We start from the raw sequence: 144179 nt of genomic DNA on the forward strand, positions 1-144179 counted from the left end.
CATAGAAGTACAAGATTTAGGTTGAAAAGTTAGAAGAATCACGAGAAATCGAGAGAAATGAGTGCTTGAGCGGGCTGGTCGAGCAGAGGAGCTGTCACATCACAAATGATGTGACAGGGGGTATTTATAGGGTTTCCAAAAGAGGAAAGTGCATAAGGGTCGAGTGGGTCACCGATCGGATGACACTCCGATAGGATGACACTCCGATCGGATGGCAACCCGATCGGATGGCAATCCGATCGATTGGCCATCCAATCGAGTGGTCACTCGATCGAGTGGCTCCGACGATTGAGTTTTGGCGTTTCGTTTCGTGCGCTGGGTTTTGCGATGCGTTTAAGCGAGTTTCGAGTTTGCGATGAGATAGATTAATAATAATAAACACACAAATGCTATATCTAACATACAATCATCATGATTAACTGGCGTTTAGCGTCTGCGATTCGATTGCGATAGAGTTGCGATTGCGTTTCGATTGATCACCACGACATAAACATAACTAGACATGCACAAGTAACACATATTTAACACACACGCGTAAAACAATATCCAGAACGCATAATTCGGGTTGCGATTGCGATGCGATAACGCGATAAACCTCGATTATTAACAAGTACTCCACATAATACAACTAAAGCAAATAAAATAAAGATTCGATTACAAGTCAAAGAAGTCAAAACAGTAGTTGAGCAAGGAGTGACAGATCGCAATCAACAATCTTTTCTTCCTTTGACTTCAATCTTGACTTTGACTTTGACTTTGACTTTCGAAACACAGGGTGTTACAGCCTCCCCTAGTTAAGGGAATTTCGTCCCGAAATTAGGCTTTAGCCCTAATAAACAACTGCGGGTACTTCGCCTTCACGTCGCTTTCGAGTTCCCAAGTGAACTCTGTGCCTCGTTTGCCTTCCCAGCGAACTTTCTCAATGGGAATGCGTGAGCGCCTGAGCTGCTTGGTTTGTCGGTCCATGATCTCGACAGGCTTCTCCACGAAGTGTAATGTTTCGTCCACTTGAAGATCCTCCAGTGGAACTTGTAAATCATGCTCAGCCAAACACTTTCTGAGGTTCGAGACGTGGAAAGTCGGGTAGACGTTGCTAAGTTCCTCCGGTAGTTCGAGTCTGTAGGCCACTTTGCTGATCCTTTCCAGAATCTTAAAGGGTCCAACATATCGAGGCGCGAGCTTCCCTTTCTTGCCGAATCTGACCACACCCTTCCAAGGTGATACCTTAGGAGTACGTGATTACCAACTTCAAATTCAAGGGGCTTGCGTCGTCTATCGGCATAACTTTTCTGATGACTCCGAGCTTTCAGCAGATTGTCTCGAATTTGGAGGATTTTGTCAGTCGTTTCTTGCAATAGCTCAGGACCGGTTATTTGCGAGTCTCCGATCTCGTTCCATACAATAGGCGATCGACATTTTCTTCCGTATAAAGCCTCAAACGGTGTCATTTGAATGCTGGAATGATAACTGTTATTGTACGAGAATTCGACTAAAGGTAAGTATACGTCCCAATTACCACTGAAATCTATGACACACGAACGGAGCATGTCTTCCAAGGTACGAATCGTTCTCTCAGTCTGACCATCGGTTTGGGGATGGAAAGTGGTACTTAGATTAAGCGTAGTACCGAGGGCAGATTGAAACGTTTCCTAAAGACGCGAGGTAAACCAACCATCACGGTCAGAGATGATGTCGCGAGGCGTCCCATGTTGACATATGATCTCATTGGTGTAGATTCGGGATAATTTTTCTACCTTGTAGTCTTCTCGTATTGGCAGAAAATGAGCAGATTTAGTCAAACGGTCAATGACAACCCAGATGCTGTCATGACTTGATGGCGTGCGCGGAAGTTTCGTTATGAAGTCCATAGCTACACTCTCCCATTTCCACATGGGAATCTCGGGTTGAACGAGTAAGCCAGAGGGTCTTTGATGCTCGGCCTTGACTTTCGAGCAAGTCAGGCACTTCGAAACATAGAGAGCGATATCTCTCTTCATGCCCGGCCACCAGTACTCGTAGCAAAGGTCCTGGTACATTTTATCGGCACCGGGATGAATTGAATATCGGGATTTGTGGGCTCCATCCATCAGGATCTGTCGTAAGTCGGTGCGCTTGGGAATCCAAATCCATCCTTTCCTTCTTCAAAGTGCGTTCGGTGAAACAAGCATGTTGGGCTTCGCGTATAAGGGTTTCGAGATGATGCTGGGCTTGAACATTACGAGCGCTATGCAAATAGCTTCATCTGCTGAGGGCGTCGGCAACGACATTTGCTTTGCCAGGATGATAACGTATCTTGCAGTCATAATCGTTGAGAAGTTCCACCCATCGGCGTTGGCGCATATTCAGTTCCTTTTGGCTGAGGATGTGTTGTAGGCTCTTATGATCTATAAAGATCGTACACTTGGTACCATAATGGTAGTGTCGCCAAATCTTCAGCGCAAAAACAACTGCACCTAGCTCGAGATCGTGGGTTGTGTAGTTCTTCTCGTGGATCTTGAGCTGACGAGATACGTAAGCGATAACCTTGTCACGTTGCATGAGAATACAACCAAGGCCAAGGTTCGAGGCATCGCAATAGACTACGAAGTCATCGTTTACGTCGGGTAAAGCGAGGACGGGAGCATTGCAAAGCATGTGCTTGAGAGTTTGAAAGGCAGTCTCTTGTTGGGTTCCCCAAACAAAAGGCTTGTCTTTATGCGTGAGAGAAGTAAGCGGCTCGGCGATTTTAGAGAATCCTTCGATAAATCGGCAATAATAGCCCGCTAGTCCGAGAAAAGAACGGACTTCAGACGGGTTCTTAGGTGTAACCCAACTCTTAACAGCTTTGATCTTCACGGGATCGACGTGAATACCTTGACTATTGACAATGTGACCGAGGAATTAAACCTCCTCCAAACGTAGATGTTGCGCGTGTTCAGTTTTCGACTTGGAATAGATCAGGATATCATCGATGAACACGATGACGAAGCGGTGGAGAAATGGTTTACACACGCGATTCATCAGATCCATGAAAACCGGGGGTGCGTTGGTTAAACCAAAAGGCATAACAACGAACTCATAGTGGTCGTATCGAGTGCGAAAAGCGGTTTTGGGTATATCCTCCTCTTGAATGTGTAGTTAGTGATAGCCTGAGCGTAGATCGATTTTGGAGAAACACGTAGCACCTTGTAACTGATCAAACAAATCATCGATTCGAGGTAGGGGATAGCGATTCTTGATTGTCAGCTTATTCAATTCCCTATAATCGATGCACATCCGAAACGACCCCTTCTTCTTTTTGATGAAAAGGACTGGTACGCCCCAAGGAGAGGTGCTAGGGCGAATGAAGCCTTTGTCAAGCAATTCCTAGAGTTGACTCGAGAGTTCGCGCATTTCGAACGGAGCGAGTCAATAAGGAGCTCTAGCAACAGGATTGGCTCCAAGAACGAGGTCGATACGAAAGTCGATATCACGACTCGGCGGTAACCCTGGAAGATCATCAGGAAACACATTAGGGAATTCACAAACAACGGGAACGTCTTTCACTCCTGTATTTCCTTTCTTTTCCTTCTCCGCTACTACAATGTTAGCCAAGAAAGCTCTGTATTCCTTGCGGAGATACTTGCTAGCTTGGACACACGACATAAGCGTGAGACCTTTTGAAGGAGTTTCACCATACACACAAAGTTGATCACCATTCACGAGCGAGAATCGAATCATCTTATCAAAGAAAACAACTTCAGCATGGTTTTCGCGAAGAAAGTCCATGCCTATTATGACATCAAAACTATCAAGCTGCAAAGGAATAAGATCGATAGGGAAGATGTGATTGTTGAGTTCGATAGTACAATCACGAAGAACAGAATTGACAGCGACGGTTCTTCCGGTGGCAACTTCACCATCGAACGTCGAGGGGAGATGAGCGCGCTTACGATTAAGGAGCTTTTCGAATTCAAACAATACAAAACAGTTATCGGCTCCAATATCAAACAAACATGAAGCATAAATACCATTCACAAGAAACGTACCATTAACCACATTGTTATCGGCTTGAGCTTGGCGCACATTGATGTTGAAAGTTCGAGCGCGAGCTGCTTGTTGCTGTTGCTGCTGAGGCTACTGCTGGGGCTGTTGTTGGGGCTGCTGCTGTTGTGGCTCTTGCTTCATAACTCAATTTGGGCACATGTTTGCGAATTGGTATGGATCACCACACGCAAATCAAGCTCTAGCATGGATCGCGGGTGCAGGAGCCGCTTGTTGGCCTTAAGGAGCTGGAAGTAGAGCTTGTTGAGCAGGAGCTGGAGTTGGAGCTGTAGCTTGACGTGGACCAGTATGGCAATTGGCGGTGAAGTGGCCGTACATATTGCAGTGCACGTAGTATCTGCAGGCGATTCCCACTGGATGATGATAGGTACAAGCAGGGCAAGCTGGGTGAGGACCAGTATACGCACGCTTTGCCAGCGGTGCGTTGGTGACCGGTGCCGCTACTTGGCGGTGTTGAGGCTGCGGTTGAGCAGGAACTAATTGGAGCGGGGCAGCAGTGGTGACAGCGCAATTTTTGCTACTGTTGTTGTTCTTCCTCTTGCGACGAGAGGACTTTGAAAACTGAGGAGCGGCGGCGGTTTCAGCGGTTGCGGTAGTGGTAGCTTGATGCAGATTCTTGGAGGCTTTTTCCCAGTAACCAGACTTGACTCGCTTGTCATTGATCTCAGCGGCGAGCAGATAAGTTTCCTCAATCGTTGTCTCCTTTGCGGCTTGAACAAAATCAGCCACGCAATCCGGAAGAGCACGGATATACTTCTTTATGGTGATTTCGGGCGTCTTAACTTGGTTCAGATTGCTTAGCTGCTTGAAGCGAGCAGTTAAAGCAGCATTGTCACCATCCTTCTGCTTGATATGCCAGAACTCGTCCTCCAACTTTTGGCGCTCGTGGGGAGGGCAGAACTCTTGCATCATGACGTCCTTCAACTCATCCCACGTCAAACGGTAAGCTGCATCATTTCCGCGTTTGTTTCTCTCGGCCGTCCACCAATCTAGAGCTCGGAATTGGAAGATGCCGGTGGCGTTAAGAGTGCGAAGATCATCAGGACAGCCACTCTATCGCAGGGTGACCTCGATTGAATCAAACCATTGGAACATCGCCGTAGGCCCATCTTCGCCGGTAAACTCTTTCGGACCGCAGGCTTTGAACTGCTTGAAGCTAAAAACAGTTTTTGGCGAATCAGTTCGGGATTCTTCAGAAGACTTGCTAGCATTCTCTTTTAGGTCGCTAACGATCTGAGGGATAACTTTCGCTATCTGCTTAGCGACGAGAGCAGCAATGCGTTTGTCTTTCTGGTTTTGGCGAGCAGTTCGAGAGTGAAGGGATCCAGATGACGACAGTGTCTGCAACAGAAATCGCCACAGGACTCAAACACAATATAATCGAATCTCACCTCACACTTACTTAATACGACTAAAGCTCAGGAACACAATCAACCATACTACCATATAATCACATAAGCACATAAGCATATAATCACAGAACACGTAAGCACGTAGGGGCACGCAAGCACGTAAAGCACAGAAGCACAAGAGGCAGTCAGAATACAGAAACCTATCATTCAGGTCCGCGCGCGTTCGAGAATAACGATTGTGATTAGCGAGTACACAGCGAGTAGCATATTATGCATTTATCCACCAGTAGTAACGATTTATTAGCGATTTGAGGTAGATGTGTAGTGCGATTTGTGTGTGTCGACCAAAGCGAGCGCGAAAAGCGAATAAATTATCAAAAATCGGAACATATAAACTGGTAAAACCACATAAAACACATAAAATTCATATAAAAGCGACAAATATCAGAGTCAGCGGCGGCAAAAATCCAGAATTGAAAAACACTTAAAATCGAGTATAGATTGTCTGGGTGCGAGACATTGACTACCCAAAGTGATTCGACTATTCACAAGGACCCTTGGTACACACTTTGACCTTCGGGACTGTGCTCTCGCCTCGATTTTGGGCGAACGGCGCGCATCCTTCCAGTCCAGTGTGACTTCAAGTCATTGGAGTCCGTCGAGACTTTGGTAAGAGTTTTGTAAAACCAAAATAAGAATGGAACAGGTTGTCGAGGTTCGGGTTCACCCCTAACTTAACAGCTTATTCCTGTTTTGATAAAATAGAGAAGGAAATCTGCGTTAAAGTTTGGATTTCACTCCTGTTTCAATGCAAGTTCTCCTGTTTATAGATAAATAATGCGAGTCGAACAAGTGATTCAGTCGAGAGTTTGCGGTTTTCACACCTAATCTCGACCTAATCACTCGTTCATTTTCGAAAATTAGAGTGCAGTGATAGTGTAGTGTTCAGTGAGTGCGAGCGAGAAATAGCAAGTAAGCTCGTACAAAACCCCTACAGGGCATGCACAAGTTTGTATGTTGGTACTTAGACTATAGACTGGGTCGTTTCTAAGACATCGACCCGAACTAGGTCGAGTCTTGCCTAATTCCCTATAGTTATGGCTCTGATACCAATCTGTCACACCCCAACCGATAGCGGAAATATCGGGGCGCGACACTGAGCGAAACATATTGTCCAGGAGAATCCATAACAACTATTAGTTATAATATATTAAAGATTCATGTCCCATGCCACAAACATATAAAATAAAAACAGTTATTACAGACATTGTTCTCAAAGACAAATTATCCCTTCCGACAACTCATATTTCATTAATTTGTTTGTTTCTAAGACTCCATCCTAACTTGATTCCCACATAGCAGCAAAACATCCTAAGCACCTGTCACATACGTTAAAATAAAGGTCAATACACATAGTGTAAAAGTGACCATACAAGTTTAATAGATATAATAGAGTTTGAAATCATTTACGCATAACCAGCATGTAACATGTATAAAGTGAAGGCAAGTAGGTTATCGACAGAGAAATATGCACAGACGTGACTGCGAGTTGTAGAATGCGCAACACATATCCCCACTAGGACACGTGAAGTAAAGCCCTTAACAACCCATGTCCATGACAGGTGCTGAGTCCAAACTATAGTACTATCGTTGCTAAGGTGTCAGGCAACAATCACTATGTTAACATAACATACAACCATTCATCGAATAACACGTAGCATGCAGTAGCGGTTAGCGTATAAATAGTGTTTGCGTTGTGTGTTGATAGTGATTTAGAATAAGTAACGTATTTAACACCCAAAAGTGCGTAAAGCAAAAAGGGATCGAGTATACTCACAGATTGTGTTTAACAAGTAAACACTCTCTTGGATTGAAGGGAGCGCTGGAAGAGATTAGCCTGAACAGTTAACGATAGCATAAACGATGAGCGGCGCGTAAAACGGTGCAAAAGTACCAAGTGTCGGATGGTAATCCGATCGGATGGAAATCCGATCGGATGGAAATCCGATCGGATGGCCATTCGATTGGATTGACATCTTGCTTGGTAAGGATGTGTTTGTGTATGATGGCTTTGAAGCTTTTGTTGTAGCATTTTGAAAACAGAGAAGTATTTCTACCCTTCAGGTCGATCGATCGAACGGCGGTTCGATCGGGTGACGATCCGTTCGGCGAGGTATTTCTCAGAGAACAAGTTCACAGCAGTATTGTCTCGATCGGATGGCCTACCGATCGGGTGGCAATCCGTTAGAACTGACTACGCATTGAACATGTTGAAAATTGTTTAAGTGTTGAAGTCCCAAACATCACATGGTCGGATGGTCGTTCGATTGGATGGCGATCCGATCGGACGGCAATCCGTTCGACGTTCAGCACCTTGAAAGGTTTCAGAATGTTTAAGTGTGGAACCAAGTGTAAGCAGATCGGGTGGCTGTCCGATCGGATGGCAATCCGATCGGACGGCAATCCGATCGGACGGCAATCTGTCCCAACGACCTGATCGTCCTTGACACTTGATTGTTTTGAAAGTTTTGCAGTTTTAATCGAGACGGTATGATAACGTATTAAACAACAGAAACCTCGTCAGGTCTCAAGTGACTCGATCGAACAGGAATCACCCAAGTCCGATCAGTTTACAGGTTCGTGATGGTGGTTCATGTTTTACCCGAAATCGATTGTCTCTTTGATAGAAACCAGATCTTGAACCAACACATCACTAAGAAGGAGTAGAAGATCAGAACAAGCTCCGATTCTATCGGTTTTGAGTGCATTGAGTGTAAAAGAGTTGAAAGAAAGTTGCTAAACCATCTTTCAATCATTTTAACCATGAATATGTGTAGATCTATGCGAAAACATTGTTTAATCTTGTGGAAATCCTTCAGATCTGAGTTGTTCTGGGTGGAATGAAGCCAATACTTGAAGTTCATAAGAACTCCATGATGACATCATCCTAGAACACCTCAAATCCATTGATTTCACGGTTAAAAGTTGAGATTCAAAAGAGAAAATGATGAAGAAGTGTGTGTAGATCATAGAAGTACAAGATTTAGGTTGAAAACTTACAAGAATCGCGAGAAATCAAGAGAAAGGAGTGCTTGAGTGGGCTGGTCGAGCAGAGGAGCTGTCACATCACAAATGATGTGACAAGGGGTATTTATAGGGTTTCCAAAAGAGGAAAGGGCATAAGGGTCGAGTGGGTCACCGATCGGATGACACTCCATCGGATGGCAACCCGATCGGTTGGCCATCCGATCGAGTGGTCACTCGATCGAGTGGCTCCGACGATTGAGTTTTGGCGTTTCGTTTCGTGTGCTGGGTTTTGCGATGCGTTTAAGCGAGTTTCGAGTTTGCGATGAGATAGATTAATAATAATAAACACACAAATGCTATATCTAACATACAATCATCATGATTAACTGGCGTTTAGCGTCTGTGATTCGATTGCGATAGAGTTGCGATTGCGTTTCGATTGATCACCACAACATAAACATAACTAAACATGCACAAGTAACACACATTTAACACACACACGTAAAACAATATCCAGAACGCATAATTCGGGTTGCGATTGCGATGCGATAAGCGATAACTTGATAAACAAGCGATAAACATCGATTAAACCTCGATTATTAACAAGTACTCCACATAATACAACTAAAGCAAATAAAATAAAGATTCGATTACAAGTCAAAGAAGTCAAAACAGTAGTTGAGCAAGGAGTGACAGATCGCAATCAACACTCTTTTCTTCCTTTGACTTCAATCTTGACTTTGACTTTGACTTTCGAAACACGGGGTGTTACACGTACCGATACTATAAATCGTCAAATATGGGAATCGGTATGGGTACCGAAAATGCTCGGTACGGTACCGATATTTGAAGGTAAATTTCGGTAAAATACCGGTACCTTACTGAACCGAAAGTGCCGGTATCAAAAATAATTCAGTACCGGATATTTGGTATCGGTACCCGGTACCAAATGCTCATCCCTACACTCGGGTTTATGTTTTCGGCGGTTCCATCCTAATTCCGTGTAACACCCCACCCACCCGGCTGACATGTCACTATACCGATAAACATAAATCAATATAACAATACATAAATGATAAAAACATTACAACGTTTACAATAATCAAAACATCATTTATTACATTTTAAGAAAAATCTTTGAATCTCGAATCTCTTGTGTCCATTCTCGAGTCTACCTGAATAATAATATAACCTAACATACATCAAAAGAGATATGTACGCCTGAATAAAAGTGGGATAACAACTATAAAAGAGTAAATTGCCAAAAATAGTCCCTGGGATTTGGACATTTTTGTCAGTTTCATCCAAAAGAACTTTTTTGTACCATATTGCCCTTCATTTTTGAGAAATTTTGTCATTTTCATCCAAACGTCTAACTTTTTTGCCAAAATCGTCCCCGAGATTTGGGAACTTTTGCCATTTTCATCCAAATGTATGACAGAAAAAATAAAGCAATTTGAAAGTTTGGATGAAAATGGCAAAAAGTCTCAAAAGTGAAGGGCAATATAGTACAAAAAAGTTGTTTTTGATGAAACTGGCAAACGGGCCCAAACCTTAGGGACGATTTTGGCAATTTACTCACTATAAAATATGTATAGTTCATTAACAATATCTATATATCAAATAATATACATAACATATTCTGTTAGCCACATTCGGTAAGTCACATTTTGTAGTTCGATGCATAGTTAGTTCACATTCGGTAATTCGGTACCTCATATTCATATTTGCTGAAAACAATACAATTCATATTTGCTAAAAACAATATAACTATATATATATATATATGTATATACATATATATATGTATATATATACACATTTAGGGTTAGGTTCGAGTACAAATAAGTCGTAGCGGTCCTTATATATCGTATTAACAATCGAAATATGGTCGAAAGAAAAAATCTCTATTTGATAGGGCTTCTTCCTGTACCTATGAATTCCATTGGACCCAGAAATGATACATTGGAAGAATCCGATGGGTCTTCCAATATCATTAGATTGATTTGTTTCGCTCCTGTATCTTCCAAAAGGACAAAAGATCTATGAGAGTTCTTTTCTGAATCCAAAAAAGAGTACTTGGGTTCTCCCAATAACTAAAAAGTGTAGCATGCCTGAATCTACATATAAATTGGGTTTGACATGAGAAGTGGAGGAATTTTTTAATTTATTATTATTTTTTTATTTTTTTGTACTTTTTCTCATCTTGTCAAACACGTATTTTAGTACTAGAATCTAAAAAAAATCGTGTTTTTACACTAAAAGAATAATTGTGTAATTACTACACTAGAGTAAATAAACGTTCTTTTTTTTTTTACATTTTGTAATTAAACATCATACTTAAATAGATTTAAAAAAAACTTATTTCACTTCTCATGTAACAAACATGTTAAGACCACTGTATATGTTAAGACTCATTTGCATTTGATACTTACGCTACACATGTAATACCACATAATCTTGGAGATCACAAAAGGCATACAAGAACGAATTTAGATTTCCGGCTACAAGGTAGTGGAAACATAAATCCGTACACATTAGTTGTTTAGAGTCCGTACCTTAATAACAAACAGAGAAACTCTAATAAATCCTCGGGTTGAGTCAAATGTGGAGAGAGCCTTGATGCGACGGAATGCTAAAACTATTCGTCGATGATTGTGATATTAAAATAAAATTGAGAGAAACATCATCTATATTTTTTTTTGACAGGTATAAGACAAATGTGGTTTCAAGTTTGAAGAGACCGAGTCTCCAAGCCATCCCCTTCCGGTTGTTGAAAATACCACATCATCAATAAACGTGAATTGAAATAACAGGCTGCCCATTTAGAAAAATAATTTGATGCCGAATTATGCAAATGTAGCTTGACCATTTAGAAAAATAATCTGATGCAGAATTAATTAAACACAAGAGGCATTTGGCCCGGTAAATACCCCTCAATCAGCGGTGACGGTTCAAACCCCATTGTTAGTATTTAGATAGATTTTAGATGGTGAGAAACTAAGAAATGTGTGTCACCATTCTAAAAAAGACTAATTTTAGATATCACTTATGCGCTATGTCCAAATTATATTTGTGAGGTTTTTTGAAAATTACAAGATCAGTTAAACTCTTTGAACACCATTAAATTCAAGTTCCCACCTCCGTGAAGCCAAATAGCTTTTTTTTTCAAAAAGTCCAAATATAAAGCAACTGTTAATCTATGTTCACATGTCGGAAGGAACCACAGAATTAATTTAAAAATCTAATATAGAGAGCTAAGATATGAAGCACCAGTGGTCTAGTGGTAGAATAGTACCCTGCCACGGTACAGACCCGGGTTCGATTCCCGGCTGGTGCATTTGAGCAGTGATGACAAGCCTTTCATGATGGTTGGGTCCATCATAACAGCTTCTCTTTAATGGAAGAAAAAACAGGCCCTTCTGAGCTCACTAATTTTTTGTTTAGTTGTTTGCTCTTTAAGTAGAATAGTAACTGTACATCTCCCAGTAATACACCCCAAAACACCTGGTGGTCTGAGAGGAAGAGGTTTTGGGTTCAAGTCCCACAGACAACATAGATTAAAAGAAATTTTTATATATTATGATTATTCGTAACTAAATTCTTACTTAATATTGTATGAAACGAAAATAGATATCCTTTAGTTGATAAGGATGGCGATAATAGTGGATTTCATCTTTTATGCGATCATGAACTTGATTATTCAACACTCAAATGGCTTAAACATGTCGTACACTTTCATTTAAAAGAGCTTGTTGGAAAATTTAATATTTCGATTATCTTTTGGATTATCTTTTATTATGGATTTACTTTTGGATCATCTTTTAATATGTAATCATGCATTTTTGGATTAACTTTGAGTTGATTGTAATTTATAAAATTATGGAGTAAGCTAGTTAACCCGGTTGAACCGCTCGGTACAACCTGGTTCAACCGGTTGAACCATTTTTTTAGCCTAATCCGGTTTGATTTAAAAACCGGTTTTTAAAACGTTGTATATAACTCACACGTCCCGTTTAATTAAATAGGTTAAACATGTCAACTCGAACACTACCATATTAAACGAGAGAGAGAGAGAGAGAGTCTTGACAACTCCTACGATTAAAAGGAGAAATTGTAATCTGGTTTGACCTAACAACAAGTGTGATCCGTGTATTAGTTTAGTAAATATGAAGAGCGTCTATAAAAATCAAACGTCAATTTTTTTATTATTTTTTATTTGAACAAAAGCAAAGGAAACAATATATAAAAGAAAAAATCTAGCGAGGAGATAGACAATAATTTTAAAATGTTAGTTGGAAAACGACACCAATCCAACCAAGGTTAATAATTCAGTAAAGAATAGTTTAAATTCACCTCACATGATGTGATTAGTTACAACTTATAAGTTGTAAGACTTTTAATAGTTTCGCAAATGGACTTTTAAATTTATTTTATTGTACAGACATGTACTCATCGTCCAATAATTTAGAATTTTTCATTAAGGATAAAAAAATCAAATCGAAAAGAAAATCAAACTTAATTTTGCATTAAGGACCAATAATTTAGAATTCTCAACAACTTGCTAATAGTCAAATCAAAAAGAAAAATCAAATTCAATAAGGTAAAAGCTTTAGAATCATATATTAATATTTGTGAAGGATAATTCAAATTCAAATTCAAATTCAAATTCATATCACATGGTGTGGTTAGTTGCAAGTTATGAATTTTTAAAACTTTCAAGAGTTTCACGAATTAACTTATACTAGTTAAATTTCCGCCCGCGCGTTGCGCCTGCGGCGAGGATCCAATGACTGCAAAACGCGTGTCAATAACGGCAAGCAAATACCGAATATCAAAACATAAATAAAAATGTCGTGAAAAGGATAGTCAATCCGTCCTAAAAAAAGCGATTTTAAATAACCTAATATATAATAATAGGACCCACACGTCCTACACGTTGGAAATTCGGTTGTTTCCAGTTCAGTTATTACGGTGCTAACACGTTAAAATATGGATGAGCTCGGTACCGGTAACGGCACCGAAAGTACCGATCCGGAAAATCATTGAAATTAGGTAACGGCAACGAAAATGTTCGGTACAATACGATATGGTATTTGAAGGTAAAAATCAATAAATATAGGTATGGTGCTAGACCGGTGTCGAACCGAAAGTAACGATTCTGAAAACGCCAAAAGGTGGGTACCAAATTGGTACCGAAAATGATTTGGTATAGTAAATTTGGTACCGATACGATACTGGTTTGATTACAGGATTTGATACGATTTGCTCATCAATAATCTAAATATCCAAGTTAATTTGCATGCTACAATTCATTTATTACGTAAAAAGGCAAAAAATAAAGCAAAATAAATTGTTGTGTATATAAAACCTCATTCAAACGAAATACAGTTTACTTACTGTGTGCATGAAAAGTAATCTAAACTGTGAAATTACTTGCATTGCTACGTTGCTACAGGATTTTATGAGCTCGGTACCAACCGGTACCGAAAATACCGTTACCGAAATCCCCAAAAGTGGGTACCGGTACCGAATAAACCTGGTACAATATGGCTTGATACAGTCGGTACGGGTACGGCACCGGTATTTGAGGGTAAAACCCGATGAATACAAGTGCCGAACGAATACCAAAAATACACTCAGTTTGATAAATTTAATATCGGTACCGGTACTCGATACTATTCATTCATTTCTATTTTTATTATTATTCATTCATTTCTCTTTATAATATTTATTTGTTACTGTTCATTTACTTCCCTTATTAATATATAAGTCGCCGAACGGATACCAAAAATACACTCAGTTTGATAAATATAATACTACTGGTACCCGATACTATACATTCATTTCTATTTTTATTATAATTCATTCATATCTCTTTATAATATTTATTTATTTGTTACACTACATTTACTTCCCTTATTAATATATAGGTCAATTATATATCCATGTAATGTAATTAAAGTTGAATCAAAGGAATAGTAAATTGTATTAACCAATCTACGTCAGCTTAAGGATTCGATCTACCACTGTGGGCAAAACTAATAACATATATTCATAGCAATAATAAATCCTTACAATTTATTCCGGTCAAGAGTAAGTGTAGAGGTATTTGGAAGGATGAGTCAAGTTATTCTATAAAGGCTCTTAATTGTAATAAGTGTAAGAATGATTTATAGAGTGACAAGTGTTCAATAACTTAAAAAAAAAAAAAAAAAAACTATAACTCACAAAAAAACCCCAAAAAACCTAACCCCCCCCCCTCTGTAACACCCGTCATTCTATGACGCGTTTATAGTATTTAACATGCATTCATTACAAAAATTCGAGCTTACATAAATTTTGTTGGGCTTACAATCATACATGATCAAAATATTGGAGATATCATTCTGACTAGTTTAAACATTCAAATGCTTAATTTAAACAAAATAGGTCAATGCGGAAGCTTGTTCGGTGTATTCGGTTCTTGAAAGACGCTTGATCTTCATCCGGAATTCTCGGGAGCATTCACCTAATGCCAAAACCACATAAACTGTTAGTTTTGACAACATTTAAGCACGTTTAATCAAGTTCTAAAGCCCAACAATAGAAATAAAACAAAATTTCTGAAATATAAGTCGGTCGCGCCCGCGACCGTCTTCGACTCATCTTTCACGGCCCGCGACAAGTGTCGCGTCGCGCGACCATATTGTTGATTTGCCGTCTCGTAGCGCGACGGCCTATTTTTCATAGCAGGTTCGTTTTCTTGTTGCTGCATTTGCCCAGCTATGTTTTTCAATGAAATTTCCAACTTAAAGTTGCATAACTTTTAATCTAGACCTCCGTTTTGTAGGATTTTTTTTCCTACGAGTCCGTAATCAAAATACGGACTCGTTTACCATCATAGTTCGTATTAAAAACTGGTTTATAGGCAACTAGTCTATGAATCCCTTTTTTCTATTATTTGACTCATTTAAGTTACATTACAAGAATATTATTAAGAGTCGTTTCTAGCATTTCCTACCCATCCCGGGCTTATCAAGCAAAAACGTTTTCACTCCCATTACGGGGTTCGCATACGCATTTACATTCGCCGATTTATATGTATCTTTCGAGTCACTTAATCCACATTTAACTACTTAATCTATTTTGACCCGTTTAGTGAACTTTTAAGCATTAAAGCATCAAACTCGCTCTTCTCTTTCTACACTTCGTATTCTCATTTTTATATAGCCTCTTGTATTCCACTACAACTATCTTGTGGTGGATTTAACATATCAGACCATTATCCTAAATTTTACCCTTAGGATAGTCATTTTACGTAATTGGCCCGCTCTTAGGCATTTGACCCACAAGGTTTATGCTTACAACTCTTACATGTGTCTAAGAGTTACCTAATCGTAATGCTAGTATCTAAACGACCTCTAAAGGTCGTTCGCCCGATTTACCTATCAAAGGCGTTTTGGTCAACTTATTTCCCCCCTTTTTCGACAAAGGTCCTTTGCTAAGGTACTTGACCAACCTTGCATTTTTAACCATAAATCTATATATCCGTACCTGGCTAGAGTCAACCTATAGACCCGTTTTATACCTCGCGCTAATTAACCAATATTACATGGCGTAGCATCTATCCAAATTGTTATTCGCCCCTGTTAAATGCGACTTGACAACTACGTTAGTCGATATTGTCAAATGGTGTTATTATCACCATTTGACCCGTTTGGACTATAAAACCAACATTTACATAAATTAGAATGAAAAGATGGTTTTAATTTCCCATTTCACCCATCCGGCCCATTTCAGATTTTTACCACTAGATCCTTTTTCTCTTAGTTTCTTTTCTCATTATTAAATTACACTAAGGTATCTTAACGAGAATTCATAAATTCTTAGTCATTCTATGACTAAATCACCGTTTTGCCCCATATACCATAAACCATGGTTTTCATCATTCATATTTGTTCCGACTTGTATCAATCTTGTCGGAACCTTTATTTCAGATATTTCATTAGTCACATTATAGTTTATAAAATAAACACATATCCTACAAAAAGGGTGTAAGTTTTACTTACCTCGCATTCAAATTTCGCTTTTCTTTTCCTTCTTAACTCGTTTGACCTGCTTCCTTCCCCAAGCTTCCACCTAGCTCGTTAAGCGTCAAACTATCATCATTCACAAGGTGGTTAGATTAGTCATTTAAATTCACGACTATTCCACCTTACGTATTTTCTATGTCGGAGCTACTATTCGACTCCGTTAATGGCTAGTTTAACTTTAACAAGATAACTACCTTTAATCATATGATACGTGCAATTACGCCACATTTACTTCATAATTAGAATTCGTATTACCCCTTATCACACGTACTTAATAAAGTTAGGAACTCGCGCTTTCCATTCATAATTCCAACATATGAACATTCGTTTACGCATTTTAACAAACACCTTATGGGCATAATTTTATACTATTAACAATCAAGCTCATGACTAACTACTTAGCCAAGATTAACATCAATTAGACAAGTTCATATCACTGAAAATAGGCTGTTTTTGGTGACATGTTTAACCTATTTACAAGTCTTCAAAAATTATAATTTTTTTATGTGACGTACCTCTCGGAGGGTTAGGCCTTGTGTTAGAATTTCAAGATCTAACTTTTTACCAAAAAAATCGTAAAAATTCATTTACTAAGCTACAATCAGATTCATCACTTCTGACTGCAGCTTACGAAAAAATTCATTTAAAATTCTTCGTTTATCCGATTGACGAAATTCCAATTGAAGATTTTTGGAATCACTTGAAGATACCTACAGTAAAAATTTGAGGTCATAACTAAATTCCTAAATTGAGTTATGACAATCGTAATGGGCGCCAAATTCTGCAGAAAACGCAGGTTGAACCTTCGATACGGAAAAATTCATAAAACGTTCAATTTTCGTCGAAAAAATGCAATTCCATTGGGGCTTTAAAGATATTTCCTGGAATTACGTTTTAGACTCAAGAAACACATGTTCTTGTCACGTTTTATCCACGTTACAGCCAATACAAGTCGGCTGTAAATTCTGATCAGAAGCTGTTTGAATTCAGCTTTCAATTAAAACATGTTTATGACATTATAACACTATTTTTAGCAATCAAAACCCTAAAAACATCACATACACGAACTTAGCATCAACAAATCTGAATTTACTTCAAGTCTTTCATAATATCATCATAAGTAATGAAATTAAACACACATAGACATTCAATTTCGACTTTGGATCATAACCCAACCATCTATTTGCAAGTAACCTACTTGTCTAAATTTTCAACTTTAACCAATCTAGGTTTTGTGACATACCTTATGATCCCTGCGATTAGGTGATCGTTTCTGCGTATTCATGCATCAATTTTGGCCTTGAGTCAAGCTTCAATTTGTTGATTTTGTTAAACTAGGTTTTGGAACCCCTGTTGCTCCGATCGAACACACACATGTGTGTGTGTTTTGATTTTTATTATTGTTTTTTAATTAAAACATTTCCTAAGTTGCCCACTTTTAGTCCCTCATATTTAGAAGTTTTATAAAGAGGGTTAAAAATCTTGATCTTTATTCATTCACTTGATTACACATAAATAACTAGGTTAATTATTCCTAGTTAATTTAGTAGGTTCCGGGGGTTATAACCCGTTTCATTCTAAGTACTGTTAATTCGGGCCTCTCATAAGCTTTGTTTTTCTCAAAACTTTTATTCTCTTTTTATTTAATATTAGGTTTAATTATTTAAATCCTGATATTTACCGGGTTAATTTTACCATTAACGCTATTTTACCCATTCATAATAGTAACGTGGTTTGATTACCAAACCTGTTTTCGGGGTGTTACACCCCCCCCCCCTAAAAACCTAAAAAAAAAAACTAACACCCCCACCCCCAAAAAAAAAACCTAAAAAAATCTTAAAAAAGAACTAAACACCCACCCAAAAACCTAAACCCCCTGTCAAACCCCTTTCTGCGGCGGAAGCACGAGGTGTGATCATGAAAGGTTCTCATTGCATACGAAAGGTAAACATACTATATGCTCAAAAATAACTTCAAACATTACATTACCGAAAACAAAAGTCAAGTGTTTACAACACGTGATAGCATATTGTCTTTAAAAGTTACAACTTTATTTAGCGAAAATAAAACATAGCGACATCCACGAGGATAAGTAAGACCGCGCGCACATCCACCTTTAATTACCTGAAATACATGTGAGTTTTGGAAAAAACGTCAACATAATGTTGGTGTGCATTCATGCAGTTTTTGTATTGAACGTTTATATACTTTGTATGAAAAACATGGTATGTATTCTGTTTAAGTCACGTATTCATGTATAAATCGAGTATTTCTATATGTATCAAGTGTTAATGGGTTGCAAGGCCATTAACATGTGACACGACATAGGAAGTCACCAAACCACGGGCATTTTTCTATAGTCGATTCACGACTGAGACACAAAAACATTACTTGGTTCTAGTTGTCACCAAGAGTGGGGCTGCCCTGAAACCCATTAGATCTAACCTTTTGTTCTGCGGTCTTAGTATGTACACGATAATGGTGCTTACGGTACCCTATTCGTGACACGATTTCTCGTATCATTTCTCGTAACGCATCATACTTGGTACTCGTTTTCACCTAGTGCGTTTCTCGTAATTTTTATATCATCACACTTGGTACTCGTTCTCACCAAGTGTGCTTTTTGTTATCATACCATTTGTAAACATAGTAATATTTGTAACATGTATTTCACCCCCGAAGTTATAAAACTGAAAACAGTTAAGAGAAAAGGGGGGGCATGAACTCACAACTTTGCGTTCATGTGCGTCGTAAACTTCACCGGGTTTGCTTAATTACGTCGTGACCTATACGCGTTTTCTTAATGTTAGTTACTAGACTTGCGTCGCACAAGTACATTCACTCTCTTTTGTATTCGTATTGTTGTGTTAAAAATATTTTATATTTTTAACTAAGTATCTTACTTATATTATTTTCTCACAAATTAATATAAGTATCTCGTGTTTTGCACTTTGCACCCGAATTATGTATCTTGTATATTGTAAGTGTATTTTTAAGTCTTAATACACTAGCACATACTATATACACTTAGCACAAAAGTTGGTGATCATATAATATATATATTTTTTATCTCAAAAATATACATACTTATCATAAATTTACACAAGCGTTTTACTAATATATATTCTAAATATATATTTAAAAAGCTTTGTTTACGAAAACCCACCCCCGACACTTGGAAAGTTTGTAACAAAATCATGGCGAAATTTATTTAACAAGCTTTGTTTACGAAAACCGGCCAATCTCTTATTAACCACTTTAGAATAGATCAAGAAGGCGTTTAGAGTCACTTACTACTAGCTCGAGGCTAGGGAAGAAACTAGTCGAAAAACGGGTGGTTAAAAGCGTCGTAGAGAGGTCCTTGGCAAACCGCAAGCACCGGGTTTCCTCGTATGAGATCCTTCACACTTGAGTACACTTGGAATAGCTTGATCAAAATCGAAAAATGGGTGTGGTGTGCTTGTGATTCTCGGCCGAAAGGAGCAAGGAAAGAGAGGAGTTTGATTTTTGTTTAAGTGTGGTGAAGGTTATGATGGACATATGCTTATACTTATAGGCCAATTCTTTCTAATTAACCAAAGGGTATTATGTTGTCAAGATATCAAGCAAAGGGGATTAAAATAATCAATGTTGTAAGTGTTTGTCCCCTCTTACTAACCGAGTTCGGTTATGGGGGGGGGGTATTCGGTTTGTTTCTAACTAGATGATTAAGATATAGTTATGTTAAATTAGGAGCTTATTTAGTGTATGATGTGTGTTGCATGTTATAACGGGTGTTAGGATATTCGGGGACCCTAACTGGCTCAGAAAAAAAAAAACAGTGTCCATGACAATATTTTTATGTTTCGGGTGATATCCGGTTGTTCGGTTAGGTACTGATTCGTTAATGTGCTAAATTACACTTTTTAGTGTCTTTTATGTACCCTTTCTGTATCCTTTCAATTCCCAACACCTAGGGAAATATTCTCGATAATAAAACGACATTTTTGCATAATATTTCAGTGCCATAATGCTGATTATAGCTGAATTATGTAAATTTCTGCACTTAAAGTGCGTTTCGGGTGCTTTTTAGTGCTTATCTTTGCTTCTGAAATGTATATATATTAACCCTTGTATGTACTCTCGGGTTTTAATGTATTCTTGTCGTTGGACCTACACCTCGGCCCTTATTCCAACGTCTGACTGCTTTCTGCAGTTCTGCTGACACAGTGTGTCTTACCGGTGAGTTTACTAGTGTTTTTGACGCAACGCTCTCGTTTATGCATAAAGCAATATTTTATAGCATACAATGTGCATGAATTCACTTGTTTAGCATCTAATCAGTCAATGTTGACATTTAAGCACATAATTGTAATCATTAAATAGTAATTAAAGTGTACGGAAGTTACCAGTTTTGTGCCAGTTGTCACAGTCTCCCCCAGTTAAAAGAATTTCGTCCCGAAATTCAGACTGAACTAACTCTTGCAAGAGTCTTCTTGAATAGGTGGGGATACTTTTCCTTGAACTGGTCTTTGCGTTCCCATGTGTATTCGGGCCCATGCTTAGAGTTCCAACGTACTTTGACAAGTTTCACACTGCTCCTCCTGGTCTTGTTGACTTTCCAGTCGGTAACCTCGACGGGTTGTTCTGTAAACCGGAGGGCATCGTCTATATGCACTTCATCCGCAGGGATGATCACGTTTTCTTGTGTTGGACTCTTCTTGAGGTTGGACACATGAAACGTATCATGTACTCCATTAAGTTCTCCCGATAACTCCAACTTATATGCTACGGTACCAATTCTCTCTAAGATCTTGAATGGACCGATGTATCGTGGATTTAGCTTTCCACGTTTTCCGAATCTGACTACGCCCTTCCAAGGTGAGACTTTCAACAACACTTTGTCTCCTACCTCGAATTCTAATGGTTTACGTCTTCGATCAGCGTAGCTCTTCTGTCGATCTCGAGCCGCCTTAATGCGCTCTCGGATCTGCGCAATCTTGTCGGTTGTCTCTTGCACAAGTTCAGGACCAACCATACATTTGTCACCAGCGTCTGCCCAACATAAGGGCGATTGGCACTTGCGGCCATACAGAGCTTCGAACGACGCGGCCTTTATGCTTGTATGATAACTGTTATTGTAGGAAAACTCAACTAAAGGTAGGTGAGTATCCCAGTTGCTGCCTAAGTCCATGACGCATGCGCGAAGCATATCTTCTAACGTCTGTATGGTTCGTTCGCTCTGGCCGTCTGTTTGTGGATGGAAGGTCGTGCTCAGGTCTAGCTGAGATCCAAAGGCTTCCTGAAAGGATTGCCAGATTCTTGAGACAAAGCATCCATCTCTGTCTGAAATAATTGAGATAGGCACTCCATGACGTGTCACAATTTCCTTCAAGTATATCTCAGCAAGCTTTCCAGTGCTGTCTTTTTCTCGGATAGGTAGGTAATGTGCAGATTTCGTCAATCGATCAACTATTACCCATATCATATCGTGCCCTCTCGGGGTCTTGGGTAATTTTGTTATGAAGTCCATCGAGATTTGCTCCCACTTCCACATGGGGATCTCTGGTTGTTGTAGTAAGCCAGACGGTTTCTGATATTCAGCCTTCACCTTAGCACAGGTTAGGCATTTTCCCACATGAACAGCAACATCGCTTTTGAGTCCTGGCCACCAATAGTATTCCTTTAAGTCTTAACACATCTTGTCCGATCCTGGATGGATCGAGTATCTCGAGTTATGCGCTTCATCAAGGATGACTTCTCGTAGGCCACCATAGAGCGGAACCCATATACGTTTCTTAAAGTATAAGGCTCCCTCTTCATTTGGCACCATATATTTCAATGCACCCCGGAGGTATTCAGCTTTACAGTTTTCCATTCTAAGGGCTTCTTGTTGTGCATCACGAATGCGTGCAGTGAGGTTCGTTCGAATAGTCATTTCCAGTGCTCGAACCCTTAGGGTCTTTACCCTTTCTTTTCGACTCAATGCGTCCGCTACAACGTTTGCCTTTCCAGGGTGGTACTTAATCTCGCAGTCATAATCATTTAGCAGCTCGACTCATCGCCGCAGTCGCATGTTCAGTTACTTCTGATCTAGTATGTGTTGCAGGCTTTTGTGATCTGTGAAGATTGTACATCGAGTACCATATAGATAGTGTCGCCAGATCTTTAAGGCGAATACTACTGCACCCAGCTCCAAATCGTGCGTGGTGTAGTTCCTTTCATGTACTTTCAATTGTCTTGAAGTGTAAGCGATGACCTTTTGGCGTTGCATGAGCACGCAACCCAAACCTTGTCGTGAAGCGTCACAGTATACCACGAAGTCTTCTGTGCCTTCGGGTAGTGACAGTATTGGTGCATCGCATAGCTTGTTTTTGAGTAGCTGAAAAGCTTCTTCTTGTTTAACACCCCAGTCGTACTTCTTGTCTTTTTGCGTAAGGGTCGTTAGCGGTTGAGCTATCTTGGAGAAATTCTCGATGAATCGCCGGTAATAGCCCGCTAAGCCCAAAAATTGCCGAACTTCAGTCGGGGTTTTGGGAGCTTCCCAATTCTTTATGGCTTCAATCTTGGACGGGTCTACATGGATACCCTTCTCATTCACCACGTGACCAAGAAATTGTACTTCGCGAATCCAGAATTCGCACTTTGAGAACTTTGCATACAGTTTCTCTTTCTTCAGTAGTTCCAGTATGATTCTGAGGTGTTGTTCGTGCTCTTCTTTCGTCCGTGAGTAGATTAGGATATCATCGATAAATACAATCACGAATTTATCGAGATATGGTTTGCATACGCGGTTCATTAGATCCATAAAGACCGCTGGAGCGTTCGTCAATCCGAATGGCATCACAAGAAACTCGTAATGCCCATAGCGTGTTCTGAATGCAGTCTTTGGTACGCTTTCTTCTTGTATCCTTAACTGATGATATCCAGATTGAAGGTCGATCTTGGAATAGTAGCTTGATCCTTGCAACTGATCAAATAAGTCATCAATCCTCGGTAGTGGGTACCGATTCTTGATAGTGAGTTTGTTCAGTTCTCTGTAATCGATACACATTCACAGAGTTCCATCATTTTTCTTTACGAACAATACTGGAGCTCCCCAGGGCGAGAATCTTGGTCTTATGAATCCTTGATCCAACAACTCCTGGAGTTGTGTAGATAACTCTTGCATTTCGGATGGTGCAAGCCGATAGGGTGCCTTGGCTACAGGAGCGGCTCCTGGGACCAAGTCTATACGGAATTCGACTTGTCGTTGCGGAGGCAGTCCTGGCAGATCTTCGGGAAAGACCTCAGGGAATTCCTTCACCACAGGAATGTCTTCGAGTTTCGGCTCCACAGCCTTCTTGTCTATTACGTGAGCTAGGAAAGCAACGCATCCTTTCCTTAAGCAATTCGGTGCCTTCATGCAGCTGATGATTTGCAGGGGCGCGTCTCGTCTTTCTCCGCGTACGATGAGAGTTTCATCATTCGTCAAAGGGATGCGAATGATCTTCTCATGACAGATAACTTCAGCTTTGTTCTTGGACAACCAGTCCATTCCGACTACTACATCGAAGCTACCCAATTGAATAGGTAAGAGGTCGATGCTAAATCTTCGTTCACCAAGTTCTAGCGTGCATCCTCTAACAACTTCGCCCGATTCAACAAGTTTACCATTGGCTAATTCTATGGAGTATGGAATATCCAATCTACTAGACTCTATCCCAAGCATACGTTTAAATTCCACAGACATGAAACTATAATCGGCACCAGTGTCAAATAATACGGATGCAAAGTGATTGTTAACGAGAAACATACCGGTGACCACGTTAGGGTCCTCGCGTGCGTCCCTTGCTCCAATCACAAATGCTCGAGCCTGAGCATTGTTTCTCTTTGGGCAGTCCTTCATGAAATGATCATTGCTTCCACAACTGAAGCATCCTTGGTTTCACTCGGCTTTGTTTCCAACCCGATTACCATTGCCATTACCATTCCCACCGTTGTTTCCAGCACCAGCGCGGTTTCCATTTCCGTTTCTGTTTCCCTTACCCCAACAGTCTTCAGTGCGGTGACCCAATTTTCCACACTTGTCGCACTTTGGAATGCGACAGGCTCCTTCGTGATGACGCTTGCACCGATTGCATTTGGGCAGGGTGCCCAGGTATCCCTTAGCTGGAGCGTCGTTCATGGCTGCAAGCGATTTCGCCTCCTGAGGCGGGTTGGGGCCACGCTTCTTGTTGGAACCCTTGTTGTTACGAGTTGCTTGATTCAAGTTTGCATGTTTCCTTTTCTTGTCACCGGATGACTCAGCATGCATCTCGGTGTTTTCTGTCGGATTCAGTGATAGCTTCTCCATGCGAACACAGTCTTCAGAAGGCTGACAGCCAAAGTTACAGCCTCAGTGATTGTTTGGGGTTTGTCTGAAGTCACCATGCCGCGAAATTCCGGGGCCAGTCCCCAAATGTAGTGTTCAACGCGCTTGAATTCTGGAGTTACCATGTAAGGAATCACCCTAGACAAATCATGGAACCTTCAAGTATACCCCGTGATGTCAGCACATACCATAATCAAGTGCCAGAACTCTGTCTCCAACCTTTGGAGTTCGGCACGAGAGCAGTACTTTTCTCTCATTTTCTCTTTCAATTCATCCCAAGTCATGCCATATGCGGCATCATCACCCAGCGTTTGAACTTGTAAATTCCACCATGTCAGTGCTTCGTCGACGAACAGTCCAGTAGCAAAAGTGACTTGTTGATCCGCGGTACACTTGCTCATGCGGATTGTGGCTTTAGTCTTTTCCGTCCAATGCACAAACGCTATTACACCTCCAGTGCCATCGTAGTTCATTGGTTTGCAGTCGAGGAACTACTTGAAGGTGCAGCCTGAGTTCACATATGAGCAATCGAAGAAATAATGAAACAAGGACCGTTCATAAATTTCTTCATGCTTAGCAAATTGTCTTAAGGTTACCTTGGGCTGCGTTTCCTCCAGAAGAATCTCCATGTCCATTACGTCTAGCATTGCTTGGTCCTCCATTTTCTTGAGTACGGTTCGCCTCGTACTGGGCGATAGCAGCAGAGATCCTTTCTTCCAGTAGAGCATTCAGCTCTTCAGCATTTCTTGGGAGTGGGGGAGGAGGAGGTTGATCATCATTCCGAGCATTCACAGCTTTCCTGGGTGCCATGTTCTGACAGAACATAACACAACAAGGTTAAACATTTGTTTGATGTCGTCGTACTAAACAGTAGTAGCATATATATTCACAGGTATACACCATATAAGTGACATCAAACAATTATTACTCTAGCAGAGTACTTAGTAGGCTTGCACTGAGGGAATCTTCACGTGACAAGACTTGCTGTGGTTTCTGTGCACTGAATTCCATAATTATGTATGCATCCATAATTACGTAACTCCTTGCACAGTCCGCACAGTTCGTTTCATCCTCGTATTTATTCCTTCAGATAGGCCATTGTTTCCAGGTAAAGTCATGTATACTTGTGACATTCTACACCTAGCATGTGTAAATATCAATTATCACACATAATTGCAAGTAATCCTTAATCATAGACAAGTGCTACCCCAGTGCACCCTAAGTCACGTAGTGTCTTTTCTAGACTCATGTAAACAGTTTCAGGCAGTGGATGTCGCGGGACGTTTTATGCAATGAAAACTTTTTGAAAATTGTTTTCGTGATAGGATCCTAGAGATTGTAGACTAGACTCGAGAAGGAATCCTGGTTCACTACAATCGCAGCTCTGATACCAATCTGTCACACCCCTTTCTGCGGCGGAAGCACGAGGTGTGATCATGAAAGGTTCTCATTGCATACGAAAGGTAAACATACTGTATGCTCAAAAATAACTTCAAACATTACATTACCGAAAACATAAGTCAAGTGTTTACAACACGTGATAGCAAATTGTCTTTAAAAGTTACAACTTTATTTAGCGAAAATAAAACATAGCGACATCCACGAGCATAAGTAAGACCGTGCGCACATCCACCTTTAGTTACCTGAAATACATGTGAGTTTTGGAAAAAACATCAACATAATGTTGGTGTGGATTCATGCAGTTTTTGTATTGAACGTTTGTATACTTTGTATGAAAAACATGGTATGTATTCTGTTTAAGTCACGTATTCATGTATAAATCGAGTATTTCTATATGTATCAAGTGTTAATGGGTTGCAAGGCCATTAACATGTGACACGACATAGGAAGTCACCAAACCACAGGCATTTTTCTATAGTCGATTCACGACTGAGACACAAAAACACTACTTGGTTCTAGTTGTCACCAAGAGTGGGGCTGCCCTGAAACCCATTAGATCTAACCTTTTGTTCTACGGTCTTAGTATGTACATGATTAATGGTGCTTACGGTACCCTATTCGTGACACGATTTCTCTTATCATTTCTCGTAACCCAGCATACTTGGTACTCGTTTTCACCTAGTGCGTTTCTCGTAATTTTTATATCTCATCACACTTGGTACTCGTTCTCACCAAGTGTGCTTTTTGTTATCATACCATTTGTAAACATAGTAATATTTGTAACATGTATTTCACCCCCGAAGTTATAAAACTGAAAACAGTTAAGAGAAAAGGGGGAGGATGAACTCACAACTTTGCGTTCATGTGCATCGTAAACTTCACCGAGTTTGCTTAATTACGTCGTGACCTATACGCGTTTTCTTAACGTTAGTTACTAGACTTGCGTCGCACAAGTACAGTTATTCTCTTTTGTATTCGTATTGTTGTGTTAAAAATATTTTATATTTTTAACTAAGTATCTTACTTATATTATTTTCTCACAAATTAATATAAGTATCTCGTGTTTTGCACTTTGCACCCGAATTATGTATCTTGTATATTGTAAGTGTATTTTTAAGTCTTAATATACTAGCACATACTATATACACTTAGCACAAAAGTTGGTGATCATATAATATATATATTTTTTTATCTCAAAAATATACATACTTATCATAAATTTACACAAGCATTTTACTAATATATATTCTAAATATATATTTAACAAGCTTTGTTTACGAAAACCCACCTCCTACACTTGGAAAGTTTGTAACAAAATCATGGCGAAATTTATTTGGAAAAGCAAGTTAAAAATATATTCATAACACTTGTCGTAGAAATATTTCCAAGTGTTATATTTCTGGAAAAATTTCGCCAGAGTTTCCTCTGTAATTAAAGGTGGCCACGCTTTCTAGCGTATCGTTTTCTTTTCAAAACTTAATCAACAATTTTCCCAACATCAACAAACAATATTTCAACATCAACTAGTCAAGAATATACATAAATCACAAGCATATGAACTTGTGGGTTATGTAATAGTGTGTAGCAACTTTCCATTATTTTTAGTAGATCTTTCCATCTTTATAAATAAAGTCGGTTCCTTGTGATCTTTATTCTTGAAGAAAATACATTTTTACAACTTCTAGGTCAAATATTACAGAAATAATTCCTTGCTAAAACCTTCTTTACACAAGTGTCTATACACTTGTTTGTTTACAAAAACACCTTTTGTTTATGGAAGATCCGGCCTTAAAACATGATTTCATCATACACTTGGTTCTTCGAAAATACCACTTGTAGATCTTTAGATCTACTAGTTTAGAACTTCATTTTACAAGAAAAAATACTTTTTCACAAGTTCATGTTATTATGTAGTAGTGTTCATCATCTAGTCCTTTTCATATTTTAACATACACTAGTTCATGTTATATGAACATGACCTAGCCGGGTTAGATGGCGATCCGAACTACTACTAGTATTAAACAACACAAAATAATCATAACAAAACAAGTTTAACAAGTTTTACACCATTACTTTCCTTTTATCCATCAAGTTCATCATTTTACAAGACTTTTAGTTCGAGATCTTTAGTGTTCATGATTTTCAACCGGCCAATCTCTTATTAACCACTTTAGAATAGATCAAGAAGGCGTTTAGAGTCACTTACTACTAGCTCGAGGCTAGGGAAGAAACTAGTCGAAAAACGGGTGGTTAAAAGTGTCGTAGAGAGGTCCTTGGCAAACCGCAAGCACCGGGTTTCCTCGTATGAGATCCTTCACACTTGAGTACACTTGGAATAGCTTGATCAAAATCGAAAAATGGGTGTGGTGTGCTTGTGATTCTCGGCCAAAAGGAGCAAGGAGAGAGAGGAGTTTGATTTTTGTTTAAGTGTGGTGAAGGTTATGATGGACATATGCTTATACTTATAGGCCAATTCTTTCTAATTAACCAAAGGGTATTATGTTGTCAAGATATCAAGCAAAGGGGATTAAAATAATCAATGTTGTAAGTGTTTGTCCCCTTTTACTAACCGAGTTCGGTTATGGGGGGGGGGGTATTCGGTTTGTTTCTAACTAGATGATTACGATATAGTTATGTTAAATTAGGAGCTTATTTAGTGTATGATGTGTGTTGCATGTTATAACGGGTGTTAGGATATTCGGGGACCCTAACTGGCTCAGAAAAAGAAAAACAGTGTCCATGACAATATTTTTATGTTTCGGGTGATATCCGGTTGTTCGGTTAGGTACTGATTCGTTAAAGTGCTAAATCACACTTTTTAGTGTCTTTTATGTACCCTTTTTGTATCCTTTCAATTCCCAACACCTAGGGAAATATACTGGATAATAAAACGACATTTTTGCATAATATTTTAGTGCCATAATGCTGATTATAGCTGAATTATGTAAATTTCTTCACTTAAAGTGCGTTTCGGGTGCTTTTTAGTGCTTATCTTTGCTTCTGAAATGTATATATATTAACCCTTGTATGTACTCTCGGGTTTTAATGTATTCTTGTCGTTGGACCTACACCTAGGCCCTTATTCCAACGTCTGACTGCTTTCTGCAGTTCTGCTGACACAGTGTGTCTTACCGGTGAGTTTACTAGTGTTTCTGACACAACGCTCTCGTTTATGCATAAAAGAATATTTTATAGTATACAATGTGCATGAATTCACTTGTTTAGCATCTAATCAGTCAATGTTGACATTTAAGCACATAATTGTAATCATTAAATAGTAATTAAAGTGTACGGAAGTTACCGGTTTTGTGCCAGTTGTCACACCCCCACCCCCTCGGCAAAAAAAAAAAAAAAAAAAAAAAAAAAAAAATTGGGGTGGGTGATGGGAGAGGGGGTGGGGATTTAGGTTTTTGGGTGGTGGTGGATGTTTAAGGTTTTTTTTTTGTAGTGAGTTTTTTTAGGAGCCTTTGTACCCTTCTTACAATTAGGATCCTTTGTATTTGATCCTAATCCTTGGAAGGATATAGCAAATGTGGAAAAACAGTTCTCAAACTTGGAATTATCTATTGTTGGTGCAGTCATCTGTCGTCTTCGTCTTATGTCGAGTTTCGGGTGCGTTGCAGATCCAGTCGGGCATGACATCACGAGTGACATCACCTTGGTGACATCACAAGTGATGTCATGATACAAAATATTCAATATTGGCCGTTTACATCATGCTTCACAACAAGTCTTATATGTTCACAAAAGACAAAAAACTATATGGCCCAATGAGAAGCAAGCTTGTTAAGGTCCAATGAGGGCTAGCCATTTTATAGCCCTATGAGAGATCACCATTTGATAAACCAATGATATGAGAGTAACCATTTGGATAGCCAATGGCAAGCTGCTGTTTGAAGTCAAGGTGGATCGCTTTTATGGCAACAAGGAGGTTCGCTGATAAGGCATCATGATGGATCGCTTATTCGGATATTCACATGGATCGCTTTTACGGATTTGTTTAGGATCGCTTATACGGTTTATGTAGCTACGAGCGGTCCTGGAATAGTATATATAGGCTTGTTGTCACATTCATTTGTAACATTGTTCAGATCTGATACCGAGGTATTGCCGGTTTTCCTTGTAAACGTAAACGTTGTAAAATCAGTCTACAAGAGGTTTAAAGTGTGATTCTAGCTGTGTACACGTCCGTTTCTTTGTTTCCGCCTCTGAAACGGATTTGAGCTCTTCCGAACGACTCGTTTAGGTCGCGAAATCGATCCTACAATTGGTATCAGAGCCAAGGAGGAGGAGATCTCGCATATACAGCTCGTTTTCATCACTTTTTCTGCTTCTACATCTTTCTTTTTCAAAAAAACGGAACTTTTTACGGTTAGAATCGCTTCAAATTTACACAGTGTGTGCGTAATAATGAATTAACAAAACCTGGAAGATTTCAGAACTTAAATCGGCCTAAAATTGGTTCAAATTGAGTTTTCGCTTGCATTCGGTTCATGTTTTGCTGACGTCACCGAGGTTCGCTCCAAAATATTGTTTTGGTTCGCTTTTTAGGACATTATTCTGCCAGGTCCGCTCATAGAATTTTGGTCCGCTTTTTGAGGCTGTCGAGGTCCGCTCTTAGTACATTTTGTGGACCGCTTATAAGACTAGTGGGTTCGTTTTTTGAGGACAATTGAAAAATAACCACACCGTTTGAAATATGCATAGAACAGTGTGAACCGTTTGAGACATCTTAATAGAACAGTGTGAACCGTTTGATAAAGTGGCAGTTCATTTTAATATTGTCCATGTGACTTTATATTGTTGGTCCAATCCAAGTTCTTTAAATCCACCGCCCCACTAAAGATTTGGCCCTATCACATTTCACCATATAAGCAGCCCATTAAAAGCCTTTGATGTTGTCAGGTGTTGTGTAGTAGTGCATGTGATACGTAAAATAATAAAAAAACAAAACAAAAACTTATCCGGTTCACTTGTCAATCGCTTATCAATATAGTGATTTTGTGTTGTCTAAAAATTTAGGCCCTATCAAAGTTTTTTTAATCAAACTTGTCATCGCCCCATTATAAAAAGAAACATTTTAATATTGTCTAAGTAATCGGCACTAATTCTAATCACATGTCATGTTAAATTGATTGTTGATTGTCTGTTGCATGTGATAGAGATTTGTATTGTGTGTCAAAATCAGTACATAAAATTGTCAAAGGTCCTGATCTCACGGCTTGAAATTCAAAGTATTCAAGGGTCCGTCAGGTCGATTGGAAGTCGGGCAAGGTCATTTGAAAGTCAGTCAGTCTACACGAAAAAGCCCATTCGTATTTGATCCGAGTCATATCAGTTCGCACAGTTTGTCAATTTTCAGTCCGCTCAGTGTGTCAACCTTCAGTTCGCACAGAAAATTCATCAGTTCGAGTATTATTTCGGTTCTATTAATTGATAAATCTTTAAACTGATTGTGTTTTTGTTTGTGTGTTATCAGGACTTTCCCGAAGCATCATCTGAGTTTTGAAACATGGCTGAAGAATTTTACAATGCTTTTGCTACACCGGTTGATACAGTTTCAGCTGCGTTATTGAAGAAATCATTTGATACGTTTGTGGCTTTTGAAGATGAAACAACAAAGCAGACAATTGATAGATATTGTCATCTGGTATTGGAAATGGGTAGATTGGACATTAAGAAAGAGGATGATGAGTGGATCGATAAGCTAGCTGAGGCTTTACCCCAACAGAAGTGGGGAACTTATCTGTTGATTGTAAAACAAATGAGGAAGTCTCAAGTTATGAATCTGGCACAGTTTATTCAGAAAATTGAAGAGCATGAGTTGGATATCCAGAAAAAAGCAAAAGTTGAAGAAAATTTAACAAAGGAAGCTGAAGGACAGAAAGCTGGAAAAAAATCTGATGAACCAGTGACTGAGAAAGAAGTTGAAAAATTAGTGGATGTCGAGAAACTTGTAGAAGTTGAAAAAACTGTCGAAGTCGAAAAGATAGTTGAAAAGGTGGTTGAAGTTACTAAGCCTTGTGAGAAATGTTCAGAATCTTGCAAAGACTGTAATGAGAAAGACAAAAAGATTGCTGAGTTAGAGAAAATGAAGGAAGATTTACTGTCAGATGTGAAGTATGTGAAAGAGTCATACGACGTATTGAACAGGACAGTTGACAGTTTGAAAAGAGCAAATGCAGAATTTGAAAAAGCAAATGACAAAATGAGTGCAACTTTAATGACAAAGCAAAGCGTCATCAATGACTATATTGAAGACTGTGCTAACTTGAAGAAGGAGTTGGAACTTGAGAAGATCGAGAGTGAAAGGATCAACCGATTACTTTTGAGTTATACTACTTGTGATTATCTGATTGATCGTGTTTATCCTACTGTCGCAGGTCTTGAAGCTTTCAAGAAGAAAGAAAAAGAAGTTGGACACATAGCATGGAATTGCCCCAAGCCCAACTACCAAAAACAGGGAGTTTCTTCTAACTCTGTTTTGAGAAAAACTTGTATTGATAAGAAAGAACAATCTGAAAAAATTGTTAAAAAGTTTGAAAATTCTACTTCTGAGGAAGGAGAAAGTTCAAAAAGGTTTTACAAAAGAAGAGGTGATTTAAGTAAACAACAATGGGTTGTTAAATCTGATGGTAATTCTGACAATGAATCTGATTCCATAAAATCAGAGGAGTCATTGATTGATAAAAAGATTGTGAATTCCGTTCCTGTGATGAACGATGGGAATTTTCCGAAACTGTCAAAGGAAAATTTGATGAAGAAAGTTGGAAAGACTGAGATTTCAAATCAATTCTTCGCTGATAAAGGAGAATTTGATGTTGAGAAGGCTTTCAATGGGAAAGTCAAACATATTTTTGGGAAGATGGTTGATAAGAAGGTAAAAGGTGCTAAAGAGTTTTATAAATCAAAATGTTGGTGGGACAGATGTGTTCCAAAGTCACCCAAGGCTGGTGAGGCTTGGGTGGACATTATGTTTGAGTAAAACATCGGACTTGCCGGAGATCCCAAGTTTATATCGTGGATCAGGAATCGGCATCTTTCATGTTTAATTAGGATGATTTGAAAATGTTTAAAATTGTAAAAATTTTACAGGTTTAAGGACTATGCCGGAGCTTCCAGGTTGGTAAGCGAGGAGCAGGTATCGGCATTATTTCTTGAGGAATTTACTATGGTAATGTCAATCATGCAAAACGATAAAAAAGGTTTGTTTATGTTTGTTTATAAGTGGTTAGAGGATTTGTTTGTGCATAACTTGTGCATATGGTAAATCAAGGACATTAATTTGTACTTGCATTTTCCTACAAGCGATTGAGAGACAAGATGATGAACCACATCCCCGTACTTAGTATTGATATACTTACAAGTGGTAAAATCAACCAAACTTATTTTCCGGAAAAATCATTTTGATTAAAACAAACTTAAGTGTTTTGAAATCTAAATGAGAAAATAGTTTGTTGATAGGGGGAGTTCTGATTGTTTATGCCAAGTGAATGGCGAATTTATGCGATTTGATATCGGTTGTCATGTTTCTGTACAGTTTGTTTTCAATTTTCGTTAATGTGTTTGCATTTTAGGGGGAGTAGAAATTTCAGAAAATCCAAAAACATTAGAAAATTTGAAAAAGACAAAAACATGATAAAATTCAAAAATGAGTTTGTTGTGAAAAAAGAGGAAATGATAGTACATCAGCGGACTATCACAACATGCTAAAGATTTGGAAAGTTTAAAAGTGTTAAACAATCTTACTGTGGATGTGTCAGTAGATTTTTGCACATTTAATAAACTGTGACGAGATATAAATCTAAATTTCAGCGGACTTGCTTGTTCTGTGGGTTAACACAAACTTGGATATATAGGTAACCCCTGAAATCTTGTTTGAAAGGTCCCTTATTCTGAGATACTAGGTCTTTATACTCAGTGATATCTGGGGTATTATCCCGGGACTTCTGCTGTATGGAAGTACTGACCTAGTCCCCGGATAATACTTTCTGCAAATGCTTGAAAAAGCGCCGCCCTCAGCAAATCGATGAAACAATAAAATTGATAGTCATTGCTGTTGTACAAAAGATCCTCTAAAGGGGACCCACCAAAAGTCGAGCCGTCATCTCTCTGTTGAACGGAAGTTCTGACCTGAGCTCTCACGGTTTCGCACCTAACCCCTTACAGATATCAGCTGTGGTATACTCACCTGTAAGACTGAATATTGGGATCTGGATACGGGAGTATATTCAAGTAGTGGGACACACGGATAAGTTTAAGTGCTTAAAACATTAATATCGTATCTCGGATCAGTTGAACTTTGTGTGAAAATTTAAGTGGACCAGTATACTGACAATCTAGGTAAATTGTTTAGAACTTAGAATGAAATCAAGCTTAACGGTGTTGGTGATTTGTCTCATAAGCTGATATGATCCTCTTACACAAACTCACAAAAATAATGTTTGTAAATATTTCTTTACTGCATTTTATTTCTCTTATGTCAAAAATCCAAAAAGATTTTCAGTGTGTTTTAGCATAAAGTTTTGAAAAAGTCAAAAAGATTTTCGACAACTGATATTGAAAAGTTGATTTTCAAAATTCCGTGTGCTAAACATAACGAACAGATGGTTTGGGAGAGTGTGTTGATTTTTTGAAAACAAAAATGATATATATCTCAAAGTGGTTCTTCAAATTGTAAAATCATTCTGTGATTGTATACTGTCTGCGAATGACTCATTAGATTTTTACATGTTATCATCGGAAGATTTATTTTTGGGTAGAGGATGTGCAGGTTTAAAAGAGATAGAGAACCAGGTTCTGATACCTGAAGACTTGGTGATTTCAACATGCCAGACTGCGATCCCAGCATATCGAAAGGCGGAGTCTGAAGACATCCAAGTAAAGTTTGTTCGTGGAGAGTTTATTGGTGATGATGAAAAGAGAAGAGAAAGATTTGAGGATGCTTTCACTGTTAAAGACTGAAGTCGTTGAAGACTCGACACTTTAGACTCGTCAACATCTGAGGGGGAGTCTGTTGGTGCAGTCATCTGTCGTCTTCGTCTTATGTCGAGTTTCGGGTGCGTTGCAGATCCAATCGGGCATGACATCACGAGTGACATCACCTTGGTGACATCACAAGTGATGTCATGATACAAAATATTCAATATTGGCCGTTTACATCATGCTTCACAACAAGTCTTATATGTTCACAAAAGACAAAAAACTATATGGCCCAATGAGAAGCAAGCTTGTTAAGGTCCAATGAGGGCTAGCCATTTTATCGCCCTATGAGAGATCACCATTTGATAAACCAATGTAGGGGTGAGCAAATTAACCACCATAACCGATAACCGAACCATAACCGACATAACCGAACCACTAATAACCGATAACCAATATAACCAATGGTTATGGTTATGAAATTTTGTATAACCGTTCAATCGGTTATGGTTATGGTTATGAAGCTTTGGTTAACCGAATATAACCGAAACCGAACCGAAATTGTGATGTTAACTTTATATAATAGATTTGTGTTTTACAAAATCATATAGAGGGTTTTTACTAAGATAAAAGTATGTTAGTAACAAAATAATCTTGATGTAGATGTCATTTATTTTGATAAAGAACTAAGGTGTTATGGCCATAATTGTTTTTGTTTGAGAATTACCTTATTAAAAAGAACTGTAAATCGGTGGTTTAACCAAAAAGTTTAGTCTTCGTTATCTTATAAAATAGGCTCAAGCTAAGTTCAAATCGTGCACAACCCTATTTATTTCAAACCTTGCTTGGTTACTTAACCGAAATTAACCAAAACCGAACCATAACCGACTTCATAACCGATTAACCATAACCAAAGTTTGGTTATGGTTATGGTTACCAAAACTCCATAACCGAACTAGCGGTTATGGTTATGGTTAATAGTAAAAACCGACCCAAACCGACCCATGCACACCCCTAAACCAATGATATGAGAGTAACCATTTGGATAGCCAATGGCAAGCTGCTGTTTGAAGTCAAGGTGGATCGCTTTTATGGCAACAAGGAGGTTCGCTGATAAGGCATCATGATGGATCGCTTATTCGGATATTCACATGGATCGCTTTTACGGATTTGTTTAGGATCGCTTATACGGTTTATGTAGCTACGAGCGGTCCTGGAATAGTATATATAGGCTTGTTGTCACATTCATTTGTAACATTGTTCAGATCTGATACCGAGGTATTGCCGGTTTTCCTTGTAAACGTAAACGTTGTAAAATCAATCTACAAGAGGTTTAAAGTGTGATTCTAGCTGTGTACACGTCCGTTTCTTTGTTTCCGCCTCTGAAACGGATTTGAGCTCTTCCGAACGACTCGTTTAGGTCGCGAAATCGATCCTACATCTATAAAAAAAGTAGATTACAAGTTTTGTCCTTTATGTTTATCCCAAATTTCAGGCGTTGTCCTTTACCTTTAAAATTGATGACTTTTGTACTTAATGTTTGAAAATGTTGCACGTTATGTCCTTTAGGACAAACCCAGTAATAATTTTCAGTTAAGTTATGTCATGTGCATTACACATGAGGGTAGAACGGTCATTTCACCTCCCCACTTGTGTTTCCCGCCTTTTAATACTAACACCCCCAATTCATCACTTTTCTAAATTATGTAAATTAGGGCTTCACATCACCCACCAAATTAGAGTTCTTTGGCCATGGTGCTTTTATCATCCACATTCAAACCCAATTCGTATATCTAATTTGTGACAGTTGTAACCCGTTTGCTCAATTTGTGACATGTTTGAATCATCCACATTCAACCAGTTTCTTTCACTTAACATGTTCTTGTAACTTCCCCCTTTTAAACCCAATTCGTATATCTAATTTAGGGTTCTTTGTGCAGTTTAAGGAATAACACACATATGCAGCAGTATTATGGTGGCATAATAAGGAGACAACAACACTTAATTAGGTGTTTGGGAGGTGATCACCAAAGCAACAACACCCTTCTTTCAGTCACAAGAATGCAATCTGTGATGAATCCCACTTTAGAAGCTGAAACTCTTTAGTATTTTGAGGTCAATTTCTCCTACCCTTGATTCATCTAAGCATAAAGGTCAACCTGGTGAGTCCCCTTTGCAAAATTGAAACCCAAGATTTTGTATCTTGTGTTGAATTTACTGAAGAATTGATGTTTTGTCCCTGTTTCTGTTTTACTTGTTGACATACGTTGGTGTTGTTTAACCAGGAAAGATACCAGTTGCCGTGAATACACCGGTGCACTCTACTTCTCTGCGATTTCGGCTCTTAAAATTGTTAGTCTGCACTGTTTTAACTCGTCGTTTCTTTTGGGCTGCTATCCATACACAACTGATGTGCCATACGCATGTTAATCAAGATTGCAAACCACTCCCTCCTTGTGTTAAGGGGCATTAAATAGGTTGTATGTTAACATGTTAACCGAATGTTAAGAGACAGATTTAATTATTCTTTTATTTTTTAAACCAAAAACCTCTAAAAAAATAGGGTTAGATGAATTTAAAAGGGATTAAACCATTTCCTTGGAATGGGGTAAAATAAAATGAGGAAAAAAGGTTGATGTGGCATTTAGGTGGAGTTAAGATGGGTTAAAGTATACCAAAAGGCCTTACGAACTTTAACACAAGATCGTATCAAACAACTTCAAATTCGGGGGGGGGGGGGGGGGGGGGATGATGATATAAGGGCATGGCTAAAGATTCCAGTTCTGGTATCACTTAATTCTAGTATCGCTCAATTCTTACAGCAAGGGTTTGGCAAGCATAGGCGCCCTTGTGAGTTCAAAAGAATGGAAGAAAGTCATATGGGTGATGTTCCCAATAACAATGTGGCAAATTTGGAAAGCAAGGAATAAAAAAGCGTTTAACGGAATAAGCATACTGAAATACAAAATGGTGGAAGATAGTAAAGCAAACTCCTTATGGATCAAAGGTAGGACCAAATTTCATAATTTGGTGTGAGAGAGATGGTGCGAGTTCAATATTAGAGATGTAGTTACATAATCGTTAATCGTTTTCCTTTCATTTTTATATCTTTTGTTGGGTTTTTAAAGCATATGTTGCCCATTCAATAATCATAGAATCATGACGTTCAAAAAACAACCCCTCTTTACTATCGCCTAAGCATCAACACCGCCGCCTTAACATCACCACCGCTCGCAGCTATGGATATTGGGATCTATTTATTAATCGCCCGATAATATGTATATGTATTTATGTATTACATATTTTTAGTAGCTATGGATATTGGGATCTATTTATTAATCGCCCGATAATATGTATATGTATTTATGTATTACATATTTTTAGTATACAATCCGTGTAATACACGGACTATTATGTTATGTCAGTGTTCCTAATTAACATAGGTCATTTTTTTTGTAATACGTTAAAATTAGTTGTTTGAATTGTTATACGATAATAAAAGTTATAAAGTTTTTTACACATTATAAGGTAATGACTTTTAAAGTATCTTGCTTCGATTAACTGTAAACAACAATTCTCAGCAACTTGCTCATGGTCAATTTAAAAAGAAAATTTAATTTTAACATAGTAAAAGCTAAAATTAACTTGGTAAAAGCTAAAAAACAATATACACAAACACGTATTATCAAAAGAGCTCAACACAATAATAAAAAGATTAAAAATAGGGAAACCCACGAAAATGGTCAAGACAACGCTGTCTTTTCCAAATTGGCCAATTGATACCCCTCACCAAGCCGTTTCCACATGCTGAAATGGCACAAGGAATCCTTTCAACGCCCAACCAACCATTCAACGCCACGTGTCCGACAAAACCTGTAACGACTTGAAAGCGTTTCAGAACACGCCACGTGTCCGACCATTGTTCAAAGAGCTTAGCCAAGCCGTTTCAATGGGCTCCTGTTGAAAGAACTTAGCCGAGTACCTTCAGTGAGCCAAGCCGTGTGCTTGGGTTGGAGCCGAGCCGTTACCGTACACACGTGGACCCCACTGCTGCAAGCCAAGCCGTTTCCCCCATTGTTTGTGCCGTCTCGGCCGCTTTTTAAGCCGTTTCAGCTGGCTTAATCCGGTACAGCTGTGTTAAGCCGGTACAGCTGTCTTAAGCCGTTTCAACCTATAGTTCAAGCCGTTTCAATGTGTTGTTCGAGCCGTTTCACCGTCTGTTCCCCTATATATTTACCCCCTTGTTTTTTTTTTTTTTTTTTTTTTTTTGTGTGTGCTTGTTGAACGGATCCCTCTACCACACTTAAATCTTATAGAAAATGTTATCCTCCCTCCATTATTTGATTCTTATAGATGTTTTCGTGTATCAAAGGCAAGAAATATTTATGAAACCACACGTATCTGTTAGTGTAAAAGACGTGTTTCTGGGTTTTAATTGTCAAATTAGCTTTTGATATCGTTTCTCATATTGGAGTATCGTCTCTTCAGAAATGCCACCTCTACTTACCCAGTGAGTGTGGATGGAACTTGCGAGTTCAAGACGCATCTTTATCATTGGTAAGGTGTTTTGACGCGAATTCCAGAAGAAGAGAATAGATTCACTCCTAATTTTCAATTTGCTCTCGGTTTTCAACCGAGTCCTAAGCAGCGGTTTGGCGAAGTTATGTTGTTATCTGAAGATGCTTGGCGTATTATAGTTGAAATGTTTATGTTTGTATTTTTACATGTTATGTCTTCTATGTAATATGTATTAAATAATAATAAAGTTTACTTGTTTTTCATTCGATATATATTATAATAGCGATCCATTACTGCAGTAAATTACCAAGCAAAAAAAATTAGTGGAAAAAAATAAAAAAAATAAGAAACTCAACAGCCTTGTTTAAAATCAATGGTGCACACGGCGTTTCAACGCCCTCAATTTACCCCACTATATAAACCCTCACCCCGTTCATTTATCACCACGTCGTTTCAAATATCAAACATTCTCAGCCGTTTAAAATATCAACTTCTCAGACGTCGTTAACCACCCACCTGAAAATGGTGGATTTGTGCGAAGCTTGGGAGGAGGCGGTGATCGATCCTCCGCGACGAGGACAGGGGGGCTCTGGCTTCGTGTTCAACAAATTTTTGCCCAACTACGAGGTCCGGATCACAACCGGGCCGTCGACGCGTTATCCTCCAGGTTCCGTGTCATCCGGTTGGAATGTGAGAGGTTCGACCGATATTACAAGAAAGTGGAAACAGAAATGCCGGACCTTGGTGAGGACGATACGAGGGACGTGGCTCTCATCAACTACCGTCATGAAGAGGGACATGATTTCACACATGTCTCGGAGTGGGAGGCTATTAGGATATGGTTTTAGATTTTTTTATTATGTTTTGTTTAATATTTTGGTGTTTATTTTTATTATCTTTTGTTTAATATTTATGTTTAATATTTTGTTTAATATTAATATAAAAATAGTTTTTGAGTCAGTTAACATGTTTATAATAACTTAAAAATAACTAAAAAAATTAGAAAAATCTTACAAAATAAAGTCGACAAACGGTTTGGGCCCAAATTTATGTTGTATAATGTTTCAGTCCATTAACAAGTATTGGGTTCGGTAGATGCCCAAATTTATGTTTTATAATGTTTCAGTCCGGTAACAAACGGTTTGCGTTACCGGCATTTTACGCGAGTGTCTAGATAAAGCGTTAATAGACTCCGCGCTGTTAGATGTCATATAATGATATCGATTGCCGGGACAATGCGCCCTTGCCCGTCTACCGAACCCAATACTTGTTAGAGTGTGACGTACTCTAGGAATGGCAAGACAAAGAGCATTGAATGACTCATTAAAATCAGACAATCGGTACGATTTGCATGTCTTCCACCACAGCTTCTCATTTTCTTTTCTTTTTTTATCAGACGGTAAACGTAGGTTCATCATTAAATGATGACAGCATAACCCGTGATAAGCATGTGGAAAGACGTTTCTAACAGCTAAGTGTATAAAATTCGCTCTATCCGATATTATCGCCATGTCGGGTATTTCACCGATACATTCTCTAAGCTTTGACAGAAACCATGTCCAAGATTCACCATCCTCTGATTTTCCTATTCCATAGGAAATTGGTAAAATTTGGTTGTTTCCATCCATCCCGACTCCTAAAAATAAGGTTCCTTTAAATTCACCCTTTAAGTGTGCAACATCAATGATCACCACCGGTCTTAGATTACAGATAAAGGTACCAATCTGAAATGAAATTATTTAAAAAAAAGTCAAGAAGATGTAGTTTGACGAAAAAAATACAGACTGTTGTAACTTACTGCAGCACCAATCGCAACAAAGACCATTTCAAACCGACGCTCGTCATCGGTCTTGATATGAGTGACAGAATCCAGATTTGCCCGCTCTAAATTGTAACAGTAAAATGGTAGTTCTGCAAACGAATCTCTGCTTGTTCCTTCTAAAAGCTCTAGTGCTATACTTTTTCCACGCCAAGCTTGACTAGTGGTTATCTCAACTTGGAATCTTTGTCTAAAATCTTTCACTATATCATTACAACGATATATTCTACCACTGTCTTTTAAAGGTTCTTTTAAATAGTGAGCCACAACCTTTGGGTTTGCCTGACGAAGATATGGGTACGTTAGCGTCTTCGAGCACGTGTGTTTATCGTTAAAACCCTTAATAAAAAACAACCCATTATCCCCAAAACTGTATGCACGAAAACGCCAAACGCAACCGTCGACCAAACATGACACTTCGTACCGCGTTTTAGATGATCTATCTACTTTAAACTCGAAGCGTTCTAACAAACATTTTTTCCCAACTCAAGTTTCATTTCTTCTTTGTTATTAAATACGTGCCCTAGTTCAAAAGTAATTGATAAAGATGGCAAACACTTTTCAAATGAATTATCGGGATTTGGTTGGTAGTCGTTTAAAACATCATAATTTTCTTCATCAATACAGAGATTCAAATCAGGAACTTTAAATTTATTTGGAGGTGAAAAACTAGATGACCCAGCACAAAACCCTTCAACGACATATAATTTATAAATTTCAAAAATATTTTCCATAGCAAAATTATAAAACATTGCAAGATCTTCATCATTAATTATATCGATTGGATCACTAAACGAAGACAACCGATACGATAACTTCGTAATGTTTGTAGAACTACACATGTTTGACACTTTACTTAAAAGAGCAGTGTATGAAAGGTTGGGTTCAATTTCTAAACCACGTCTACTTGAATCAGCATCAGCAACATACTCCAACTTTCCGTTAACGATTTCCCACTTTCCGCCGCTGTATGCAACCAAACGAATCTTCATAATTTTAAGTTCCTTCTACAAAACCTAACTGTTTTGATAAGTTTAGATAAATCTGTTGCACAAACACACACAAAAAAACAGGCAAATATAAATATATAAACTACCGCATTGAAACGGCTCAAACAATAGCTTGAAACGGCTTTAGAAGCCTGTACCGGCTTAAGCCAGCTGAAACGGCTCGGAGCAACTGAGACGGCACAAACAATGGGGGGAAACGGCTTGGCTTGAAGCGGTGGGGTCCATGTGTGTACGGTAACGGCTCGGCTCCAACCCAAGCACACGACTTGGCTCACGAAGGTACTCGGCTAAGTTCTTTCAACAGGCGCCGATTGAAACGACTTGGCTAAGTTCTTTCAACAATGGTCGGACACGTGGCGTGTTCTGAAACGCCTTCAAGCTGTTACAGGTTTTGTCGGACACGTGGCGTTGAATGGTTGGTTGGGCGTTGAAAGGATTCCTTGTGTCGTTTCAGCATGTGGAAACGGCTTGGTGAGGGGTGTCAATTGGCCAATTTGGAAAAGACGGCGTTGTCTTGGCCATTTTCGTGGTTTTCCCTTAAAAATATTACATGGTTTTCTTTTGACGGGTAAAAATGTAAAATAGACCCGGGTTAAGGCTAGATAGTGTGGTGAGTAAGGGCAGGGGGGTTAAAGCATGCCGAGTAGGCGCTTCGGGGCTTTTCATCATAATTAACAATAATCTTTACAAAAACTCAAGAAAAGGCAAAATCCGTGGCATTTAAAAACTTAAACCAAGAACTTAACTCAAAACTTTGGTGTAATTTAGGAGTATGAAAACGTTGTCATTTAAAAAAAATTGAACTCATTTTGACATGTTTTCGAACCCAGCAAAAAATTATAACTCACTTACAAAAAATATTTTAGAACTTTAATATAAATAAGATAAACAAGGCAAGATAAAATTCACACCAACACATTTTTCTTTTATTATATACAAACAAAACCAAGAAAAAAGCACAAAGTTTCACATGTTAAGGTTCAAAACAAAGTTTCTCAAAAAAGCATCCAGGGGATACAACCTTGATGCAATCTTGTTAATTCTACTCTCTTCATGACTTCCTCTACTGAAACATTCATAGATTAATGCAATCTTGTTAATTCTTCTACTCTCTTCATGACTTCCTCAACTGAAACATTCATAGATTTTGAAATCTCTTCCATTCTGCTCCTTCCAAGATCAAGAAACGACTCAATTAAATCACCATCCAAGAAATTTCTGGAGTCAGCGGATTTCTTTTCGTTATAAAACGATCTCCATTGTTCATGGCTCAAACCGCCAACGCCTTTTATAACCTTCCTCAGATTCGACTGAAGTTTCTCCATGAAAATGTACTGGTCTTGAGGGAGTGAAGCAATGACACCGATGACTCCATTGACCGTCCCAAAAATAATGGTTGGGATTTGACCAACATCAGAATCGGGCAACCGCATCACGAGTGAACCGTGTCGGAACCGGTTCACGAACTCACCAAGGTGGTATTCACCAACCACCTCTAGACGCCCCCGTTCCTCGTCAGTGGCGCCTTCGCTGTTTTTGCGGACAGTAAAAAGGTTGAAGTTGTTTTCAGCACCGAGGTAAATGTCGTCGTCAAGAATCTCGACTGCTGACATCCAATTGGCGTTGTAATCACGCGCTCGTTCCTCTATAGCACCTTCCTCATGCTGATGCGGCAACCACACACAAAGTAATTAAACAGAACAAAGATGGTAACGAAATATAAAACGAGTTCGATATTACCTTATAAATCAAGAGTGAAATTGATTTCATTAAATCACCAACGACGATGAAATCCCCACGAGTTTGCACATAGAGAGCAAGTATGTGGCCATGATGCCCACATTCAGATTGCAATTCACGTGTACCGTCGTCACGAAGCATCCACTTGTACAGTTGAATTTTTTGATTTATAGCAGCCAGTAGTTTACCGTTAAAAGCATTCAAGGAGTACACCGCGCCCTTCGTTTCTTTCTCAGCTACTAGTTGAAGCTTTCCATCTTCAACCATGAAAACCAAAATACGCCCCTGCACTCGTTCATCAATATAAAAACTAGAGTAAAATGCCAAGATAGTCCCTGTGGTTTGCTAAAATTTCACCCTTAGTCCCCAGCTTTCTAAAATTACACTCATGCTCCCTGTGGTTTGACAAGTTGTTACTCGGATAGTCCCTGAAGTGAATGGAGGTTAGTTTTCTCAGTTAAGTGAGTGAAAAATGACTACACTACCCCTTAATTTAAAATCATAATAAAAATAGTTGAATATATAAAAAGGTGGGACCCATTATTTTTGTATTAATAGTAAGGGTAATTTAGTCATTTTACACTTACTTAACTGAGAAAACTAACCTCCATCCACTTCAGGGACTATCCGAGTAACAAGCAGTGTTGCAGAAATCGGCCTAGGCGGCCGATTAATCGGCGCCTAGGCGCTAGGCGGCCACTTACTGCCTAATTTTGAGCTAGTCGGTCAATTAATCGGCCATGGTCAAAGTCGGTCAAAGGCGGTACCTAGGCGGTCAAAAATCGGATTAATCGGACTATATTAATCAGTCAAAATCGGTCAAAATCGGTCCTAGGCGGTCAAAATTGGTCAAAATCGGTCAAAATCGAACCATACTATCTGAAACTTGAAGTATTTATGTGAATTTTGAAGTATTACTTTTATATTATTGGGTATATATATATAATTTTGAAAAGTTACATATAAAAATCCCATTCCGATTAATCCCTAGGCGGTACCTTACCGCCCGACTAGCGCCTAGCGCCTTCTACAACATTGGTAACAAGTAGTCAAACCACAGGGAGCATGAGTGTAATTTTAGAAAGTTGGGGACTAAGGGTGAAATTTTAGCAAACCACAGGGACTATCCGGGCATTTTACTCTAAAAACTATAAAACATCAACGTAATGAAAGAAAGAAACCAAAAGATTCACTCAATATAAAAACTATGAAACATACCTTTGATGGTTCATTCTCCTCTGGCATAACATAAGCCGTGCCAACACAATAATATGCGTTATTATCGTCTGAGAAAGAGCAACTGAGTATGGAACAGCCATTCTCAAATTGATCAAGTGCGTAAGTTGATAGGAAATCAAAGGTTTGATCATCTAACAACCGAATGAAGTGCATTTCAGAATCCTCTGTGCTTGACTGGTTGTACTTTAAACTACATATGGCAAATGTACGAGACTTTTCTTGATGGCAAATACGCCTTGCGTATTCACCAAGAGGGATTGAGCGGATGTGAAGCTTCTGAATATCATCAATTGTCCCGATTGTTAACTCACCTTCTTTCGCAATTGCAAGACTATTGCCCACAAGATAAAAAAGTTACTAACTAGAAAAAAAATGAGAGTAAAAAAGGTGAAAGATAACTAAACTAACCTGTCGGGAAAAGCAGCAGAATTGAAAGGGCACATATGACTAACTTCTTTTAGGTTCACGTTACTGTAGAGTAACTTTTTGTTACTGCTGTAAATAACAGTTGGCCTATCAGAGGCTGCAAAAACATGAGTGGTATTTTTCGATGAAAATGTTCTAAGTGTTATCGGTTGGGTCCCGAGTGATACTTTTTTTCGATCCGTCAATTCGCCAGTGACTGTGTTCAGTAAAAAGTTCAAAAGATGACCATCTCCAAGTGCACACAACAAGTATGGTATCTGGAAAATAAACATTAAACAAACAGTTCGATAAAGATGTAAAAAATCGCTACCATCGCAACTTAAATATCGTTGAAAAAGAATTAACAATTATACGGTTATACCCCTTCAAAGGCACAGAGAAGAACGGAACGAGGAATAATTTCACCACCTAAATGCTCTTCGGTCTTGAGCTCTAGGTCAGGGAGTGAAAATATTCTGACACTAATATCCGTCCACATACCGACTGCCGCAAGATTACTATAGTGAAGATTTTCACCTATCGGGTTTATGTCAAGGCATGAAATATCGTATTTCAGTTCGGCGTGTTTTTTTTCTACTAAAACTCCGTCACCGATTTCAATGTAAACAAGATGGCCACCTCTAGTAGCCAATAGAACCTGTCAAATATTCAAATTAAAAAAAAAAAAAACAGTTACCCTTTTCATTCTTTAGATCAAAAAGGATGACTAAAACACATATTTAAATGAAATTTAATTTAATTACTTGAGTAGCGTTAGCAGTGGCAACATTAATAGAGTTCTCAATAGGTGCATGCCATTCGTGTCTTAATTCTCTCGATACTGAACTCACGAGTCTCACGGAGCTTGAAGTAACCTGAAACATGATTTGTATGATCTCAAGTTAACAAAATATTTAAAAAAATATATATATGATGCAGAGATAAATAATTACGAATGCTCATGCAAACCTGAACAAGTTGATTATGCACGGCATCATGACAAAATAAAGTTTGTACTTGAGAACTAAAGCCCTCAATCTCAGTTTCCTCCAGCTCATCTTCTACGTTCATTGCTAATATTCGAGTCTCACTGATGAAACTCACAACCAAAAATGTGTCGTACAGATCGTCTGTAGCTGATCTTAGTGACCACATTCCTTTGATACCTTGTAGTTCCACGGACGCCTTATAAAAGGATATTTAGCGTAAAATAAATAATCATAACTTATAAAATACTACCAATAGAACAATTAAAAGACAGCACATACGGCATACCTGTTCGTTTATCCCAATCCCGTTTCTAACAATGCAAAGGGAACCATCTTTATATGCTCCTGAACAAGTTACAACCTGCCCTTGACCTTGCCTCTCTAAGTCAACCACACAAAAGTCAACAATTGGGCCCAAGTTGACATATCTTTCTAGCACTTCCACGTAAGACCCTTTTGCATCAGGCTGAAGATTTAATTTGATAAGCTGCAACGGAGAAGTAAAAAAAAAAAAAAACTTTAACAACATCGTATACCTCAATTCAACGGAAAGGAAAAAAAACATCGAATCAAATATATACAAATACGTTTTACAACTAGAAAAAGGAAGGGAATTAAGGACCAGTTAAATTATTAAGCTATCGGTTTTTAAAATTTTTTTATCTAAATGTTTGGCCCATATATTCCGTCTTAAATATAACGAGCTTACAAGAAGCCATTATATGATGAATGTATACAAATTTACGTGCCTGGGAATCTCCAAAGCTTGAGCCGACATATACAAATGCATTATCAAGATATGATATAGTTGATGCGATAGATGTTTCCCCTAGAAGCTCAATTTTGAGTCCGGTAACCCTAGAAACAATAACGAAAATGTCCTTAAGAACAATCATGAACAACAACTTCACGCAAACTTAAAGAAGCAAAAAAATTGTATAGTAGCAAGACGTAAAATCAAAACTCACTTTTCTTTCTCGTGGACTATGACAAGCAAGTGAAGAAGCCCACTAAGGTCACCAAGTAAATACCTCGAACCATCCGCATCCACCCTTCCATACGCTCTAGTAATAGACTACAACGTCAAACAATACAATCGCCATCAATCAAGAATACGTTTGTATAGAACATATTGTGAGGAAACAATGAAGAAATGAGCACTTGACTTACGGGTCTAATGGGTATAGCTTTAAAAGCGGAAGCACTACAATACACAATTGTCTCCTCCCCGATGATTAATACACCACAAAAAGGTGGCGGGACTGGAATTAGCAAATCGGCCCCATTATCAAGATTGTTTTGAGACCATGGACCTTCAACAAAGTCTTTATCCTTCAACGATACCTCGTATGTTTTTACATGGCGTGCGTCTTTATTATCCTGAAAGCAGGCAACAATAAGTTTATCATTCTTGAAAATTATTTTTAATTCCCTTGTAAAGAGCCCCAACCTGATAAAGAACAACGATTGTAGGCTTTGGACAACCGTATAGAAATTTGATATCCAAAACTTGAAGTTCTTCTAGCCTGAAATACGTACAGAAAGTCAACAACGGGTCGATTACTACAACAGAAACATATGGCTTTATAAGTAATATGAACGCATACAAAGTGACCGAAGTAATACATACCTGATGTTAAATGCTTCTTTGAGTTGTCCTTTGTTATCGAATGGAATGACCTGAACAAAAAATAAGCATACGAAAGAAGTATATTTGAACTTAAAAGCTAAATAACATCCAAAAGCATAAAAAGTAACATAGATAATGGAAGATTACATCGTGAATAAACTACCTTAAACAACCCATCATACAAATGAAGCCCGATGAGTCTGCAGTCGGGGTCAATTATGCCTATCTACAAAGATCAAATATGTGGGAAAAATATTATTAAAAATCAGATTTTGACTCATGCAGCTTGATATATACCTGGCCATTATCTGTAGGTCTGCCTATGCGATCCGAGACATCACCCATAGCTCTACACAAATCATAAACAAATTTGTAAAAAAAAGATATATACAAATGTTGTTGTAAAGCATAGTTTAGGTTTGTTATAGAACCGAACCTTGTAATAACCTCATTTGCATCAGCATCCCATTGAAGAACACAAAATTTGTATCTTTCGGTTGCAATAAACAGAAGGTCTTGTGTTTCACCCTTCAATAATACAAAATCACAAATGAACAACAAAACTTAAATTGATGCAAGAGTTGTATAATTAGTTATTTCTATGAAAACCGCTAAACAATTACTCACATGAGAACGGAAAAGTTCTAGAGTTGCAATTCTTCCGTATATTGGCACATCCAACATAGGCTGCATAAACACAAATTTGCAATTAGATATAGAACTAGCCAACTCGGTTTTGATTTATTACTAATTAATAATATTGAACTACGTCATGCGCTAAGACATGTGTTGAGGATTATGTAAAAATTCATATCTTATATCATTTCCATTCCAAGTTCCAACACATATGCTTACCACTGCACCACCCCGTTGATGGTTCTTAATCAAAACTTATCTTACAGTTAAATCAAAGTGTGATATTGTGCAACTAGACATACACCCATGTAATACAGGACCAAAACGCATACACAATGCATGTCTAAAGCACAAACATAAACTATTTAATGTACAAAAACCATAGGAATGCAAACCCACCTGCAAGCCTTGAGGAGTAAGTAAATGAATCTCGATACGCGTGCATTTCCTGAAAAACAGATGCACGATGAACAAAAATGAGTCGTATGAAAAAAAAAAAATCGAAAAAATCCTTTTTTTCCTTTGAAAAACAAAAACAAATTGCTAAAGTAAAAACCCATAAAAAAGGGTACCAGAAAGCAAGGGCGGAGCTTAGTGGGAACCGGGGGTGCACCCGCCCCCTCTAATGTTTCGGTTAGAAGTGTAAAATTTTCGATTTTCGTCCGAAAATTTTAAAATTATATATGATCGCCCCCACAATTATTTTGCCTAAATATTTATACAATATATCAATTGGGTCCCATGACTATCCGCCCCCCGAAACTTTTGATTAAACTCCGTCGCTGCCAGAAAGTAACCGCCTAACGGAAAAAATAATTTGCAACCAATTTACAACGATTGCCTGCGCCACAAGCAGCCTATGTAGTTAATATCCCGATATATTAGTGATATAATCAGTCCCCCTGCCGAGATAGCGGTACAAAATATTGGTCAGAATATCAGTACCGATAATATTAGTGATATTGTCCGATATTTGACCGATATAAGACCGATACTTGATCGATAAATCACCGACTTTCCCGATATCAATACCATTATTCTTATTTCTACCGTTCATTTTTCTTCTTATTGCTGCTATTAGTGTTTTAAGTCTTAATTGTTAGTTACTACTGTTAAATGTTAGTGTTTTAAGTCTTAGTCAGTTCTTACTTGTTACAACTATTAGTGTTAAATTGCTATATGTATAAATTTAGCATGACATTAAATTACTGATATCCTGTCTCAAATATCGGTACTTGACGGATATCCGATATTTTGCCGCATTAACTACTTAGCAAGCAGCCAGCGGGGAACACACATTTCACACGTCTGCCAAAGTTAACAGCCTACTCTCTTATTCGACCGACAAAAGCTTAAACTTTGAATTCTCAGGTTCACCTGAGTACTGATTAAATGCAAATATCCATATATCTTCTATACCTAATCTTTGTTCCAAAATTAATTAATAAAAGATGAATCATTCTTCCCACAATGTAACATTCTCTATGCACCACTTGTAAACAAACACAAAAGCTTTTTCATATCAACTAAAAATGTTGACCAACAGAAGTCCAAAATCCCCAATAACAACCCTACTTATAAATGTAGAATTTTATTTTAATTTTTTTTAAATCAACAGTGCTTAACTACTTATACATTAATAAAATTATCCCAGATTTCCATCAAATTTCGGAGGTAAAAGCTTAAGTTCAGTATGTAATATATAACATAGAATAATATTAAAAAGCTGATAAAGAATTAGGGGGAAATCAAATGAGATAAAAATAGAAAGAGGAATGAGGAATTGAATGTGTTACGCGATAATAAGATTGAGTTGTTGTGGAGCAGTGAAATTGCCGACGCATGAATGAGTGACATTGGTGGGTTTATGGGCTGTAACCACGTAATTATACGTGCTCATCTCCTTCACCGGAACCCTAAAACCCTCTTTTTTTGTTCTTTCTCTTCTTTGATTCAGCCTGTTTGTTTGTTTTGATGATCCTACGACGACGTTTTGGTCTTTTCCCACTAAACAAATAAATACCCTCCTTATTTGTTACGACTTAAGAGATTAAAAAATCGCCAATGAGGTAGCGGTGGAGTGATTGGGTAAAGATTTGGTGTTTATTGTAACCCAGGTTTGATTCTCATTCTCTCCATTGTTTTCTGTGACATTCAGATGAAGGGCAAATACGAGTGGCGTCAGTTTGTCTTGGATGGGAGGTGAGGTTTTACCAATTATTCCACTATCGTCTTCGGGCGGGTGGAGGTCGGGTTTTCGCCCATCTGAGGGAGCCAAGAGGCTGGCGACGATCGGGTAGTCGACTTTGGCCAGAGCGCCCGATGTCACGGTGATTGACACGTCATTCCTTGTCGTTAAAAAAAAGAAATTAAAAAATGAGATGATAGGTTTGGATCTCACATGTCACTTCTTGTAGTTATTAATGTCAACCTAGTTTTCTCTTATTTATTATTAATAACTAGGGTGTTGCGCTTCGCGGTGGGGCGACCCGATTTTTGATCCGATACAAAAGTATGTCGATGCATGTCTTACATCAAGTGGGAAACTCGATTAGAAAAGTATTTACAAAGTAAAAAGGTTGTCAGTGTGAATGCTAATCAACTTAAGTTTATAGCGACATGTAAATAAAAATAAAGACGTCAAAGTTGATTAAAAAATATTTAGAAAGTTAGGAGGTTGTAAGAGTCAATGCTGAAAATTAAAGGTTATAAGTAAAAAAACAAAACCACAAAAAAGAAAGAAAAAAATTGTGCAAGGGGTAAAAGCGTAAAGTTTAAACGTTGACGAAAACTGTAAATTACAAAAGAACTTGGTATTTAAGAAACAGCAAACAAAGCATAAGGGCCAAAAACGTATATTACAAGAGATGGGAAAAAAATATGTAAGTGCAAGGGGTAAAAACGTAAAGTTAAAAAGTTGACGAAAAATGTAAATTGCAAAAGAAGTTGGTATTTAAGAAACAACACACAAAATATAAGGGTCGAAAACGTAAATTAAGAAAAAAAAGAAAAAAAAAAGAAAAGTCAAAGGTTGCTAGAAAAAAGACAAAAAAAAAAGAAAAAAAAATTAAAAAAAAAAGTTTCCCACCGACATAGCCTTTTTATAGTTATACAATGTCAAAGTAGTTTTCTGTTATTTATTACTAGCTTAGAACCTCGTGTTATACACGGGTTGCTTAAATTTAATTTAGAGTTAATTGCCAAAATCGTCCCTGAGGTTTGAGCAGGTTTGCCATTTTCGTCCAAAATGACACTTTTGTACCAAATTGCCCCCAACGTTTGTAACTTTTTGTCATTTTCATCCAAACCACTAACTTAATTTATTTTTTCTGTTACGTTGAGGATATTTGGATGAAACTGGCAAATATAAAACCATAGGGACGATTTTGGCAATTTACTCAAACTCTTTTAAATTTCTTTTATTTAATTAATGTTGTTACATATATAATAAAAAAGAATATACATGCAATTATTTTATGAAAAAAATAATAGCTTTGTCACATAATTTTTATAAATTTTCATCCAACCACTAACTAAGTTAATTTTTCTATTAAGGCGAATGATGTTTATAAACTAAGACAGAAATTAATTTCTATTTTTTTATATAGATCAGTTTTATAAAAATAAAATGTACTTAAACCTCTAAATTTTATAAAACTAAAATACTGGTGACCTTATTGAAAAAGGTCAAATAAAAAAATCTTGTCATATGTACCAAGTTTGTAATTCATTTTCTACTCTTTTAAATTCGCTCCTAAGGAAAGGAAAAACAGAAGCCATTGCCCCCCCCCCCCAATCAAACAACGTATTGTTACCAAACCTTAAAATTACATACCAAATTGTAATTATAATGCTATGAACCAAAAGTTTTTTTACTCAAACCACTCAGAATAAGTATTAGTTAGTTACCCTTATAATCTTAATTAAATAAATATTTTATTTCTGCCAACATATTTTCTAGGTGCTCAACACATTTAAAAAATATGTAACGTTTTAAAAAATAAATTGAGTTAGTGATTTGGATGAAAATTTTTAAATTTATATAAATTATGTGACAAAACTATTAATTTTTTTCTAAAAACTCCATGTATATTCTTTTATTATTATATATGTAACAAAAATAATTAAATAAAAGAAATTAAAAAGGGTTTGAGAAAATTGCCAAAATCGTCCCTGTAGTTTTATATTTGTCAGTTTCATCCAAATATCCTCAACTTAACAGAAAAAATAAACCAAGTTAGTGACTTGGATGAAAATGGCAAAAAGTTATAAACGTTGGGGGCAATTTGATACAAAAGTGTCATTTTGGACGAAAATGGCAAACGTGCCCAAACCTTAGGAATGATTTTGGCAATTAACTTCTTAATTTAATATAATAAGCAATATAATTATATTTTTAAAATACCCCATATATTACACGAGTTAAATAAATATAATGAAATCGATTAACACGTATGGTCATCAAGATTTGTATTTAAATGATAAATTCGATGTACTATTTAGTTATTAAATTTTTAATTTATTTTTAATTTATTACTAGATTAAAAACATGTGTATTACATGTGATAGAACCAATGAAATATTAGATTATTATTAATAAACGGAAAAAAATAAAATAAATAGTAAAAAAATAAGACAGATCCATTAAGTTTGTGATATAATATAATTTTCTTATTTATGTATCCTATTAAATATTAAATAGTAATAGTATAAAAAAATAATTTAACTACATCTGATTTAAACAAGAATAAAAACTTGATAAAAAAGTTATATTTAGTTAAATATTGTTTAATAGGAAAAAAAAGAAACATAAGATAAGGAGATTATTAATTCAAAGTTTGATAAAAAAATATTATCTTTATCTAAATTATATTTAGTTAAACTATCGTTTAAGAGAAAAAAGAAATTGAAAAATAAGATAAGGATGTACCAGCGATTGACACGTGTCAAAAAAAAATTCATTTATTAGTATAGAAAGATTAGGCCATGGTTTACTCTAATATTTGGGGTGTTAACATGAATATGGTATGTTAACCGGTATTCCAAATCACTCACTCCTTGTGTTAAGGGGTATTAAATGAGTTATTTGTTAACATGTTAACGAGATGTTAGTATATTAAATTAATTATTCTTTTCTATTTTAAACCACTAGAAAATAAGGTCAGATAAAGTTAATAGAATTAAACAATTTCCTTGGAGCACAGTTCCTTTCATCCTCGTATCACTTCCTTCAGATAGGTCACAACTTTCAAGTAAAGTCACAAGTACCTGAGATACTCTATTTCTAGTATATGTATATATCAATTATCACACATAATTGCAAGTAATTCTTAATCAAAGACAAGTGCTACTCCAGTGCACTCTAAGTTTCTTAGTGTCTTTTCTTGACTCTTTTGTAACCAGTTTCAGGTAGTGGATGTCGCGGAAAGTTTTATGCAATGAAAACTTTTTGAAAAATTGTTTTCGTGAAAGGATCCTAGAGATTGTAGTCTAGACTCGAGAAGGAATCCTGGTTCACTACAATTGCAGCTCTTATACCAATCTGTCACACCCCTTTCTAAGGCGGAAGCACGAGGTGTGATCATGAAAGGTTTTCATTGCATACGATTGGTAAACATACTACATGCTCGTAAAAATAACTTCAAATGCCAAACATTACATAACTGAAATCATAGTTTAAGTGTTTACATCAAAAGACAGCATATTGTCTGGAAGTTTACAACTTTATTCAAAGATAAAACATAAGCAACATCCACGAGCAAGAGTAAGACCGTGCGCACATCCACTTTAGTTACCTGAAATACATGTGAGTTTTTGGAAAAAACGTCAACATAATGTTGGTGTGAATTCATGCAGTTCTTATATTGAACGTTTGTATACTTTGTATGAAAAACACGGTATGTATCTTGTATAAATCAAGTATTTCTGTAAGTATCAAGTTTGTTAATGGGTTGCAAGGCCATTAACATGTGACACGACATAAGAAGCATCCAAACCGTAGGCATTTTTCTAGTTTTCGATTCACGACTGAGACACAAAAGCACTACTCGGTACTAGTTTTCACCAAGAGTGTGGCTGCCCGAAAACCCATTAAATCTAACCTTTTGTTCTGCGGTCTTAGTATGTACATGATTAATGGTGCTTATGGTACCCTATTCGTGACACGATTTCTCGTATCATTCCTCAATTCTTGTATGCATCATACCATTTGTAAACATTGTAACATTTGTAACATGTATTTCACCCCCGAAGTTATAAAACTGAAAAACAGTTAAAAGAAAAGGGGGAGCATGAACTTACAACTTTGCGTTCCTGCGTCGTAAACTTCACCGGATTTGCTTATTTAGCGTCGTGACCTAAACGTGTTTTATTAACGTTAGTCACTAGACTTGTATCGCACAAGTACAAGTCACTATCTTTTGTATATGTGTTCTTGTGTTAAAAATAATTTATATTTTTAACTATGCATCTTACTTATATTATTTTCTCAAAAATAAATATAAATATCTTGTATTTTTCACCCGAGTTATGTATTTTTGTTCAAAACTTCATTTCATGTTCATAACTTGTCCAAGTTATTTATTCTATCAAGTAATATATTTTCATAAATATATTTTCTTGTATTTGTCTAAGCATGTTGTATGTGTATTTTTGTATTTTTACTTCTTAGGAGTACTTAGTGTATTTTCAAGTCCTAATACACTATCACGTATAATACATACTACATACACATAGCACAAAATTTGGTGATCAATAAATATATATATTTTTCTCAAAAATATACATACTTAATATCAATTTTAATCTTGAAGAAATCATCATTTCTTAACACAACAAAAATTAGGGAAACCTTGGTAAATATTTTTAGATACATTTTTAGGGAATAAGTTTCTCAAAAACTTATATTTTTCTAAGTGTCAAAATTTATAAAAATTTTGACATAGTTTCCCCTAAAAGTGGAGGTTTCCCATGTTTTCAAAACATGTGTTTATTTTCTTTTAAATCATCATCAGCATCAACAACAAAATCAAGTCTTACCAAGTGTCAAGATCAAGTAAATTACACTACATCATGAACTTGAAGTTTTTGTAAAAACTTGTAGTAACTTACCATGTTATTTAGTAGGTTTAGTTACCCTTAAAAACATGGTTGTTTGTTTGTAAATCTCATTCTTGAAGAATTTAGTCATTTACAACTTGTAAGATGATTTTTCTAAAAATATTTCTTTTGTATTTTTTTCTTGTTTTATAAGTGTTTATACACTTGTTTTTCTAATAAAAATAGTGTAGGTTTAAGTAAAAACCAAGATCTTCTAAAAATCATATTTTAAACTTGGTTTTCTTGGAAAATCATTCATAAATCTTGGATTTATAAGTTTACTAGCTCATTTTGTTTATTACTTTTCAAGAAATTATTTTGTTTTCAAGTTCGTGTCTATGTATAAGGATGATTTTCTTGTGTTAACACATAATCATCCTCTAACTTGCTAGATCATATGTTTAATCACAATCTAGCAAGCTCCATGTAGTGATCAACATCAATATTACTAGTAAACAACAAGCAACATCATTCATACATTAAACAACACTATTTCATCAAGTTTTCATCATATGTAAGCTTTATGTTTAAGATTCAAGTTCAAGTCTTTTAGTGTTCTTATGATTTCAACATAATACATCTTTTAACCACCAAAAATATGAAGTAAACAAGGGTGTTCAAGAATCTTACAACTAGCTTAAAGCTAGGGAAGAACAAGTGTGAAGATGGAGTGGATAAAAGCACACGGAAGAGGTCCTTGATGATCCGCAAGCTCCAAGCTCCGTTAGTGACCTTCTTACACCTTATAGTGCACTTGGAATGCTTGTATGATAACCAAAAATTGGTGATGGGGGTGGTGGTGCCTTCGGCCGAGAGTGGGAGGGAGGAAGGAAAGTGAAGTGGTGTTGAGAAAATAAAATGAGCTTAGTCCATCTTATAATCCTTATTAGCTTTTAACCAAAGGGTTTTGTGTCCCTTATAGTACATGCCATATCTTACACAATCCAAAGAGATCTACTCAATATCTTAACAAGATTATGGAAGATCATAAGTGGGGCCACCTTGGGACCGAAAATGTGAAGGGGGAGGGGTGTTATGTGTAAGTTTCATGGGTAGTTAAGTTAAATGGTTAGATTTCAAGTGTAGTGTTTAGGTGTTGCTCATATATGGTGTTATTTAGTGTGTTAGGGTGCTCGGGAATCATAACTAGCTCAGAAATAAATAAACAATGCTTCTAGTAATATTTTGATGTTCCGGGTAATGTCCGGTTGTTCGGTTAGATACCGATTCGTTAAAGTGCTAAATTGCACCGTTTAGTGTCCTTTATGTATCCTTTTGTGACACTTTTAATTCCCGACACTTAGGGAAGTATTCTAGATGATAAAACATGAATTTTGCATAATATTTTGAGGTTATAAAGCTGATTATAGCTGAATTCTGTAAAATTCAGCACTCGCGTTTCGGGTGCTTTTTAGTGCGTATTTTAGCTTCCGGAAAGTCTATATGTTAACCCCTGTATGTATTCTTGGGTTTTAATGTATTCTTGTCGTTGGACCTACACCTATGCCCCAATTCTATTGTCTAATTGCTTTCTGCAGAATTGTTGACACAATGTGTCTTACCGGTGAGTTTACTAGTATTTCTGACGCAACTCATTAATGCATAAAGCAATTCTTGTAGGTATAAAACGTGCATGAATTCACTTGTATAGTATGTAATCAGACAATGTTGACATTTAAGCACATAATTGCAGTTATCAAGTATTAATTAAATTGTACGGAAATTACCAGTTTCGTGCCAGTTGTCACAGTGGGAGGGCGCCACCCCGCCACCTCACCACCGATAGCGCCCCCAGGGCGCCACCACCCATACCCACCGAGTTAAACCAGGGCGCCATGGTTGTTTCATCAGCATGGTAACGAAGATGAATTGGCAGGATCGAGGGGTGTTTGTTCAAATATTACCGTTGAACGGTAACTTCAAATTTAAAAAAATAATAATAATTTCATATTTTATAAATTTCACCTATAAATACCCCACTTTTTTCCATTATTTGCATCCCTTCTACCTCAATTTTTATACAAAATCTCTACACTTTTTTTATATAATCACACAATGTTTCCCAACAACCAAAACCCGTGGGATCCGACCCATCCGTTTTGGCAAAGTGCGCCAAACAACGAGCAAGAAGACCGTTATCGAAGAGACAAGCGTACGGGTGAGCTTGGATATTATCCGATGCCACCTAGCACCCCAACTTCTCCTCATCCGACCACTCCACCGATTCCCGGTTTTTACAGGTATTATTCTTAACCCTCATTTTTTCCCCAAAACATACCCCAAACCTAAAACATACCCCAAACCCAAAACACAACCCAAACCGAATCCGTACCTGAAACCCAAGCCGAACCCACTTCCTCAAAACCGAGAAGGCATCAAAAGAAGGATGCGACCGAAAAACGTGCTCCTAAGAAGGTCGAATTGTGGACGCCTAAGGAAGAATTTGCGTTGGCACAAGCATGGCTCGACATATTGGAAGATGAGATTGTTGGTAAATTTTATCTCCATAAACTTTTTTAGATACTTTTATAAACATAGATTTTTATAATTAAACTTTTTTATAGGAAACGACCAAGATATAAAGGTATTTTGGGGTCGTATACGTGAGAAATTTTTCGCCGCAATTGGTCGTGGCGAATATCGAACGACCGACTCTTTTTCGGGAAGGTGGACCGTTATGAGGACGAAGGTTAGCACTTTCAAAAATATATGTAACAACCCGCACGTTCGTGTGTTGTTACTACTCGTTATACTCGTTACTCCTAGCACCAGAGATTCGGATCATAATGTAGTTATATCACATACATTGTTATTTCGCAGTATTTTCGCATATTATGCATACTTTATCGCTATAACACATCACATCGCACGCACTAACACTCATGATGACGTTGAGTGAGGACTGATTCTACCCTCCTCAATAGCCGTGATGTGTCGCAACGCAACGCATGTTCGAAACGCGCAACTCGATTATTTCAACACAGACTTTGAAATGTGGATATTTATACGACCCTTTGTGACTAATTATAATAAATATATGAATGTAGGATGATAATGCGTAACCAAGCTATCGCAAAATTTAACGAACAAAACGGAACATCGAAACGCAATTCGCCGGAGACCACCGATCGAGTGACTGATCGATCGAGTAGCCACCCGATCGGATTGCCACCCGATCGGACAGCCACCCGATCGGATTGCCACCCGATCCATGGCACTCCATCTCCTTCACTCCACTTCACCTATAAATAGCACTTGTCACATCACTTGAATGGTGATGTGACAGCCCTCATTCGACCGGCGCACTTTTGGACCTTTTCCTCTCGATTTCTCGCGATTCTTGTAAGTTTCTACCTCAAATCTTGTACTTCTTTAATCTACACACACTTCTTCATCATTTTCACCTTTGAATCTTAACTTCTAACTGTGAAATCACTAGATTTGAGGTGTTCTAGGATGATGTCATCATGGAGTTCTTATGAACTTCATGTTTTGGCTTCAGTTCACCAGGAACAACTTAGATCTGAACGATTTCCACATAAATAAACAAAGATCTTGCATAGATCTGAACATATTCATGGTGAAAAAGGATTGAAAGATGGTTTCTAACTTTCTTTCAACTCTTTTACACTCAATACACTCAAAACCGATGGAATCGGAGCTTGTTCTGACCTCCTACTCATTCTTAGTGTTGTGTTGGTTCAAGATCTGGATTCTATCCAAGAGATTACTGATTTTGGGTTTGAACATGAACAACCGACTCGCACCATGAACTGTTCGGACTAGGGTGATACATGTTCGGTCGGGTCACTTGGGATGAGATAAGGGTCCTGTTGTTCAAGCAAGATATCAAAACATCTCATTCAAAGCTACAACACTTCAAACGGAAACAAGGGTTAGGACGATCAGACCGTCAGAACGGATTGCCGCCCGATCGGGTTACCACCCGATTGGATTGCCACCCGATCGATCGGCCGTTCGATCGGGCTGCACTTGGTTCCATACTTGAATTATTTCTCAAACTATTCAAAGGATCTGAACGTTGAAACGGATTACCACCCGATCGGATTGCCACCCGATCGAGTGACCGTCCGATCGTGTGACGCTTGGGACTTAAACAATTTTCAACATAATGAGTTCCAAACGGATTGCCACCCGATCGGAGTGCAATCCGATCGAGTAACAACCTGCTGTGAACTTGTTCTCACTAAAGTGTTCTACCAATCGGATTGCCGTCCGATCGAACAGCCGTTCGATCGACCGACCTGAAAGGTAGAGATACTTCTCTGTTTTCAAAATGCTACAACGAAAATTTCAAAGTACAAGCCATCATACACAAACACATCTTCACCAAACGAGGTGACATTCCAATCGAATGGCCATCCGATCGGATGACCATCCGAATGGATTGCCACCCGATCGACTGGCCATCCGATCGGATTACCATCCGACTCTTGGTTCACCGCCACAGTTTGACGCACTATTCAACGCTTACATTATCAATCTGTAATCAGGTTAATCTCATATACGCTCCCTTCAATCCAACCAAGTTGTGTTTACTTGCTGAACACCGACTGTGAGTATACTCGAACACTTTTTATCGCATTTTGGGTGTAACATACGTTTCTGTCAAATCAAATTTGTCAAAACGAATTATTCAATCAAGCTGTTTATGTAACACCCCGAAAACGATGTATGTATGAATTGGAGATCAAAAACGATGTTTTTGGATTAAATAGATAATGTTGGGCATATACTCCAAACGGGTCGAATGGTGGTGATAACACCATTTGACAATATCGACTAATGTGGTTGTCAAGTCTTATGTTAACAGGACCAATTAGCAAATTGGATAATTACGTCACCATTGATGGTGTGATAATGAAAACGAGGTATAAATCGGGTCTACTTACTGATCCGGGCCAGGTACGCATAATTATGTTGTAGTTAAGAATGCTATTTTGGTCGAATAATTTGAGAGAGAGTCCTTCGTCGTAAAAGGACCAAAATCGACCAAAACGCCCTTGTAGGCTAAGTTGAACAAACAACCCTTAAAGGTTGTTTGGAAGCGAATTTCATGATTAGATAAATACTTAGAATAAGTATAGAGGTTGAAAGATGTAATATGTTAGTCAAAAGGCACTATTTTAGTTTTTGCCGTAAATTAATGAACCAAGAGGTAAAAATTTGGTTTATATTGATCACCACATTAAACTCACCTTAAATACAGTTGTGGTGGGAGATTTTAGGATAAGAAATGTGGTGATGGAATGTTAGAAGCAATCGAAAGCGATTTTAGGTTCGAAAGTGCTTAAATACCCTTAACGGGTCAAAATAAGCATACGAGCGAAAACGGACTTAAATGGTGTAATAAACCTATGATTAGAACCTAATATAGTAGGTAACATTAATTTGAAGAAGTGTATGAGATATAGGAATCAAATAAATACGTTTGTTTGATAAAATGCATAAACGGGTTAAAATTTGGTAAAAAGGTGACGAGTCGAATGCTTAGAAGTCTCAAAATTTCTTATGTTGGATGTGGGATTTTAACTCCATAAGATGGAGGATTAAATTACGGACGCGTAGGAAAAAGAATCGGGTAAAACGGATCAATAACGAAGAAGTTATGGCCGTTTCCGTAAAATCTGGTCGTGCTGAGAATATGCAGCAACCAGCTGCAACAATCTGTCAAAAAGAGACCGTGGCGTAGCGCCAAGGCCATGGTCACGCGTGGCGACGGCTTAATTTCTGAAAATATTGATTTTTTTTGTTTATTTCGAATATTTGACCCGATTAACTTGTTGTACTTGTTATTTAACTATCAAAACTGACTTCTAAGTTGGTTTTGATCATAGGTGAATGTCGAGAGTCCCGGGTGAAGATCAAGTGGCGAGCAAGAACCGAACATACGTTAAATAAAGCTTCCGCGTCAAATCTTGAGTTGTTTGCAAAATGTAAAATGAATTATTTAAACATTTATAAACATTTATAAACATGTACTTTTTGAAATGTTGAAACTATGGGAATGTTAGCATGACAAGTTGATTTTGTAAAGTCACATTTTAGCATATAAAATGTGTATGTTATTTATAAAACCCAGATTTATAAGATGGGTGTTACAAGTTGGTATCAGAGCCTTGGTTTAAGAGATTCAAGTATGGTGGGAAAACTATGCTTGGACTTAAACCTTATGCTCTTAAAAAAGATTGGTGTTCGGTTCGAGGCTTGATCACAAATCTGGTAAGTACAAGTATGTTAATAGTTTAGCATGCTAAAGTGTTGTAAACAACACATAGGGCTATCGTGTGATACACATTACCCCAATTGAAATGATTGATATAGTTGACGAAATACGCGCGTTGACGTGTATAGTAGAAAAAGCCTTGTATTATAATACGGGCGATTATTGAAGTTGATGTTACTAATCTTTGTGAATGTTTTAATTGAAGAACACTCGCATCTGAAGATGACCAGAGTTGGACAAATTACGGATATGAGGATGAAACGGTCCGATGTATGACAAGTAAAGCATACTCATCAAGGATCTAAATCGCGTAGGATCACGAACAAGGTTAACAGAAAAAGGAGAGCTTGATAGAGCAAGCATTATCAGGTGCACATTTTAAATTATTGCATAAATAAGTAATATGCAACAAATATATAGAAACTGAAAGTTGCATAAGTAGATTGAAAACTTGGAAAAACCTTAATAGAAAACCTATCCGGGATATTGTTTCCAGGAAAAACAAATAGAGGCATTACTTACATGGGGTGTAATGTGAAAATTATAAAAAGGTCATGTATACCAGGTGTTGATCGCTTACTATGGCCAAGTAAGTAGTGAACAAGTGGTACCATGAACTTCTTATGATGGACACATTTATGTCCGATGTAGTAAGGGTAGGGGTGAATGGGACTAACTTAAAAAGTACCCAAATAAATCAAATGAGCAAAATGTTTGATAATAATGTAAACACACAGCCGGGTGACGGAAGCGTATTACATTAAGATGATGAGCCCGAGTGAAGGGACAGAGATTAATGTAAAACAATTAAGGTATGCAATTGGGAGGGGTGTGCTTACACTCGAACCCGAAGAATGCAAATATGACTCTTAACGGGCCGATTTTGTAAAACACCAAAATTGAGAACAAAGTGGGAATATAAAAGCGAAACGAAGTCATAATGCATACCGTAAGGGTTGCAATAATAACGACTTCGATAAAACACCCGGTTGGTGGGTAAGGATTTAAACGCATGCATAGACTGAGAAACAGGAACGCGAAATAGAAAGTCAAAAGACTCGGAATATGAGTCATGACTAAAAGATGACAAGAATTTTCGCAAACATAAATTTTGATAAAAAAAATTACGTTCGACTAGTTAAAAGTCGAACGGGTCGAACAAAGAATGAAATTTGACGTTCACCAGTGATGAAATTTCACACGAACAAGTCAAACGAATTAAATAAATGATGACGCTTGCTAATGTAAGTGGGCGCGGACTGAATAAATAAAAGTGTGAGATGTAAACAAACCTATGTAAAGGGTTGTCAAGAGGTATAAGAATGAACCGGGAAACGGTAGGCGTAGAACGAACTGACGTGTAATTAACGTCAGAAGTCATAAAGTCGGGGGATTAGTCCGAAAGTAAACAAATGAAGTCTTAGACTACGATCAAGGTCAACTAAAGTTTAAAAATCAAAAAAAAATAAATGATTTCCAATATAACAAGGGATGCCTTGAAGCTATACATGTATATATATATACATTTGAATACAGACACGAATAAAAGATGATCTATGGGATCATCATAACCTACGGGATTCATAGAAATGTCAAGGTCTACGGGACCGAGAAGACCCTTGGGTCATAAATGAAAGAAACGAACTGTTGAGATCCCACCTTAAAAGGGTGAAAAAAAATTTAAAAGAAATAGTCTATGAGGCTAAGTGAAAGAACCTACGGGTCGACAGTATAAAGCAAGGGAACGGATTACAATTTTTCGTGTAAACGAGAACGAAAAGGTTAAATTATAGGTGTCAATTTCCTCGATGAGAGTAATTGACATAGTTAAAGAGAAGGACGTTAAACTAAAATTTAGTTTTAGTAAGAAACAACGTTCTAACAAATATGAATACTATAAGACGAATTCGGAAATAACAAATATCAAAGAGTATGGGTCTCAACATCGATAGGTGCGAGACGATGCATTCGAAAAGAAAAAGTATTATGAAGAAACGTTGAATTAAACTTAAACGTGACGTGACACGCTCACGGACGAGAAAAGAAACATAGAAAATGATCACGTTGTAACGTAAGTTACGGGGTATGAAGTGACGGCGACTAATTAGTCTAGCCGGTAAAACTGTTCAAAGATAAGAAATCGTCATAACAAATACAAGCGCTTGTTAATATAACACAAGCGCGAGATAGACCTGTTAAAAGACTAACGAGACCAAGTGGTCAAGTGATGACTCAGTCAATAAAGATAAAGGGTTAAAAGCTGTAAGTAACGACCTGCGAGGCCTTACACATGAAAGACATACGCGACAGTATACATGAAAACTTTTGACCAAAGGAAACGGGAGCCTTAAAAACGAAACTAGGTTCGTTTAGTTAAACCAATGAACTATGTAAATAAGGTTTCGGGGACGAAACCTCTTTAAGGTGGGTAGACTTGTAACACCCCGAAAACGGGTTTGGTAATTAAACCACGTTAATAATAATGAACGAGTAAAATAGCGTTAGTGGTAAAATAATAATGAATGTGGTTGTCAAGTCTTATGTTAACAGGACCAATTAGCAAATTGGATAATTACGTCACCATTGATGGTGTGATAATGAAAACGAGGTATAAATCGGGTCTACTTACTGATCCGGGCCAGGTACGCATAATTATGTTGTAGTTAAGAATGCTATTTTGGTCGAATAATTTGAGAGAGAGTCCTTCGTCGTAAAAGGACCAAAATCGACCAAAACGCCCTTGTAGGATAAGTTGAACAAACAACCCTTAAAGGTTGTTTGGAAGCGAATTTCATGATTAGATAAATACTTAGAATAAGTATAGAAGTTGAAAGATGTAATATGTTAGTCAAAAGGCACTATTTTAGTTTTTGCCGTAAATTAATGAACCAAGAGGTAAAAATTTGGTTTATATTGATCACCACATTAAACTCACCTTAAATACAGTTGTGGTGGGAGATTTTAGGATAAGAAATGTGGTGATGGAATGTTAGAAGCAATCGAAAGCGATTTTAGGTTCGAAAGTGCTTAAATACCCTTAACGGTCAAAATAAGCATACGAGCGAAAACGGACTTAAATGGTGTAATAAACCTATGATTAGAACCTAATATAGTAGGTAACATTAATTTGAAGAAGTGTATGAGATATAGGAATCAAATAAATACGTTTGTTTGATAAAATGCATAAACGGGTTAAAATTCGGTAAAAGGGTGACGAGTCGAATGCTTAGAAGTCTCAAAATTTCTTATGTTGGATGTGGGATTTTAACTTCATAAGATGGAGGATTAAATTACGGACACGTAGGAAAAAGAATCGGGTAAAACGGATCAATAACAAAGAAGTTATGGCCGTTTCCATAAAATCCGGTCGTGCTGAGAATATGCAGCAACCAGGTGCAACAATCTGTCAAAAAGAGACCGTGGCGTAGCGCCAAGGCCATGGTCGCGCGTGGCGATGGCTTAATTTCTGAAAATATTGATTTTTTTGTTTATTTCGAATATTTGACCCGATTAACTTGTTGTACTTGTTATTTAACTATCAAAACTGACTTCTAAGTTGGTTTTGATCATAGGTGAATGTCGAGAGTCCCGGGTGAAGATCAAGTGGCGAGCAAGAACCGAACACACGTTAAATAAAGCTTCCGCGTCAAATCTTGAGTTGTTTGCAAAATGTAAAATGAATTATTTAAACATTTATAAACATGTACTTTTTGAAATGTTGTAAACTATGGGAATGTTAGCATGACAAGTCGATTTTGTAAAGTCACATTTTAGCATATAAAATGTGTATGTTATTTATAAAATCCAAATTTATAAGATGGGCGTTACAGTTTATCACTTGCGAATAACTGTTATGCATATTTACACGTGATGCTAGTTACATATGTGTTAGGACTTATACTCGCAAGGTCCCGCCTTAACTAGTATAGTACTATAGAACCCGACGGGGTCTAGTTAGGATGAATAGCAATCACAATCGCAGCTCGAGTGACTTAGCTAGTAGTATTTGTCTTGTATGCATGTGTGTTGAGGTATCTCGTTTATGTATTTGGTAATTCTCAACACTTTTAACTATTTAAGCTACTCTATAAAAACTTGTATACTCGCCAATACTTTTGTATTGACGTTGTTTTAACGTATGTTGCAGGTTTAGTCACAGTCTACATCAAATCAAGCTAGGAAGTCTAGAAACACGCCTAGAATCTAGGTTGTTGGATTTGTATTGTTTGGGAGAACATGAAATTCGTGACAGCTTATGTGATTGTAACTGTTTATTAGTATGGGATAATGAACGCATTAAATATTGTCGCAATATAGTTGTTATGGATTCTCTTGAGCAATCTGATTCGCCTAGTGCCGTGCCCCGATGATTCCGCCATCGGTTGGGGTGTGACAGATTGGTATCAGAGCCATAACTATAGGGAATTAGGCCAGACTTGGCCTAGTCCGGGTCGATGTCTTAGAAATGACCTAGTCTATAGTCTAAGTACCCACGGGCCGATTCGTGCGAACCCAATAGGATTTGCACGGACCTACTTGATACTCTCGTTCGAATTCACTAAAAGCTACTACTTCGCGTGAACACCGCATACTACAGATTTCACGCGAAGAGCCTTTCCTAAGGCTGGAATGTTACTTAGCCTTTCCTAAGGCTAACACAATACACACGTTTTCGAAAATACTCGCATAACATAACCGAGTGGTTCAGTCGAGATCAGGCGTGAAAACCAAGAACTCTCGACAAGATCGCTCGTTCTGCGCATTTTTCTAGCACGAGAACTTTCTGATGAGCTAGGAGTGACATCCATATCTCAATGAAAGTCTCCATTTCAAAATCCAGTGGAACTCTCGAATTTATTCGAAGAGCACAACCACAGTTAGGAGCGAAGTTATTAAGTCAGGGGTGAAACCCGTATCTTAATAAACCGTTCTGCTCTCTATAAAATGGTTTTCAAAAGCTCTCACCAAGGACTCGGCTATAACGAGAACTCGAGCCACGCGATGAATAGGAAGACGAATGCCATGAGCTGCAACCCAGTGGAAGCATAAACCTTCTAGGGCAACGCGCGTGCACGAACTTGTTGGGTATAGTTGGGTTACCTTGGGCAGTCGATGCCTAAGCACCCGAGGCACTCTATCCATTTTTCTAGCATACGACTCGCCGATTTTACGCTTTATGGAACCTATTTACGCTTATGTGTTTACAATTTAAAACTTTACGCTTTATCGATTTCTCGAATTATCGATTTTGGCTCCTTGCTTTTGTAAACGCACAAGTCGCACAACCATCGCAATCTAAAACAAAAACCGAATGATTGCAACAAAGCTAATGGCTAATTAATCGCTCTCGCTCTCTCTCTCTCTCTGCATCGCGTCCTCGCGCATTCTACACTGATATGTATGTGTGTAAGTATAAACTACAACTAATTATATGTGCAAAATGAATCAATTGTGTGAGAACTTAGGAATCTCGTGTCTCCTATGTGGCTCCTATGTGAAATCTAATATATAATACTCGCAACAAGTTTGGATCGCGCTCAATCGCATCGCAAAACTCAAAATCATTATGATCGAATCCCACTCCAAATCTCTCTCTGTCTAGATGCCTTCAAACGACTCTACCTCGAGACAAATAACTAGGAGAAGAGCCAAACGAAGCGCCAAAAAGGGGATTGCCTCGCTTGTGGCCAAGGAAGTGGCCAAGGTCATTCCTCAAATTGTCACTCAAGTGCACTCTCTCAGCAACTCTCGACCCCGGAAGACTCTAAGACGGAAGCGCCGCAACTGCTTTCCTCTACAAACACTTCAAAGCCTGTGACCCGATGGAGTTCACGGGTGAAGGAGGTGTGTCCCAACTACTCCAGTGGTTCGACTCTATCGAAGTTACCCTTCGTCAGAGTGGGTGTCCCGATGGTTTTCGTACTACTTGCGCTACCGGAGTATTTCAATCGCGAGCACTTGACTGGTGGACAGCCGAGCGTAACAAACGTGGGATCTCTGCAGCTTATGCCCTCTCTTGGGATGAGCTGAAATAGCTCATGAAGAAAGAGTACTGCCCTCCCCATGAAGTCCCGAAACTAGAGGACGAATTTTGGAAAATCAAGCAAGTCGAAGATAAACAGCTTAGCATAATCTGCCCAAGTCAAGTCAACACCTCAGAAAAAGCCATCACGAAGTACATTCGCGGCTTACCTGAATGTGTGGGCGATTTTGTCGAAGCTGCAAGACCCACTACCATCGAAGAAACCTTTCGCTTGGCCGTAGAAATCAACGATAAACGAGTCTTGGACAGATATTTCTCTAAGAAATCCTGTCAAACAAGCTCATCAAGCAATCGTCATCGACTCTTCCGACGATTCTTCTAACGATTCCTCTGACGATTCTCCAGATGAGTCCACAAACGAATCCTCCGATGATGACACATTGCTACGGGAAGCTTAGTCCAGCCGCAAACGAAAGACCATGAGCCCAAACTCTTCAACAACTGAACTGTCGCAGCCAGAACCTCTCCAAGCAGTTCCAGTTCACTCGAAGCGCGTGTCACACCCCGACCACGTAGAACATACAAAACGTGGCGGAAACGTCGGGGAGTGTTGGGACAGAATCATTGTTTCATAACACATGGAAATTTAAATATTGTTTTATTGATTAAATGAACTCGTTGTTCTATTACAATCACATAAGTACAACTATGATCTTCCAAGTTTTAAAGTTGCTAAGGCACGAGTCCATCCTAAATGTAGCATGTATCAACAATCATCTCAAGACAGCACCTGAAACATGTGTAAAAATAGGTACGTCAGCATAAAAATGCCTGTGAGATACATAGGTTTTGCGAAAACGGAGTTCATGACTTATGTTTGAGAAAATGTTTAGTCATGAACTTTGTAAATTTGCTTTGTCTTGTAAATCATTTGAAAAACGATAGGATCAGATGATATGTATAAATAAGAAAATAATGTATGGTTAACTGAATAACCATGTAAAATGAGTTTGTATAAGTTAAGTTTGTTTGAAAAACAATGTTTTAATAAAACGTTTATGGTATATATAAAATATACCTTGGTTTTAAGAAGGTTGAATAAGTAATACATTAAAATATATTTCAGTTCCAATATTGTTAACCCAAGTGTACTAAATAACGCCACGATATGTAATGCAATGAAAACACTTATATATAAGAAGTACCAGCGGCGTATCTACCATGTTTTCATCACATTACACTCGTTCCGTTATCTAAACACTAACCAAAACTAAATCGTTTGATAGATAGTATATTAAATATACTTTAGCTGTTCAAAATAATAGTTTTCAGTAGTATATTACAAGTATACTTTGGATTTATAAATAACACATTAAACCATGTTTTTGTTTTGTAACTAACATATCAGTATATGCTTTGGATGTGATAAATAACATATTAAACTATGTTTTAGTTATGTAAGTAACATATCACAATATGCTTTGGATGATTACAAAATATATGTTGGTTCTGTACAACACCACACAAGAGAGTATATCAAACTATACTTTTTGGGAGTATATCAAAATATACTTTAAAGGTGCGATTTAAGAATTCATTCAGACCTGGTGCATCAAACTACACCTTTGAGACTATAGGGATACCACAAAGGAAATCCCTATTTGGATGGAGAAACAAATTGGTTTCAGACATTCCATGACAACAGGAATGGGGTGTCTAGTCCTATAGCGCTATATCATACTACCAATCGGTCTGGTGAACAAAATAAGTACTATTCCAACAATTACTTTTGTAGTCCTTGAGAAATCAGTGTTTAAACCATAGATAGTCATTTTGTTTGTCAAAAGATAAATACTAACATGTATAATCAATTATACTTTGAAATCATGAAAATAACAGATAGGTACACATGCTTCACCCCAAAACAGTTTGGAAAACAGTAAAAGAGGGGTTCAATGTACTCACCTGAGATTGCTTTGGATTCCTTGTATAATAACCGGATAATGCTAAAGATCACGGAATATCAACGGCACCTAATAGGTAGCTTATGTTAATATACCGGACCAAATCGGAAGGATCGAACAGTACGCGGGTTCGTAAACCAAACGAGTATGGAGACTCGTGTAATATGGCTTAGCAAAGCCTACATACTAAAATGAAACCTAATCTAAGTGCTTACGGTCCATCACGACCCGTTTAGGTAGCTTATGCTACCCTAACGCGTCGTTCGCGTAGAACGCGTTCGGAACGCCTAACATTGCGACCACACGGTATAACCTCGGAAGGTTATAGCTATGGTCACCAAATGTGTTTGGTCAGGTCCTAATGACCGACCAAATGGGTCGGGTTCGAAAGTATAAGCGATGGTTTAAATCGCTTACCTTACGACCCTATATAAGCACTAAACTAAAAGTGACGAGCTAAGCATGTTAGAACATGCTTAACTAAGTTTAGAAACAGGTTTGGCATCAAAACAAACGGCTTTGATGCCCACGAGTAGTTTGGTTACAAAATATGCAAGAATGCACATTTTGGCCGAAACTACGGCTCGTCACTGAGCCTAGATAACGTGGTGATCAGTAGGTATGGTCACTATGGACCATAACCATCGTGATCACGCTCACGTTATGAAGTTCCATGAACTTCGCATCGACCATAAGCTGGTCAATGCAGAAAGTCAACAAAACGTTGACTTTCGGACTCGAAAAGCGAATAAAAGAGCGAAAGAAGACTTACGGAGGGTCCCCGAGTGCTAATCAAGACCAAATAGCTCAGGTATGAAACAATGATTTCAACTTAGAGCTCTAAGATCTGATTTTGTGAATTTTACACTAAAGGGGGGGGGGGTATTTATAGGAAAAGTGGAACCGTTAGGATCGTTTTATCGAATATCGTGCCTTGATCTCGTGCGTACATGTGTCCAAGTGGATAAGTTCAGTGAACTTGACCCTTGGCTCTTCGTTGGGTGAAAAGGCATCGCCCCTTGATCGAACGAAAGGCCAGATTCTGCATTAAATGCAAAATCTTCTGTCAGACATGTTCACGCGGCCCGCCTCATGTTTTGGGCAATCTTTACGCGGGCCGCCTGGCCCCTCTGATCTGCACCACTTGCAGAATTTACACTTTTGGTCCCTGTTGCGTGTTTAAGCTATTTCCAGCCCTTCTAAGACCTGTAAAGTCATCTTTAAGGCCCTAAAATGATGCCTAAACATTGTGGACATGAAACATGCCCAAAAATATGTCGGATGTCGGTTCGTTTGGCCGTACGATCGCGATGTTCGCTTAATTACGACGGAATGCGCATAAGCGTGAAAGACGATCCAAATGACGCGACGAATGGATTTTTCTCATGCCAAACACTAAGGCATAATATTAGGATGCTTACATAAATTTTTGGATGTCCGGATGTATTCAGAACGTGAGTTATGCGCGAAAGTGCAAACTTATGCACTTTTTGACACTTTTAGTCCCTGAATGATCCAAAAGTTTGTTTTAGCATACCAAACCCCTCAAAGCCTATTTCTAAGCTATGTAAAGGATATATATGGTATGTTTAACTTATGGACATGTTCCGGAATGTTCGTTACAGTTCAAATTGGCATACTTTCGCAGTTTGTCAAGTTTAGTCCCTGTAAGCGAATTAACTTGTTTTTGCCATACCAAAGCCTTCAAAACTTATTTCTAAGTTATGTAAAGGTTATTTAAGGTATGTTAAGTGTATGATGGTCTCCCGGAGTATTTGTCGCATTAAACTGAGTACGTTTATGCACCAGTTTGCGTATAATTCTCCAGAAAGCGTTGTAGAGTATGAAATTGAACAAGAATTGATATATGCAAAGCATACACATATTTATACAAATCCCAAGTATGAAATACAATATTTCCTTGGTTTGGCATTTGTTTGATGGTTGGAGTGACACAGGTGTCACAGCGCGACTACAACGGAACTCATCCCCTGTGTCTCACGTGTACGTATTATCACCCGCCAGAAGCTAATTGTCGCTTTTGCGCAAATTACAACTGGTATGGTCATCTTACCCAGCACTGTCGCAAAGGGCCGCAAACTTGAGGAATTTCAACAACAATCGCAGCCTCCGTAGAAGTCCTCCACAACAACATTAGTTACGCTTCCAATGTTGATGTAATAATACGATTATCGCCATTAATTTCTTTTATGTGTCAACTTGTTCTATTTCTCGTCGCAATGTGGACTCTATTTATCTCTCACTCTCTCGCACTTGCCCATAGACTATATACTAGCACTATATACTATATAATGTATTTTACCCCTATAATGCGTTCTGGAAGCAAGTTGCGATAAACGTGCAAGGGACAACTTAATCACGGGTGCACACGGGATTATGTTGGTCAGTGCACAGGGATCGTAATAAGTTTTAATGATGCCATAACGTTAAAAGCATGGTTGAGCATGGTGGATATGCCACTGGTACTTCCTATATATAAGCGTCTTGACCATGTCGACACAGTGTGACACCTATTCAAGGGACAGAGGCGTGTGGTTGAAGCATGGTGGATACGCCGCTGGTACTTCCTATATATAAGTGCTTCGCCATGCCAACCAATGTCTTGTGAAGAAAGTGTCGTGCAAGTTGAACGTTATTAGACCAAGTATACTATTAACTCTATTTTCGACACACTACACTACATCACAAGGCGTAACAATCTCAATCGCAACTCAAAGCGTGTAATCGCTAGACTTTTCGTAAGTCAACACGCTCACAATCGCGTTATCGCTGGAATCTATCTCGCAACCTCAATCGCTTACTATGTGTTCGCTCAATCGCTTATTATGTGTATCGCGCTATCGCTTATCGTGTGTATCGCTTTAGCGCTTGTGTATCACTTTATCGCTTGTGTATCGCTCTATCGGTTGTGTATTGCTCCATCACTCATCGTGTGTCGCTTAACATTTATCGCTAACGCTATCGCTTACCGTTATCTATGTTATCTGCGTTATAATTAGCACACATGACCTCGCTTCACGGGACGAAACTCATATGGTTAAAGCATGGTGGATACGCCGCTGGTACTTCCTATATATAAGTGCTTTAGTCATATCAGCAGACTTTTGTGGAAAAGGCCATATGGGGTCTAATGTTAGTTAAAATTTGTGGTGTTGTGTAATCTAATCAAATCAAATCGCATGTTTCCATCGCTTGCAACGCGTCGATCGTCGCTTATCGCTCGACGGTTGTCGCTATCTCTTTTCGCTTGTCGCTCTTCGCTTAATGCCATCGTCTTCGCTTACTATGTTTGTGTTTGTGTTTGTATTGCGCTATCAATTATCGCGCACCGCTTATCGCTTATCGTACTCGCTTGTATCGCTAAACTGAGTTCGAAACGACTTCATCGCTCAGTTTGCTCATTCCTTCTCTTACGCTTGGTCCGACCATCTTTCGCTTGGACCGAGGAAATCGAAATCCATCAGTACCATGTCGACACACATGACACCGCCTCACGCGACGGAAGCCATATGGCTAAAACTTGGTGGATACGCCGCTGGTACTTCCTATATATAAGTGTTTTAGCCATATTGTCGAACTTTCGTGGGAAAGTGCCATGCGGGGCCGACTTTAAATTTAAAACTTTGATATTATTAAAACCTTTTTGTAAACAAAACTTTTCTTACAAAAACTTTTTCTAAAATTTGATCAAAACCTTTGTACAAAACGAGACTATCTTGTGACGTTGGTGTGACAAACGACTCAAGTTAATGCCGTGTGACGAGAAAATTTCGTAAGACGAGTTTTAACCACCCTAAAATCTTTTAGTAACCTAATAAAACCCCTCTCATAGCGATGGTGTGAACATCGAAATAGTTAACGCCGCACTGTGGGAAGATTATTCGAATTAATCAACTTTTCGAGAATTCAAAACACTTTTGGATCGCTTTCCGTGTGTTGCCATCCTTTGTTAATACAAATCGTCTTACTCACCGCCATCGCCTAGACTTCGCAACGCTTTCTCTCATCAATCTTCAATCGATCTCCCACTCTCGCTCGTCGAATTTCAATCGATCGCTCGCTTATTTTTGACGCTTTTTATCGCTACTCCCACTCGCATCAACCCTCGCGACCCTTCTTGTGGATTAATTTCGGGACAAAATTTCCTAAAGCAGGGGAGACTGTAACAACCCGCACGTTCGTGTGTTGTTACTACTCGCTATACTCGTTACGCCTAGCACCAGAGATTCGGATCATAACGTAGCTATATCGCATACATCGCTATTTCGCAGTATTTTCGCATATTACGCATACTTTATCGCTATAACACATCACATCGCACGCACTAACACTCACGATGACGTTGAGTGAGGACCTATTCTACCCTCCTCGATAGCCGTGATGTGTCGCAACGCAACGCATGTTCGAAATGCGCAACTCGATTATTTCAACACAGACTTTGAAATGTGGATATTTATATGACCCTTTGTGACTAATTATAATAAATATATGAATGTGAGTATGATAATGCGTAACCAAGCTATCGCAAAATTTAACGAACAAAACGGAACATCGATACGCAATTCGCCGGAGACCACCGATCGAGTGACTGATCGATCGAGTGGCCACCCGATCGGATTGCCACCCGATCGGACAGCCACCCGATCGGATTGCCACCCGATCCATGGCACTCCATCTCCTTCACTCCACTTCACCTATAAATAGCACTTGTCACATCACTTGAACAGTGATGTGACAGCCCTCGTTCGACCGGCGCACTTTTGGACCTTTTCCTCTCGATTTCTTGCGATTCTTGTAAGTTTCTACCTGAAATCTTGTACTTCTTTAATCTACACACACTTCTTCATCATTTTCACCTTTGAATCTTAACTTCTAACCGTGAAATCACTAGATTTGAGGTGTTCTAGGATGATGTCATCATGGAGTTCTTATGAACTTCATGTTTTGGCTTCAATTCACCAGGAACAACTTAGATCTGAACGATTTCCACATAAATAAACAAAGATCTTGCATAGATCTGAACATATTCATGGTGAAAAAGGATTGAAAGATGGTTTCTAACTTTCTTTCAACTCTTTTACACTCAATACACTCAAAACCGATGGAATCGGAGCTTGTTCTGACCTCCTACTCATTCTTAGTGTTGTGTTGGTTCAAGATCTGGATTCTATCCAAGAGATTACTGATTTTGGGTTTGAACATGAACAACCGACTCGCACCGTGAACTGTTCGGACTAGGGTGATACATGTTCGGTCGGGTCACTTGGGACGAGATAAGGGTCCTGTTGTTCAAGAAAGACATTAAAACATCTCATTCAAAGCTACAACACTTCAAACGGAAACAAGGGTTAGGTCGATCAGACCGTCAGAACGGATTGCCGCCCGATCGGGTTACCACCCGATCGGATTGCCACCCGATCGACTGGCCGTCCAATCGGACTGCACTTGGTTCCATACTTTAACTATTTCTCAAACTATTCAAAGGATCTGAACGTTGAAACGGATTACCACCCGATCGGATTGCCACCCGATCGAGTGACCGTCCGATCGTGTGACGCTTGGGACTTAAAAAATTTTCAACATAATGAGTTCCAAACGGATTGCCACCTGATCGGATTGCAATCCGATCGAGTGACAACCTGCTGTGAACTTGTTCTCACTAAAGTGTTCTACCAATAGGATTGCTATCCGATCGAACAGCCGTTCGATCGACCGACCTGAAAGGTAGAGATACTTCTTTGTTTTCAAAATGCTACAGCGAAAACTTCAAAGTATAAGCCATCATACACAAACACATCTTCACCAAACGAGGTGACAATCCAATCGAATGGCCATCTGATCGGATGACCATCCGAACGGATTACCACTCGATCGACTGGCCATCCGATCGGATTGCCATCCGACTCTTGGTTCACCGCCACTGTTTGACGCACTATTCAACGCTTACGTTATCAATCTGTAATCAGGGTAATCTCAGACGCGCTCCCTTCAATCCAACCAAGTTGTGTTTACTTGCTGAACACCGACTGTGAGTATACTCGAACCCTTTTTATCGCATTTTGGGTGTAACATACGTTTCTATCAAATCAAATTTATCAAAACGAATTATTCAATCAAACTGTTTATCACTTGCGAATAACTGTTATGCATATTTACACGTGATGCTAGTTACATATGTGTTAGGACTTATACTCACAAGGTCTTGCCTTAACTAGTATAGTACTATAGAACCCAACTGGGTCTAGTTAGGATGAATAGCAATCGCAATCGCAGCTCGAGTGACTTAGCTGGTAGTATCTGTCTTGTATGCATGTATTTTGAGGTATCTCGTTTATGTATTTGGTAATTCGCAACACTTTTAACTATTTACGTTACTCTATAAAAACTTGTATACTCGCCAATACTTTTGTATTGACGTTGTTTTAATGTATGTTGCAGGTTTAGTCGTAGTCTACATTAAATCAAGCTAGGAAGTCTAGAAACACACCTAGAATCTAGGTTGTCGGATTTGTATTGTTTGGGAGAACATGAAATTCGTGACAGCTTATGTGATTGTAACTGTTTATTAGTATGGGATAATGAACGCATTAAATACTGTCGCAATATAGTTGTTATGGATTCTCTTGAGCAATCTGATTCGCCTAGTGCCGTGCCCCGATGATTCCGCCATCGGTTGGGGTGTGACAATAAACATACTAATCTCGTCAACAATCATCGAAGAAGAAGTGGTTCGAGCGACGTAGACGTTATGACCCAACCCCACGCCGACTATAGATTGTATCATGGGCATCACTTTACGAAGGTAAATTCTTGGGAGCTTATTCGCAAATCTCCCAAGTGGCATCTTGTACCACCGTTCGACACAACCCGCCCTAGGTCAAAACGGTCCAAATAAACATCCATTACCGAACCATCTGAGTCCGATGCTCGTACAACAATTAATCTAAACGACGATTTCGACGAATTTGAAGAACCGCAAGAGCTGCCACGACCAATGGGTAGATATAAAAGTAAGGCAGCGGCACGAGCACGAGACAAGTCTTCTTCAACGGCATCGGATGGCCCGTCAAAGTTGAACGAGTTCGAGGCAAGTCTCAACAAAATAATCTCGATGAAGGAAAAAGAGCAAGAACTAAAAATGGAGAAACAAATCCAGAAAGACATGAAATTTCTCGCGAAAGACTTTTCAAATCTAGCGGAGGAGGACCGAGTCACTTTGAAGGCTCGTAAGGCACAAATTCGGACGAAATATATGTAGTTTTTTTATTTTCTAGAACCTTTTGTTAGTTTTCAAAATGTCTAAAAAAATATTATTTCACTAATGTATGGGATCGTTGTAATCGATATAGTTTTTTAAATGGTTTAGTAATTGTGATAAATGGATATCAAATTGATATCCATATGAACTTGTAAAAAGGTGCACGCGTATTACGGCACGGGTAATCATAAACATCAAATGGATTAGTCAAAGTGTTATGTGATGCGTTAACCATATGAAAACACTTGTTTCGACTGTTTTGCCCCTGACATCAATGTACCATCTCGAGTTGTAAGAAATTTGGTTGATATTAAATCTTCAAGTGAGCTTCTGAAGGGAATTCAAATAGAAGATCTACATGTATTCTTTTGAAACTAAATAATTGACTTTGATGTCAATGTCCTCTCATTTTTTGGTCAATTTTTCATACTTCTAAGAGAAAAAAATTGATGTTTAGCATCCTACAAATTAATTTGTTTGTGTCCTTTTATCCTTATCTTTCTCTATTTTGAGAAAGTTTGACGCTTTCACGAGACCAGTTATAGAAAATAGGTCAGGTGCCTCAACGAGCGATTAATTAACCGAAATTAACCAAAACCAAACCATATCGAACTTATTAACCGGTTACCCTCTTGAGCATCGAAGAACTAGTTTTCAACTACACACTGTAAAGCACCAATCAACACCTTTAACTTGTTTACAACCTAACTAAGACCATTAACAACTCAATTTTGACCTAGTTTACTCGCTTAAATCAATAAACCACGCATCTCGTTTATATAAGTTAAACGTGTATGGCTTAGAGTTGAGTTTTTCAACACGATTGATGAAATGGGTCGTGTTCGGGTTATGTGGTACTAACCTAAATTTCGACACAAATTGCCACCACTAAATAGGGTGAACACATTCCTTAGAGCTCAGTGTGACGACTATTTCGCCAGTTCAATAATGTGAGCATAATGGCTTTAACCATGTAACCCGACCCGACAACACTCTTGTTTAAGTGTTTAAACTCAAAACATCAATTCAAAAGGAAGACAATAATAACAATGTTATTAACATGATACTATGTTTTCAAACAACAAGCTAGCTTAGAGGGCACCGATGTTTTTGAGGCCCAAAACAACACCAACACCAATAATGTGACCAACGGTCCCACAAGCCAATGTATCAGCAAGCGTGAACCCAGCCGGGTCTCCGGTTTGAAGCCCTGAATCCCTCACCTCAAGCTTTAGCCCTGCGGTCGCCTTCCTGTTTGCCGATGGTGCCAACCCAAACCGTCCAGCAAACAACATCAAGGTGGTTGATGTCACCATTATCTATCCAAACAAATCATTCAAATTCTTTTAAGTAATTATTTTAATATCAAGACTATTAAATATTTATGAAAATAATTCTTTAAATATTTTACCAAATTTGTTGGTGAACCAATGAAATCACACCGGACACCTAAAGCTCCCTTTCCCTTGGGCTTCACTGGTTGCACTGCCACCTGAAAATTTGTCAACCAATGTAATTTAGAGTTAATTGCCAAAATCGTCCATGAGGTTTGGGCATGTTTGCTATTTTCGTTCAAAATGACATTTTTGTACCAAATTGCCCCCAACGTTTGTAACTTTTTTCTATTTTCATCCAAACCACTAATTTAGTTTATTTTTTCTGTTACGTTGAGGATATTTGGATGAAACTGGCAAATATAAAACCATAGGGACGATTTTGGCAATTTACTCAAACTCTTTTAAATTTCTTTTATTTAATTAATTTTGTTACATAGATAATAAAAAAGAATATACATGCAATTATTTTATGAAAAAAATAATAGCTTTGTCACATAATTTTTATAAATTTTCATCCAACCACTAACTAAGTTAAATTTTCTATTAAGGCGAAGGATGTTTATAAACTAAGACAGAAATTAATTTCTATTTTTTTATATAGATCAGTTTTATAAAAATAAAATGTACTTAAACCTCTAAATTTTATAAAACTAAAATACTGGTGACCTTATTGAAAAAGATCAAATAAAAAAATCTTGTCATATGTACCAAGTTTGTAATTCATTTTCTACTCTTTTAAATTCACTCCTAAGGAAAGGAAAAACATAAGCCATTGCCCCCCACCCCCCTCCTCTATCAAACAACGTATCGTTACCAAACCTTAAAATTACTTACCAAATTGTAATTATAATGCTATGAACCAAAAGTTTCTTTACTCAAGCCACTCAGAATAAGTATTAGTTAGTTACCCTCATAATCTTAATTAAATAAATATTTTATTTCTGCCAACATATTTCCTAGGTGCTCAACACATTTAAAAAATATGTAACGTTTTAAAAAATAAACTGAGTTCGTGATTTGGATGAAAATTTTTAAATTTATATAAATTATGTGACAAAACTATTAATTTTTTTTCTAAAAACTCCATATATATTCTTTTATTATTATATATGTAACAAAAATAATTAAATAAAAGAAATTAAAAAGGGTTTTAGAAAATTGCCAAAATCGTCCCTGTAGTTTTATATTTGCCAGTTTCATCCAAATATCCTCAACTTAACAGAAAAAATAAACCAAGTTAGTGGTTTGGATGAAAATGGCAAAAAGTTATAAACGTTGGGGGCAATTTGATACAAAAGTGTCATTTTAGACGAAAATGGCAAACGTACCCAAACCTCAGGGATGATTTTGGCAATTAACTATATAATTTATAACTATTATACTTAGACCATGTGTAGTGGTGAACTAACATAATGCCCCCACCATGGGGCATTATCTGACACGTGGCATCCTAGTCAGCGTTGGGGCATTATAGCAAAAGAGGTGTAGTGGGGCATTATTCCAATAACGCCCATATTATTTTTAATGAAAAAAAAAACACACGAAATACATTCAAAAGTTACCTTTTTCAAAAGTTGTCAGAAGTTCATGTTCAAAGTTGATTGGTGGATAGCTCAAAGTTGTTAGAAGTCAAACCAAATGCAGCGTTTTAAATATAACGCTAACAACAAATTTTTCAAAAAATAACGCCCCAAAACGCCTAATGTAGTGGGGGAGGGGGCGTTTTGAGGCGTTTTTTTTCAATTTTTTTTTAAGAATAACGCCCCACTACGGGTGGTCTTACACGAACCGTTTATTAAAAAATGAGTTGATTCGGGTAATGAGTTTTTTTTTTTTTTTTTTTTTTTTTGCTTGCTTAGGGCTCAATTTAGTTCAGTCTACTCGAATTATACAGTTGGTTAATGGGTATAATATCATTATAAAACTTGCTAACTTAGAATTGTTCAAATCAGGGGCGCAACTATTAAGGGCCGGGGGGCGCCCGACCCCCAAACTTTTTGCTCAGTAGTTTAATATACGTGGTTTTTGTATAGAATTTTTTTGGTATATACGTTTTCAACCCCGTGGTTCTAAAGAAATTTTTGGGTATATACGTTTTCGACCACCCGCCGGAAATTTCAAGCTTCGCGACTTGTTCAAATGGGCAAACATCACCAACCCCTTTGTGTGTCGCCACATATTACTCGTATGCCGTAGCCTCTCCCACAACCGCACCGCCACATGATTATATCAAGTACAAACTTTGACCCACTTTTCATAAATAAAATGATTACTATTATAATACAATTTTTTTTAAATGTTGTTAAAAAAACAAATAAAATGATTAAAAACAATAATGAAATTAGAATGAACTAACCATGTTTTGAACCGGAGAAAGTGATGGTGAAGTGGCTTTTAAACCAGTGAACTGAGGAAGAGAGGACATGACAGCACTTGCCATTGTTGATCTGAGTTTGAAAGATGAGAATTTTGAAAGATCTTTAAAACCAGAAGCCACATAAAAGACTTGGGTTCATGGCCATGGAAAGTTTGAAGTAGGATAAAGTTTGATCCATGGTGCTTACATGGCATTCAATGATTGGATATCGCCATATGCCACTAGATTTTATTAGGCCATGTGTAGTCATAAAGCCCTTTTGGGGGCGTTATGCGACATGTGGCGCGCCACGTGTGCGGGTGGGCGTTATGGGGCGTTATGCATTTAAGCCCGTAGTCATAAAGCCCCTACCCATCAATACCTAATTATTAATTTTCGTTTTTATTAAATAATTATAAAACCATTAACCTTTTTTTGATTGGTCCAACCTTAATCATCTTCCTCCCTCACGCCGCGAAGATAATAGCGCCTCCCCCCAATTTCTGAAACATGGCGCCCTTGGGGGCGGTGTTTCCGGCGCTATAAGGGCGCGAACTCCATTTCCGGCGCTACATGGCGCCCACTACGTTCAACCTTATTAGAAAAACACGAGTATATAGTTCTTACTTCTTTTTGGTTGTACACATAAACAAGATATATCTTTGTAATTATTTACTAAGAGAACTTCACGCGCAATGGCGAAACTTGAGATTTCTGACGGGGTCAAAAACGTATATACTTAAAAATTACTATAAAATCGGGGGGTCGAAATCATATGTACCAAAAAATTTCTATACAAGAGCTACATACATAACACTACTGAGTGAAAAGTTAGGGGGGTGGGGCGCCCCCTGGCCCCTTCTAACCTTCGCCCCTGACTTCACATGAAGGGATTTAGTTTTACGGTATCAAAGTGTTTATTCAATACGTTCCTCCTTCTATGGTATGACTGATTTAGGTTGAGAGGATCGATGGCACGTGAAACCACTAAAAAACTTTATGTGTTACGAGTACTATATATGTATTTGAAAGTCGGATGGCACTCTATATTTTTTAACAGTGACATTCTATATATTGGATAATGACAGTATAACCTTAAAAGAAAGATAACTTGCAGAATATTTAAGTCATTTTAGTTTTTAGCACTAGATCAACCAAAACATTGTTTATGTGATTAACATTGTGTGTTGCTTGATTCTAAAGCGTAGATTATTGTTGAAACTTTGATAAATTTCGGTGACTAGACACAATAATGAAGTTCTTCAAGCATCTGAAAACTAAAACATGAATAAGTGTAGATTGTTGTTAAAACGTTGATTAATTTTGGTGAACCGATGCACACTCGTGATGCTTTTAAGGAACCCTCCCCCGTTTTCTTTTCTTTTTTTTTTTGCTTGGTAGTGTAAATTTACGCGTATTTCGTCTGGAAATTGTATAAGCGTATTGAGTCCGACCAACTCCTGAAATGATTTTGCCTAAAAATTCCTGGCCTCCAATGAAATGATCGTACCTTACATTTGCAAACGGACAATAATAAAACTATATATGTGCATCTGACACAAAACCTCCCTGAGGGGAAATCAACATAACCTATTACAAAAAAATAGCTATATATGACGATCCTGATCCGAAATATTATTCAGGTTACGTGCGATCTCTAACGAAAAAAGTAGCTACGTAAACTTAGAGATTAGTTAAAAACAGAATGTGTAGAAAGCGAGGTTAGTTTAATTTGCAACGAGTAAATCATCCTAAATATATTCTTGAGTGAATTTCAAATTTTGTCCTTTATCTATATACCTAATTTCAGGCGGTGTCCTTTATCTTTAAAATTGATGAATTTTATACTTAATGTTTTCAAATGCTGCAAGTTATGTCTTTTAGCCCTAATCAAGTTAGTGTTTTCTGTTAAATTAGATCATGTGCAAAGCATATGAGGGTAGTTTTGTCATTTCAGCCTTTCAGGACTAATATGCAAATAAATAAATACCTAACCATTTTAATAAAATTAAAAATTAATTAAAAAATATTAAACCCCTTTCTCTCTCTCATACACCTCTCTCTCTCTCTCTCTCTATATATATATATATATATATATATATATATATATATATATATATATATATATATATATATATATATATATATATTGAACTGTCTTCTTCAACCAGCCACTGCCACAACTAGCCACCCCCAACTGCCACCAATCTCCACCACCGTCAACGCCATCACAACCACTATAAGTAACCACCAGCCACCACCGCTTGTTCTCCTCAAATTCCTTACTCAAACCTAATGCCAATCTGGTCTTACCATAATCCCAGATCCCCAAATGCCTACATTTGAAACCATACACCACCACCATCAGAATAATATTTGTTCTTAAACAAATGACCAATACTTGCAATTTTGAACCATACCGAAACTCTAGATACTGCAATTTACTTTTTTCTTTGATATCAAAATCCTAATATCGAGCATCATTCCACTGAAAGAACAAAAACAAACCCAAGCAAGCAGTAGTAGAACGACCTAGGCTTTTACATAATTGAAATCAATAATCAACAATGGTAGCAGGACTAAGTTTTTTCACAGAAAAATCGGACGCCGGTGGACCTCTTCTCATCGCCGACACCGGAGAAAACCTTATGCACGTCCAACCGGCCGTCGCAATTGTTCTCGCAACCGCCCTCCCGACACTCTCTTCATCCAGAGCAGTTGCAGATTTGTTCTCGTTTTGTTCTTGTTTTGTTTTCGTTTTCGTTGTTCATCGAGTTGTAGGTTTTGTTTGGGCAAAAAAGATGGTCAATTTGATTGTGCTTGATGAGATTATTGTTATAGGTTTTTAAGTAACGAAGAAGAAAGGGCTAATCACGAGAATAGCTAAGATTTTGTCAAAGTTACAAAAATAGCTAGTTGACACCCCATAAAATGGGCTTTCACGAATTCTCACGCGACTCAAAAAGAGCTTTCCTCACAACCAATTACCTTTTGCCACATGTGCAATTGCATTTTTTATGCACATTGATGCCCCATTTGGACCCACTTTCATCACGTGCACCTTTGTTCATTCAGTTCTCCTCTCTCTCTCCACCTGTATCTATTTCCATCATCATCACCCCCTACATTTTCTAGGGTTTCATTCATGATCAGGGTGTAAAACCGCCAATGTCCACTTAAAATGGCTTTTAAGTGAAAGGGAGTTTAAAAGCACATCCTTCACCCCCTCTGTTCATTCAATCTGCCTGCCATCATCACCAAACACTTAAAATGTTTTCAGTCTAAAACCGCCAATGTCCATTCCCCTGATCAAGTTCCTGAATCCAAACCAGATCCAGGCACACCTTTATATGATAATATCTTAATCTTCATTCTATGTGTATATATTTACATATATACATATCTTCTTCTTCTTCTTCTTCACCGAGCACCACCACCACCCTCACCGAGCACCACCACTCTCACCGAGCACCACCACCCTGCAACCAAGCACCACCCTCACCAAGCACCACCACCCTCCACCCACCACAACCATCACCGTAAATAAACATAACCAGAATGTGACATCCTTGACACCCGTCACACTTTTTCACCCGGAGAGAGTGGAAACCTGTGGCGAGACGACGGAGAAAGTGGCTCTGAGGGGAGAAAACAGTGTCGTTGTATATGTGGTTTGGGTTTGGTGAAAGTGAAAGGGAGATTGAAGCCATTTTTAAGTGTTTTGTTGCGAATTGTTTATTCGGGTGGTGTTAACTTTATGGTGGTGACGGAGATGCCTTCTCCGGCGTGATTCCGGTGGTGGGACGACGGACTATTTTTTAATGGAAGTGGAAATGTGATGGGTGTGAAGATGTCAGTCTGATTATGTTTATTGTACAGTACAAGAAGAAAGAGGAACAGTTGATGATGAGAGAGAGACTAAGGGAACAACTGGTGTTGACAACAGCACACATGGCAAAATGTGATTGGTCGTGAGGAAAGATCTTAACTTTTAATTTGAGCCGTGTGGAAATTCGTGAAAGCCCATTTTATGGGGTGTCAACCGGCTATTTTTGAAACTTTGACCAAAACTTGGCTATTCTCGTGATTAGCCCAATAAGAAATGATAAAAAAGGCCTGTATAGAGAGAAGTGAAGTAGAGAGAGAGACAGAGAGGTAGAGAGATGTAGAGATATTATATGTATGTATATTAATTTTTTAAAATTTATATTTATATAATTGGATAAAAAGACTAAACTGCCCTTCAGTGATCTAATTTAACCCAAAAAATTAACTTGGTTAGGGGCAAAGGACAAAATATGTAACATTTTAAAACATTAAGTACAAAACCCATCGATTTTAAAGATAAAGGATATCGCCTGAAATTTGCTATATAGATAAAGGACAAAACTTGTAATTCACTCTATATTCTTTTAATTAATAACTAGAATAACATAAGTGTAGTAATTCGTGTCTTACATATAACATATTATTCATCTATTATATATAATAAATGTGTTAAATTTTGCTGATGTGTCAGGCTATGAGGGCACTGAATTTTGCTTTTTGGCGGGAAAATGAGCTAGGTATATTACTTCCACGCGGATCCCGTTTTGAGCCCCGAATGGAGCTTTTTGAGCCGTTACATTATTCGGATCCAATATAACAAATGAGTTCGCTAGACAACGTTTCAAGCATTCAGAAACCCTAATCTTTTCCAGCCTCCATCTTCCTTCTTCCATCAGTCAAGCAAATCAAATCAAATGGTAGTTTTTCTCATCTTCATCTTCTAACAAATGGAAGGTATTTATCTTCTTTCTCACACAGCAACAAATGACAACCTAATTTCTGCTGAACCCTAAAACCCACCATCGCAAATTTGTTTTGTCTGTTCTTGATCGATTCCTCTTTGATAATCGAAGGTATGCTCTTAATTCCATTCCACCTATGATTTTTATTGTTAATCTATTCCTTTTCATATACGATTCCTAAGTCTGTGATCCACTTCTTCATTTCAATTTAAATGAAAAATGGATGACAGTTTCATACACTTAGAATGATTCAATTAATGGAATATATTAAATTAGCCACTTTTAGGATGAAAACCATCTAATCTATATACTTTTGATGGATTCTATATCAATTTCTTTTTTATCGACGATTTACATATATATTTGAGGCGAAACTTTTGATTTTCGTAAAACCCAATTCAAATCGTCACAAATTGAGCCTTCTTTGATTCAAAACGGTTGAGCCGAAAGGCTCCCGTTGCCGGAGTAAGCGTTGTCACATTCCATCACCTTGAGGAGCATATTTTGTGATTACCTTTTGGGACTGGCCGTGAGAAAAACATTTATAATACCACTTTTTTATATTTATATAATTATTTTGTTGATTGTTGGCCGATGACCGATGACGAGATATGCTTTTAAAAGATCACCATCTTTCGGGACTGAATGGCCTTTAATGGGCTTTGCTGTCAAAAACGCATTTCTGAGGCTCTGTTAATATTGTGGTTAAATATGGAGTGAATGTTGTGCTTATGGACGGTCAAGTGCTGTTTAGATTAAACGCCGGCAGTACTTAACATAATTCATAAGCTAGATTTAAATGTAGCCGCTCGTCTTTCGTGCTTAACCTGGTTTTTAATATTAGGTTTTGGCAACCCATGTTGTGGCTAACATTTGTTTTTTTGGGAATAATTTTGCAGATATTAACAGGTTATGTTTTTGGTGTTTATGTTTGTTTCTTTAGAGTGTTGTTGGTAGCAATTGTTTTTTGGTTGATATAGATTGTGTGCTATTGACTTAGTTGAAAAGGGTGCCAAACATTAGAACGATTCTATGATATACGAATAAGTTATAATCAAACCTGCGTTAAACGCTATATCTTGATCCCTTTGATGAGGGTATGATGTTAACCCTATATTGTAAGTTACCTTTTGTGCTTTCGTTTTCAATTTGAAGTCTCGTCAACTATTCTATAAGTTATAACTTTATCCTTTTCATGATTTTACACAATAGATTTATTTTAAAAGCTTCGAAGAAGAAAGAGAAAGAGCTTTAAGCTAAGGAAGTTGAGCCGAGAAAGAGGTAAGAGGTATAATAAATTTTCTCAGACGAATCATTTCCATTTCGATCAGGTATTTGGTTTATAGATCTACATATAATTTAAAGTTCTTTATGATTCAACATTTAAGTTCTATGTTTGTATTTGCGAACCCTAATGTTGAGCGATGGTTATGTAGTGGTGATCATGTCTGGAAAGTAGCGGGTGCGTGTGGTGTGTTATGTTTGGTTGCAGGTCTCCTCAGAGTTTATCTTACGTTATAGGATTTCCAAGAACACTTGAAGATCTTCATCTTCTTAGGTAATTCTTAATATTAATCATAATCTCATTTTTATGTTGTTTTTATGTATTATGAGATATTGGATCTTTTGGTTTTTATTTTGTTATGTTAGATTGGGATTTTAAACATTTCATTAATTTGTATGTGATAATTGATTAAGAACTTGGTATGCTATTTAATAATTGTTTCTCAATTTTAAGTGAAACAATGCCAAATAAATGACAATTTTGCCCTTCTTTAGTTCAGGTTAATGAAGTCATGGTCGTAATGGAAAGTGCAAGGGCGAAGCTTCATAGGAGCCAGGGGATACATGTAACGAGTCAGAATAAGTTGAGTTCGGTTGGCCAAAATTTCTAAATTATACTTGGAAGTATATTTTATCGGATATATATAAAATCCACAAAGACAACTTTCTCTCCTGTTCTCCCTGTAAACCCTAACCAAAAACTTATCACCGCTTTCATTTTTGTGGCAATCAGAGGTAACATAGTTGGATTCAAGCGATGGTGGTTTGATATGCCAACCATGATTCATCGCCGCTGATGCTTTCTGATTGTCCCACTGGTAAAGTTCACCGATGATGGTGGTTCTGCTTTCTCATTCACATATAGGTTTTTTCACATATAATCGTAAATTCCTTTGTTGTTCTGATTCAAAGTGTAAATCAGGTTAGTTTTATTTGTTATTTCGATTGTTAGTTTGTTATATATTTGATTGTTCTTTCCAATTTGTAAGGTGCTCAGTTTTTTCTTATTGTTAATTTGTTCCCAGTAAGAAATGGATCCCAGCTGCGAGGGAACAATGGGTGTTGGTGGTATCGTGAAGTTACGAAAAGAGGTTCCGAATACATCCATTCTCAGCAGCAATATTGTTCCCATTAAGAAACTGTGGGATGTTGGTGTTGGTGTTGACAGAGCATTGCAAATGATAAACAAAAACAACTCACCCCTTATCAAGGTAGTTCTTTTGAACTTTCATTTTCTAACCTCGATTCTTCTTTGAAGTTTGAACTACGAAAACCAACAAAGTTTCAAAACGACAACATATTTCTGGAAACATAATATCGATATTTGTAGTAATTTATTCTCTTCGCTCCTTTAAGTTTTATAGGTTGTGCTTGACGTAGCAGCATAATTAGGACCTCCCCTGATATTGACCCTTTGACATGGTTGGCAACTTTACAGGTGCTCTTACATTGGTCATTTTTTCTTTATTTTTTAATCCATTTATTTACTTATTATAGGGTGGGTTGTAGGTTGAGAGTGAAAATGCTTATCCGTTCTGTCTTCGGCCTCCTGATGCACCTTCCTTTATAGGGAACACTGTAAGTGCAGCTACATTGCATAAAATATATATTCACAATCCAAATAAGTAGTTGATGAAATTGATATTTCTGATTTTCTGTGTTCCCTTAATCACTTGCTTGATCCTTCATGATAGCCAGAGCAATTATTTCATCGAAACAGATTCGATATTTATAGCGAGGCAATGGCTGGAACCCGGGCCAGAGGTGGCTCAAAAGCCCTTGATCTGCAGATAGCCCTAGATTTACTTTACAGGTTATAGCTTGAATTGAGTTATATTTTTAACCAGCTTTAATATTTGGATATATTGACTACAAGTTTGAAAATCGATTTATGGCAGGTAACTTTACTGTTTACGGGTGCGTTTGGTTCGCGGAATTAAGTGGCATTAGCCAGTCATGATCTTTTAATTTTCCAAATTTTGCTCTCATCTATGTCCTAAATTCAGGTCATTGTTTGCTTGTAAACCGATACAAGTTGGTGATTGCATATTGAAGTGTGGTATGCTTTATTGGAAATTTATGATCTTTTAGTATCCCAATGTTATGTAGTCTGTGAATTGGCCCCGGTTAATCCGCATCCTTTAATAAATTCTTTGTTTGGTGAGGACGTCGGCAATGTTGTGGGGTTGATTTCAATGAAGCCGTGAGAATTTAAGTGAGACGGGTGATCATGTTGGTGTCTACTGTGAGAATTTAAGCGAAGTTGTAGATGAAGCCGTGAGATTAGTCGGCTTACCACCCGACACTTATTTCTCAATCCATGCTGATAAAGAGGACGGAACGCCTATCACTGGCTCCACCTTGCCACCTCCATTCCCTCCATGCACTTTAAGAAACGCATTGGCGCGCTATACAGATGTTTTAAGTTCTCCTAAAAAGGTTAATGTTGACATAAAACACACATGTTTACATATTGTAATATCAATTAATATATTATGTGTATATACCAGACTGCTTTGCTTTCTCTAGCTGCTCATGCTTCTGATCCGAATGAAGCTGATCGACTAAAATTTCTCGCATCACCAGCGGGCAAGGACAGGATTTCTTTCACTGATCTTCGTTAATAGTTAACGGTTTTTATGTTTAATAAGTTAATTAGTTTTTTTATTGGTATTTTGTTGTTTAGGATGAATATGCTCAATGAATAGTTGTAATCCAGAGAAGTCTTCTTGAGGTTATGGAGTCATTCCCGTCAGCGAAACCTCCACTTGGTCTTTTCTTCTCAGCTGTGGCCCCATGCCTGCAGCCTCGATACTACTCGATTTCTTCTTCTCCAAAGTAAGTAGTTTAAATATGTTTTATATTTTTGTAAACGAACCTGGTTTACTCATACTAATATTTGTTGATATCATGTATACCCTTTAGTTTTCTTAAAAAGCTAAACTTGATGGATTATGATCAAAATCGAAAGCATCATCTGGATAAAAATGAAATTCGTAAAAACCACTGATATAGTGTGTGTGTGTGTGTTATTTTTTTAACGTTAGCGACCGATTTGTTTTTTACATTGTGATTTTAAAGACATAGTTAGAAACGCGTAGATAATTTACTTTTAAATTGATGTTAATTTATTATCTTCTGTTATTATGTCTAATATTTGTATTTATTATAAATTATTAGTGAATTAGTTGCCTTTTTTTCGGAGACATTAAAGATATATTCAGTCTTAGTTTAATTCTATTTTCCACATATTCATGCCAGGAACCAAAAAGATACAAACCATAAATAGCTTAACAACTAATCTTCTTTGTATTAGGGACTATAGGATGATACATGGCTACAAATAGGCCTGTTCACGAGCCGAGTTAGCCGTTAGGGCAAACTTGGGCTCGGCTTGGTTACTCTCGAATTTAAAAAGAAAATTTATAGCATTCAAAATTGAATAGTGTAAAAAAACGTTCAATAGTTCAAAAGAGCACATTCAAAATAAGTTCAACTAACTAAAAAATAAGTTCAACTTAATACTGCAAATCAACATGTTTGTTTTTAATTTGATTTTGCTTTTCAGTTTGTGCATTGAAAATATGCAGGATTTTTTGGATGAATTCTCAAATTTTAGACTTCATTTGAATCAGATGAGAAGAAGCTCTCTTGCATGGGTCAATAAGCTTCTTTAATTCTATGTTGATGGTTTTAAAATCGATATTCACAAAAATATGTTGAAGCTGATATGGTGTGTCATCTAGGGTGTCAATCACCCATTTGGTTGATTAATCTTTGCAATCTATCTTAGAGTTGTGGAGCTATAAGCTATTTTTCATGTAATATTTTTCATTAATCCGGCTATAGGATATTTGTAAGTTTGGGGCAACCTGTGGAACAATAATAATGACTTTGAATTGGTCATTTAATCGTGTAGCAAGAACACAAATCAGCAGATGATGTAACAATTATTGTGGCTATTCAAACACTAGAACAACGATCTTTATGTTCGCCACATTGTCATCCGATGCAAGAACCATAGCATGGAATTGGGTCATCCAGTCCATTGCAAAGTTTAAACAAGTAGATACATCTACTTTAGCTTATAATTATGCTTGATTTTCTCACTTATCTGTTTCTTTAACTTCGTTTACAGTTTGTTCTTTTAACATGTTGATATAATCGTGTTTAGGTCCGGTACACCAAGCTCCTGCAGTCTCAGTTGATCTTAGAAAGGATGTAAAGTAAGCGGTCTCCTTGCGAATCTTAAAGAGTTTGTTTGCACAAGATTTTAGAAGAGGTAAAAAGTAATGATTTTAATAATGTCTATTATATGTAATCTATTTTTTTATTTATATTATTTTTCATCAATGTAACAGACTTCCGAACCGATGACAGAGTTAGAAAGGCGAAAACGGAAAATTCATTCTTTCATAATACATAAACGAGCTTCTTTGGCCAAAACCCCTCTGCAAAAGGTATATAACGATTTCATTTTTATTACTCTTTGGCTAAAGCACATGGTAATTGACAACATTATTTATTACTCTTTTCTCTGATGTAGTGGGATTGTTTAGAATGATCAAATTTGACAAATCTATATAAAAGTTACTTCTTGAGATTTTATATTGTTCGATAATCATTTGCATCATATATTATAGATAATCATTTGCATCATATATTATAGATAATCATTTGCATCATATATTATAGCTTCATTAGACATCCCCCCACGGAAGAGAGAAGCAGAAATGGAGGTGAGAATTATGCGGCTTAAATACGTTTGACATTACATTTGTTTTTAACTTTAAATAACAATTGTGGTTATTGCCTAGGTTCGCGACCGGGTGAAATGGAACGAAATTGTTTAATTGCTCACGGAACAAGTAATCTGATTTATGAGCATTGAATGGTCTCTTGCGATCTTTTACAGTTCAGGTACATTGTATATGTTCAATATTTGTTAGTAACTCTTTTTTTGTCTTATTGGGGCAGAGTATTGAGTGATAGTCGACATACTTTTGCAAGTGAGTTTGAGAAAGAAAATAATAATATAAGTGTAATTAATGCACCAAAATCGAAAGTTGGTTTCTAACACTTTGTTTATGGTTTCTGGTCTAGACTATTGAGCATTTGTTCACAGGTTGTCCCTTGGCGCCAGAGGTGTGGGATGCGATTACAAAATGGCGTTCAATCTGTGATGCTTCTTGCGAGTTGGGCTATTTGGAGAGTACATAATGATGTTGTATTAACCTGGATCAAGTAATCATTCTATCTTGCTTTGGATTTTGAATTTGTTGAAAACATTATAAGATTTTAATAAGCTTCAAGTTTATATATGATATCATATGAATATTACACCATCCATTTTAGTGTCTACAGTTTTACCTTCCGATATCAAAGACATAGTAGATACAAATTTATATGTATCTGAAGGGGTATGGTCCCAGATCTCGCGTCAGCATCGACCGCGAGTGACCATTACCCTTATCAAAACCCCCACTAGCTAACAACCTACTTATGTCCGTGCGGGAACGCATCGACACAGTGGTTGAATCCAATCTGTCCAGTGATGGAGGAGGACTTACCTGGAATATGAGAACGGTAGAGTGATGCGGCATAGCATCACATCTGGTGTATGAAAACGGAAGTATTCACAGCGATGCGGCCTCGCACCGCGTCCAGTGAACACTTCTATCAATACAAGGAAGCTGGATAACAGCAACAGTCACCACAGGCGACGATGCGGCTAGCACCGCATCTCGCGTATTTCTTGATCACAAGCAAGAGACGCGATAACATCAGATGTTACCGCAGGCAGCGATGCGGCTCGCACCGCATCCTATACGCCCAACAAGTGGGACTGACACACCAGGGCAAGTAGCGCCAATGACAGTCATCGGTCAGGGCTACGTAAGTAACAGACTGACGTGGTGTAACCTCCACACCCGACAAGCCTGACACACCTGCAAAGGTGCAGCACGTCGTCAGTCTGTCCCTCACCCTCCTCCTTCACTCCTCGGCTATAAATACCAACCCCAAACCAGGTTTGAGGTATCTCTTCACAACTCTCTCACTACTATTACTATCATACTTTGCTTCCCAAGCAGATTACTGATTCTTACGTCGGAGAGTGGTAACAAGGAGCACCCCCCACCTCATCCTCCTTGTTACGAGTCACGGTTTGTTTCCTTGTGCAGGAGATCAACTCACCGGTGATCCAGTCAACGATCCTCGGGAGGAAGGGATTAACCCTTCTTGACGAGATCAGTGAGTTAACCCTGCCCAGTTAACCATTGTTTCATCATTGGCGCCCACCGCCACTCTTAGCACTTTCTAAACCATCCTTACCCCTCTCACAAGATCATGACTGATCACCAAAACAACACTGGGGATAACCAAAATCCCACAAACTAGGTCCGATAGGGGTCAATCCCTCAACCTCGCATCCCGGACACATCGGCACGTCGACGCAAAAGGGCCCATCCCTTACGTTCGGACATGACTTATCATAGTACGCAGCTGTGATCCCACCAGGCACGGACCTTCATACCTGGTATGACCAGCAGGCAGCGCTCCTGACTGCAACATACAACCGCGCTTGTGCGGAAGCGCAAATACAAGCTGGGCCTACCCCAGCACCGCACACCCCTGCTGACCGTATTCTACAATATGAAGGCAGGGTACATTCACGTCCAGCTTCGAGAAGCAGACGTGAAGACCGCGGATCATCTTACTGTGAGGTCCGCACAATAAACGAGGACGATTCCTCGTACGGGTCCCACACCAGGGGACCAGTGCATACCCGCCCAGGTCCTTACGTTGAGGACAGGCAACGGTCCGCATCCCGACATGGCTCTGGAATTCAGAGCCGGTTGGGCCCGCAACCGTATACCGAAGGGTATGGTCGTACCGACCCGGACGACCATACATATATCGGGGATTCGCATGACACCAACAGCAGACCGGGAGGACGCAACTATGTCCCTCCCACTCATCCCCGCAACACATACCTCAGGGCCTCAAAACGCCCTGAGAACCAGCCATACAGGCCGAAAGCTGCGGCCGAAAACTCCAAATTCGCCCCGCGAATTGCCCACGCCCATGTTACCACAACAAAATTCCCTTTCAACATCGGGAAATACAACGCTTCATCCGACCCGGACGACCACATGAACGTTTTCATGGGCGCAGGGTGCAACGGCCTGTGGGACGGACCCACCTGGTGCAACTTTTTCCCCCAGACCCTCACGGGCCTGGCCAGGGCGTGGTTCGATTCTTTGCCAGTGGGATCACTGGCCTCATTCGAGGACTTGCACGCAAAGTTCCTCGCTCATTTCAGCCAACAACGACGTCACGTACGTGACTCGTTGGACGTCATGAACATCTGGCGAAGGGACGACGAATCTTTAGAAGCATTCGTCGTCTGGTACAAGAAAGAGTGCCTAGAAATAGGGGATGTGCAAGACCAAATGGCGCGGAACCATTTCATCAAGGCCGGGGATAGGCAGATGGTTATGACCATCTCCGGCAAGGAGGGCTTGCCTAAAAAATGGGAAGATGTCATGGCCGCAGTCAAGACATACGCCCAGACACAACGGTCTCTTGAACCGCATGTGGCAAAGGCACAGCCCCAACCCGAAACCTCCCACCAAGGGTCCAAGCGTAACAATAAACGCAACCGGGACGTTGGAAATCGCGATATTTCCAAACCATACTTCCCACGGACCAACCCGTTTGACCCAAGGAACTACAACCCCCAACGGGACAACCGGGCACCAAAGAAAGATTCTCGGGACAACCGAGATCACTGTGTCGCCAAGCGAAGTCCTTCTTACGGACGCACAGCTCTTGCGACCGGCCCAACCAATGAAGTCCAAGAAAAATTAGGATCTCACACTCTATTGTGAGTACCACAAGGACTCGGGCCACACCACAAACAACTGCATCAGTCTCCGGCTGGAGATTGAGCGAGCCTTAAAAGAGGGGAAACTGCAACATCTTTTGCCAGGTGGACAAAAACCCACCAAGCGCATCACCCCTCATGGCGAAGGCACCTCCTCCGGGAAGAAGACCATGTACGTGGCCTCCACGCACATGATCAACGGAGGAAAAGGTAGGCCGCACAAAGCGGCGAGAAGGCCGGACAATGACTGGAAAAACGAGCAAGTCGTCTTTCCAAAAGTCCGAGGCGGACCGCGCGACAGGCGCGCCGTCGTAATGACGGGCCAACTGGCACATTACTGCACCGAGCGTCTATTCATCGACCCGGGCAGTACTTCTGATATAATCTACGAACAATGCTTCAACCAGTTCAACCAGGAGGACAAAGATCGGTTGCAAGCAGTAGATTACCCGCTGGCCGGGTTCGCAGGGGAAACTGTCTTTCCCCTGGGCCAGATTACTTTTCCTGTGCGTCTGACCAGCGGAAGGCACACAAGAACAGAAGAGGTAAACTTTATGGTTTTACCTCACACCTCCAGGTACGACGTACTCCTTGGGAGGGAATCCCAAGGCGATTTCAATATGATTACGTCCGTCCCCCATTCCGCTGTCGGTTTTCCAACCGAATCGGGGGTCGCGATAATCTACGCACGCAGAGACGTCATGATGTCGGACGAAATACGTCCGACCAAGGTCGCAAGGCCTACCCCCAACAACCAACCAGAAAAATGGGTTCTCAACGCGAGATACCTAGAACAAAAGGTTACATTGGGTCACGCCTTATCCCCGACCACCAAAGCGCACCTGAAGCAGCTTCTCTTCATGAACCAAGACATTTTCGCGTGGACACCCGCAGACATGACATGGGTCCCACGTGATATCGCGCAACATCACTTGAATACCTTGCCAGGTATCAAACCGGTAATCCAAGGCCAACGTCACCTTGGATCCGCTAAAAATCAGGCGATGCAAGAGTAGGTCGAAGAACTGCTCTCCGCAGGCATCCTGCGGGAAGTTAAATACCAGACTTGGTTATCTAACCCAGTCATGGTAGAGAAACCATCCGGGGGCTGGCGCATGTGCGTCGATTACAAGGACCTCAACAAAGCCTGCCCCAAGGATTGCTACGCACTTCCAGAAATCGATGAAAAAGTCGATAATCTGGCACCATTCAGATGGAAGTGCTTCCTTGATTGCTACAAAGGTTACCACCAGGTACAAATGGCAATCGAGGATGAAGACAAAACGGCATTCCGCACTCCTACCGGGAATTACTGTTATACAAAAATGTCGTTTGGGTTGCGCAACGCGGGCGCAACTTACCAAAAACTGATGAATGATACTTTCCGCGGGCAAATAAGCAAAAGTGTCGAAATTTACATGGACGACCTAGTCGTCATGAGCATGGAGGAAGATACCATGCTCACAGACATCGAAAGAACATTCCAGACTCTGCGAAGCGTTAACATAAAACTCAATCCAGGGAAATGCTCGTTTGGAATGGAAGAAGGCAAATTCCTTGGGTTCATCGTGACCAAAGATGGATTCAAGGTAAACCCGGAGAAAGTTCAGGCGATCGAGCGCATGCCATCGCCTTCAACGATGAAAGACATGCAACGGCTGGCCGGCAGGCTAGCCGCACTAAATAGATTCTTAGCCAACCATGCAGCTAAGTCTTATCCCTTCATCAAGACCCTGCGGAACTGTTTAAAGAAGGAACAATTCCAGTGGACCGTAGAGGCGGAGAACGCTTTCCGGGAAATGAAGGAGTGTTTGATACAACTCCCAACTTTGACCGCACCACGCAAGAATGAGCCACTCATATTATACCTATCTGCCGCGGACAACGCGGTAGGTGCGGTATTAATAGTAGAGCGGGAGGGGGTTCAAACACCCATCTACTACATCAGCAAGATGCTCAACGACCCAGAAACAAGGTACTCAATAATGGAAAAATTGGTATTAGCACTAGTGCACGCATCAAGACGGTTGCGACGCTACTTCGCGAACCATGTCATCACGGTGCTAACCAATTACAGGATCGGCCCGATCCTATCCAAACCTGACATCTCTGGGAGATTAGCAAAATGGGCAATTGTTGGATCTGAGTTTCTTTTTGATTGTATTTTGTGTTTGAAGTTAAGATGAAAATGGATGAGTTGTGCAGCGGAATTAAAATGAAAACAAACTTTGCATACAATCAAATGAGAGTAAGACTTTAATCAAACATCTTTTATACTATGAACCGAATGATTGAATTTAATTTCAACAACGATTACAAAGATAGATGTATGAATGTAAACTCCCCCTCAGCCCGAGCTCAGTAGTTTGTTCGTGCAAAGAAGACGAATGATGCAAAGAGCTAATAGAACAGTACAAAGTACTGAACTATTTATAGGCACTTGCAAACTACTGAGCATCTTTGCTGACGTCACCATGAAAGTGACATCTAACCTCCTAACAACCTCTAACCTCTGATCTATACAGACACTGCTTGTGTTAACTACTGCTAATACATTCTATTACAAAACAGACTTTAGAACAGCTGCTGCAACCTTCTACTGCTGTGAACCCAGCAGCACTTGTCCGGATCAGCAGTGCTTGACTTAAGGCAGTAGATTGAATCAGCAGAACTTTAGTCTTTCATCAGATCTTTAGTTGAGCAGCAGTTATGAGACAGCAGTTTGGTAAGATCAGCAGATAGGAGGTCATCAGTAGTTGTAATCACTTTCAAGGGGAGAGATTTGTGTATCAGCATCTGCTTATTCATAATCCACTGTTCTGATCCAGTTTTGGCTTTAATTATCTGTTCCTCTGATAGGGTTCAATCCCAACAATCTCCCCCTGGAACAGATAATGCCAAAACTCTTCATTATTTGTGGATACTTTATTGCCTCATTAACAGCTCCCTTATCTGACCTTTAAATTGTAATTCAAAGTCAAGGGCATCTGTATCTTCATCATCCCTGCTAAGTGGAAGATCAAGGAGATCCTGCAAATCTTCAAGACTCAGGCCAAGAGCTTGTTCCCTTGATATTTTCTCCACTACTCCACCAGACCTAAGCAAAGTCAATACGCAGGTCTGTTTGTCAGTTGCCCACTTTTGTATTTTTGAGCCTGATGGGTTTCTTGGGAGATGTTTATTTGCTGAGGTATTTGGTGAGGCTGGCCGGTTCATCACTGGCTGAGCAGTGGTAGCAGAGTTTTCCTGTTCAAGTTCTTCTTTTAACGTTCTTAACAAGCCTTCTTTTAAGACAGCAATTCCAGCAAGAATTTCTTGAACAGTTTCAGCTCCAAACTGGCTTTGTGTCCTTCTTTTGTAGATGGCAGTACCAGCTGGAGCAGTGGCTCTCCTGGTTTGCAGCTTTGATGGTCCTTTTGAAACCGCTGCTTCAGGATAGTCAGGTTTTTGAGGGATTTTTGGATCTTTCTTCTTCAATTCCTCCAACCTTTTGTAGGTTGACCTGACCACATCTTCTTTCCATCTAGCAACTTGTCTTTTGGTGCCAAATTCAGCAACAACCAATTATTCTTTCATTCTTTTTAGTTCCAACTGCCTTTCAGGTCCATTCTTTTTGAACTTTGCCCAATCAGGAGGAGTGTGAGTGACTTTCCTTTTTATCATAACTTGAATTCTGGTTGATTCAGCTTCAAGCTCTGGGATAGTCCACTCTTTGTACATGTGTCTCTCTCCTTTGTATTTCTTGTAAAACATAATGCTTTCAATGTAGTCTTTCTTCAGAGATTCAGCTGCTCTTTCAGAAATTTGTTGACTGACATTTTTAGCAAAACGTTCTAGGGAACTGACTTGTGTGAGCAGATATTGGTAGTATCTTGATACTTCTTTGTCAGATTTCCCTTGTGTGTTTCTTCTCGAGATATCCTCTGCTTGCTTGGCCTTTATCTTTAAATATTCTTCAATGTTTTTGGGCCAGAGATATCCTTTGATTGAAGGCAAACTCCTTTTGGCAGGGTCATCCTCAGTATAGAAGGATTTTATCTCTTCTCTGACAGCTTCTAGTTCAAGAGGGAATTGAACACCTGCAGGAGGTAAGGGTTTGTGCATTGGAACTGAAGAAAGTGGAACTGGTTTTGGTATATTGACAAGAGCTAAAGGTTTTGGAGATGGTGAAGTGACATCATCTTTGGGAATTAGCCTTCTCCTCTTTATGATGTTTTGGATGGAAAGGTGGTTATAGTGACAGTGGTTTGTGATAGACTAACAGCTGTTGGAACAACTGGTGTTCCAACCACTGTTGTCTTTACAGTAGAAGTTATAACAACTACTGTCTTCTGCCTTTTGACAGGAGGTGATTTTGATTTTGGTGGTGATGGAGGTAAAACATTGGATGTAGTGTGTGTTGAAGTGGGAGCAGATGTTGAAACTACTGAAGTACCAACAGCAGCTGATACACTAGGAGTTACAACAGCTGTTTTAGGTGGTGGTTTCTGAGCAGACTTTGAACGTCTGACCGGAATGGATTTGGGTAGCCTTACTTTTCTAGTAGGCTTCTTCTTTTCATCAAAGAGATTTTCATCATCTCTTGACCCTGAAGTACCCTGATCCGGATAATCCACTTTGGCTTTCTTTTTGGCCTCTCTATCCCTTTTTACACATGCAAGTGCTTCTGCAAGTGCATTTGTAGTCACATCAAGTTTCTTACTCCCATCTGGCAAAGGAATCTGTTTGGTCATATTGGAATTTTCTGGTGCGAGATAAAGACCATCTGTTATTCCTTTCCTTCTCCATTCCTGAATTTTCTCCCCCTTTTTGGCATTATCTTCGGGGAGTTGATCAATGAAAAGTACTGGTGGAGGAGCAGTGCCAGTGGAGTGCAGGATCTGAGTTTTGAGAGCCTTTAGATCAGCCTGAGTGTCTCTGTACCTAGACTCCATAGCATTTCTTAATTGTTGAACATGTTTTTCATGTTGCTGATCTGCTATCTGTGCTTGACGATGGAGAAAAGGTTGAAATAGATTCCAGAGCTCATTTGTAGCAGGTGCCTGTTGTAGAGCAGGTGCTTGAGGTGGAACAACAGTGGATTGTACCGTTTGTACTTGTAACAACTGTTGTAGCATTTCTTTGAGTTCTGCAACAGAGTTATCAAGTTTTTCAACACGAGCCGTCAATTTCTGGTACTTTAAGCCATCATCCAATTTAATGGGATCATCTGATTTCCCACTATCAGTGGTTTTATCAGTGGTAGAAGTAGGGAGTTTACTCCAAACATTAACCACTGATGCCCCTTTTTCTTGGTACTGGGGTCTTCTTCCTTCAACACTTGACAACCTTTTGATGTTGCCAGTAGGATAAATAAATCCACTGGTGGTTGGCAGAGGTGCTATAAAAGGAATTGCCTCCATGGAAGTCTTATGGATGTAACCACTGTCCAACTATAAACCTGTAGGTTCAACAGTTGTAGTGGCTGCTTCACTTGGATTACCACAAAGAGTTACTTGTAACTCAATGGGTGTAACCTCCTCAGGTTGTGTTGGTGGGTTAGCAAAGAATGATACAGCAGGCTCAGTCATTTGTGGAGGTAAATTCTCATTGACAGGTGATTGAGAAGGACTGAGTAATGCCTGGTTCAAATCAATTGCATCCAACAGTAATTGTGTTTTTGGTGGAATTGAGGATGTGATGGTAGGTGTAGGAAGCGGATTTGCTCCGGGCATTGAGCTGTGGATGATGGACACGAGTGTATCCAGAGCATCATAATGTGGTGGCCCTTTGTGTACAACCTGTTCTTTTTGTGAGGAAGCAGGAGGAGTTATGGTTATGGGTTGAGATATTTGTACCATCTGCTGTGAGGAAGAAGCAGCAGTGGTTTCTTGTGACTCTTGTGTTGTCACAGGCATTAACTCTGGTATCTCATCCTCAAAACAGTTGGGCTGCTGCTTTGATCACCTAGAGCAGTAGGCTCAGCAGCAGATACCTGAGGAGCAGTGGTTGCTGCTAAATTCTGCTCAGGTACCCCTGCTTGTGTTTTGCAAGGTGCTAACAATCGTGAAAAAGTTTCAGACGTTAGGCAGTTTATTGCAGTTATTTCACCTTGGTTTATTAAAGCTAAATCATCCTTACTGAATTTCTTTTGAAAATAATAACTTAAAAACCTTGGAAATGGTAAGAATGATTTGCTTTCAACATTATTTACCAAATCTTTAAAGATTTCCCGAGAATAATTATAATTTTCTTCCTGAAGAATTGCATATCCCAGATTTTGAATCTTAATAGGGATCTCATTAAAAGAAGTGGTTTTGTTTGACACACATAGGAGGAGGGTATGAAATAGAAATCTTGGTGCAGGAGGAAAATAACCTTTTTCTAAGGTTAGTTTCTTCATCATTGTTGCTTCATACCCTCGTTCAATGAAGTCAATATGCAACTCGTTTTTAGTGAAGGAAGTTTTACCTGCCTGGTCATCGAGTTGAAAGACTTCGGAGATGGATTGTGGTGTAATGTGGACAGCTTTACCCTTTATGGAAGATTGGATTGCAGTTGCAATGTCTCCTTGTTTTTCAAGGGTTGCATTTCTCCAAAAGTCCCTTTGAGTCGCCAAGTAGATGGGTGCGTCGGCGGTGAGCAAAGTTTTGTACTTTGATTTTGCCATGATGGTGATAATGGAATCGAAAACATCTGTGGTTCCTGGTTTTGTGAGAAGACCCAGGAGATTGTGAGATTTTTTGAATGGAATTTCAGTGGTAATTGCCTTTTGAGAGGCTGTTTTCGATGATTTTGATGTGGGTTTTGCAGAGAGCTTCGATTTTGTCATTTTTGAAACGAAACGATCGAAGAAATTTGTGAGAAATGAGAAGAAAAACTGCTTTGAGAAGAGAATTTTTAAGAATTCAATTCAACAGTAAAACCCTGTTTTGATGGTGAGTGGGGATGTTATAGGAAAGAGAATGAATGCTGACGTGGCAGCCGTTACAAAAGGTCTGACTGCTATGTACTGCCCACGTGACAACCACTGGTGAAAATGAAGGACAGTACTTTTGGTGAAAGCAACTGATGAAAGCAGTGGAGAGGAGGCAGTGGATGATTTTCACTATCAGTGGATAGCATATCAGTGGATAAGACACTGCTTTTGAACAACAGTGGTTATCAAGGAATGAGAAAACAGAGGTTGCCTTTCAGCAGTGGGCAGTCTTTTTGAAGTAGAGCAGACTTTTGAACAATCAGTGGTTATGGCAGACTTTAAGGATTTTAATGAAATTTTCATTTTTAAGCTATTTTTAAGGATGGAGTTTTGATTTTCTGAAAACATTTTGTTGCTTTTATTCATAGAAAAACAAGATGTTGCTTGTTATTCCATGTTTAGCATCCCAATCCTAGAGACCAAGCTTTCAAAGGTGGCTGTATCAAGTGCTTTTGTGAGCACATCTGCCAGCTGGTCTTTAGTTGGAACATGATGCAGAGAAATCAAACCTTTTTCATAGCAATCCCTCACAAAGTGATGTCTGATGTCGATGTGCTTTGTGGTAGAATGGGAAACTGGATTTTTGATGATATTTTCTGCTGCCTGACTGTCCAACATGAGTGGTGTCTTTAAGGCAGTGATACCAAAATCCAATAACTGATTTTAAAGCCACAGGAGTTGGGCTGTACAGCTTGCAGCAGTAATGTATTCAGCCTCAGCAGTGGATGTTGAAACTGCTGCTTGCTTTTTGCTTTGCCAGGATACTAAGCAATCGCCTAGAAACTGGCACCCTCCTGAAGTGGACTTCCTTGTGGTGTGACATCCAGCAAAGTCACTGTCTGAAAAACCTGAAAGCTTGATATTCCCATTAGCTGGATACCAGATACCAAGTGTGGGAGCACCTTTTATGTATCTGAGAATCCTTTTTACAGCAATGAGATTTGATTTTCTGGGAGCTGATTGACTTCTTGCACAGACACATGTTGCAAACATGATGTCTGGTCTAGATGCAGTTAGGTACAATAAAGACCCAATCATGCTTCTATAGAGTGTTTGGTCAATCAGCTCATCCTTTTCATCAGACATGACCAGCTTATTTGTGGCCATGGGTGTGCTGCATGGTTTACAATCATTCATATCAAATTTGGTTAAAAGTTCTTTAGCATATTTGCTTTGATGAATGAAAGTTCCATTTTGCAATTGCTGTACTTGGAGACCAAGAAAGCATTGCAGCTCACCCATTGCACTCATTTCAAACTCAGCTGTCATGAGTTCTCTAAACTCTCACACATTTTGGTACATGTGCTTCCAAAAATAATGTCATCCACATAAATTTGGACAATCATTAAATCTTTTCCTCTCCATTTAAGAAACAGTGTTTTATCAATGGTACCTCTTTTGAAACCATTTGAGAGAAGAAAGTTGGAAAGAGTTTCATACCAGGCTCTAGGTGCTTGTTTCAGGCCATACAAGGCTTTGTTTAGCCTGTAGACATGATCAGGATAAAATGGATCCTCAAAGCCTGGAGGTTGACATACATATACCTCTTCTTGCAATGTACCATAGAGGAAAGCACTTTTGATATCCATCTGAAACACCTTCATGTTGTGGTTGACAGCAAAGGCCAGGAACAGTCTGATAGCTTCCAATCTTGCAACAGGGGCGAATGTTTCATCATAATCAATCCCCTCTTCCTGTCTGTAACCTTGAACCACAAGCCTGGCTTTGTTCTTGACAACAATGCCCCTTTTATCTGTTTTGTTCTTGAAGACCCACTTTGTGCCAATGGGACTAACCTCTTTTGGCAGTGGTACAAGCTCCCATACTTGTTGTCTCTTAAACTGTTGGAGCTCCTCTTGCATGGCTTCTACCCAGCTGTTGTCTTTTAGTGCCTCTTGGTACTTGACTGGCTGATGGAGTGATAGAAATCCAGCAAAAAGACAAATGTTTTGGGTTTGGCTTCTTGTGAGCACCCCTTCATTGATGTTGCCAATGATTTGATCAGGTGGATGAGATCTCAAGAAGATTAAATCTCCTTGGTATGGTATGATGGCATTTGTTGGTGAAGGCTGCAAATGTGTATCATCTGAGCTAACCACTGCTGGTGACTTTGATGACCCAGCAGTGGCTTCAAAAGGTGGTGGAATGGGTGGTAATGGAGTGGACCACTGCTGACTTTTATCCACTGTTTGAGAACTTTTGTCAGCAGTGTTTGAGGATGTGGTAGCAGTGGGAAATGGGCTACTTTGGTCAACAACTGTTGATGTAGCAGTGGTTGAGCTTTCACAGATGTTTTGAACAACTGATGCTTTCCCTTTTGTGGCAGACCTTTGAGGGATGATGACTTCATACCCATAGTCTGGTGTTGTATCCTCTGATGGACCTGCACTGTTAGTCTTGACAGCAGTATTTTCAAAAGTGAATTTTTCAAGATCAAACAGTTCAGCAGGATTTGCTGGGATTTTCATTGATGAAAGTTCATTGAACTTTACATCCAAAGTCTCCTCCACTACCTTGGTCCGTGCATTGAACACTTTGTAGGCCTTGGCAGTGGTTGAGTATCCCAGAAAATAACCACAATCTATTTTGGCTGCAAATTTTGAAATGGAATCTTTTAAGTTCAAAATAAAGCATGGGCAACCAAACACTTTGAAGTATGAGATCAGTGGTTTGATTTTATACAGAATTTCATAGGCAGTCTTTTTGTGCCTGGGGTTTATTAAAACTCTGTTCTGGACATAGCAAGCAGTGTTTACTGCCTCTGCCCAGGAAGTTAATGGCAAACCTGAATCTGCAAGCATGGTTCTGGCAGCCTCAATCAAAGTTCTGATCTTTCTTTCAACAACCCCATTTTGCTCTGGTGTTCTAGGGATGTTGTACTGCCATACAATCCCTTTCTTCACACAGAAGGCATCCAACTCCCTATTTTTAAATTCTGTGCCATTGTCACTCCTAAAGCTTTTCACTGGAAGGTCAAATTGCTTTTCAACCTGTGTCACAAAGTCTTGCAAAATGCCTGCAGTTTCATCTTTAGAGTGCAAAAAGAAAGTCCATGTAAACCTAGAAAAGTCATCAACTATTACCAAATAATATCTTTTCTTTTTAAGGCTCATGACTTGAACTGGGCCAAACAAATCCATGTGTAGCATTTGCAAACACTGGGTTGTTTTGGACTCTTCAATGGACTTGTGGGAACTTTTATGCTGTTTTCCTTTTAAACAGGAAATGCAATGTTCAGGACATGAAAACAATTTTTGTGGCAGGCCTCTTACCAAACTATTTTTTGAAATTTCTGTTATTGTCTTAAGATTTGTGTGCCCCAGTCTTTTGTGCCAAAGTTCTGTCTCTTTGTTAGAGGCAGCTGAGAACAGACAGGCATCAGCTCTGGGACACTCTTTTGACATGCCAACAACATAAACATTGCCACTTCTTTGAGCAACAAGTTTAGTTTGACCATTTTTGATTATTGCTTCAATCTTTTTGACCATTTCTGGTCCAACAATCCTACAACAATCTTTTGTGAAGAATGACCCAAACCCTTTGTCACTCATTTGGGATACACTCAGAAGGTTGAATTTTAGATTGTCTATTAGATTGACATTTTCAAACTTTACATTGCCAGATTGCACTGTGCCAGACCCCAAAACCTTTCCTTTACTATTATTACCAAAGGATATATCACCCCCACCATGGATTTTAAAATCTTTGAGGAGGGCTTTACATCCTGTCATGTGCCTGGAGCCTCCACTATCTACATACCAAAGACTATCAAAGCATGCAGAAGCTCCCTGCACATGAAGTAAAAGGATTAGTTCATTAAGGACTCCAAAGCCAACAGGGCTTTGGATGGAGTCTCAACAGTGTGTGACATGGATACAGTGTGATGAACAGTGGTTAAGTCAGGGGTTTGGACAGTTTTAGTACTGTTCCTTTCTAACCACTGTTGAGGGTCTTGCCCAATCACCTGCTGGTAACCGAAAGGATGCCTATTCACTCTGGGTTTAGAGGGCTTTTTGTAGACCTCATAAACGTGTGGAATCCTTTGGTAAGATTGTTTTTCCTTGCCTTTTCTGAACTGATTGGCAGGGGGTGCATCAGTAACCTGAACATCTCTTTTAACATATGTTTGGTTCAGCTGTTTTGTGACAGCTGTTTGAACTGGCACAAACAGTGGTTGTTTCTTTGTGAACTTGATAGATGGTGATGCTGATGGACTCAAGGATGTTTTAGCAAGGTACTCATTCTTTTTGATGTCAAAGTTTTTGAGATACACACATGCTTGAGTTTTGTGGTTTGTTTTACCACAAACAATGCAGCTTTCAGCTGACACTATGACACTTGTTTTGTTTATATCATAAGCTTTTAAGTGGAAACAATCTTTTGTTAGATGGTTCCTTTTCTCACAGAATTCACAAAACAAGTTATCAGTTTTTTCTTTCTTCTTCCTCTTTTCAGACTCCTTTGCAGCAGAGGTTTTAACCACTGCTGGGATGTCCTTAAGAGGAATGACTTTAGCTTTTGAAGCTTTAACACCATCAGTTGATGTAAAGTCCATTGGCTTGAAATTTTCAAGAATATCACACTCATCAGACCATTTTGGTTTAAATTGATGATTTTCAATCTCCTCAAAAGCAGAGGGGCCCATTGGTCTGTCAAGTGTGATTTTATTACCAAGTTTGTCAGTGATTTTCACTTCTTGGCCATTCTTATTTGTGGGGATGTACTCAGTGGTTACATCAGTGGTTGAAACAGATTTTCCAAAAGCAGTGTTTTCATCATCATGTTTTCTATAACCAACCCCAAATTTCACATTGCTTTTTATCTGTTTCTCAAGTATAACCTCATACCCTTTGCATGATTCCACCCATTTCTCACATGTGATCTCGGTGGACTCTAACTCCTTTTTGCAAACTTGGTATTTTTCTACCATAGTTTGGAGTTGGGTTTTGGTTATGCTTTGCTCTTCTTTCATGCTGCTAATCTCTTTCTCTTTTTTAGCCAATTTGTTTTTAAGTTCTTTCAAAGATCTTTCAAATTTGACTTCATCAGTTAAGATTTTGTTCCTAAGGTTTTCATTCACCTCTTTGATGTTAGCAAAAGCAATTATGCAATTGTCAGAACATAGTTTTTCTAGAACTTGAGGTGATACCTTGGCAGCAGCCATCATTGCACAATCACACTGAGTATTCTCTTCATCACCAGCTCTCTCTTCTTCTTCACCTGCCTTTTCTTCTTTCTTATCTTCTTCAAACCATAGATCTGTCAGTGGTTCAATCAGGGTACCTGAACTTTCTTCTAACAGTACTTCATCAGCCACAGCAGTAACCACTGCTTCAATCACCTCATCCACTGTTTCAAAGACCAGCTATTTCTCTTCAGATTCAACACCCTCCTGTATTGACTCCAATGCCATCAAATAAAATTCATCATGAGAAGAAACATTAGAATCATAGAGTGCAAAGATTTCATCACTGAGGTCTTCAGGCATACTGCTCCAGTCAACAAACTCTTGAGTAAAGAAACTTTGTTGATCTGGTTGTGTTGCTACTGGAGCAGTGGTTTGTGGTGCAGGTTGCACTTGTGCCTGAGGAGCAGGGGTTTGAACATATTGAATCTGTGGAGCAGCTGTTTGGACATAATGCACTGGCACAGGAGCAACAGCATAGTGAGCAGTGTTCACATGTGCTGCTGGGGCATATTGGGCATAGTGCACAGTGTTTTGATTTTGAGGTCTAGGATTTGAACTAGGGTGAGTAATTATGGGACCAGTTGTTTGACTCCTACACTCTCTAGCAAAATGTCCTAACCTGTTACACTTATAGCACTTGATTTTCGATTTATCCAACCCAACCCTAAGATTCCCATGCAACCCTGGGAATTTTCGCCATGTTCTTTTATAAAACTTGCTAGTTCTAACACTTAGCAAGGCCAGTTGATGCAAGATGTCCATTTCCTCTAGATCAGTGGGGTCAAAATGCTGTAAATCATTTAGTTCAAAGCTTAAGTTGTCTGACATCTGGTTTTCATTTGCAGTGAATGCATAACCTGTAGAGTGAGGATCAGGGTTGTTAAAATTTGCACCAGCAGTTATGTCAATGAAGTGATCATAACCCTGATCCTTACCACTACCACCAGATTCTTCTTGACCCAGAAGAGCAGTGTTACCAAATGAATAATCATCAACGGTTTTCCCTGACTCCTGTAACTTCCTTTTCTGGTTCAACTCCCTTTCGTAGGTCAGGAGTCGACCATGGAGTTGGGTCAAGGTCAGATCCTTGAACTCAGGTGAGTTTCGGGTGACAAACGCTATTGTGTCCCATTTATCTGGCAGTGACCTGAGGAACCTGCTGTTTTGAGTTGAGTTTGTAAAAGTGGTTTTAACAAGCCTCAGTTCACTGATGAGACAACTGAACCGCTCAAATTGTTGCGTCAGTGATTCACCTTTAACATGACAAAATGTTTCATACTGTTGGTTCAGGATTTCCCTATTGTTTTCTATGACCTCTTCGGTACCACCAAACTGTTCCTTAAGTGCGTCCCACAACTCTTTGGCATTGTCACAATGTAACAATCCAGCATATATTTCGTTGGGCAGCGCTGATGCTATGATACTAAATGCTTTAGCATCTAGTTCAAACTTTTGATAATCCATTTCAGTATAATTTTCAACAGGTTTAGGAACTTGTTTTTTAGCATCTTCAGCGCTTGGCACTGTAGGAACATGAGGACCAAAGATAACAGACTTCCAACAACCTGTGCTTTGTTGAGCGAGGATGTGACGCATCCTCCTCTGCCAGATGTTGTACTCATTTCTTTTTAGCATAGGTGGTTTAAAGAGAGAACCAATGTTTTTATTGTCCTGAGATTGTGACGTCATTCTTGTTGTTTTACAGGTACTGAGAAATCAACTTTAGTGGTGATTAATCCTTACTCTGTTTTTCAACGACGAACAAACGATCAGTATCAACTGTTTTGAGCTAAACTTTTTACGTCAAAATGATTGTTAAATCGAATTTGACTGTCCAAGCTCTGATACCAATTGTTGGATCTGAGTTTCTTTTTTATTGTATTTTGTGTTTGAAGTTAAAATGAAAATGGATGAGTTGTTCAGCGGAATTAAAATGAAAACAAACTTTGCATACAATCAAATGAGAGTAATACTTTAATCAAACATCTTTTACACTATGAACCGAATGATTGAATTTAATTTCAACAACGATTACAAAGATAGATGTATGAATGCAAACTCCCCCTCAGCCTGAGCTCAGTAGTTTGTTCGTGCAAAGAAGACGAATGATGCAAAGAGCTAATAGAACAGTACAAAGTACTGAACTGTTTATAGGCACTTGCAAACTACTGAGCATCTTTGCTGACGTCACCATGAAAGTGACATCTAACCTCCTAACAACCTCTAACCTCTGATCTATACAGACACTGCTTGTGTTAACTACTGCTAATACATTCTATTACAAAACAGACTTTAGAACAGCTGCTGCAACCTTCTACTGCTGTGAACCCAGCAGCACTTGTCCGGATCAGCAGTGCTTGACTCAAGGCAGTAGATTGAATCAGCAGAACTTTAGTCTTTCATCAGATCTTTAGTTGAGCAGCAGTTATGAGACAGCAGTTTGGTAAGATCAGCAGATAGGAGGTCATCAGTAGTTGTAATCACTTTCAAGGGGAGAGATTTGTGTATCATCATCTGCTTATTCATAATCCACTATTCTGATCCAGTTTTGGCTTTAATTATCTGTTCCTCTGATAGGGTTCAATCCCAACAGCAATAGAGTTGGGCGCGCACACGCTGAACTATAAACCGCGCCCCGCGATTAAAGGCCAAATCTTAGCTGATTTCGCCGCCGAAGTACCGGTGAATCGCATCCAAGAATGCGAAGAAGCACAAAACCCTGCACCAACACCATCTTCCTCAGAAACATGGGCACTATTTACCGATGGGGCCTCCAACTAAGAAGGTGCGGGCGCAGGTCTGCGACTCGTCAGCCCTGATGGCCAAGAACTTACATATGCAATCCGCCTCGATTTCAAAAGCACAAATAACGAGGCCGAATATGAAGCCTTACTAGCAGGACTACGTTTAGCAGTCAAACTCGGCGTGCAACATCTGTAAGCACACGTCGACTCTTTGTTGGTTGCAGGACAGATACGCGGCGACTATGCCGCAAAGGGGGATATCATGATCCTCTACCTCGAGCAAGCCCTGCAACTAACATCAAAGTTCACTTCATTTAATATCCGGCATATTAACAGGAGTGAAAACAAATCCGCAGATGCACTCTCCAAACTTACATCCACCAGCTTCCAACACCTGGCAAAGGAGATACGTATCGAAATTCTACAAAATCCATCAGTACCCCTGCGCCAGGTCAACGTCATCCAATACGGCACAACATCATGGAGGACACCGATTATTGCATATTTACAATCAGGTGTGACTCCCGAAAGCAAGTCAGAGGCACGCAAGCTGCAATACAAAGCATGCCATTATCAAATGAGAGACGGTATCTTATACTGCAAATCATACCTAGGGCCACTCCTACGATGCGTCAACCCCCAAGATGCCACATACCTCATTAGAGAGATACACGAGGGTATGTGGGGCATACACGCCGGACCACGCATGGTAGTGGCCAAAATCATGAATGTTGGGTATTACTGGCCCGGCATGCACCTGGACGCCGTCAAAGAATTGCGCAAAAGTGTCAACTGTCAACGACATGCTCCAAAAACTTTGCGCGCCAAGAACAACCTGGTCCCAGTCACCACCGCATGGCCCTTTCAAAAATGGGCAATCGATGTGGTGGGACGTTTCCCTGACGCACCAGGTGCGCGGTCAAATTTATCATAGTAGCGGTTGATTACTTCACAAAATGGGTAGAGGCAAAACTGCTCGCCTCGACCACTGCTACGATAACAAGAAAATTCATATGGGAACACATCATCTGCAGTTTCGGTCTACCAATGTGCATCGTCACCGATAACGGCACCAACTTTGCTGCCGACGAATTCCAAAAATGGCTAGAAGAACTGCATATTGAGCACATATTCTCATCAGTGGCACACCCACAAGGGAATGGCCAAGTCGAGAGTATCAATAAAAGTCTAGTGGAAGGCATCAAAGCACGGTTGGGAACAGCCAGACGTGGTTGGGTCGATGAACTCCCAAGTATCCTATGGGCTCACCGCACAAGCCCAAAAACGAGCAATGGAGAAACACCCTTCAGCCTAGTCTATGGTTCAGAAGCGGTGATCCCCGCGGAAGTAGGCATCCCTTCTCCCAGAATGTTGGCTATTGAAAAAAATAGACAACAGTATGGAACGCAGGATTGACTTAGACCTCTTGGAAGAGAGGCGTAAAAACGCTGCCATCAATGAGGCTAAGTACAAATCCAAACTGGAAAAGTACTACAACTCGCGTGTCCGCGTTTGTACTTTCAACCCGGGAGACTACGTCCTCCGTGACAATGAAGCATCTAATGCTGAACGCCCAGGAAAACTTGCCCCCAAGTGGGAAGGACCCTACCTCATCAATGAGGTCTTGGGAAAAGGCGCGTACAAATTGCAAACGTTAGAAGGCGAACCTATCACACGTACATGGAATGCACAACAGCTTAGACGCTGTTACATGTAAGCCATGTTTTTACATTTTCATGTAACCTATCGGGCCGCAGGCCATTTGCAATTAAATAAACGAGCAATTCAATGCAATATTGTTTGTTACTACTATTACAAATGCGTGTTCCACTTTGCGGTATCCGCAAAAACAGATTGACAAAATTTTCATTCGCGATACCCACACAAAGTGCCAACCACACACAAATATTGTAATAGGCCAGCAAAAGGCAGAATATTAAGTATCTATCCGGCCGGATAGACAAGTTTTTACAAATCTTACACAATTCCTAAACCCTAAAAAGGGAAACAATGGAATTGACGCGTACTCATACGACAAAGGTATGGAGTATACTTGACCCCATTCACAAATGGGTAAAGTCCCGGATATACAAGTTTTTACAAAACTTACTCAAGTCTGAAACCCTTACGGGGTAAATGACGGAATTGACGCGTACTCATACGACAAAGGTATGGAGTATACTTGACCCCATTCACAATGGGTAGAGTTCCGCATACATACGTTCAAACATGCAAGAAGTAAAAACACTTGTACAAATTGAACAACAAACGTTATATTCAAAAAATTCAAGCACCCACGCGGTGCTTAATGGATTTACATAGAGTTTTCAACATTTACAAAAGGAAAACAAAAAAGGGGGCACACTAGCCAACCTAAACCCTATTTTGTACCACTGGTACCCGCGCCATCTTGGCCACCACCAGCAGGATCCTCCTCTTCTGCATCGGCATACAACATCCGCAAACGGTCTACATAATCCGCAGCTTCTAAACATTCGTCCAACTTCTCCACGCAAGAGAGGGACGTATCATAAAAGGAGGCAACAGCCGCGTTAAGGCGCGCTTGGTGTCCACGTCGCGAAACCCGGACCGCTCTTCAGTATAACCACCCTTAGACATGACGTTTATGTGACCGATACAGCGGCTGTAACCAGCTTTAAAACCGGCATCGCGGGCACGTTCCTTGACCAAGTCTAAACTAGTTGCGGTTTCAGGCGCATCCATGATAGCCTGAACAATCTGCAATAAAAGAAGGATAAGACTCACATGCTAAACCCAGTAAACACAAAGGCATGAAGTACTTACACGTGCAATGCCGTGACACCGCATCCATTCACGGTCAGCCTCCAGTTGGTTAAACGAAGAGGTCAGAGCATCTCTGGCCTCAACAGCAGCATTAGCCCGCTCTTCCGCTGCAGTCATGCGAGCTGTGAGGTCTGTAACCGCGACCTCCCGGGTCTGAACTTCAGCCTTTCAAAAAGCAATAACCAGTTCACAAAATCAGTGAACATTCTCAAAAGGCGGAAAGACAAATACAACAGGAATAACGAATTATACCAGAAGGCTAGCAACAACTTGATCTAAACGGGTGCGCTCAGCATTCACCTCTTCAAGAGCCTTAGAAGAGCGACTCTCCCTCTCTTTGGCCTCCTCAAGGGCCTTTGCAGCACGAGCCCCCGCTTCCTTGGCCTCTTCAAGTGCCTTTACAGCCCGGGCCTCCGCCTGTTGCGCTTTAACCGCAATCACCTCAGCTGCAGCCTTTTCTTTGCCCAAGGCAACGTTTGCCGCCTTGGCATTCGTCAACTCCTGACGAACACGAAACAGTGATTCATTCACCTTGGCCCAAGATTCTTTCCACGACTTACGCTCACTAGAAAGAGTTTCTTGCCAACTCTTTTTGCTCCTCAGAAAGTAACTTGGCAAGGGTACGAACCTGTTTTAACTCAGCAGTTGCAGCCCACTCTGCGGTCTGTTTCTGCTTCTCAAAAGCAGCCTTATCCCTCTCAAGCTGCTCCGCACCCGCACGAGCAGCCTTCACCAACTCTTCTGCTTCGGCACGCAAGCGAGCAGCTTCCTCCTCCCTGTGACCTAGCACCTTGTAATCTTCCAAAATGGCGTTCGCCACTATGGAACTTCCTACTAGCATCGTAGAAAGTTGGTTGATGCGCAACTCACGGGGTGCGGCATGGGCACGTTCAGTTTCAAATGGGGTGCCCAGACTACCCAGAATCTCCCTGCACGCGGAAGGATCGTTCGAAATATCATCCCCCTGCATAACAGTCCAGGGGGGTCGATGATAAGCTGTACTTCGATCCTGTGTGTAGGTGCGGTAATAGTACTCCAATTCAGACTCTCCAGGCTGAATCGGAGGTCCTTCATAACCTGCACCCCCAGATGTAGAACCAGAAACCTTCTCCGCAGTTGGAGATTTCTGCGGCTCAGCATCCGACTTCTGCTTCCCAGCATCCGAAAACCTCAAGTCCAACCCATCGCCATCAGTTGGGCTGATCAGGTTGTTGGAGGAATCCACAGTATCAAAAATTTGGGTAGCAGTATTCTCCACCGTTTCCTCCACCTGTACGGGGGGATCAGGAACCACCTTGACAGAAGGTGCCGCAGGCTCCTTTGGTACCCCCGCACCCGAATCTGCGGTATGCGAGGGAGAACAAGGAGCATCAAAGAGAGAATATCCTGCATCTTCGGGTTCTGCAATATAAACAAGGCAATAACTATCAATAAACAAGTTGTGTTTACAAAACACTTGCAACAGTTATATACTTACCAGCAGCAACCGCAGGTTTCTTTTGCGCCGGAGCAGCCCTTTTTGACTGCAGCTTCCGACGCTTCAATTCACCGCCACCAACAACCGTTTGCTCTGGTTCTCTCTTCTTACCAACAACGGGGGGGGCCCGCAGCGGTTCCACTCGCAGCCGCACTACCTAGAACACCCAAACCCTCAAGGGTATCAGATACTACCACGTAATCGGTATATCTGCGATAACAAGATCAATAGGTACCTGCAGCCTGAGACACCGGAAGAGGGACAACTGAGCCCTCAGCCTTCTCCTTACCACGACCCCGCGTGGTTTTCTTCACCTGCTTCTTCTCCACATGCTTCTTGGGGATGCGCTTTTCAAACTTTCCCAAGTCCGCAAGGATAGCTGCATGGGAGAAAGCAAGCAAACAAATTATGAGGGTAAACTTGGAAAACAAGTACAACTTGGAAAATACCTTTTTCGCCTTCTGGCACGGGTGCCCTCAACACATCACGTTTGGGTACACGGAAGTTACCAACAATTTCTAGATTAAAACCTTGCCGTAACTCAACCGGAATCAGATCAACTTGGCCCTCGAAATCAGGCTCAAACATCCTCCACAAGCCAACCGCATCCGCTGATACAACACATGCATGCATATTACTACAAGGATAATGAAGCAAGAAAAACAATAAAGAGTAACAGGCTTACCACCACTCTTTTCCCGCAGAACGGGTCTTGCCTTCCTATCCGGCCTAGTAAGCATCATCCGCAACACCCACAGCTGGTTGTTGTCTAACTTCTTGAGTTCAATAGGCCGCAGCCTAGAGAACCAGTCCACAGTCTTCGCAGTGGCAACAGGAATATCTTCATCAGTAACACCAATATTGACATCCCGGAAAGTCATATTGGCATATACCGCACAGGCTTTAACATAGAAGAATTTCTTCTTCCAGCCGGTCACACCCTTAGGAGGTGTCATCAACTTCAAACTCCCATGACGTTGATTAAAAGAGAAAAATCCGGTGTTCACCGTCAACTGGTAAAACCGCCGGAAATTCTCAACAGTAATGGGCAAGCCATGGGCACGAAAGGTATACTCAAAGTTCCGGATTCGGAACATCCCAAATGGACTAAGTTGGGAGATATGGAGATGATAGTACTCCAACACCTCCGCAACAAACACCGTCACCGGCAACCGAAGGTTGCCTTCGGTGAAAAAATCTGCCCACATGGTAATATAACCGGCCGAAGCATCGGCACCGGTGTCCCCCTCTTGTGGGTAAGTAGCCTTCCAGTCGTCGGCCATATGAATGGTGGTCATCAGGTTTTTAAAACCACCTATTGTCCACTTCAATACCGGTAAACCACCACCGACGGCACCACCATCATCATCTTCATCTTCATCAGCCGCCACAACCGGCTGTTCAGGGTTTTCACCCTCCACATTGTGTGGACTTGATGGTTCAGCCATCAGAAATATCGAAGAGACGGAAGAACGTGAGTGGAAAAACTCAAATCAACCTCACCGGAAGTTCAAGAAATATCGTCGGAGAAGACAAAGAAAATGTTTCTCTCACCGGCAAATTTTTGAAATTTCGAACAAGTGAGGGGAAACCACGAACGGTTTCCCCTTATATACCCATCGCAATTAATGCGGAAGGAGAAACTGAATCATCATGTTCAAAAAAAAGCGAATTACGCGACACCACGTGTCAAGCGCCGTTTCCGCTGACGGTTACCACGCGCGCGTGGCCGCTCACGCGCCTGACAAGAGAGACCTTTACACTCCTTGCTATAGTGCATTTAATGCCTCGGGTAGTGCAAATGTCCTTTCATTTCAGCACATGCCAGAATGATCTCACCAACTTCCACCAACTCACACGTGAGATCAGCCACGTATGCAACAAAAAGCGACTACATTATCCAATTATAAGCGGCATGCGGTTTCTCTGGTATACCGCACCATAACCCATGCCGCATGTCGTTTTTTTACATACCCCTAAAAATAGGCAAAAATATATATCTCCACACTATAAGGGGGTATAATACCTATCCGCACTACCCACGAGCACACGTGGAATATGCGGAAATGACACACACGAGCCCGTTCAGGTGTGTCAGATACTCAGAACCAGCGTTGTTCTTTGGACTGAACCGCATCTCAGAAACAGGTAAACCGCATTGCCTTCACTCTCTTCAAACTTCAAACCCCTCCTGTCCGGTTCACAACCACAGAGGGTGCATAAACAACTTCTTTAACAAGAAGAAGGAAGGGAATGTATGCGCACGCACATCAGCAACCCTGACTCCTGATCCTTCAAGAGCCACATCCGAGCAACACACCCGTTTCGAGCGAATATGGGGTGACAAAACCGCAAACACTCCTAAGTCACTGCGGACACAACCATAGCTTCCGCAAACGGTTGCTACGGAAGAGCCACAACTAACTTCACATCGAGGAACGAAACTACAAGGAAAACTCCTCGGTATTGGAGCGTGAAGGAAGGTGCCTAAGGAAGAGATGCGGACGAGATCCCCAATGATCATACGAGCCCTTGTCGAACAACAAGCGATCGAACAAGCGGTAACAAGTCTGCTTATGACTTTGTTACCCTACTTGTAAGATGGATAGAATAAACAATGGTGGGCATTACCATGCCTATGACCATGTTTATTTGACCATTATCCAGAATCACATTGTTCGACCAAACATGGCCAACAATGACGCAAGTACTCAACGTTGTTCCCACAACCGTGGCCAACAATGTCAAGCAACGAGGTAACCGCAAAGGACGTGCGGTTACTAGAGAGCTAATTGGAAGAACATGAACACCCCACAAAGGGATCATCATTCGATGTCCAATCATGACATCAGAAAACTCTCTTCTTCATTCACCACTTCAAAGGTTGGTTCGAAGTTTGTGCACACCTTCAACCACCATCTCAGAGATTGGTTCGAAGTTTGTGCATATGCCCAGCAAGGTCTCAGGTTGGTTCGACACACCAACAGGTGGCACCCAACCCGAGGCTGAGAATTTCGCCTCAGACGAATCATTCTCACCGGTACGGAAGAGGCATCAAATGACTCTTCCAGACCTCCAGCTTGATTTACAAAGAGCAAAGACCATCCACTTGGTCTAGGATCTTCTCCAGACTCCAAACTACCTTCTAGACACCATAGTCCAGTACTCCTCCCACATGCAACTTGCATATGGCAGCAACACTAGACTGGGGGACTTGAAGGGGTATGGTCCCAGATCTCGCGTCAGCATCGACCGCGAGTAACCATTACCCTTATCAAAACCCCCACTAGCTAACAACCTACTTATGTCCGTGCGGGAACGCATCGACACAGTGGTTGAATCCAATCTGTCCAGTGATGGAGGAGGACTTACCTGGAATATGAGAACGGTAGAGTGATGCGGCATAGCATCACATCTGGTGTATGGAAACGGAAGTATTCACAGCGATGCGGCCTCGCACCGCGTCCAGTGAACACTTCTATCAATACAAGGAAGCTGGATAACAGCAACAGTCACCACAGGCGACGATGCGGCTAGCACCGCATCTCGCGTATTTCTTAATCACAAGCAAGAGACGCGATAACATCAGATGTTACCACAGGCAGCGATGCGGCTCGCACCGCATCCTATACGCCCAACAAGTGGGACTGACATACCAGGGCAAGTAGCGCCAATGACAGTCATCGGTCGGGGCTACGTAAGTAACAGAATGACGTAGCGTAACCTCCACACCCGACAAGCCTGACACACCTGCAAAGGTGCAGCACGTCGTCAGTCTGTCCCTCACCCTCCTCCTTCACTCCTCGGCTATAAATACCAACCCCAAACCAGGTTTGAGGTATCTCTTCACAACTCTCTCACTACTATTACTATCATACTTTGCTTCCCAAGCAGATTACTGATTCTTACGCCGGAGGGTGGTAACAAGGAGCACCCCCCACCTCATCCTCCTTGTTACGAGTCACGGTTTGTTTCCTTGTGCAGGAGATCAACCCACCGGTGATCCAGTCAACGATCCTCGGGAGGAAGGGATTAACCCTTCTTGACGAGATCAGTGAGTTAACCCTGCCCGGTTAACCATTGTTTCATCAGTATCCCTTCATTATCATAATGAAGTTTAAACAAATTTATATTTATAATAGTTTATTTATTTGGTTACTAAGTTGTCTACATGCTCTTATTCACTCATAGAGATTTGAAATAGTTAACGGTCTACCAAAGTTGAAGGAGTATCCAATGATAATTTTGGGGATAAGGAAAATGAGTCAACACAACCTAACTTTTTTCCGATTATAATTTTCCCTTTTTATTCTATTTTTTTAATGTTTAAGCTTGAATGCACTGGTGTCATATATAACATGAATAATCTTGCTACATGCTACATTGATCTTTATTTTTTTTTCTTTTGATGGAAGTTGGTTAGAGCAACTATGTTACAAAAGTCAATCATGCATCCATTTTGTTGGAAATTATGAAGTATGTACTGGTGAGTTTGAAAAGCTGAACCATATACATGACAATATTTAATGTTTTCCCTTTGTAATTTTAATAATTAGCATTTTATTTATATATCACTTTGTTTGTATTTGGACAATCGAGTCTTACTTTGATATGAGAATTAGTCTTTTCGTACATTTGAATTTTTGAGTTCTCCATTCGGAATAATAATTAGTTGTTTTATTTTCAATAATAATTTCAGTTTTGTGTTTTGTTTGATTATAAAACATTGCATCACAGTTCTCATTTGTTTATATTTGGTTGGTTTTGCAGCTATTGGTGCTCCTCTGCCCCCTGTAAGTAAAATTTTACACAAAATGGGTCGATTCGTATAATGTGTTATCTAGAAAGTCGGTGGTAAAACGTAAAGTAGGTAGTTGAACGTGCCTGGTTGGTTGCGTAATGGATTAAATGAGTAGCTTTTAGTACGGATACAAATGGGTCGAGTTGGGTGACCTGTCGAGAATATTTGTTCATTTTTTATTGTTTTATAAATAAATGATGAATAGATACTCTTGTGAATAATAATTTTATCATTAAAATTGAGGCTTAGGTACACATTGTTGATGACTTATCTCAACAACCATATATAATTGCATACAACAAATGGATCTCTATGATGCATACGAAAAATGGGATTCATTTCAGAAACACCTTTAGTTGTATGGGATTGAACACTTTTGCTTTAGTCGTTTACTATATCAATAAAAATTGTATACTATATGTTTTTTACATATTTTGTTAATTACGTTAAAATTTATCTCAACTACAAATGTCATGAAAGAAACGCTCCGAACTAAAAATTAATAAAATATTAATATCCTTAAAATAGAGTGACCCGTGGGTACCACGGGTTATAACCTAGTGTATGTATACATAACAATTTCCAAAAAGACAAAAGGGGTGTTTACAGCTCAATCTACTCATCCCGTTTAGACTTGCATGTAAATACTCGTTTTAGCTTGAAATTGTTTTCATCCTATTCTCAACCGATATCACCATAAATGTTCAAAGAGTACCCAATATATATTTTTATGATTTCAGATCGATGTGAAGCACGTTTCAATATCCTTTTAGATGATATATCATGACTCTATTTTTTGCCACTATTCATTTTTATGGTTTTTTATTTTGATACGATTTGGTTTTGGTTGAGCCGCCATGACGCACAACCATAACCCGCTAGTATAATTCTATTTCGATATAATGGTTGGGCTTGAACATAGCAATGTCGCAATGATACATGGGCTGGTAGGAAAGTTGCGCTATTAGAGGACTGGACCTATTCTTAACCTTTAATGGGCTACGCTTTAATGTATTTGGGCCTCAGTTACTTGGACCGGACCAGACGTATAGCGCCCATAAGCTTCCAAGGTTGGTTCGATCTCACATTATCATTTATTGATTTCCTCAACTGTATAAAATATTTTACAAATTGTTTTATAAAATAAGAGCATAGTTTTCACAACAAAGTTCTTTAAAACATTTTTATGTGTAGAGTTTTTTCTTCCAAAGTTTGATTATTACAGTAGTTATAATATTTTAAATCAACTTATTTCACTCATTCAACCTTTTCTATTCATTTCATTTAGTCAAGAAAAGTAGAAGAGTAAATTACAAAAATCGTTTTTTATTTGGCATCAAATTGTAAACTATGTCATTTATCTTCAAAAGTACAAAAAACATACTCAATGTTTACAAACTTTTGCACATTATGTCCTTTAGCACTATTAGTTTTCATTAGGGGTGAGCAAGTTTAGGTCCGGACCGAAAATAACCGAGAAACGAACCGAAAATATACCCAACCCGACCCGAACCCAAGTACCTAGGTATTTAGATCGGTTCCAATTTTTCATATAAAATGGGGTCGGGTCGGTTCTCGGTTCTTTTCATGGTGAAACCCGACTTGTACCTGTGGACCAGAACCGACCCTATATTTAGGGTAGTGAATCGGTTCTTTATTTTATGTTTGATCGGTTCTCGGGTCGGGTCGGGTAATGGTCGGGTAGAGTCGGGTTTTTCTTTTTGCTCACCCCTAGTTTTCATGATTAAATCTGACCAAGTGGACCCCACATGAGAGTATTTTGGTCATTTTACCATAAATACTAAAATAAATAATCATAAAAATTAATAAATAAAACAATTATGTGGGGCTCATTCGGTCAGATTTAACCATGAAAACTAACTGAGTTAGGGTTAAAGGATGTAACATGCAAGGGTTTGCAAACATCGAGTACATTTTTTGTACTTTTTGAAGGTAAATGATATAGTTTGTAATTTGGTATCAATATAAGGACGATTTTTGTAATTTACTCAAAGTAGAAAACTAACCGTCTTTTTAAAATAATACTCACCCACGGATTTATAGCCTAGTGGAATCTTGGGGTGGGATAAGGCTTTAGGACCAGTAGATCCTGGGTTCGATTCCCACAAATGAGGTTTTCCCTATATTTATTGGGTTTCCTTTTGAATTGGTGTATAGGCATTATGCCTAGTGGAGATGGATATGATCGGGTGGTTCCGCTGGTGGCACGATGATACTCTAGTGATCCGTCAGTAATCCAAATTTGCCGTTAAAAAAAAAAAAAAAAACTCAAAAGCTGAACGTATTGTTTATGCATTATTATTATTGTGTTAAAAGATAAACAAAGTATCTTACAAAAATGACAATAAGATTCCTAAACCAACAACCAAGACACCCTGCCTTTTAATGCATCATTAGCTTATCATGTACAAAAGTAATAGCATGCCACCACTTTCCCACCAATGCAACTTCCATATTGATGCCACTCTTGATTTTGCTGGCCTAGAAATAATAAAAATGTAATAAATAAAAAATATTAGAAATTCAAAATAAGATGAAAGTTATTTTTATAGTATGTGTTCTTAGTTTTCTCAAACTTGTACCAAAACTTGTAAAAAGAAAGCGGGTATCGCGATGCAACTTACTCAGACGCAACATATTTGCATTTCCCGTAACCTGACATTCATAACACGTCAAAGAGATTGTAACGCGTGAGTAAGGTTTTAATCATTAAATTCGGTTCTATTTGAATTTATGATTGATGACATTGAAACAAACTTACTAGGATCATTCTTGGTCAAAGTGGCGGTGCCACCAAAATTGCAAGCAACATCGGAGTTTCCATTTTGTTGGTAGTAGCTATTGAAAGCAAAAGAAGCGTGCGAAAATAGTGTGTCGGGTTGATAACATGGGCCTCCAGGTCGAATCTGATTACAATCTGTCATACCCAAACCACAAACCCAGTCCAAGGCATTTTGTAGATCGGTTTGTGATGCACTTGGTGAGGCTACACACCAATTTGAACCACCCAAAAATGTCATGTTGCCTTCTGGTGGTGACAATAGAGTGCTGTCCATTGCCCCTACCACCACCATATCTACAAATAAAATATACAACATATTATGGTACACACACTAGAGATGGAATAATCAAAAACATATAAAAATGTGTTCAAAATGATTTTGTAAAGTAGTAACACTTATAAACTGTTAACAACATCATTGTATTTGTTTGGATATAAATAACACTTTGTACAACAAAGCAAGCATGCAATCACAACAATCCTAATTATCCTTTAATTGCTAAATACTATGTATATTTAAATTCCTATAATTATATTTAAACCAAAATGAAACTAATGGGCGAAAGATACTCACAGTAAACAAAAAAGTGTGGCGAGGAAGGCAACCTGATACGTGTAATGGTTTATGAAGTTTTTGGACGGGTTTACCTTAATTTTATAAGGCAAATTGGATTTTAGTAATCCAATCTTTAACCTATTGGTCGATAAAAATTCATATTGATAGTTTAACCATTCATACTGTTAACCTACAGTTTCGTTGTGAAGTGAAATCTTACTCGCATGGTCGTTACAGATTTACACTTGTTTTCACCCTATATCACTCACAATGATGATTATGAACAAGATGGGGACATGTACCTTGTAAGCAAAATCAAGTGTAAATGTATAATGATTATGTGAGTGAGATGACCTTTAACAACAAAAATGAAAGTTATGAGATTGATTGATTAAATTGGAAATACGGATTATAATGTTATAATAATTTGGATTGTTAAAATCTAACTTGCTTTTTAAACATGTGATTATCAAATCGAATGCAAAACCACAAAAAGAATGCACCAATCTAAAAAAAGTTATAGGAGTTTTACAATAAAATATAAACTCATATAACATTTCTATAGTATTTATGTAACACAAAAGTTAAAATTTTTACAGAAAACAATATATGCATCTATGGGGAAAATGAATATCAGGAGGACGAAAACTATTCATTTAAAAATCCCCTAAAACCGATTCATTTAAACACCCCCATGTTGATCATCTAACACTCATCATGCATGCATATGTTTTAAAACCTAAAACTAAAAAAATGATTTTTTTTTTCTTTTTGTCAAAAAAAAGTTGACTGTTTCAAATTTAAAATTTGGCCTTGTCAAAATCTGGTTGAAAGGAGATGAATAGATATATACACCACACAAGTTACTTCATACTTTACAATTTACACACATTATATTATGTGTTATTGTACCATGCATTTATAGCATTAATATTCCTTGTGATGTACAAATTTCACAAGAAAAGTACAACTTCAAAAACCAAAATAACACGAAACCTAACACGAAACCAAACGAAAACGCTATATTTGTTCAAATATAACTTAAAAAAATAGAAATATTAACAATAGATAAAAAAAAGTAGAAATATTAACAATAGATAAAAGGAAAGGAGATAGAAGAGATACATACATAGATACGATAGTGCAAGGAGTGTTTGAAACGTGAAAGACATGGTTCAAGATGAAGACTAGACCTTTGAATTATTATGTGTATGGTTAAGAGAGAATGAGGGTTAAATGCACATCATCATTCAAGAATCAAGAGTTTTCTTCTACACAAATTTTCCTCTTTCACTTTTTCTTTTTCTGATTTGCTTTATTTTATATTATATTTTCTTGATGCTGGTAAATGTTAAAAGAATAACTACAGTATTTTTTAAAGATTAAATACATTAAATCAAATTTTATTTTTTGTAATATACATTTTCACGCAAAATTATATATCTGGATTGGCCATCAAGTTATTAATATTATACAATACGCCAGCTAAAGGAGTAATTATTTCAGAAATGATATTTAGATCAGGTTATTTGTTTACATTAAATCGTACAAGTTTGTTCTCAATAATGAATATAGTATAATACATGTTATGTTATTTTGAAATAGCTATATGTATCTACATGTGACAATTATGTGTGTTTAAAACTATTTTGATCATACAATGTTTACATATTGATCAGATTTTCCCTTGAAAGCTAATATGTGTATACATGTGACAACAATTTACATTATTCTTCATTTTTTTACATTTTCATGATATATGTTTTTCGAACTTATCGAGATTTTGTATAAGTTTGAGACATACTATTGCCGTAAATACATGCTTCACGCGTCGATTAACAACGCGTGATTGTAGGATGGTGATGATGGTGGCACATGACTAGGGTTGGTGGTACGTTGATTTGTTTGTATTCAAATCATAATTTCAAGATGACTTCAATGGTGTCGATAATGAAATTTAATTCAAAACATAAAAAACGTGTGTGTATATAAAATTTCTCAAAAACTATGAAAAAAAACTATATATTATAATTAAAAGATTTTATTGTCCAAAGAGACAGATAAGTTTGTTAAACAGTTAAAAACCAAAGTAATAAAAGTTGGTTAAGGGTTATTTTATAAGTATAATTATTAGTAAGATTATATTCTCATAAACTTGTGTTCTTGTCCTTTTAGATAAACTACATTGCTTGCAAGAGTTATAAAGGACCTAAGCTATGGTGTCACAATCACACATAAACTTTAAAAGTACTTTACTGTTTTATCCTATTAACTACTTTACTGTTTAGTATTTATGAGCTTCTTTTGATTTCAACTTACATTTACTCCACTAAAATGTTCCCTAAAATAATCTACAACATCCCTAAATATATTTTTTTTCTAGTGTCACTCTTTTAAAATATTCTCTGTGACACACTTTAATACCAAAAAAAAAAAAAAAACACTTAATAAAACATAAAGAAGTTAATTGGGTCCGGTTGATTTATATTCTATCTTCAATTTGGTTTTTTGTCAAATCTAAACCTTCATCTCATGTGCTTGTGTCCCACGTTTCATCTGACCGACTCGACATATCTTTGACTTGGCCAAGTCGCTAGTCATAAATTCTTAAGAACCATAACATGTAATCGTAAACAATGAACAGAAGTCGGACCCTTGGGACCGTTTTAATGTGACTTGTGGGAACCATGGGTTTGGCCATGTTCAAAACAAGCCCGGTCCTAAATGTTTTAAGGCCAATCCTTTATGAACATGTCCCCAACTGAAAGTTTGTCCGATCTATTGTCTACATCAATCTTATAAAGCACCAAATTGATTGATATGTATAAAGGTATATGTAATAACTTTCTACCAGTTGTGCTTGTGGTGGGTGATATAACATATATACCAAACCACTAACATAGTATCATAGTATTTGCTTATTGAATATGAAACAGACAACACCTTATATTCAAGATATAATGATAGCTAGTAAAGTATCGATTGACTGTACCTAAACAGGGGCCGATTGGAACGTGGACATAAGAGACCGTAGGATGGTTGTCTGGCTTGCCATAGTTGACAAACGGTCGACGTATATTATTATATACTTAGACCATAAGTTAGGCATAAACATGATCATGGAAGTTATGTTGTTGCATGTTTTTTTAATGACATGATTAAGGGTATCAAACTTTTGAATACAGTTTGTGATGGTTTTTGAGATGTTTGAACTATTTAACCTACTTTTTAAAATACAATTTTAATAATTGGTTAAAAATGTAGCTAAAATTTTAATAAATAATAAATAAACTGAGCTTGAGTTTAAAAACACATTCACATAGATCTCGAACGACTTGAGTTTGAGCTATCCAAAATTACCTTGTCGAGCTCGACTTAGACTAATTCGAACTCGAATCATTAACAACCTTACTTTTTAGTATCATGTGGATTTGGATTATGTTTGTGATTGCTGGAAAAATTAGTGAAAATATGATGTTCACTAACTTTGAGCACAAATTTTTAAATTTATACTTAGTTCTCCTAGCTAAAGCTTCGCAACGAGTTAAAATGTGTAAAAAAAACAAAGCTAAAATAAACGACTCCACGTAGTAAATTAAATATGGAACTTAAAAAGAGAAATGAATATAAATTATTCAACATAGCCAAGTAGAAAAACCTTGGAGTAAAATATAAGTGTGAGCATTCTTATATTGTTTACTTAGCCATAATGAACAAGTTGGAGACCTTTGGAGGGTGTAAAGCACCCTCACACACATACATGTGGTTCGGGTCGATCACGAATTACTATCGTAGGACAGTGGTTGCAAGTTGCCACCGATCGGTAGGAAGTTTCTACCACTCGATTGCCACTAATTGAGCAGTCCTTTCGTTGGTGTTGCTACTTGGCTCACAGGTTTCTTGTGAGCGGTTACAACCATGGTTGCAAAAGTCGCTAGTCGCTCCCTAGTCGGAATTAAAAGTACTCAGGAAATACTCGGTCTAGGCGGAGAGTACTCGGCCTAGACGGAGAGTACTTAGGCCTCAACAGCCTACCTTGTAGAGCAGGGCTGTCTCCGAGAATGATAACAAAAAGTTGGGCCCCGGGCGAAACAAAAAAATTGGTATAATATAAACTCATCAAATATATATTAAGAAACCACAATACGACATGCTAATCATGGGGTTTGTACTCATGACCTCAAGATTATAACCCAAAACATTAACTAATTAATCATATAGTCATCTTGTTAACAAGATCGAAGAGTCAATTAATTAAGTGAATTGATAGTTCAAAACAGTTTAGGAAATAAAAAATGCATGGGATTAACTGAAAAATGTTTTGGAAATAAAACTATAAAGGAAGGGTTTAGAACTCATGACCTTGGTTTTCAAATTTGAGTATCTTAACCATTGAACTAGCTTAATTTTTGTTACCAGAGTCATTTATTAAACATTTAAGATAACATTGCTCATTTAAAAATCTTGACCCTAATTATTTGTTGGGCCCTATAAACCTTTTGGGCCTTGGCGTTTGCCCAGGCTGTCCAGCCTACAAAGCCAGGCCTGTTGTAGAGAGTACTCGGGAAATACTTGACCGGCGAGACCTTGTTTTCCAACCGACTTACAACTAGTGTCATAATTTAACATAATAGTTTTGCTTGTCCAATTAAGGATTAATGTTATAGTTCGTTCATTTCATGCAACCAATAACACTACCCGTTGAAGACATTGGTTTGGATTACTTTTACATAAATATGTAATATTGTTTATTCCCACTTCTTGTTTATCCGTTTGTACACGATATTGTGTGCATTATATTATATTATATTATATTATATTATATTATATTATATTATATTATATTATATTATATTATATTATATTATATTATATTATATTATATTATATTATATTATATTATATTATATTATATTATATTATATTATATTATATTATATTATATTATATTATATTATATTATATATATCTGTATTAGTCGATAACTATATATCTATTTCTTTTATACCGATATTATATTTTGTGAAAACTAAAAAACGGTGTAAGAGTTAACGAAGTGATCGATGATCCGACCATAATGTATGTAGAAAACGTGGTTAGGTCCAAGTGGTGAAGTTGGCCTGGCTGTTTTATTGGGCTTAGCCGACAAGCCTTTAATGGTCACATGCCTAACAAGTCTTTCTACAATCTACCCTACTCTCTCAACTTTCACGTGCTTAACATTGTCTTCACAACTTTTATGTTATAACATACAAAAAGCATAAACAAAATATTTAACTATTTAATTTATTTTTCTTTATACATCACTTTCAAGTAAATACTAGTTTTTAGGTGGGATCATTAAACTGGATAAAAAATAGACGTAAAAACATTGAAATAAACACGCGCATTGCGACGTGACAATTAAACTGACAAAAAATGTATAAAAACGTTGAACCATGATCGCACATTATGGTGTGTTAGCTCCCCAAATTTATGTTGAAACGTAAAGCACTATTGTAGAAAAGAATAACTAACTTGAAACGGTAACAAAATTACACATGTAAAAAAGGAAATAAAAAGAAGTTAAAAAAAACTTTAGAGACCTGTTCGTCGAAGCTTAGATGACGTTATCACTCGCAACTTCGTTTTAAACGAAAGTTATATCAAAATGTAGATGAAAATATAACTAACAAAAAATAATTATTATTAAAATAGTTTTGAACAACTACTACTACGACTACTATCACTACCACTACTACTACCACCACCACGACGATTACCACTACGACTACCACGACAGCTACCACTACGACGACTACCACTACGACGACCACGACGACTACCACTACGACGACAACGACTGCTACCACTACGACGACTACGACTACGACCACTACGACTACGACGACGACGACTACTACTACGACGACGACTACTACTACGACTCCTACTCCTACTACTGCTACCGCTACCCCTACCGCGGCTACCGCTACCGCGGCTACCGCTACCGCTACCGCGGCTACCGCTACTGCTACGGCTACGGCTACGCCTACTACGACGACTACGACTACTACGACTACGACTACGACTACGACTACGACTACTACTACGACTACGACTACTACTACGACGACTACTACTACGACGACTACTACTACTACGACTACTACTACGACGACTACTACGACGACTACTACTACGACTACTACTACGACTACTACTACGACTACTACTACGACTACGACTACTACTACGACTACGACGACGACTACGAATACCACGACTACTACGAATACCACGACTACTACTACGACTACGACTACTACTACGACTACGACTACGACGACGACTACGAATACCACGACCACGACCACGACGACCACGACCACAACCACCAATAATAATAATAATATAATAATAATAATAACAATAATGACAAAACAAAATTGTGCATTGAAGGTGAGTACAAAAAGCATAAATAGTTATACAAAATTGAATAGTAAAACAAGAGTCATGAGTAATTTTCTAATTAATATAGAGAAAAGACGTATATATTAAATCTTCCTTCATACACTAATAAAATTATAAAACTAAAATGTTAAATGTATACACGATGTATCTTTAAATTAAACACAAAATAATACTCATATAAAAGGCTATAAGGTGTGGTCATGATCTTGAAAGATCATTACCCTCTATGTTAGCGTGATGTCACCCCACTCTCATCCATCATACAAAATTCTAAATCTACCATCCTATATGGTGTGGTCATGACCCAAACCACCATCCTTATTTTTTTTAAATTTATTTTGTGTAAAATATATTTAACTAATTAAGGAAATGAGAGTACATGGTTGTCATCATGGGAACCATGGTGGTTCCCTAAGGGTGGTGGTGTAGCACATCAATACATCATCCATCATCTTAGGTGACAATCCATAAACCATCCCATACCCCCATACCGGTTATCCTAACATAAGTGTCATTTTTATTAAACTCTAACATGAAAATGTACTAATTCTACTCAATTTCTTGTTCTTTGTAATGAACTCTTAAATTTACTGTTAAAACGTGACATGTTAAGCATTGTTATTATTATTATTCTACACCTTTATACAAAACATGATCGTTTCTTTATGTCAGCCACACTTTATTTAGCTCAAAGCCCACACCACAGTACCACACCTCTATTAGCGTCCCAAGACCCACCTCATATCATTCTTAACCTATTGAACTCATACAAAATGGTTACATATTTAACCATATTTCAAACACATTCAACACAAGGAACCCCAACCTAAAAATCTAAAATGACTACAACCCTAACAAAAAAGTTTAGATGCCATGACCGATTTTCAAACACATTGGACTCAATAAATCCAAGCTAAACGCGATGTTTGGAGAAGAGATGTTGAGGGTGACGCTTGTTGCAACTACAATGCTAACGCGATGATAACTGTGTGGATAAGTGTTGATACTTAATAGTGATTACGATAAAGATGTGTGTTATGCCACAGATCCTTTTTTTCAAATATTTTTTTTAGTTTCATCACTAAAATGATTTAAAAATAATCAAGTACCATATAGCAAAAAAAAAACTTCTTTTTCCTCATGGCAAAAATAAATGTCATGTCCTGAACAACAAACAAGGTACACATCATTTATTCACATTTATTGGTGATGAATAGTGAGTTTATTAAGAATAAGAAAAAAAAAAAAAACAGAAAGTGTATGAGAAAAGATGAAAATTTGGGTAAAGTTCATGACATATTCTCATGTAATATGTCCTGTTTGATTAATTGCATAAGATTAACCACAACATGTATTGTATATAACTACAGAACATGAGAAAACTTAGTTTGATGTACCGCATTTCATAAGTTAGGTTCTAAAAAGTTTATTACATCAAATAAATCTAATTACATTTAAGCACCTAACTTTTTTAGTTTTATAAAGATGACAAACAAACTCAAATCAGATAGATAAACTCGAAACTCGAAATATGTGGGATCGGTATTCGGATATGGGAGTCTAGTGATAGAAGCACTGCCACTCACTGCTACCTCCACCATTGCCCTCTAAGCGAGTCGTTTTGACTCGTTACCCAAACTACCTAGTCCATTTACTAAACCTAGTTTAAAATTTAAATTGTTACATAAATAGTGAATTGTATTTTGATTGCAAAAATTATAATTTAAACGTAAGATGTATTTATAATTTCAATATTTTGAAATGGATTTAATGATATTAATCAATATAGGAAAAGGGCGTCTATTGTAAAAGTTGAGTATATTTTTTTGGAAGAAAAAGTGTTTTTTTTTTTCTTCTAATTATTTAAACGTCAAAAAGATAAGTGGCAGTTTTTGTAAAAGTATTGTTTATCGTGTGAAATATTTTTATTCGTTTAGCGTAATTTCAAATAGTATCTAGTTGTCAAAGGAAATTATGGGTTCTATTTACTCACATGCAAGAGATCTAATGATCTATATAAATACGTAAAATATTATATTAGATATATTTGACGCATATATACTTATCATGTATATTAAGATGGAGTATGTAAAAAGATATTTTTAACAATAAATATTTAAAATTATTTTTAAGATTATGTCTTTAATTTGTTTTAACTGTAATACATAATACAATTCGAAGTCATGTAACCGGTGAGTCTCACACTCAATCTAACTCTCATTATATCTATCAAATACTATGTGAAATCTCATTATGTCGTCCAAATACCTTTAATACATTAAACATCCTTAATGAGATTATGAGGGATTAATGAAACATTATAGTGCTTATAATTAATGTAACACTTGAAAGAAAGATGTTTAATGAAACGTGGATTAAACTATAATCAAGTGTTTATTTAAAAATTAGTTTTTGTTGTAATAAATATGAGTTACAACATAATGAAGGAATATATAAGAGAGAAATAAAGGTAAGACGTGGATTAGTTGGAGTACAGGAAACATTTGATGTGGTTTAGGTTATGAGATTGTTCCCTACACATGATCCCCGTTTCCTTTGTCTGCGCTTAACTTCTTTGTAGGCCCCTTGCTTTTACTATAAACAAAACCAAAATGAACTTATTTACATATTACACAATATAACTCAGAAGCGTTCCGTTTGAGATATGCGCATATAATGTATATATATGTGTGGGTTCTCAGGGAGGGGGGGGGGAGTGAAACTGCATTAATTTTAACATCATTTTACCAGTTTCGTGAAAATAACGTTAAAATCGGGGGTGGGGGGGGGGGGGAGGCAGTTAATCATGTATTATGTGGTGGTGCTAAAAGCCGAAAGATAAGGGGTACATGCACTAATAGGCTTTTGTCTCATTTGTTGAGCGTTATGTGTCTTATGTCCAAGACTTGATGCAAAACTACTATCGAGCTAATCATATCTATTCCTACGGGTAGAAGTATGGTTGTCTACATCTTACTCTTCTCAGACCGTACATTAGCTTTGCTATTGGTGGAATTTACTGAGTATGATGATGACGACGACGACTACAATATCACTTAGAGCCTGAAAACTAACCCATAGCTCGTAACTCACTCATAACGCGTTTGTAAACTAGTTAAAAACTTGATTAAATTCTGATAGAGCTATTTTGACTCGTACAAACTTTAGAGCCAAATTCGAGTAGACATTAGTCCTTTCACATACGTTATATCACTAGTTTTTTTGTGGATTAATAGCATTGTATTACGTTATTTAACTTGTATAATTAGTTGTTATTAAATCGTTATTGATAATCATATGTAGAAGCATAATCTTTAAATTCTCATGATAAAATTCCGTTTACAAAACCTATAGACTTATTTATCCAAACCGTGTTTTAGAAATGTAATATCATCTAATGTCTATTAAAAAGAAATCAAAGTTAATCATCCAATGTCTATTAAAAAGAAATCCTAGTTAAACTAAAAGAAATCACAGTTAAACATTGTAAAAAAAACAAAGAAGTAACATAAAATAACTTTCCTTTTACAATCATAGTTAAAACTTTGAAACATGCACTACAAGACGTACATATGATTAATTCATTATTTAACTAGAGTTACTTTATAGCTTCAACTTTTTTGAAAATAATTACTTCTATTAATCATAACTAATAAACATTTTTTTCTCAAACCAAATTAAAAAAGAAAAACATGATGTACTCATATACTTTACACATCAAGAGATAAGTACGTTTGTATCAAAACTTACATTCCACCTTACGTCACATGTAAAACTCTTGCATACACCTAACATTCTCCTGAGAATATACTTTACCATAACTTTACACCCTTTTCATATCTAGAGTTCGTTGATAAATTACGTTACCATCGTACCATGCATTTTTAATTTGATAATCCTGTTAAGACCTTGCAACCGTATATTAAAAGTTTTCTGAAAAAAAAACCTCAAATTGCCTGTTAAGATGTCGGATTTCCATTCTTTTCAAACGACGAACACGCACCCTATAAATCTACTTCTAAAATACACCAATATCCCATTTTATAGGTATTTAATAGTTGAATTCGTATCACTTTAATGGGAATACGGACATCATGTCATGTCACTACACAACCATGCCATCGACATTCGGTTTTTCTTGAGAGTTAATATTCACACACCCTCCTCTCTTTCTCTCTGTATACATACATACATAATAAATATATATAGAGAAAGATAGAGTGAAAAAAAATATAAAAATAAGATGTAAGGATGTGTGAATAGTTCGAGGTTTTTTCTTAACACGTCAAATTAAAGCAAACACAATATGTAACAGGCACAGGAAGATGTGTAAGCATCTAATTCCGATAATAAAAACTAAACAATTTTTTCCTACAAATTAAGATGGTGTATAATCCTTCTTGATCATCAAAAATAGAACTACACCTAACGTATATTTACATATCCTCATTGGTAATTGACTAATTTCACTACTCAGAAGAAGTCAAACGACGACGTCGTCGTCCCACCAAAATGTCTGGACGACGCCGTCTTTTGCTGTGGGATCACCGGCGGTGTCGCAGACCGGATAAGCGCAAAGTTCAACCCGTTAAAAAACGGGTGGGTCTTAATATCCGCCGCCCCACGTTTCGACCCAAACCGGCTCTCCGGGTCCTTATCCAGCAATTTCGATATCAGGTCACGCGCTTGCGTCTCGCGCGAAGATATCGTTGACACGGTTGGAAACTTCAAAGGCTTTTTTATGATGTTACGAAGCGTAGCTTCGTTGGATACACCCGCAAACGGGGTGCATCCGTAGACCATTTCGTATATGAAAATTCCAAGCGCCCACCAGTCAACGGCATTGCCGTGTGACCCGCCGGAAGCAACTTCCGGCGCCACGTACTCGTGCGTTCCTACAAAGGAACACGATCTCGCAGTCACGGGCTCCGCCACGAACAACCGTTTCGCGGCGGAGAACGACTGGATTTTCTTCGATCTGAAGAGTTGACTTGGGAGACAAGCAAAGTGGCCGGACGGTGGACGTGGAACCGCCGGTGAAGATGAAGGTAGATCCGGTGATGAAGATGATGAGAGAGAGTGTGATTGAACGGCTGGGATTGCGTCAGAGCATAACGATAGGTCAAAATCAGTGAGCATGATATGACCGTCTGATCTGACCAACACATTTTCAGGCTTTAAGTCTCTGTAAATGATTCCAAGCATGTGTAGATACTCTAAAGCTACCAATACCTCAGCAGCATAAAACCTGCATACAATCAAAATCAAAATCAAAATCAAAACAAAACAAAATCATATATATACAATCAAAAAAGCACTATACAAACGACACAAATGAACTCTCAAATCAGTTGCTCGAATATCAAAATATCATATTCTCATATATCCAAATCCTTGATTCGGTATATTCGATTTGAAAGGTTATAGGTGAAACCTCTATTAATGGCAAATTTGCAGGTACAAAAGTCTAAAAGCCTGAAGTTATCATAGAAAAATCGGTACAGTCCAAAAGTTGTTGGAAACAAATCAAGATGAAGGCTTAAATGCAAACCAAACCAAACAAAACAAGCGAAAACGACATAATAGAAGTAATTAAATGTTAATTAATTAATAGGTAAAAAATAAGTGACAGTTACCTAGCCGCGGAGAGAGAAAACCGTTTCCGGGGTTGTTTATGGCGGAGAGAATGCAAATCACCACCGGAACAATACTCCATAACAACACATGAAAAATGAGAAGCTTCAAACTGAGCATACAGTGACGGTAAAAACGGATGATCGAGCATGTTTAATATCTTCCTCTCCGTCGCCGCTCTTTGAGTTTTCTTCTTCAACGCGAGCACTTCTCTGTCAACAACTTTCATGGCATAATAACACCTTTTCTCTTCAACATCTTCGTTCCGTAACCTGCATAGGTAAACTTTTCCGATATCACCACTTCCGATCTGCCGTACGAGGCAAAAATCTCTAAAACTCAAACTACTATTTCCATCCATGCCACAAACTCCTTCACTAGCAGTCCTCTTGAGCACCATAGACCTAATCGCCTGCCATGATGACTCTGAAGACCTGTGTGGCTTAACCACCAGGCTCTCCGGTGAGTACAGTGGTCTAGGCTGCGGTACTAGGTCTAACACGTCGAATGACAAGCGGCTAAAGCTAGTGCAACTCTCGCTACTCATGGAGCTTTGACTAGAATTAACCGCTTCAGAAACTGTTTCTAACTCCTCACTTGTCTCTAACATTTGAACCACTTATGGTTCTAAGAGTATGTAGAGGTTAAAATGACTGTAGAAGTGTAGAACAACACTACCAGTTAGGGTTACTGTAAGGGGGTAAAAACTAGAAAGAGAAAGGAGACGGTTGTTGGGGGTATTTAAGACGACGTCGTACGGAGAGGAGAAAAATGATAAATGATAATTGACTTGCAAGGCTTGAGAGGAAGGGAGGGTGGCGTTTTATGGTTAAGTTTATGGAGGTAAGATTAAGGTGACACGTGAGGGGAAACAGTTGTCGCACGTGCTGGAGGGTGTTAGTGACGTAGTAGGAGGCTTCGTGGCACGTGAGACCCGGGTAGGGTGTTGGCATGAGAAGATGGTTGCTTCTGTTTCATTCTCTCTAGTCTAGGCCTATGCTAAAAAGCATCAGAAATTCACAGGATGATATTTCCTAGAAACTTAAAAACTAATATATTTCAACTTTCAAAAATATGCAACTTTTACAATGTACTAAAAATATTCAACATACGTGGTATTTTCTGGGCCAAAACTATTCATCTCTGGAAGATATTTAAAAGTCAACTAGTTGATACCCCGTGCGCGTTACGAAGCGATAGCTGAATAATTTTTAACCAATTAAAAAAACAATACTATATTTTATTTTGAATTGGTGGTAAAATCATAACGTTGAACCGATGGTAAAATCGTAATTTTGAGATGAGGGAGGGGGCAAAAACGTAATTTTGAACCGATGGCGAAATCATAATTTTCAGCTGGGGGAAAGCATATTTTTATTTTGAACTGGGGGCAAAAACGTAACTTTAAATTGGAGGCGAAAAATGTAATTTTAAAGTGGGTGTAAAATAATAAATTGATGTAAAATCGTAATTTTTAGCTGATGGAAAAAACATATTTTTATTTTAAACTGGGGTAAAAACGTGATTTTGGCTGAGGGTAAAATAGTATTTTTAACCGAGGGTAAAATCGTAATTTTGTGCGGGGGGCAAAAAGGTAAATATATAACTTGGGGTAAAAACGTCATTTTAAACAGAGGGAAAAACGTAATTTTAAAGTAGGTATAAAATTTACTTGTCACTATTCCCCCAAGCTTGTATTACTAATTTTAACAAAAAAAAAAAAAAAAAAAAAAAAAAACTAATTGATTGTCGCCACTTTTAGCCAATCAAATAACATAACTATCCCCTGAGTAAAAACGTAATTTTAAACTCTGACAAAAATGTAATTTTAAAGTAGTATAAAATTTACCCGGCACTATTCCCCCAAGCTTGTATTACTATTACTAATTTAAAAAAAAAAAGAAAAAAACCCTAATTGATTACCGCCATTTTGGCCAATCAAATAACATCACTATTCCCCTCACGGGAAACGTATATGTTGAAAATGAGAATTTTATGGTTAAAAATTTAAAATACAGGTCCAGTATATAGAAATTTTTATGGTCCGGCGTCTTCTCCTCTCGATCACAAACCCTACAAGTCGTCCCTGATGGTAAAGGCACATCGTTTATAATAGCCTTAAGTAAGAAAAAAAAGAGACACGGTTAAGTCCGTATGTAAACCCATGTGTTACTTGATTACTTCCAAATTACTTTTCGAGTTTCGCAAGATAATTTTAATTGTAATGTATAATCAAAAAACATTTAAATTCCCATAGTGTTAAACAATTTAGGTACACATAAAAGATAAACAAATCAAAACATATAACATTAGATAAATAGTGTTAAACCATAAACCAATCAGAAAAGCTAAAAACATACTATCATATTCTATTACATGAATCGTAAACGTATCACATAAATTGTTAAGTCATAACATAGAACATTATGTAAAGAGTGCTCGACCTTAAACCCAGAACACAATCAGATGTCAAATCCATTTATTAGAGTTTCACTTGTAGTTCGAAAACATAAATCTTCTAGTCAGATACGTCTTCATTATTGGTAAAATGTACTAACGCATTTTCACTTGACTCTGCATTTTGGGCCAGTATTGCCATCGCGTTTCCTTACATCTATACATATTGGCCTCCACTAGTGACTACATCATTAGCCATTAAGCCAGCCGTCAAACTCGTTTTTTCTCCATCTCATTGTTGTTAAAACTCTTATTTCCTTCTTTAACCAATCATAAATCTGTCAAAGATGGAGGAAATGGATGGCGTGGAGTAAATGAACCAAATTCGTATTGTTAAAGAAGCTGCCAAATACGTTAGTTGACAACATGAATTTCGTGTTGTTACTGAAATAATAAAACAACAACCCGTAGTATCATAAGCATTTTAGGTAAAGTTTAATCGGTAATGGGGTTGGTGATTCTCATAGTTGTTCATCGTTTTCACACTCGTATGACCTAATCTTTGTACCGTAGTCAAATTGGTAGTTCCACCACATGAAAATTTCACATTCATTCTTGATAATAATAACTTCATCACTCAAAATTTACTCCAAACTTTTTACAATGGTAAAAAAGAAAGATAACAATATGGGAAACAACTAACAATACGAGTTAACTGGGTTAACCCGATTCTCCATAAACCTACTCAATTATCAATCCGTAAACCACATTCGATTTGGGTGTCAACATTATTCGAGTTTGGGTTATTCGGGTTCGGGTTAAAATCCCACCCCTACAGGCTTCTTAGTTGTTAATATTAGTGTATATATGATTTGACTATAGTCCTTTTTAATTATTGATATTAAGGATGTTACGAAGTTTTGATCTTACAAATATGTTATATTATCGTTTTATGGATAATGGTACATTTGTGCCCCGTTCTACTCCATTTTACTATCGAGACATTAAAAGGTTGTCTACTTTGATACACGACCAATTTCTAAACCACACTATGTCACACCCCAACTGATGATGGAAACATCGGGGTGAGACACTGAGGGAAACATATTGTCCAAGAGGTTCCATAACAACTAATAATTACCAAATATTTAAGCAATACGTCCCATACCGTAACATATTAAGTAAACATAGTTGTTACAGATGAATTGTTCTCAAAGACAAATAAAATACTGTTTCGACAACTCATAAATTAATTGTTTGTTACTAGACTCTTCCTAACTTGATTCCACGAAAGCTAGCAAGCACAACATCCTAAACACCTGTCACATACGTTAAAATAGAGTTCAATACACATAGTGTAAAGGTGAGCATACAAGTTTAATAGTATAATGTATAGCGAAAGCGTTTTACGCATAACCAGCATGTAACATGTTGAAAAGTGAAGCTAGCAGGTTATCGACAATGAAATATGCACAGACATGACTGCGAGTATACTCACAGATAGCGTTTAGTAAATAAACACCGTCTTGGATTGAAGGGAGCGCTGGAAAGTTAGCCTAATTACAGAACGATAGCATAAGCGACGAACAGTGCGTGAAATGGTATTGAGTGTGCTGGGTGACGAGGGTCATCCGATCGGATGACAATCCGGACGGATGGTCATCCGGTCGGATGGCCATTCGATCGGATTGGCATTCGTTTGGATGGATGTGTTTGCGTATGATGTGACTTTGAAGTTTTCGTTGTAGCGTTTTATAAAACGAGAAGTATCTCTACCTTTCAGGTCATCCGGTCGGATGGTCGTTCGATCGGATGGCAATCCGTCCAAGTGAGACATTTCACAAAACCAAGTCTCCTGTTAGAAAAGTCATTCGATCGGATGGTCATCCGATCGGATGACTATTTGTTGGAACTGATATTTTCTTGAAGTTTGCAAAAATATTTAAGTGTTGGGGACCACAAGTCATCCGATCGGATTGACATTCGATGGGATGGCTATCCGACCGGACGGCAATCCGTTTGGTAACCTGTTCGTTTTGTAACTTGTAGAATTTTGCTGAGTTTAGAAAGTTTTGCGTTTGAACCAAAACGGTATGACAACGTGTTTAAACAACGGAGCTCCACCGAGTCCAAGTCATCCGATCAGGTGGGAATCACCCAGTCTGATCAGTTAACTGTTCTTGACGGTTGTTCATGTTCAACCCGTTAAGTCGGTCATCTCCTTGATAGGAATCAGTTCTCAAACCGGCACTTCCCTAGAGAATGAGTAGAGGGCCAGAACGAGCTCAGATTCTATCGGTTTTGAGTGCAAGAGTGTAAAAGAGTGTGGAAGAAAAGTTATGAAAACATCTTTCAACTCTTTTAATCTTGTGAGGTTTGAAAATGTCTAGATTTAGGTGAAATCAGTGTTTAAACATGTTGAAATCTCTTAGATCTGAGTTGTTCTTGTTGGAATGAGGTCACACTTTGAAGTTCATGAGAACCCATGATGACATCATCCTAAAACAGCCTAAATCAGCCGATTTCATGGTGAAAAGTTAAGATTTAATGGTGAAAATGGTGAGAAAGTGTGTGCTGATTGAGAAAGTACGAGATTTGAGGTAGAAACTTACAAGAATCGAGAGAAAATAGGCTGAGAAGTCGAAGGGTCGGAGGAAAGCTGTCACATCACATGAACAGTGACGTGACATGTGCTATTTATAGGTGAGAGGGTGAGAAAGGCGGGGTAGGTGTGCGATCGGAGAGCAATCCGATCGGATGGTCATCCTGACGGATGACCATTCGATCGAATGGTCCTTCGATCAGATGGTGGGTGCGAGTTGGTTTTCGACTTTTGTTTCGTGCGTTGAGCGTTGTGATGCGTTGCGAGTGTCAATTAAGCAATGCGATGTGTTTAAATAATAGTCACACAAATAACATAACTAACATACAACAACATGAGTAAACTTGCGTTTCTAGTTCGCGATGAGATTGCGTTGCGATAGAGTTGCGATTGCGTTTTCGAATAATCACCACAGAACATAAATAAACATGCACAAGTGACACATAGATAGCACACACACGTAAAACAATATCCAGAAAATGCGATTCAAGTTGCGATGCGATAGCGAAGAGAATAGCGTTAAATAGATTAACGATAAATAGCGATTAATTAGCATTTACTCCACATAATACAACTAAAGTACACAATTTAAAGCAATCGAGTAACAAGTCAATGAGTACAATCAATAATTAAGCAAGGAGTGACAGATCGCCTTTAGCAATCTTTTCTTCCTTTGACTTTGACTTTAAAACGCGGGTTGTTACAGCCTCCCCCACTTTAAGGAATTTCGTCCCGAAATTAAGGCGCAGTTGCAAGGAATAGCTGTGGATACTTAGCCTTCATGTCACTTTCGAGTTCCCAGGTGAACTCGGCGCCGCATTTGCCTTCCCAGTGATGCTTCACAATGGGAATGTGTGAGCGTCGGAGCTTCTTGGTTTCACGATCCATGATCTCGACTGGCTTTTCCACAAAGTGTAATATTTCGTCCACTTATAGATCCTCAAGTGGTACATATAAATTCTGCTCGGCCAGACACTTTTTGAGGTTCGAAACATGGAAAGTCGGGTGAACGTTGCTAAGTTCCTCTGGTAGTTCGAGTCTGTAGGACACCTTGCCAATTCTTTCCAGAATTTTAAAGGGTCCAACATATCGAGGCGCGAGTTTCCTTTTCTTGCCGAATCTGATCACTCCCTTCCAAGGTGCAACCTTTAGGATTACGTGATCGCCAACGTCAAATTCAAGGGGCTTGTGGCGTCTATCAGCGTAACTTTTTTGACGACTCCAAGCTTTCAGCAGGTTGTCTCGAATTTGGAGGATTTTGTCAGTCGTTTCTTGCAGCAGCTCAGGACCGGTAATTTGCAAATCTCCGATCTCGTGCCATACAATAGGCGATCGACATTTTCATCCGTATAGTGCCTCAAATGGTGCCATTTGAATGCTAGAATGATAATTGTTATTGTACGAGAATTCGACCAAAGGTAAGTGCGCGTCCCAATTACCACATAAATCTATAACACACGAGCGAAGCATGTCTTCAAGGGTACGTATCGTTCGTGCAGTCTGACCGTCAGTTTGGGGATGAAAAGCGGTACTTAGATTACGCGTAGTACCGAGAGCAGATTGAAATGTTTCCCAAAGACGCGAGGTAAACCGACCATCTCGGTCAGAGATGATGTCACAAGGCGTCCCGTGTCGACAGATGATTTCGTCGGTGTAGATCCGTACTAATCGTTCTACCTTGAAGTCTTCTCGTATCGGCATAAAATGAGCAGATTTAATAAGACGGTCAACGATAACCCAGATGCTATCGTGACCTGATGGCGTGCGTGGAAGTTTTGTTATGAAGTCCATAGCTATACTCTCCCATTTCCACATAGGGATCTTGGGTTGCACGAGTAAGCCATAGGGTCTTTGTTGTTCGGCCTTGACTTTCGAACAAGTCAGGCACTTCGAAACATAGATAGTGATATCTTTCTTCATTCCAGGCCACTAATACCGTAGACGAAGGTCATGGTACATCTTTTCGGCACCAGGATGAATGGAATATCGAGACTTGTGCGCTTTAGTCAACAATATATCTCGAAGGTTATTGCGACTTGGAATCCAGATGCGATCTAGATAGTAGTAGATACCGTTCGATTTGGTGACAAAATGCGATTCAGCACCACACTTCTTCATTTCCTCTCGCAAGGTATACTCAAAGAAGCAGGCGTGCTGAGCGTCACGAATCGAGGCTTCGAGCTCGTGCTGGGCGTGAGTATTACGAATGCTATGCAAATAGTTGTGTCGACTCAAAGCATCGGCAACGACATTTGCTTTGCCAGGGTGGTAGCGAATCTCACAGTCGTAATCGTTGAGAAGTTCTACCCATCGACGTTGGCGCATATTCAGTTCCTTTTGATTCAAGATATGTTGCAGGCTCTTATGGTCGGTGAAGACCGTACACTTGGTACCATAAAGGTAGTGTCGCCAAATCTTTAACGCAAAACAACTGCACCAAGCTCAAGATCGTGGGTTGTATAGTTCTTCTCGTGGATCTTGAGCTGACGAGAGGCGTACGCGATAACCTTATCCCGTTGCATGAGAACACAACCAAGACCAAGGTTCAAGGCATCACAATAGACTACGAAGTCATCGTTTCCATCGGGTAATGTGATCACAAGAGCATTGGCAGAGCATATGCTTGAGAGTTTGAAAGGCAGTCTCTTGTTCAGTTCCCCAAACAAAAGGCTTGTCTTTATGCGTCAGAGAAGTAAGCGGGACGGCGATTTTAGAAAAGTCAGCGATGAATCGATGGTAATAGCCCGCCAATCCGAGGAACAAATGAACTTCAGACGGTGATTTTGGTGCAACCCAACTCTTAACAGCTTCAATCTTCGCGGGGTCGACGTGTATACCTTGACTATTGACGATGTGACCGAGGAATTGAACCTCCTCTAACCAAAATTCACACTTGGAGAACTTGGCATAGAGTCGATTCCCTTGGAGTAACTCGAGAACCAAACGTAGATGTTGCGCGTGTTCGGTTTTTGACTTCGAATAGATCAGGATATCATCGATAAACACGATGACGAAACGGCCAAGAAATGGTTTACACACACGATTCATCAAGTCCATGAAAACCGAGGGTGCATTGGTTAAACCAAAAGGCATTACGATGAATTCATAATGGCCATATCGAGTTCGGAAAGCGGTTTTGGGTATATCTTCCTCCTGGATACGTAACTGGTGATAGCCTGAGCGTAAATCGATCTTCGAGAAGCACGTAGCACCTTGCAATTGATCAAACAAGTCATCGATTCGGGGCAGGGGATAGCGATTCTTGATAGTCAGCTTATTCAACTCCCTATAGTCGATGCACATCCGGAACGACCCGTCCTTCTTTTTGACGAAAAGAACTGGTGCGCCCCAAGGAGAGGTGCTAGGGCGAATGAAGCCTTTGTCGAGCAATTCCTGGAGTTGACTCGAGAGTTCACGCATTTCAGATGGAGCGAGGCGATATGGAGATTTAGCAACAGGATTGGCTCCAAGGATGAGGTCGATTCGGAAATAAATTTCACGACTTGGGGGTAAACCTGGTAGATCGTCAGGAAATACTTTAGGAAAATCACGAACCACATGCACCTTTTCTATTGCCTTCTCTTTCTTTTCCTTCCCCGCTACTACGATGTGTGCAAAGAAAGCTTTGTATTCCTTGCGGAGGTACTTGCTCGCTTGGATGCACGACATGAGCTTAAGGTCTTTCGAAAGAATTTCGCCATACACACAAAGTTTATCACCATTAGCGAGCGAGAAACGAATCATCTTATCAAAGCAAACGACTTCAGCACGATTTTTACAAAGAAAATCCATGCCTACTATGATATCAAAACTACCGAGCTGCATCGGAATAAGGTCGATAGGGAAGCTGTGATTGTTGAGTTCAAGCGTACAATCACGTAGAACAGAACGAACAGTGACGGTTCTTCCAGTGGCAACTTCAACATCGAACGTCGTAAGGAGATGGGCGCGCTTACGATTTAGGAGCTTTTCGAATTCGAACGACACAAAAAAGTTATCGGATCCAGTATCAAATAAACACGAAGCATATATACCATTGACGAGGAATGTACCATTAACCAAGTTGTTGCCTGCTTGAGCCTGGCAGGCGTTGATGTTGAAAGCACGTCCGCGGGCTGCTGGCTGCTGCTGCTGCTGTTGATGTTGTTGCGGCTGCTGCTATGGCTCTTGCTTCACCACTCTTTTGGGGCAGACGTTTGCAAAGTGGTTGGGTTCACCACATGCAAAGCAGGCTCTTGTGTGAGCAATGGGTGTAGGAACTGCTTGTTGACCCTGTGGAGTAGGAAGGAGAGCTGGTGGTGCAGGAACTTGAACTGGGGCTTGAGCTTGACGAGGACCAGTACGGAAATTAGCAGTAAAGTGGTCGTACATGTTGCAGTGAACGCAAAAATGGCATGCAATCCCAACAAGATGATGA

General features: G+C 38.7%; 4 protein-coding genes, 2 long non-coding RNA genes and 2 other non-coding genes across 9 annotated transcripts; 4 read left to right on the forward strand and 4 right to left on the reverse strand.

Moving 5' to 3' along the window:
* The first annotated feature begins 11745 nt into the window (after positions 1 to 11745).
* On the forward strand, positions 11746 to 11832 carry LOC118492016. The gene has a single exon (XR_004892460.1). It is a non-coding gene; the product is annotated as a small nucleolar RNA snoR114 (small nucleolar RNA).
* A 24998-nt stretch (positions 11833 to 36830) lies between these two features.
* LOC110936968 lies at positions 36831 to 37658 on the forward strand. Its single transcript, XR_002590476.2, has 2 exons — positions 36831 to 37294; positions 37418 to 37658. It is a non-coding gene; the product is annotated as an uncharacterized LOC110936968 (long non-coding RNA).
* Positions 37659 to 43380: 5722 nt separating this feature from the next.
* Positions 43381 to 51113, reverse strand: LOC110936969 (DNA damage-binding protein 1). Its single transcript, XM_022179375.2, has 19 exons — positions 50915 to 51113; positions 49518 to 49566; positions 49110 to 49169; positions 48919 to 49010; positions 48780 to 48831; positions 48646 to 48708; positions 48483 to 48532; positions 48303 to 48378; positions 48023 to 48232; positions 47821 to 47927; positions 47602 to 47710; positions 47139 to 47339; positions 46833 to 47048; positions 46628 to 46738; positions 46246 to 46521; positions 45867 to 46141; positions 45438 to 45789; positions 44220 to 44504; positions 43381 to 44143 (listed from the first exon to the last, which is right to left on the reverse strand). Exons 1-19 carry the CDS (start codon positions 51016 to 51018, stop codon positions 43562 to 43564), a joined length of 3270 nt encoding a protein of 1089 aa, XP_022035067.1. The 5' UTR covers positions 51019 to 51113; the 3' UTR covers positions 43381 to 43561.
* A 27550-nt stretch (positions 51114 to 78663) lies between these two features.
* On the reverse strand, positions 78664 to 81552 carry LOC110936970 (photosystem I reaction center subunit psaK, chloroplastic). Its single transcript, XM_022179377.2, has 3 exons — positions 81383 to 81552; positions 79101 to 79181; positions 78664 to 79008 (listed from the first exon to the last, which is right to left on the reverse strand). The coding sequence occupies exons 1-3, from the start codon at positions 81464 to 81466 to the stop codon at positions 78781 to 78783; spliced, it is 393 nt and encodes a 130-aa protein (XP_022035069.1). The 5' UTR covers positions 81467 to 81552; the 3' UTR covers positions 78664 to 78780.
* Positions 81553 to 86767: 5215 nt separating this feature from the next.
* LOC118492025 lies at positions 86768 to 86863 on the forward strand. The gene has a single exon (XR_004892466.1). It is a non-coding gene; the product is annotated as a small nucleolar RNA SNORD96 family (small nucleolar RNA).
* A 627-nt stretch (positions 86864 to 87490) lies between these two features.
* Positions 87491 to 88019, forward strand: LOC118491099. The gene is made up of 3 exons (XR_004890363.1): positions 87491 to 87503; positions 87694 to 87730; positions 87957 to 88019. It is a non-coding gene; the product is annotated as an uncharacterized LOC118491099 (long non-coding RNA).
* Positions 88020 to 121614: 33595 nt separating this feature from the next.
* On the reverse strand, positions 121615 to 123911 carry LOC110936937 (glucan endo-1,3-beta-glucosidase 13). Of its 2 annotated transcripts, none has more exons than XM_022179342.2 (4): positions 123806 to 123911; positions 122100 to 122414; positions 121963 to 121993; positions 121615 to 121819 (listed from the first exon to the last, which is right to left on the reverse strand). In XM_022179342.2, exons 1-4 carry the CDS (start codon positions 123846 to 123848, stop codon positions 121732 to 121734), a joined length of 477 nt encoding a protein of 158 aa, XP_022035034.1. In that variant the 5' UTR covers positions 123849 to 123911; the 3' UTR covers positions 121615 to 121731. The 2 variants fall into 2 exon arrangements, with proteins under 2 accessions (XP_022035034.1, XP_022035035.1); XM_022179343.2 differs by having other exon boundaries at positions 121921 to 121993.
* A 9476-nt stretch (positions 123912 to 133387) lies between these two features.
* On the reverse strand, positions 133388 to 135580 carry LOC110936938 (protein kinase PINOID). The gene is made up of 2 exons (XM_022179344.2): positions 134766 to 135580; positions 133388 to 134377 (listed from the first exon to the last, which is right to left on the reverse strand). Exons 1-2 carry the CDS (start codon positions 135371 to 135373, stop codon positions 133603 to 133605), a joined length of 1383 nt encoding a protein of 460 aa, XP_022035036.1. The 5' UTR covers positions 135374 to 135580; the 3' UTR covers positions 133388 to 133602.
* Positions 135581 to 144179: the final 8599 nt, after the last annotated feature.

Source organism: Helianthus annuus, chromosome 4 (genome assembly GCF_002127325.2).
Source record: "Helianthus annuus cultivar XRQ/B chromosome 4, HanXRQr2.0-SUNRISE, whole genome shotgun sequence".
NCBI lineage: Eukaryota > Viridiplantae > Streptophyta > Magnoliopsida > Asterales > Asteraceae > Helianthus > Helianthus annuus.

Excerpts from the sequence above, each read along its gene's own strand:
- LOC110936938 (XM_022179344.2), bottom strand. The coding sequence starts at position 135,373 with ATGTTAGAGACAAGTGAGGAGTTAGAAACAGTTTCTGAAGCGGTTAAT. Across the intron at positions 134,378-134,765 it reads TTTTCTCTCTCCGCGGCTAG|GTTTTATGCTGCTGAGGTAT; the intron begins GTAACTGTCACT and ends GATTGTATGCAG.
- LOC110936969 (XM_022179375.2), bottom strand. The coding sequence starts at position 51,018 with ATGAGCACGTATAATTACGTGGTTACAGCCCATAAACCCACCAATGTC. Across the intron at positions 49,567-50,914 it reads CAACTCAATCTTATTATCGC|GAAATGCACGCGTATCGAGA; the intron begins GTAACACATTCA and ends TCTGTTTTTCAG. Across the intron at positions 48,533-48,645 it reads TGTATGATGGGTTGTTTAAG|GTCATTCCATTCGATAACAA; the intron begins GTAGTTTATTCA and ends TTTTTTGTTCAG.
- LOC110936970 (XM_022179377.2), bottom strand. The coding sequence starts at position 81,466 with ATGGCAAGTGCTGTCATGTCCTCTCTTCCTCAGTTCACTGGTTTAAAA. Across the intron at positions 79,182-81,382 it reads TTTCTCCGGTTCAAAACATG|GTGGCAGTGCAACCAGTGAA; the intron begins GTTAGTTCATTC and ends ACAAATTTTCAG. Across the intron at positions 79,009-79,100 it reads TTGGTTCACCAACAAATTTG|ATAATGGTGACATCAACCAC; the intron begins GTAAAATATTTA and ends TTGTTTGGATAG.
- LOC110936937 (XM_022179342.2), bottom strand. The coding sequence starts at position 123,848 with ATGTCTTTCACGTTTCAAACACTCCTTGCACTATCGTATCTAT. Across the intron at positions 122,415-123,805 it reads CCTTGCACTATCGTATCTAT|ATATGGTGGTGGTAGGGGCA; the intron begins GTATGTATCTCT and ends TTTTATTTGTAG. Across the intron at positions 121,820-121,962 it reads TGCAAATATGTTGCGTCTGA|GCCAGCAAAATCAAGAGTGG; the intron begins GTAAGTTGCATC and ends TATTATTTCTAG.